At 41.0% G+C, this 134,866-nt stretch overlaps 4 protein-coding genes across 11 annotated transcripts; 3 read left to right on the top strand and 1 right to left on the bottom strand.

Moving 5' to 3' along the window:
* Positions 1-267: 267 nt before the first annotated feature.
* DCAF4 (DDB1 and CUL4 associated factor 4) lies at positions 268-15,281 on the top strand. 3 transcript variants are annotated; one of them, XM_063332717.1, is made up of 14 exons: positions 268-332; positions 1,111-1,226; positions 2,880-2,977; positions 4,753-4,910; positions 5,982-6,064; positions 7,306-7,408; positions 8,126-8,269; positions 8,947-8,996; positions 10,357-10,436; positions 11,879-11,974; positions 12,086-12,183; positions 12,855-13,031; positions 13,256-13,370; positions 14,315-15,280. In XM_063332717.1, the coding sequence occupies exons 2-14, from the start codon at positions 1,117-1,119 to the stop codon at positions 14,506-14,508; spliced, it is 1,506 nt and encodes a 501-aa protein (XP_063188787.1). In that variant the 5' UTR covers positions 268-332; positions 1,111-1,116; the 3' UTR covers positions 14,509-15,280. The 3 variants fall into 3 exon arrangements, with proteins under 3 accessions (XP_063188787.1, XP_063188788.1, XP_063188789.1); XM_063332718.1 differs by having other exon boundaries at positions 281-321; positions 14,315-15,281; XM_063332719.1 differs by having other exon boundaries at positions 308-360; positions 14,315-15,281.
* An 8,156-nt stretch (positions 15,282-23,437) lies between these two features.
* On the bottom strand, positions 23,438-49,306 carry ZFYVE1 (zinc finger FYVE-type containing 1). 2 transcript variants are annotated; one of them, XM_063332097.1, is made up of 13 exons: positions 48,881-49,306; positions 47,943-48,141; positions 47,270-47,806; positions 33,145-33,649; positions 31,006-31,220; positions 28,871-28,977; positions 27,824-27,932; positions 27,387-27,484; positions 27,171-27,288; positions 26,620-26,790; positions 25,684-25,864; positions 25,063-25,176; positions 23,438-23,955 (listed from the first exon to the last, which is right to left on the bottom strand). In XM_063332097.1, the coding sequence occupies exons 3-13, from the start codon at positions 47,765-47,767 to the stop codon at positions 23,723-23,725; spliced, it is 2,349 nt and encodes a 782-aa protein (XP_063188167.1). In that variant the 5' UTR covers positions 47,768-47,806; positions 47,943-48,141; positions 48,881-49,306; the 3' UTR covers positions 23,438-23,722. The 2 variants fall into 2 exon arrangements, with proteins under 2 accessions (XP_063188167.1, XP_063188168.1); XM_063332098.1 differs by lacking the exon at positions 47,943-48,141.
* Positions 49,307-54,347: 5,041 nt separating this feature from the next.
* RBM25 (RNA binding motif protein 25) lies at positions 54,348-89,840 on the top strand. 2 transcript variants are annotated; one of them, XM_063331480.1, is made up of 19 exons: positions 54,348-54,540; positions 61,534-61,654; positions 65,378-65,427; positions 66,884-67,054; positions 67,363-67,420; positions 67,845-68,005; positions 70,545-70,727; positions 72,936-72,989; positions 73,245-73,328; positions 76,972-77,252; positions 78,166-78,382; positions 78,708-78,797; positions 80,578-80,651; positions 81,367-81,517; positions 81,869-82,193; positions 83,199-83,473; positions 83,935-84,033; positions 85,340-85,387; positions 86,467-89,840. In XM_063331480.1, the coding sequence occupies exons 2-19, from the start codon at positions 61,549-61,551 to the stop codon at positions 86,557-86,559; spliced, it is 2,520 nt and encodes an 839-aa protein (XP_063187550.1). In that variant the 5' UTR covers positions 54,348-54,540; positions 61,534-61,548; the 3' UTR covers positions 86,560-89,840. The 2 variants fall into 2 exon arrangements, with proteins under 2 accessions (XP_063187550.1, XP_063187551.1); XM_063331481.1 differs by lacking the exon at positions 72,936-72,989.
* A 1,390-nt stretch (positions 89,841-91,230) lies between these two features.
* On the top strand, positions 91,231-115,966 carry PSEN1 (presenilin 1). Of its 4 annotated transcripts, XM_063331485.1 has the most exons (12): positions 91,286-91,341; positions 94,030-94,173; positions 96,036-96,074; positions 98,924-99,180; positions 100,463-100,604; positions 104,173-104,240; positions 105,745-105,965; positions 109,229-109,327; positions 112,096-112,182; positions 113,025-113,198; positions 115,257-115,375; positions 115,682-115,966. In XM_063331485.1, exons 2-12 carry the CDS (start codon positions 94,090-94,092, stop codon positions 115,835-115,837), a joined length of 1,446 nt encoding a protein of 481 aa, XP_063187555.1. In that variant the 5' UTR covers positions 91,286-91,341; positions 94,030-94,089; the 3' UTR covers positions 115,838-115,966. The 4 variants fall into 4 exon arrangements, with proteins under 4 accessions (XP_063187552.1, XP_063187555.1, XP_063187554.1 ...); XM_063331482.1 differs by lacking the exon at positions 96,036-96,074 and having other exon boundaries at positions 91,231-91,324; XM_063331484.1 differs by lacking the exon at positions 96,036-96,074 and having other exon boundaries at positions 91,289-91,341.
* The last annotated feature ends 18,900 nt before the right edge of the window (positions 115,967-134,866 follow it).

Here is a 134,866-nt window from a genome sequence, read left to right on the forward strand (position 1 = left end):
AACGACCAGGGACCCAGGGAAGGAAGCGGGGGTTCCCTTTCAGTAACCCTCACCTCCCAGAAACGCTCATCTCTGCCTCCTTCCCCCACTGGGCCCCCTCCGCCTTCAAGCCCAATTCCTGAGGGAAACAACCCTTTCCCCTCACAGGGTCCAACTACCGACCGACCGACCCACCCCTCCGCGCGGCGCACGCGCCAGCTTTGGCCTCCCACCGCTTTGGTGAGTGAGCTGTCCGTCAAGCAGCAGGCGCGGGTGAGGGCCAATCAGGCGCGCCCATCGGGGCGTGGGCGGAGCCTTGGCGACAGAGTGGGAAGCCGCGAGGTCGGGCGCTGGTGAGGGTCGGGCGGCTTGGGGCAGGCGGTGAGGGGAGCTTGGCCGCGGCCGTGCCTCGGGGTCTTTTAGCTTCAGCGCGGTGGGGCGAGCCGTGGCGCTGCTCCCGGTCCAGCAGGGAAGTCGGCAGGAGCGAGGAAGCGCCCTTAGTGGGGGCGGTCAGCGGGCCTGGTCGCTTACAAAACCGGAGGTGTCGGCCCGCCCGTACGGCCTGGCTGCCGTGTGGAGGGGAGGCCCCCTCCGGCAGTAACGCCGTGTCCCCGCAGCAGTATCGCGGGGCCTGGGCCCGGGGTGGGAGGCAGGCAGGCCGGCCGGCCGGCTGGCCCGTGGTGGAGGGGGACAGGCCGCTGTTGGTCGCTTGGGGTTGTCCCCTCTGCTTGGGAGGAAGCGTGTTGCGCTGGAGAGCTGGCGGTCGCTAACGCCCGGCTGCAGCTCGGCCGTGGGACTTTCTCCGCCCGGCACACCTGAGAACTCAGCAAGAGGACGTTTATTAGTGCTGCACGCAGGGGGGTGTCGGCGCCGTACCCTCCTTATTTCAGTCTCCCTTCAGGCGGCCGGTGGTGGTGTTCTGCCTTGCCTTTCTTAAAGACCTGATGCCGTTTAGGCTTGAAAGTGTTTCTCTTCAAAATTAAATTATTTTCTTCAATGTGCCACCTGGGTTTTGATCTCTGTGCTGCTGCTGCAAAGCTGTTTGAAAATAGTTGAAAAGAGGTACTGTCTTGTATGTTGGATTGTTCCAGGCAAGTAGCACTGAAGTACGTATGTATGTTTGCTTTATAGATAGAAATGAAGAGAAATTACAAGCGGGGCAAAGAAAAGCATGCATGGAGCAATCGCAAGCACAGCTACCGTTCCCATCAGTACAGAAGACCCAATCACAATAACTGTATTGAAAGGCAAGTATATGCAGCTTGTGCTTCGCATGGGTTAAGCCATTAGACGTTACGCCTAATTAAATTTGCAGAATGGTGGCTATCTAGAACTGAGAGGGTTGCCATTTAAAAATCTAGTAGACAGTACTTCTGGTATATCTGTCATCCCTAGTAGGAGTGGAGTTGCATTGATTTCTGGAAATTTATCATATGTTCACAACTGTATATTGATTTTAAATTAAGATGTGGTTCCGTGAGATAGTCCTTTCAGGTGTGCCTGATTGTCCATAACTGTCTTCATCAGTATGCAAAGACAGTTTAGGGAAGAAAAATGTTTGTATGTAATTAATTCCACCTGCTCATTTATTTTATGCCTTAATGTCTACTAGTGTAAAAACTGTCATTAAAGGATCTTCCTGAAAGTTTGAAAGCATGTTAAGTAATGTGGTAATAATACCACATCTAGCAAATCAGAAAAATGAAACAAGGTCTCAGGAGTCATACACTGCCTTGAAAACTGATTATTTCAGAAAAGTACATTTTAAACTTTAGAACTTGTACTTGCCTGTGTTTGTTATTTTTATGGCTCTCTTTTCCATGTTCTTTCCTTAGTGCCACTTGCAGAAATAAGAGAGGCCAATCCTTTGCTTTAATGCTCTAAGCATTTTTTAAATATATTTTAGAGAAGGAGACATATACACATATATACAAGTTGCCCCATCAATTGTATTTGCGTAAGAAAAGTTAGACATGCAAATGTCCCTACTTCAGTGAATATAGAATTAAAAGGATTTTATTTAAAAGCTTTAAATTGAAGTGCTTGGGTTCGGTGTGGGGTGTTTTTCCCCTTATAGATTGCTTATGTTCTTTACTGTTTTCAAAATTGTATAATCAAACAGCAATATAACTGCTTTAGAACTAGAATTTCTTTGTCATTTTATTTTCAATAAATTACAACTGTTGCAAAACATCTTGGCCTAATGATTTTAAGATGATGTGTAATAAAACCTGTCTTAAAAAGTGAGAATTTTATGGGTGATTCAGAAAACATCCCAGTGGAATTTTTTCCATCAGTACTAGATGTGCCTATTTAAATTAATTCAAAAAGGAGAAAGCTGCAGTTACCCTGTCAACTGCGATGGTTATTACAAAAGCAGAGACTTTTCCTTTTTGGAGTTTTCATTAAACTTTTGTTTATTTTGCATGTTTCTGAACCTCATCAATGAAATTATTGTCATGAAGAGAATGGCCAAAATATTTTTGACCTGAACATCAATGTTTTACCCACGCTTTCTCTTGCTTTATGCTGTGAAGACTTACATGCTTTCAAGGGTGGGCTTTTCTTTTAATCAGGGAATATAGTAAAATACCCAGAATTAATCTTCCGCTGGAAAGAGTTAAAGGCACTTACAGAATCAGCAGCCACCTCTAATGTTTTAGCAAGTAATTAAGGCTTTTAAGATGTTATCTCTAATGCTCTTGAGAGGTTTTTAAGATGAATATTTTTACTGTTTCATTTTCATAGTTTAGTGTATTATGATATGCACAGTGTGCTTATCAAAGCCTTGCAAAATTGTACTCCATTAATGTCAATAACTAGCTGCCTTCTAGATTCTTTGTGGAAAACATGCATAGGACAATTGTGAACCTGTCTTGAAGGCAGTGCTATTTTTTTAGGCTGGAACAGAGGGAACGACAGACCCCAGTGAATGCAGACCCCAGCAGCAGTGGAGATCCTTCTTCATCCAGTTTAACGCAGAACTCTGCAGTACCAGGTAAGAGATGATGTTTATGGGTCAAAAATCAGTGTCTATATGCTGACTGAATGAAAAAAGTAGTAGTAGCTGCATTAATAATATGGTGTTCCAGGAAGGATATAAGCCATAAATTTTGTAGAGAAAAGTTACATGGGGTGATATAAAAAGATATAGTAAATGAGGATCTAGAGAGCAGGGCCAAATGCACTTTCAGGCCCACAACTGCTTCTCATGTTTGAAAACTTGTGTGCTTAGCCAAGCTGATAGAAACTGAAAAAATAGAATTCTGTTTCTCTCTCCAGAAATCTTGCTTTGGGAAGAAAATGAACTTTGTTTCTTTTTTATACGTACTGAAGATGTTATAAAATACATTTTTCAGTAGAAACTTTAAATAAGCAAAGAAAATAAGAGAGCACGTAAAAAAATGTAACTTGCATCCAGTTGTTTAGTCTTTTAAGATGCAACAATCCACCACTTCAGGGGTGGAGTGGGGAAATCATCTCTCTTTATGCCTTCAGTGTATTTTGTAGTCTGTAAGAGATACACTTTGGCTTAATGTTTGTTCATTATCAGGGACTCGACTGGTGAAACCAGACTTGATGCAGTAGCAGTGCTGTTGAGGAAGCTGTCCCATTTGCATTCTGGTTTCCTGACTCACTGAACAACACTAGCAAAAGCTAAGCCTGTGGGAACATCTGTTTCTCCACAACAGGAGAGTCCTGAAACACCGCTGACTGTAACCTCTTAATAACAGACAAAGCCAGAATTTAAAGGGACCTTTCTTTTTTTTTTCTGTATATGACCCTTTTGTGCTTAAGAGGTGGTGAGCATGTTGGGAAGTGTATCCTGCAAAACATTTATTGCTGTGTAATTAGACTCTGTATACTAAATGCAGTGTGCTTTTATGAACCCTAATGATTCATTCACTAACTATATTTTTGTTGACCTGAATAAATGTTGGTCATTTGTTGCTAAATTGAAATCTAAAAGATGCTGACAAGGTGCTGAATTGTAAGCAGCAGCAAAAAGAGGTTACTTCAAATGCAATTTCTGGTAGTAGATAAAGGGTTAAACAAAAACTCTTGAAATGAAGATGTTAACACTGACTTCTTAATAAAATTCTTTGTCTTGAGACAATGTACCATTATGAATCTGTCCAAGTATCTTACCTGGCTGCCTTTGTGAATTTACCCAGGCAGCAAAGCACTAAAATTGAATGTTTCTGTCATCCTAGTTTATCTTTGGAAGGAGCCTCCGTGTATTGTCCAAATGTAATCTTGGTTGTATCAAAATCTCTTCTGTACATTGAAGAAAAGGTGACTTGTTCTGGGAAGTGGATCATTTTTTTTGGTTTGGGTGATACCTCACTGTCAATTTTTATTTTGGTTTGGGACTGCCTTACCTAGTCTTTTAACCAAAAGCGTCCCCTCGTGATTGATTTATGAAGAAAGGTCATTTTTATTCTGCGGCAAAACCTTTCCTTTCTACTTCTCTGATCTGTCCAAATTTCATCTTAGTCAGTGGTGACATCCCTTCTGTGTACCTGTGTAACAGCACTGCATTTGAAAACTATAATTTTTTCTTTTCTTTTTTTTTTTTTTTTTTTTTTCCTTTAAGTGGCTGTCATCTGTTCCTAGTCTGTATCATGCTCAGGACCTGCTGGGAGCAAGAGCTTTGAGCCTCGTGACTCTGACCTTCCCAGGAAGATGTGGGATGTCAAAGAGCAATAAACAAACTTAATTATCCATCTGATTTTGCCTGGGTTTTGCCACTTTTTTTTTTCTTTTTTCAAGAACTGCCAGGATTTTACTATGACTCAGAAAAGAACCGCTATTTTCGCCTACTGCCTGGACACAATAACTACAACCCACTCACCAAGGAGAGCATTCAGTACAAGGCAATGGAACGTGAAAGACTGAGACTCTTAGAAGAGGAAGAAAAACAAAAGAAGGTATATTCTGAAAAAGAGTGCAATTATGCTTTATTGTGCTCTGGCCCAGGGCAGATTATAAGATAAAGCCTTTCAGTTATGACTGTGGTACAGTTCCCTAAGCTGCCTGAAGAAATGAAAATTTCTTTTTGCTGAGAATTTATAGTCCTTGAAGCCTTTTGTTTGGCTGTTGCACACAGGATTGAAAGCAAGTCATTACAAACAAACAAAACAAAAAAAAAACTTGTAAAGAGACAGGAACTGCTCAGAATTGCAGATTGTCCAACAGTTACGCTTGAGTCAGGACATTGGATGCCAGGTTTCAGATCCCTGCCTTGAATTGGCAAAGTGGGGTCTTGATTTTAAGTTTTCCCCATGTTTAATAAATGTATTGATCATATTTGTGGACCCTGAAGAAACAATACTATATATTTAGACATCTCTATATGTCTCATATTAGAGAATATATTAGATGTTCTCTAATATAAGACTTCTGAATTAGACTCCCAGATAAGAATATTTCAACTCTTAAATACTTGCTTTGTCAGAACATTATCAAAAAGATTTCTTACTCTCTAACTCTGCAAAGTACTCTATCCTTTGGCATCCCCAGAAAGTGTTTGTGTGAAATCTTAAAAAATGATGAATGGAAAAGTAGTTCAATGCAGCAGTAAGACTGCATAGTTAATAGCAATCTTGTTGTGATAGAAAGTTTTGCTGTATAATAAGAATTTAAGGTGTTATAGTGAAACTAGAAGGTGACTTCACACCTTCAAGGTGGTACTGCTGATTATGTCAAGCGAAAACAGCAGCTGTTGGGTTTTGTTGTTTGTTTTTTTTTTTCTCCAATTTTGTATTTATAGAAGCACACCACATCTCACAGGAATACACTTGTGTCTCTTTCTTGTTTATTTGCTATAGTAGACCAGGGAGATGGTGCTGGAATGTGTTTTACAGACCTTCTGAAAATTTTCATCTATGTAGGCTAGAGGAAAAAGTTACCTAAATATCTCAAACACCTAAGACCCACAGCCACGTTTGAATTGTAAACAAGTAAATAACTGTGTACACTTTCATGTTATTCCCTTCCAGAAAACAACAAGGGCTGGACTGAACTCATCTATACTGTTACAGAAAAGGCAGCTGGGTTTGCTCAGCTCCACAAGTTATTGCAGGTACAATGATTTCATTTGTCTTCTGTTTGCAATACCAAGTTCTGCTGATAGTGCAACTGTTCCTGTCAGGTTTTTTGCATTTCTTACTGTTCCACTTAAGACAAAGAGGAACATATTACTTACAATAAAAAGTTACATTCTTTTTATAATGTCGTGGCTTAACCCCAGCTGGCAACTAGGACTGTGCAGCCGCTTGCTCACTTTCTCTGTTTAGGATGGGGGAGAGAGTAAAAGTGAGAAAAAAAAATTGTGGGTTGAGATAAAGACAGTTTAATAGGTAGAGCGAAAGCCGCACACACAAGCAAAGCAAAATAAGGAATTCATTCCCTGCTTCCCATCGGCAGGCAGGTGTTCAGCCATCTGCAGGAAAGCAGAGCTCCATGATGTGTAACGGTTACTTGGGAAGACAAAATGCCGTAACTCCGAATGTCCCCCCTTTCCTTTTTCTTCCCCAGCTTTATATACTGAGCATGACATCGCATGGCGTGGAATATCCCTTTGATCAGTTGAGGTCAGCTGTCCCAGCTGTGTCCCCTCACAACTTCTTGTGCACTCCCAGTCTGCTCACTGGCAGGGCAATGTGAGGAGCAGAAATGGCCTTGACTGCATAGCAACAAGGAAAAACATCAGTGCACTATCAGCGCTATTCTCATCACAAATCCAGAACATAGCATTACACCAGCTGCTAGGAAGAAAATCAGCTCTGTCCCAGCTGAAACCATGACATATAATCAAATTATACAAGTGATGAAAATCCAAACGAAGAAGAGGTTTCCCAATTTGAGATAAATGGAGTTTAAAACTTCACACTTTTTTTTTTTTCTTTCCTCCCCTGTATATGCTGTTTTGCCACATTGTGCTTTATGGATACAGTGCAGCTTTTCTTTGGATGGATGCTCTTCAGGCGATATGACTGTTCCCCCTGCCCCCCATTAGAATCGCTATGTTCAGATTCAGTAACAGGGCAGAAGGCAAGTTAGTGGCTTGCTATGTTGTTGTTTCTGCTACTGAAGGTGTGCCAAGGTTCAAAATAACAGTATGAAATTCCATGAATATGGAAGATGCTGCAATTTCACTTATATAATCCATGAAGAAGTGCATGTTAGTTGTTCAGGCATTTTATTATCTGTGGTTGAGAACCAGTTCTGGATATCCTATCCAAACTTCTTTCGTTGGCATTAAACCTAGTCTTACCTGAATTCTCTCTTCTCCCTCCACCCACCCCACCCCTGCTTTTACAGGCTGGTCCATGAACTAAAAGTGAACTGCATGCAGAGGAGGAAGGTAGAAATTCACAGTCCAGATTCCTCAGTTGCTGGAACCAACAATTTTAAAATAATTGTGGTACGTTATGAGAACCGTTAAGTCTTTAGGATAAAGAGAGCCCATCTCCAGTGAAAATTCAGGATCTTGTAATCAAATCGCATAGGTCAAATTTTGCTTTCAAAGATGTGTTATTCCTGTTGTGTCAGTTCTCAAAGTCTTGTTAATTTTAAACAATTAAAGTCATTTTAAACAAGTAGGAAGAGGCTGTTCCATTCCTAGAAAGGGAAACGGTGAAAAGGTTGGATATGAAAGTGATATTTTTTTTTTTTTTTGAAGCTGATCAACATGTTCTCTTGGAAATAAACAAATAAGCAGGGGCTGAGTGGATAATTAGTTTAGGGGCAGGGGAGTGGAGAGGATTCAGACAAAGAAGAAGAAAATGGAAGAGAAGAATTTGGGGAGTGGCAAAGTCTGTGGTCCAGTGAGTCTATGTAAACATCAATAATAATTTTACATCTCACGATCTGAAAGCAGTTTGTACTGGTTTTGATGATACTGCATGTGCAGGAGAGGTCTCTGGAGTAAATATCCATTACTCAAGGACAATCCTTTTCTTACTCATGTTTTTTCTGTCCATGCATATAAAAAGGAGTTGGCTGCTGTTTTTAGAGGTAATGGAAAGCTGGTGGTGTTAAAGGGATCAGAATTAATGTGTTGTTTCATTTTAGACCTAATGCAGCTCTCTCAAGCTGTTTTTTTTCCAGTAAGCATGACCAGTAAGCTTTTATTTTACAGGCAGATGCTGCTTGTGAGCGGATATTCACTGTGAATGACGTAGAGCATGGAGGATGTAAATATGGTATCATCAACCTCAGTGGTTTGGGAAAGGACTCTCTCACTGTGGAGATGTACGACAACCTCTACTTCACAAACCGCAAAGTACTGTGCTCTGTTCCCTTTCCTTCAGTTGTTGCATTCTCAGAACGCTGTTCTTGGGAAGCAGGGGTGGAAATGCATGAGGGTTGGGAAAGGGGTTAGGAGGAGAGAATGGAATAATCTAGTAATGTGCATTTTGGATAAACACAGAATCACAGTAAACTTGTCTCTGAAAGTCATCAGTACCAGCGCTAGTTCTCAGCAATGTTAGATTGGAAAGGAAGACTATATAGAAATACCTGCATCCAAGGATAGTGTTTACTTCAGAGTTGCACTTTGCTGTAGATGACAAAACTGATGTTGAGGGCCAGAAGCTACTAAGATTTGCATGCTTCTTTCTTAAACATAATTTTGGGAAAACGTGTTTATCCTTGAACATGCAGAATATTTAAAACAGGCTTTCATAATCTCTCCATGCTCAGATTCTTTTAAGGACGGTCTCTTAAATAATAGGATGTGCTTGGTACCTCAGTCTGTGTTTGGACAGACTTTTCAATGCTGCTCTGTCTCCTGAATTTAAGAGGAGTATGAGTCTAAAATGCTTATGTCCCATTACTGGGCTATTTAGTGTGCTAAGGAAGCGTGCCCAGCGCATAGTTTTGGGTCATCTTTGCGTGGAAATACCTTTTCATTAATTGAATAAGAGATCACAAAAATATTATGTTTTCTTGTGTCTGAAGGTGAATTCTGTATGCTGGGCATCATTGACTCATCCAGATTCTCATGTTTTATATCCTTTTAGAAAAAAAAAAATTCAGTTCAGATTTCATAAGTCTGCATCATGCTGTACAGAACAACTAACTTCCAGGAAGATCTCTTATGTAGTTGCCCCAGAAATTAAGTTTTCTGGAAAACAGACAGTTAGGAAAATTGAAAGATGTTGGAGCTAGTGAGACAGATGTATGATTCTGTTATAGATATATGTAGTATTGTTCCATTGTAATACTAGGTGAAAGACCATGTTTCCTGCCCTGGAGACTTCCCACTTCATTAATAGTGTAGATACCATATCCAAAATGATCTCATGTTTAGAAATTGGCTGGCACAAAAGAACAAGAGAGAGGGTTAAGGTAACTAAATTTCTCTTTAAAGAGGACCTCTTTGAAAGTGGGTTGGTTGGTTTCTGTTGTAAACCATCCCCATATCAGCTAGGGCAAGAGGAGAATGGGAGCAATTCATTGGCATCATGCTTTGCAACTTACAGAGCATGTTCTACAAATCTGTCTTAGAAGAAGAGGAAGGTTGATGGTATAGTAGAGGAAGCAGTAATGGACACTGCAGAACCGAGAACTGCTCTAGCAGGGGAGTTGGACTAGATGATCTCTAGAGGTCCCTTCCAACTCTGAAGATTCCGTGAGAAGAGACGAAGAAAAGGGGATTTTAACGTGGGAGATGGCAGGCAACAGACGTGCTATTAAAGTGACAAAAGAGGAAATTACGTAAAAATGTATGTAATGGCTCATGGGAAAAGCGAAGCAATTCCTAAGTGATCCAGAAGGTGGCAGGAGTTCATCAGGCTTGCTCACATCTGGTTAGGAGTTGGCGATTGTTTGGTTTGGTTATTGGGTGCGTTCCTCTAGTCATGTCACAAATTTACCCTGCTGAACTTGAAATGCAACTTTCAAATCCTAGTTATACCTGTTATAATCTTTAGAAAGTATTTTCATGTAATCTAAAGTGAGTCTTCCCTGCTTCCCCAGTGTGTGCACCCCTTTCTCCATCTCATCTCTATGAAAAAACAGATCTATACTTCTTATCTTTATCAGCATGTAAAGATGAAAAGAACAATCCATATAGGCGATGCTTCCCCCCCGCCCCCGCCTATCACTAGAAAGATGCCTTAGTATTCCTCTTGCCTTTCTGGTAGTGAAAATACACAAGCAAGAATTTGAGTTCTTTCTAGCTCTTTCCTGTGAAATAAATGAAAAGCCAAGACTTAATTGCAAACTGTAAAGCACATCAAAAGTTTCAAAGGCAAGTATGGTGGACTGTGTCTGTGTCAGAGCATCTTGCTCTTCCCAGCTGTAAATGTTAGGCACCCTGTTCCATTCTAGGGAGGAATCTTTGTTTTCCTTAACTCACTTCAGCAAGCTGTGTCTCATGGGAATTGCAGAAACACCAGGCTGTGCCAGTCTGCTTCCAGCATCATTGTTCAGCAGCACTAACCCAGGTAGGGTGTTTTTGTTGTGGTTTGCTTTTTTTTTTCCTCCAATTTTATGGTATGAAAAGGAAAGAATATTTCCACACTCTTCTTCAACAGCTGGTGACGCTGTTGTATTCTTGTAAAACTTAGAAAATCTGAAACAATTTAAGAAGTGAACAGATGAAAGAACTTACCTTAAAAATCAATTAACAAGCAGTATTCAAAGCACTAATTTATTTTTAGCTGATGATGATGTAGTACTTGACTTTGGCAGGAGAACACCTCACTTGTAAAGTAAACGTTTGGAATTTTTCATGAGTAGCTTGGCCTGTAACGCAGAAGCTGCACACAAGAAGCACTCAAATTTCCTATTTGGACTGTCTAGAATCATTGCAGAATCCCTTAGTAGCTACTCAGGTATGCTCAGTGGATTAATCAAAGGTGGAAAGTTGGTAAATGTCTCGGCTCATAACTCCTTGTACAAGCTCATGCTCAGTTGTGTGTAAGCATGATTGATTTAGAGAATCATATGTCTTAAATCTGATGGCTGTAGCTGTATCTTTATATATTTCTTCAGTGTTCCTGGAGGCAGGACTTTATTAATTGGACTTTCTTGATAGATGTCAGAACCATGCTTCTTCAGGTCACACAGTGCGGTCCTCTAACCTGGAGGTTTCCATTCAGACATGATCAGATAAGTTTATACAGAGGAAATCTGTGATAGATAAGAGTTATGGACCTATTTTAAATTTTTTATGTCATGCAATTTATGCAGCCATTAAAAAAAAAAAAAGCGCATAGCATTAGCATGAACTTGACAAGTCACTGAAGATGGATGGCTACTAGGCCAGCATGCCCAGTTCCTCTGTAGAACATTTTAAGTCCTTCACCATAATCAGATGCCCAGAGATACAAGAAAGTCTTCATGTCTAGTATTTCCTATTGACTGTTTTAGGTACTTTCAGGTTTCTTGACTTACTTCACTCTCCTCAATTGTTGTTTTGAGGGAACCTTGCTAAGTAGATGCTGGGAGCAAAGTAGAACTTAACCTGTCTAAACCCATGTTTTGGACACGTCACCTGTCCTGTCTGACATATGTACGATGATGGTGGCTGTGCCATGAAGGAATTGAAAACAATGGACTGAAAAGTTATGTAAATTAGTGACAATTAGTGTTGATTTGTTTTTTTTTTTTCTTTTTTCCTGCCATGGTCAGCCCTCTGAATACTGAATAAATTTTAGTTTCTCACAATCATGTGTCTATATAGACTATAAGTCTTCAGTTTACAGTTGTGAAGTCTGACTTTTGTTTACTGTCTCTGGAGTAGCACAGGGACACTAATTGGGTAACATTTTCTCTGCTTCAGATTGAAATGTTGAAAGAAGTATGGAAATCCAGAGAAGCTTTCTGAGTTATCATCCTGTACTAACATTTTATGGACGCTTCATGTGTTGCTCCTTTCTCCTAGGAGATCGACCTGGAATGCTGTGCAGCTTCACGATATCCACTGCCTGGTCCTGTGCTTGGTGCCTGAATCCCCAAGCAGACAACTGTTTCAGCACAGGTGATCCGCAAGGCTAGCAACCCCTTCTATAGCAGTGAGAAAGACTTCTTGCATTAATCTCCCAGCTGCTCCCCAAATTACAGCTAAACAAACATAATTTGTCTTCCTTAGGCCTGACACGACGAGTTCTTGTGACCAATGTAGTCACAGGGCATCGACAGACATTTGGAACCAGTAGCGATGTGCTGGCACAACAGTTTGCCACACAGGTAAAATGAACCACACACCCTTGATTTTTCCGAGTGCTGCCTCATTGCTGGGCTGCTTGTGCTGTTTGTGATGGGACTCCGCATGCTGTATGTCAGGTTGTGATTACAATTACCGTTGGATAGCTGTTCCACAACAGAGCTGATGTGGTCTGATGCTTGCGTACAACTGAATAGCAACAAAAAGATAAACTGATTTCAAACTCTGTGGCAATAGGGGTAATTTTTGTTAATTGTACAGAGGTAAAAAATGAATTGTTTTGGTTTTGGCAAATGACCTCATTTTGTTAACACTTAGTGTATTGTCTCCATCGAGAAGAAAACCCTTATAAAATACTAATGGACTTGCTCACAAAGATTAGTGAGAAGGGTGAAACTGGAATATGAGAATTCCAGTTCCTGTTTTGCAGTTAGTTACATTCAAGTTTCTACTTACATAGCTGAACTTTTTTACAGCTAAAGTAAATAGCTGAGGTTTGAACAGAACTAGTGAGTTGGCTGATGAAAAATGTTGCAGTGTGTAATAAAAGTTCTGATTCTTAATGCTCATGTTAATAAAATAATTTGACAGCTGCACCAGAGAGCTCAAAAGCTTGACATAGCTTCTGTCTGTATAACTTGTAAGATCCTTTCAGATGTTATATAGTATGCTGCTTTCTCTTGGATTCTTCCAGACCCCAGTGCTGTACAATGGCTGCCGTTCAGGTGAGATTTTCAGCATTGATGTGCGTCAACGCAACCGAAAGGGCCAGAGCTGGAAAGCAATTCGTCTCTTCCACGACTCAGCAGTTACATCTATTCGCCTCCTTGAGGCTGAACATTATCTTATGGCAGCAGATATGGCTGGAAAGGTATGGTTCTGTTGCGTTTAGGGTATTCTGTTCCTTTTAGTATCGGTATTGACAGGTGCTTTTCCCAGTCCTGAGGGTGGCTGCCTGTGCTTTGGCGGGGTAGTATAGAACGGGGCTATAGTCTCATATGTGGGTCCTCTTCCAGATCCACTTACTTATCAACCATAAAGTACTCCATGCTTTGTTAATATATCATCCTTCAAAAAAATTGCTTCAACTTGCAGATAAAACTGTGGGACCTGAGAACAGCAAAGTGTGTGAAACAGTACAAAGGTCATCACAATGAATATGCTATTCTCCCTGTGCATGTAAATGAGGAGGAAGGGCTTCTTACAGCAGGTGGGTTCACTTTTTCCCCCTCTACTTGTAGAGTGCATGGCAGTGATTTTCTTATGCATGAGCAGTGTTTCTTAGCTACAGCTGTTGGAAACTGTTAATTCTTTAAAATTGAGAAGAAATTTAGCCTTAGACATATCTTCATATACTATCAAAATTAAGAAATAACGTTATGGATGCAGACCTATTATAATCACGCCTGTGTAATGCTTAACGGCTTTATCTGCTGTGTCCTGCAAAAGTCCCGTTATCCTTTCCACAGTGTATCTCGAGTAGAGCAGAAAGCACTTGATTATGAAATTCAGGGAAACAACGTGTAAGCGGGAGGTTTGGTGATAACTTCTTATAGAGACTAAAGACCATGTATGTGTGATTTCGTGTGTGTGGGTAGTGTGGTGATGGACTGAAGCATCGGCATGTAAGCATAACTCCTTGTAAACTGTCTATACCACTCAGGCTCATTTTTAATATATTTGGCTACAGTCTGAGATTTTTTTTTTTTTTTTTTATTTGGGGTCAGGTGAGGAAAGGTAACAATAAATGAAGCAAAGTATAGCCGAGTTTCACAATGTCACTGTAAACATCGTGACCTCCTCTCCTTGGATTTGTCCATAAGTGGTGGAATAATGACAAGAATTTTTGTTAATTTGACAGTTTTTCTCTCCTTTTTTGGCTTAAAAGCTTGATAATGAGATGAGCAGTCTAAATACTGGTTTATCATATCTTTTATTGCCTAATAGGAAATGCTGCACGTTTTTCCCACTTTTTCAGTATTCAGTGTAGAATTTCTACACTGTCTGTTTCGTAAAGTATTGATAAGCACTTTGCCTCTAGTGTGTGTGGAAGTCAGGATTTTTACCCCATGGACCTTCTGTGATGATAATCCTGCAGAGCTGAGTAAAGTACTCTTTGTGTGATGTTCAATTTTGGTGTCCTTTCCTTTCCAGTTGGTCAGGATTGCTACACCAGAATTTGGAGTCTCCAAGACGCCCATCTGCTTAGGACCATCCCTTCTCCTTACCCATCCTCCAAAGATGCCATTCCCAGTGTGGTGTTTTCTTCAAGACTTGGGGGTAGCAGAGGAGTTCCTGGCTTACTCATGGCTGTCAAACAGGATCTCTACCACTTCTCCTATAACTGACACAATAGTCTCCTCAGACCTGGTCTACAAAGCTGCCAGCCTATACATGACTTACCCGTCACCATGCTCTTGAGTCTGTTATGTGCTGCTGTTGCATCTGCTTTACTCTTGACATTCTGAACCTCTTTCAGCAGTTTCAGCCAGTCTTGCTGTATACACCTCAGACATCTTGCAAATAAAAGCTGAATGCTGATTAACTACTTAAGCAATATGCAGCCTCTTTGAAATCTAGCTGTAAGCTTTGAAAAACTGGTAACGTGCAGTAAGGGCCTGACTCATGCTACCTGAATTTGCTGTCAAAAGGCTGCTCAAGCTTAATCCTTGTTTGGTGATATAACCCCTTAGCTGAGGTTACACCTACGTTAAGAAGTAGGCTGGTGCACCAGAGTGGATTAGCAGAGTGAAGTAGCTGGTGTTGAGAAGCTGACACAATAGGTGTTCTGGGGCTTTGTTTGGAGCCCTGGTCTGGGTCCCTGCGTCAGCTGTCTCTACTACATCTATGGTTGGAAGCAGTCCAAGGGACAGCTGTTTCCCACTTACACTGTGAGTCCTTTGAGCTGGGCCATGCTAAACTTTGCCCTTTTCAGACGATGGTAGGGTGTCGTTGCCCTGCCACCATTCCCTTTAAAAGGCAGCACGTGTGTGTAACAAAGCCCCTTTCCTGGTCCAGTAGCCAGGCTGAATGTCGCTGTTAATTTTTCATAGTGTTTGCTAACCAAGTCCACACCCCTAACTTGGAGTTTGGTCAGCAGTCTGGAATAGCAGGCTTGCTTATGCAGCTGTAGCAGAAGACAAGCCCAGCCTGGACAGACCGCATGCTCTTTGGCATATGAGATCACCTGTGCGGAGTCAGGGCTTTTGCATACTGAGGTACAGCTGGGCCCTCAGCTGTGAAGTTGTAGCACCAGCTCATGGTAATTGGGTGACGCTTCAGGAGCCCGTACCTGTGTTTGAGAACAATTATCGTTCCATGGAGCCTCGATTACTTCCAGCTCCTTGCTGGTAACTGGTCTGGGTTGGGCAAGACCATCCTGCAGCTAGCATATATAGGGAGCACTGACAAGTGCAGGACCCTACAGGGGGTGAAGACCCTCATGAACTAGGTGGGGCTACTGATAGGCATCACAGGAAAGATGCTGCGCTCAAGTCTTCCAAAATTCTTAGAAAAGGAATGAAGGAATTGCCTTTCCATCCTGGGATCCACTTAGAACATTCAGATGTACAACTGTGTGATCAGAGATGCTGCTTTCCGAGGGGTCCTGCCAGGTCAGCAGGTGAGCGTACCAACAGGTTATAATCACACCCTGGCAGCACAGCGTGTTAGGATGGAGGCTGTGTCCGGCAGGTGCAGTGAGATGGCCACGTCCAAGAGCTAAGCTGGGTGTCTGCAATCCAAGTGCCTTCTGAAGTCAGGTATAGACTGCACACGTGCACAAAGATAAGTGTTGCTGGTGACTATAGGCGAGGCCTATAGTTGGGAGTACCAAGCGCAGCACTCACACCTGGGACACCATCTGTGTCCTCGTTGCAAAGGGGTACAACAGTGCTGGGCATCCTGGGAAGAAAGGGGCTTGGCTTCCTCCAAAAGGAAGCATCACAAGTGCCCTGCACTGCAAGTCCAATACAGGGAGAGTCCTCTCACAAGACCAGTGCAAACCTGAGCCTATACTGCTGTTTTTCTGTTTGTTTCCAATGCACTCTTTTCCCCTTTCCTTCCATATTCCAAGTGACTTTGGATAAGAGGGAATTACTCATATACAGCTGCCAGGAATGGTTGGCGCTACTGAAAATCCTCCCTGTCCTGCAGGGTTCCACACTTGTTTCTCCTGTCCTCTCAACAACCTTCAGGCCTAAGCAATGTGCTGTTCTAGGAAACTCACTCTCTTCTCAGCAGCTCTTATGGCTCACCCCACCCCAGTGTTTTGTGTGGTGATGTCCTTCCCTTTCTTCGTATTTCTTTTACCCGTTAATCTATATAGAAGACAACAGAGCAGGAAAACTCTCCTCTTGGGAGCAGTGTAGTAACTTTACAGTATGAATATATTCTATAGGAATTAGCTGTTGCAAGGGTTGTCAAGATGAAAGATGAATCCCAGCAAATATTCAAAACAGTTTCTTCCCTGTCTGAGTGTACATACAAAACCCCCAAATCTTTCTTGTATCTCATTAACAGCCATCTCCTATTTCCCTGTAGGCAGATTGAGCTGTGAATTCCTTACAACTACGGCCCCCCTGATGCATCTGGCTTTAGTGTTTTGCTGCAGAGCCTTCTTTTTCACACAAAGCGGAGTGGATGCTGCTCACAGCACACTCAGTGCTGCCCCCTCTTCCTACAGAACTTGCTTCTAAGACCAAGGGTCCTCTGTTCTCCTCAGATGATAAGTGCATCTTGCAGGCTCTTATTCCCTCCGCTGCACTTGAATAACCAAGAGACCAGTTTGGCTAGTATCATCACCAATTCCTTGCTTGCTTTTCTTTTCAACTTCAGAAAATACTCCACAATTTGTCTTGATTAGTCGTGTTAATTTGGGACGTTTTCTGTTGCATGCAATGATTAATACATGCAGCACAACTTTCAAAAGCATTTGCGTTGACTTCTTTGCAGTATGCATTATTAATTAATCACCTGTTCAGGAAATAGATGTGTGGCTAACCCCATCCTACTGCAAACTCGTAATGTTCCATCTGATAACAACGTTACATCCAACTCAGAGTCGAGTTGGAACATACTTCACATTGGTATTCTTGCTAGTAAACATGCGTGGTTCAAACACTTGCAGGTAGCAAAGCACAAGGATCACAAACTCCCTTAAATCAGAATTAATTTCAAAATTTAGACTATCATTTAAACTCTTCTCAGTGCTCTTAACTCCAGTAATGCCTGTTCTGCGGGAACAAGACCATTCAACAAACGTGCCCAGTTACCGTGGGAAACACAAGCGAGGAACTGTGGCAGAAAGGCACCTTACATAACTGCAGATAGTTTCTTTTCTGTGTTCCCTTTTAGGCAAAGCTCATAAAACAAAAGATACACATTTGCTTTCTGTTGTTTCCAGGAGCCAAATGCACACACATGTCCCTGCAAACCCATTCACCCAACTGGTGCTTTTGCAGCCAACGCTTCTAATTAAGCCTGCAAGAACAGTGTGAAAGGAGAGGGGAAGCAGGGCAAGAAGAGAGGCAATTTGGCTTCAGTGACAAACAGCAAGCAGCCTGCAGGCCGGGGCTGAGTCAACCATTTCGCTGTGCAGCAATAGCTAGGACTGTAAAAGGCAGCTAAAAAGTAAGGAACTGTAGCACTCTTACCCTCTGCTACAGTACCAAAACACGCTGTCTTTGCCCCAGCTTCTCAGCAAATACTGAACTAGGAGGAAACTTCGGCAAAGCCAAACTGCTCTCCAAGACAGGCTGCGGCATCCCTCATCCAGCAGGCCCAGTCTGGTCTCTTTTGCTCACTGGAGCAAGGCTCAAAGCGGATCACCAGGCTTTTCTCACTGACCAAGCTGCCCGTCCTTCCCATCAACACAATTGTTTCAGAAGCTACAGTCTCACCCTTGCTCTGTTCCATATACCCTGCTTCTGTTAGTCAGCTCTCAACCCCGATCAAAAAGGCTCTTTCCACATAAAACCCTTAAAGTTTCTACCTGTTATGTCCAAGAACATCACATGACCTAAACTTCTGTAGTTTTAACTTCAAGTGTCTAAAGCAGGGAGGGGATTCACTTTTGGGTACTCTGTGGTGATGGGGGTTATGTCTTCCTGTTGACCCTGATTTATTGCAGTACACAGCTTCATGGTCGTTCCTCCACTATTAGCTTCAGTACTCATCAGGATAAGAGGTTAAAAAAATTAATTTACTAGTCACAATTTCACTCTGGCATTTTTACTTTTTTAAGCTTAATAGGGACCTTTTCTAACAGTACTAGAAAATTAAGCATGTCTTGTAAGGAAGTGAGAATTCAAACTGGAATGTGTACGTAGTCTGGAGATGTCCCCTTACAGTAACTGCTTTCAGAAAAGTTATAACCTAGCAGTGGACAACTCAGCTTTGGTCCTCAAACCTTCATTTGCTGGTGACTGCTTGCATACACTATGTATACTACATATACTGTGAGCTGAATCAAGCTGTCGATATGAACCCAAAGTATTTTCTAGACAGGGGTTCTGGGGAGAGGGGCTGGGGTTGAAAGACGCTTGACCCAAGTATTGAAAGCACTTCAAAAATTAGTTTCAGGTTTCAAAAATGGAAGCCAAGGCACAAAGCTGATAAACTGGTTTAGGTAATATCTGAAAATATGATCAAGATCACCTCCATCTGCCTTTTCTTGTTCAAACAACTTCTTTCCTATCTGCAGTTCTATTAATATCATGGTAGCTGTGAAGCACTCTGATGCCTTCCTGACAAGTCATCATCTGTACATTATCATACATACACCACTGCTTTTCTCCAGTGGTGTTGTAAAACTGCCTTTTAAGCAGAACCATAAAGATCTAGGCAGCTTTTCAAAATGTCAGAAATCAGTGTGTTTCAAAATCTCCAGGCATTCCTGACATTAGAATTTCTATAATGCCACAATTGAGACATTTCCTACATGAGGACTTCTACATATATACCTATAAATAACTTGTATCCGTATTGCTTTATTTTTTGCTTTAGTTTTGGCAAATAAAAACTACGTTAAAAAGCTGAACACGGTTTAAATTTGGCTTAAGATAACTGACTAGCTGCCATTCTAATTTAGCTTTGTCTTTGTCACATTATACTGTTGATTTTGAAAGCCCTCATAGTAATTATTTTTTTATTTTGGCATTGCCATGATTTCATTGTTGATGTGGCTGCACCATGAACAAAAACATTTTATGACATACTATGTGCTGTGACTGACAGAATATACATGTCAACGTTGCTTTACCAAGAAAGAGTGCTCAGCTAAAGCGGGGGGGGGGGGGGGGATGCGACACAGACAACAAAAAGCAGACAGTTCCATCACTTGTCCAAATCACTCGCTGTTCTCAAATTATTGGCAGGCGAAGGCATATCTGTGGGTGCCAAATTATATTACAGCCATCAGCAACAAATCAAATGCAAGGACAACGCCACAATATGTGGAATTACAGTGACTGACAGCATCAGTTGACAATGAAACATGAAAATGAGAGGCTGCAAAAGAGAGTGTGATAGCAGTACTTAAACCTCATTGGGCTGCTTATGCTGGAAGCAAAAACATGAAGAAGAGCAAAGTCTGTGTGACCAGGTGGGAAGCCGGAGTCCTGCAATGTTAAAGCCCAGGCTACTCAAAGCAGCAGGAGTATCTGTGAATGTCTCAGCACAGCCCCAGCAGGCAGGCACCTAGCATAAATACAAGGCAGATCTAACGTAACGATGATGATTATTGCAACCAATAAACTCTTCTTGACATCAAAAGCCAGCAAGGGCTGTCATGTTTTCCAGAACACAACCAAAGGTCCAATTCACAAGTGACGCAGACAGGAACATATGGGGACACCTTGGACAACTTCAGCGAGTGCAACTTCACCTGCAAGGAGCTGGGCAGGAGGACGAACGAGCAGGAAAACAAACAGGAGGTGGGGGAGAAGGCGGGGGGGGGGACGGACGACGACGACACAGACTGAAAGACAAAGCAGTTTTTCTTGTGCAAGTAGCTACGTGTTACAGCCTGCTGCTGCCCTGACACTAGCTGCGTGTTAGAGCCACGCTGTTCTGCCATCTGTTCCGCTGGCTGCAAGTCTCAGGTGCAACACGCACCTGGTATGCATTTCAGCCAAGTTGGGCCTAAAGGTTTTGGGTAGGGAGTCTAACTAAAAGTGTGCACACCTGTATGAAGCTCACATACATCTGCTTCACAGAGAGGAAAACCCACAAATCCTATTTGAAGATGAATCTTTATGCTGAACCGGTGCAGATACACACAATGAAAAAAAAAAAAAATCCATCACAATAGAGCAATCATCTCAGACATTTTTTCCTCTACAAACCTAGGCTCATTTTGTGGTGCTTTGGGTGAGGAATTATTTTTTCACTGGGGCATATCTTTGCACATCAGTTAATTTACATGATTCTTACTTTACTTAATGTTTTCCAAAGCATTTACTAATCAGAAGAGGTGCAGAGGCTGCTTGATCTGCCGATAATCAATCCGACATCATTTTCCGGCAAGAGATTTACAACAAATAGTCAACTTCGTTCTGTAACTCAGAACATGCTTTTATCGTGCCACGTCTCAGACCAGTTGAATTCATTATCTTACCAAGACAGTGTGCTGATTTTAACTACTTAAATACTAACGTTACAGTGAACTGCAGTTGATCCAAAGCACACACTCTGAATGCAATTTCAGGGTAACTAATTAATTTGTCTTCCGTAGAACACACATAGCGATCTTTAGAAATTTCCTGGCGAACAGTCCTCTCCTATCCCTACCCTTGTAAAGAGACAAGACTTTTTCACACAGTAGTTGCATTCGAGCATCAGACCTGTCTTACGCTGCCATTATGAAACACTCACCGTTTGGGTTTTTGCAGAGCTCCAGCAGGGTTGCTGTTAACTGCGGGCAGGTTCTGCAAAGACTCACTCGGGTTAGATGCCGTCAATACCTTTGCACACGAAGCATCTCTCCTAACAGTTTAGGAATAAAACCCTCACAGGTTTCTACTGCTAGGATTAACCCTTGTCTTCAGGTCAACAGTCCCACCCCAAGCACCGAATGCTCCCATGTTACTTGCTTTAGTGATTTTTTTTTTTCCTGGATTTCTATTTCCTTCATTTAAGTTTCCTGTAGAGCTTTCTGTCCACAGACATCGTTTAGCCCTTTTTTTTTTTTTTTTTTTTAAATCCTAATGTGCTAATACAAAACAGCATTGGGCTCTGCTAAAATATGCATCTATCCCCTTTAAATAGCTAATCCATTTAATAACTATATTCTACACTCTGTGTACTCACAGCACCCCATACTATCAGAAAAAAATAAAAGCTCTTGCGTACAGAAAGCAGCAGTGAACTTAAACTTATATTTTTTTTTTTCATTTTGGAAAACAAAGAACCCAAATAGCCCTCTCAATATTGTCCAGAAAGAGTAACACCAAGCCTGCTGCACTTTAAGCACCACATGAGATTTCGCTTTGTTGAGCAACAGCATAAAAGATTCAGCTCCAGGATAATCAATCAAGTGTGGATTCTGCATGTTGACGGGTTGCTAAGTTACTCAGATCGCATATACACTAAAAATGTTTATACAATATTTTCCCTTTGACTGAGTAGTAATGCTGGCTGTGACAAGGAAAAAAACTCGGACAAGTTGTTGAAACAGATGCCAAAGATTTTATACAAGGAATGTCATGGCTGCTTTCTCTTTGTGCATTAACATGGTAGTAAAGCTACATGCATAAACGGCACACAGGGCACAGCCTACAAACCAAGAACACGTTGCTCACCCATTAAAAAAATAAAAATACTTTGAAGCACAGAATTATGCTGGATGTGCAGAATGTCTTTTAAGAGAGGATTTCTACCTATTTGTGCCCTCCCTTGGGCAACTATCAGTTTACGGCAGACTTTGCTTACAAAAACATTAGACAGTCCCCAGTAAACTTGGCCAGTATCGAAGGTGTCGTGGAATGTCTTCCAAGTCTACTTCCGTGTGCAGGCTGGATGTAGTGGCGAAGGGGCAATCACTTTGTGAGTATGTTCTTTCAGAGACAAAGTGAGAACCACGTGTTACAAGGAAAAAAATCAGTACGCTTGTTCAGAAGATAAAGTCTTTTATAGCAGTTAATTTAATTGTACAGTCCTAAAACAGGGTGTTGGGCACTCATCTACACAAGAGCACACTTAATAAGCTGGGGAAAAAATACCACAGTTCCAGGACATTGCATCAAATGCCAGCCACTCCCAAGAGGAGACAACCCTCATGTGGTGGAAGAATTCTTGTCTATGTAAGCCAAGAAGGAAGGTTTTTAGGCAGTTCAATCCACGATGGTCTCTTACTTCTTATAACTGGAACCACAACTCCACATTACAAGACAGTGTTAGTTAGGTTAAGTGGTGTTTTTGCTAATAAAATCAGTGAATTCATTGTAGTCCTTTAACAAAAGGATGAAGTCCAGTGAGTGCCAGTTGCTAGGACCAAAGAAGAAAGGTTCCCATTTTCCAGGTGGATGTGTAAGTTCATATTATTAGAAAAAAAGATAAATCTGTGCAGTTTCTATGCAACACATCTGAGAACACAGAGGCTCCATAGACTCCAGGATCACTTAAAAAGTGGGGGGAAAGTCATCACAACCCAAACAACTCAAACTTCATATTTCAGAATTGCCTACATAACTTGTTCTCTTGTTCTGCTCTGGACAAGACTTTTAACTGCAACAAGCTGGCAGAGAAACTTGAGGAAAACCTGAGTACATGAGAACATTGTCAGGGAGAGCAAGACCCTGCTTACATTTTAATCTGGTATTGAAGTTGAAACGGCAAAAGCAGAATGCTTTGCCTTGTGCCATATGATTTGCTTTACCTTTTAGAGCTCTACTGGTCTTTACCAGGGGGTCTATTTCAACTCGACACTTCTTGCACTGCAAGACCACCGCTCATACCACAGTTCGAACAAACTTGCTAACGAATCTCGGTTTAATCTTCCACAGCCAGAAGTACAGCACCTCCAAACGTAGGGTTGGTTGAATTACCAGGTGTAATTCACACATCAACTCTGGAGATTTCCTGGCAGCACAGAGTCCAAACCTTCCTCGCAGGACATTGTGATCAGCAAGATGTTCCAAAAGAAGAATCAGAAGGCCATAAGTCTGATCCAATATAATAAGGAACAACACCATCCATCATTTGAACTAGGAATACTCAAAGCTTAATTAGCCAACCGTATTCTTAATATACTAAATTATACATACATAGAGATATATATAGAGATATATATTTTTTTTAATTGGAATAAAATACACTGAATTTTGGTTTGCTCATTTACAAGGGAGCTCCCTCCCTTCCCCAGTTAATTTGAAATTAAAACCTAGAGGCTGAACATAAGCTCATTCCCAGCGTTCCAAGATGGACATAACACGAGAGGAGGCCAGACACTGGAAACATGCACTCTGGCTGCAACAGGTTAAGAGGTGAAAGGGAGACCATATGTTTTCATTTGTAACCCTGAGAACATAAGGAATTGCAAAGATCTGGAGAAGAGCCTGGGGGTTAAAGGTCACCAGGCTTTTTATTGCAGTTAAAGCAAACTCGGACTGGGTGATCCCATCCACGAGAGGGCACCGCTCTGCGGTCGTGTGAGCACTCGTCACAGAATCCCTGGCCACAGGCCCGACAGTGGTGTTTGGAGAGTTTGATACTGAATTCTTTCCGGCAGTTGTGGCAATGCAGGATTTCATGGTCTGGTACCCAGTATGCAGGTCGGGCAGCATCTTTTACCAGACCTATGGAGGAAGCGAGGTGGGGGGATGAGAAAGAGGGAAAAGAAAATTATCGATGAACATGAGCATGTCAATGTATTCCAGGGGAAGTAATCACACACTGCAAGTCATACCACTGCCATTAAGGGTAAGATGACCTACTGACAGAATACTTCAGTGCAATGGGTAGCCATTTAGGCCATTCTGCCATTCTCCCATGTTCTGCCTCTCTTCAAAGGGATAGATGGTTTCTCCTTAAATGATGGCATCTTCCCTTACTCAGACTCTTCCAGAGGTTAAGACACTTGCTTTTCCCTACATTCAGTTTCAGCTGTGTCCAAAAAAACCACAGTCACCAAACCAAACATTCAGAAACTCATGTGCTATCTGAGCAGAGCGAGGGATTTATCTTGCCTTTCATTGAGTCGGACAACAAATACCCACAAGGGTGACAGCAGCATATGCTGTAGGCAAGGCAGTGGAACGATGATCTGCGCAATGAGTAGGAAGTCAGATCCAGCAACAGAAGATTCAAATGCGAAGTGTTTGCTGACATACCTGAACTGCTACCCAGCACATGAAAGAGCAGCAAACTTTCACTGTACTAAGCTCAGCATTAAACGTCACGTTACTGATCACTCTCCCATCATTACCAACCTGGACAGCTTCAGATTCTCAGCCCTCCCTTGCAGAAGTACCAAGTGCCAGCAGTATCCGTGAACACACTTAAAAGGCACTCAGCATCTCTGGAAGAAAACCAAACCTGATAAAATGCTTTCTAATTGGCCAGTCTTTAGGGAACTCCAACTGGCAGGTCACTGCAGCGATGCATCAGGGGAGCACGAGTTACTCACAGCTCGGTGCAAACAGATTTACACAACAGGGAGAAAAGAGAATGTATGAACTGGAGAAACAACGTGCTGAAAACCAAGAGGAAACATCAAGCAAGAGAGGTGCAGGGGGCTGTAGAACTCTCAGCCAACAGTAGCATCATAGTGGAGGTGCCAGCCTGTCACACAAACTCTTGAAATCTAATCAGAATTTGTGTTCTGTGGAAACAAAAATGCCTCTAGGCATAAAAATAAAAAAAAAATAAAAAAAAAAAATCTATCAGAAGCGAACAGAGCTCACCTAAGGGAATGTCCATGGCTGTCACCACTGCTCCAAGCGTGTTCTGCACAGCTTCCCCCACCTTCCTGGCAATAAGCGTCCCCCCTTCCTCATCTGAAGGCAGCTCAGCCACATCTGCATAACACAAGAGTGAAGGGCTCAACACCTAAGTCCAGTGCCATTCCTGCCAAGTTTCAGTTAATTCGCATTAGCAAAAACAAGCAGCAAACCCAAAAGACAGCTTGGAGCCTCTCCTCAGACTTTATCTCCCACATTCCCAATCTTGGATTGCAGAGTTTTCACTTCCATTTCAGCAATAATGGACAAAATACACAGTCTGCTGAAACCGCAGCATCCCTGCTCTGATACTAGCTCCACATCACCAGCACGTGCCAGAAAAAGATCCAATTAGAAAATAATTTTGTCAGGGGGTCAGATATCTGATAGCTTGTTGCAAGGGTCATCTTCCTGCCGAAAGACATTGAGCTCTTGAGGTTCCCTAGTAAAAACTCTGTGCCAAAGCCCAGTTTGAACAACGTTATCTACACCCAATGAGAATGGTTGCGATCCAGAAACCAGAGACAAAGACTTCAGACTAATGATTGCCCAGGGATAATTCTGTCACAATCAACTCAAGATTACCTAACTGGATGCCCCTGTTTTCATAGCAGTTGTCACACACGCGCACTGGTGCTGGTCCCCAGCCTCGTTCAGGCACTGGACGGGTCTTGGAAGAACAGCCATCACAGAAGCCCTCTCCACAGGCCCGGCAGTGATGTTTAGTGTCGTTATCTTTAAAAGGCATGTTGCACTTATTACAACTCTAATCAGAACAACATAGAAAGAAAAACTGTTAGTTTGATCTTCCTTAATAGAAAAGTAGAGAGCAGAATCCCAGGATGGCAAGACTCAGACTGAAACTGTGAAAAAATACAGTTACACCCAAGACTTGGGTGCTACCAGCCCCACAGCTTTACCCTAGGGAAGTGATTCAGACAGGAATATGTACAGTGGTGACGCCAACAGATTGCTGTGATCCCTTCATTCACAATCAGAAATAATTACAGCCACACCATGGTGGGTATTTGATCTTTGTTGGGGGTAAGAATTCAGAAGACAGTTTTAATTGAAGAAGTATCTGTTTCCTGCAAGACACAGGGAACCCTTTCTTAGTTGAATTGTTGGGGCCAGCCCTTTGCATCTGATACGAAACTAGAGTTTAATCTCTGCACCTATAAAAATAGTACTATCAACTGCAGTAGCCACATTTAAGATGTTGATTCTTTGCTTTGAAGAGCAAGTTCACGCAAGCCAGGATTTTCTGTGATACTGCTGGGAGAGGAGCTCACAAAAAATAGGGAGAAACAGTCTCTTTAGCAGGGTTAGGCAGAGTCTCTCTTTATATTTTCTCTGGCTAAGTCAAGAATGGGAAGAGCTGAAAGCATTTCGGTTTTCTCAAAATTGTAGGAGAAGGGCTTGCTGCAATAAAACAAGAAGCATTTTCAATATGCAAAATGCTGTATTACTTTAAAGGGTGAGGAAAAGGGGTTTTAGCTATGCAAAGCAGCTGCTATTTACCAGGATCTGAGAGTTGGGTCTCCAGTAAGATGGGGCAATCTGGTCTGTCAACCAGGAGGTCACAGCTTTTGTGGGTCCCAGGCTAAGTTCAGATACTGATTGTGCCATGAAATTCATCCCATCCAACAGACGCTGGGCTGCATTGTTGTTGTCTTTCAGAAATCCATCAGTCTGGAATGAAATGGATATTCATTTGAGAACAAAAGCAGGGAAACCTCATTTTTTTTAGATGCAGATGGCTCTGCAACCCACTGCTTCTGTTAAACTGGAGGACAATCAGGAGAAAAAAATTCACCAGCCCTGCTTTGAAACACAGGGGTAGGTTTTAATGGCGTATCATTCACACAAAGTGTTCATAAACTGGCGGCTTAGCCATTTCAAGATAGCTGACAGATGACTGAAGGCCCTTGCAAAGGTTCTTTTCAACAGCAGAGACAGGGACCAGGTGTAATGAAAGCCAATCCATTTTCTCCATCAACGTCCAGAAGAACCAACATAAACATGTGACTGGCTGCACACATACACAAAGACTATCCAGCAACCAGACTTACCCCTGGCCAGACATGCTCAATTTCTGTCCTCACTACAGTGTTCACAGGATCTTGGTTGCCAAACCAGTACTGTCGGCTGCGGTACACCACCCCACAGTTGGGGCACTCAATCACATATCTGCAGAAGAGGAAGACGGTTTACCTCAGTGAGATACTGGAAGTCCAGTGCACCAGGCAGTGTAAAGGCAACAGAGAGATCTTAGCTGCAGTACTCACCCTGACCAGGCATACTTGGCAAGGCCCAGCCAAGGGGAGTCAGTGGAAGCAGAGGTTTTTGGCACCACGCTGACCTCCATCCCTCGTTCGTAACAGGCCTGTAACACAAAGGCTCAATTAAAACTGCATACTTGGGAATCCCAGATTCCAGGTTTGCAGCTGTTTGGCCACATAAAGCATATGATTCGCATACAGTGCTCTCCACAGCAGTTGGGTTCACAATTTAACTAGTAAATGACACAGCATGCAGAGGTGATGACCTCTCCAAGCAAAAATACAAGTTCAATGGGGATCAATTTTTCTTGTCAAGGCCACGAGCACCCCTCCCATTTGAAAAAATGCAAAAAAACCAGGCACATGGCCTGTGATATTCCTCATTTATTGGGCCATCCTTTCCTTCTCCATTCTTCAGACCTTGTCCTCGTGTCAATACTCACCTTGCAAGTGTAGACTCTGTTATCATACTGGTGAGAATATCTGCATCGACTTCTGGATTCATGAGGGACTCCTTCCTTTGCATGGTTCATGCTCTTCTTACAGCCACACCTGATTATGCAAAAGCAAACCATGAGTTGATGCTGTTAGACACGGGACAGGTGTCACCAAGAGTTCATTTATGTTACTATCCTACATTTGTACAGGCATTGTAAGCCCAAACCATTTTCACAACTGTACATACGGCGATGACATCATTTATGTCATTGGAAGGAGGCGTAGCAACTGTTTCACGGTGCAAAGCAGCACAACACAACGGTTCAGCGCAGGAAATGATCACTTTAGCAAATTTAAATTTTGCAGAGAATTTTAGGAAGGCCTAACCAAGCTTGAAAATTGACCAGGACAGAGTTAACACTGCAGCCTTTGCAAGGAGCTGCTAGAAATTCCCTAATGAACATAAAAGAGCAGGAACATAGCACTATATCACACTTGAGAGAAAAAGTTTCCAGAAGCATAATCAGCCATAACACCACACTGCTATAGTAGCTCACTGACTGCCATCTACTGCCCTTCCAGGCTCAATCTTTGGGCTCTTCCTAGAAAGCTATGAGCCAAGCTCCAATGAAACCTGGGGCTCCACTTAGATCTAGTCATTGCCTAGTCACTGAACACAGCCTAGGCCCATGATGTTTAGGTAATAAAAACAGCACGAAAAGTCATCACAGGAAGTTTCAGGGGATTTCTCTAGACACTCCTTTCTTATTGCTCTGTGTGCATTGGGGAAAAGTTATAGGCAGAACAGGGAACAGGTTTGCAGCCATACACAAAAATAGAGTGGGCAAAGAAATGCAGACAGCTGGGCTGCGGCAATAACAGCCGTCCAATTCATGTAAGAGTTGAATTTCAAGCAAATTCTTCCTGGAAGTACTAGCTGATGACAGGTGATGTCAGGTGTCAAGACGTCACAGAAACTTTACGTTCTATGGCTGCAGACCAGGGCAGTACTATCTTCTAGAAAGATGAAGGTGCATTTTTCATCTATTTACCCACAGCTGAGGCACACAGAGGAGCATGTGAAATATTCATCTGGAAAGAAAGAGCTGTGAGCCATCTGGTCATCAGGGATCTCCCCACTGAACCGGTCGCTTAGAGCCTGTGAAACAGAAAAGAATGAACTGATAAGGGACTGAGAGCAATGCAGAAATTTTATGAAAGCTTTTGCAAGCAAAAACATGGGTTCCTCTACTGGAGGGAGAGGCAGAGAGAGAGAGTACAAAGCTAACAAGTAATGTCTTACTAACCTGGAAACAAAGACAAGGATTACAAACCAAGCCCAAAGACAATCTTGCACTTGTAAAGTGACCTGAATGCTTGTAAGAAACTTACTCTTCTCCTCTCCTCCTGCCCCTACTTTGAATTTTATAGTAGAAACGGGTGGTAGAATATTGCATCCACCTCTATGCATACAACCCATGCCCAAAATAGCAGGGTGCTTGCTAAAAGGGCTTTGCGTTATGGAAACCTCCAGAAGGAAACTCAGAGTCATTTCTCATAGTACATGAGGACATGTTCTTTGCCCCTCAGCTCAGAAAGTGCTGCCCTGAGCTTTCCTCTGGCCCCTTGAACAATTGCTCTTCTCTTGTGAAACTGCAAGACTGCGACTAAGAGATTTGTTCCCTTTCCTGGGAGCATCTGTTCTTAGATTAAGTCAGTCCTTAGCCTTGGCACACATAACTTTTTCAGTTCTTTCGGGTTTTTTTTTTTTTTTAAAAAAAAAAAAGTAATCACTGGAACAAAGATGGCTAGGGTTTTTCTTGATGGAGATCTTCAAAGGCATAAGGTCAAACTGAAGTTCTTCCTACAGCTGAGGTTACTATAGTGGCTGCTGGCCTTTCTCCTCCTCCCTTTCCCCTCACAGGGAAGTAGGGGAGGGAGCATATCTGCTGTCTAACAAGGGTTGACTGCACATACACACAGACATGCATGTATCTCTCACCACAGCTTCTCTCAGATAAGATCTCTACCTAGACATCTGATTTCACAGCAAGGAAATTAGCTTTAAGATCTCTTTTAAGCTTGACTGATACTGGCCTATGGCTTCAAACATTAGAGGTAGACATAGATCTCTAGCAAGCTTCGTGTCCTTAGGAAGTGAAGCAAAAAATGGCAATTTGTAGTCAGTAGTGATCTGAACACAGCAAGCACTTTACTGGACATGCATTTAAGCATACTAGCAGCTATATCTGAAACTGGATTACTTGATTCTTGCAATAAAGTCCTAGAAATTAAACTGGAATTAACCACTCCAGCTGTTTTCCCCTTGCTGCCTCTCTACTCCGTAACGCAAGGAACTGTGTACATGCCACCCTGATACTTCCCTCTGTGCTTCAGTCACCTCCAACACAGAGCAGCTGGAATTATCTCTTCCAACAGCTGTGACCAGTGGTAGCAATGTGCAGAAATGTGTAGCACAGACTGCAAGTTTGAAGACTTGAAAACCCCTCTGACATCCCAGCAAGGTGAACTTTCTAAGAAAAATCACCAGCTGCTCCTGCACCTCCAATTCCTTTTCATCAGCCTTCTTGTGATCTGATGCTGCACCTCTGAAATGATACATCATTTGGCTTGATCCCATCTTGTTTCCTAGCTACTAACACATGTCCTTCCTCCTTTTTGCCTCCTAGCCCTTGGGTTACACTACACCCAAGTGCTAGGTTTTGCCAACCATTAACTCCCTCCAAGTCTCTTCTTGCATTCCCTCCCCCTGTGCTGAGGCCATCCTCAGGTCTTTAGGAATTTCACTAATAACTCCTTCTGGGCCTCCTCTTTGTAAATCACTGTCATTAAGTGCTTGTCACTCACAAGATCCGTTTTTTTTGTTTTCTTCCCCAGTCAGTTTCTTCACAGCTCAGTTTTCTGATTTTGTTCCATTTTCCTCTTCAACTTTTCTTGACCTTTCAGGATCTTTGCTAAGGTGTTTGTTTGTTTTAAAGTAAAAAAAACTATCCAGCCTATCTGGCTGTTACACAAAAATCATCATTGTCATGGAAGACTCACTTTATGTCCAGACATCTGCGAGTCTGCGTCACTGGTTCACATGCTCCACCTTTATTAGCTGCAACTGATAGTTACTAGCGATAGTGATAAAAATCAAGATTGTGATGAACTCTTCTCCACTTACTTTTAGTGCTTTGTAGATAACCCCAGGCTGTCTAGGTGACCGAGTGGTATTGTTCTCCAGCTGCTGCTCCACAGCTCGTCTAAGTCCAGAGAAATCTGTTGGAGGATTGTATGTCCTTGTTCCCTTGTAGTGGATTGAGCTGAAAGCCTCAGGAAAACAGCTTAGCTTCCGAAACCGATCCTGAATGAGCTTCTCAGGAACCTCAGAAGGATGATCTATATATAAGAGTATCAGTACAAGAGTATAAACAACTGATTGTTTAAAATAATACTTAAATTGTGCAGTGCTTTCATATACAACACAGCGCTAGTTTTCCTAATTAACACTTCTAATACATCTGGAATGCAGTTACCATTATATTGTACAAGAAGGAAAAAGAAATAACGTGTTTCCAAAAGCAGTCTCTGTTTTTTAATACACAACTTTAGATTCTAATACAAAGTTCCATAGGTAAAACCAGAAACATCTATGTTTGTAAATACAGATATCCAGAAAAAGCAGCAATTTATGACACAACATAAGGAAATTCCTTGCCAGCACACTTTTTAGTTCTTCTCACCAGACCATAACTTAGTATAGCTAGTCCTAGGACCTGATAAGTGGAGGACATGAACTTTACATGGGCTGCTTATTCTCCACGCCAACCCTGTAGCAAGGAAGACCGAGCCTCTATCAACCCTTCGTACACAGTGAAGCACTTCAGAACTGGGCACATCAGGTCAGGCTCCATACAGCTGACCACATTCTTCTGCCTGCTTCCAAGCACCTGCCGTACATTTCAGAATAAGGCAGATCCCTTCTTCCCTGCCCTAAAACTACATAAACACGCTTATCTCAATTACCCATTGAGACAGATGGTTACAGCTTGCTGCAAATCCACATGCTAAGAGCTTTCCTTCCCATTCCTACCATCATCAGAAGTGATCATAATAATATAACTTTTTTACTACCCTGACTTTGCACATAGGTGCAACTATCATTATGCGTCACTAAATCCAACTTGCTGAAACAGCAAATTTCAATAACTATATGAAACCGCATTGCTAATCGGCAAATTGATATGTAAGAAAAGGAACTGCCTTGGCAGGTAAGTTAAAAGTAATTAAGAAGTCACCCTAATAATAACCAGAAGCTTCTATTAGCTCAACACATCACTAGTTAGAAAAGTCAAAATGAGAATATGGGCCAGCAGGGAGCTGCTGTGGTATTACACAGCAGAAGACTCCCAGGTGTTCACAGACAGTAGGACTGAGCCTCAGCTGCTGCAGGCCCTTCATTAGGGCTCTTGCTCATCAAAGCATCCGAGATGTACAGAATGAAGAAAGGTTTCATCATGCCTTCTGAAAAATGGAAAAAAATGGGCCCAGGAGAAGAAATTTAGATCCCTGTATAGTCAAAACCAAAATGTGCCATGACTTCCAGAGGACAGTGCATTTCACTTAGATATACAAATAAATTACACAATTTAAATATGCATAATCCAGTATGACACAAGTTAAAAGTACTGATGAAGAACACTGAAAGTGATGGGAATAATAGTGCATCAGGCCTGCTGCTTCAGACATATCAGATACTTGCACAGAGAAAAGTGTTGTCAAACCATCAGCTCTGTGCCACCACAACCTCTATCCCAACCTCAGAACAATGTTGGTCCACAGAATTTAAAAAAAAAATAAATAGGGTGAGGGTACTGTAAGTATTGCAGTTCATCAATTTCATTACTCTTGCTCATCCTAGTTTCTACATAGAGTTTTATTTTAGGTTTTTTGCAACAGGATACTCCATATACCTGCCAAAATCCCAGGGGTGTCTCAGTTTTCACCTTCGTCTGACATATCACTCATACTCATGATCTTGTACAACAACCCCTCCCATGGCTGGCAGAACTCACATCATGACTAGTCAGTGCCGATGTCCAGCAGGCTAAGAGGATTATTCTAGCTGATCTGGGGTAGTCAGATAGCCATCAGGGAATGCTCTGCTATTTCCATAGCCTGGCTTCCAGACTGGAACAAGTGAGAGCAAAACCCAAACCACATCTTTTACATAGTAGCAAAGAATGCTGAATATTCAATGCAACTTGATAATTTATAGAGAGCGTTTAGCACATTGCAATTCAATTTCTTACTGCCTACTCACCAGAGCCCAGTAGCTTGGTGTACACAGTCTCGTGAAAGATGATGACACCTGGACCCAAAGTTGACAGAGGAACATCTAGGCCACAACGGGCTGTGGTAGCTTTTAGCTCCTTGGTGAAATGTTTTAAATAAGCCTCCGAGGCATCACCAAGGAATTTGAAGAGATCATTGTGGAGCCTGTCAGCACGAGTACGGTAGATGACAAGGTCAGAGATGGCCAGGACCTTCAGCAGCAGCCGTGTTCTCTGGCTCAGGTTCACAGTGGCCCCCAGGAGGCCCTCTGTATCAATTACGACCACTTTGCGGACAGGGTCGTAGGCTGCCCAGACTCCAACTGTGCAAGACTCTTGGGCTGGAGACGTCTTGAAGACTTCCCGGCCATAGAAGAAAGTGTGGTTAAGGGTGTGAGACTTGCCATCCCCTGTGTTCCCAAAGATGGACACTACCTTTAGATGCTGATCAGGACTGCAGTCCAGTTTCTTAATAAAGTCTTCTTCATTCCTTACCTTCCAAAAAAAAAAAAAAAGTTATAACCATGCAATTAGAGTAAACAAGACTGAAAACACAGCTGGCTTCAGGATTCCTCAGATTAACGAGAGGAAATTTGAAGAGGAAGTAATCACTAAGTTTCTGAAGCACCAAGAAGTCCAAAGCAAAATATTAGAAAGCGGTTTTGTAATGCATACACATCAGTGGGATTTAGGCTGTTCCAGTAGCTGGTTTGGAAGTGATGTCTCACTGTGATTACCATCTAGTGAAACCTCTTGTACCTCAACCCATTCCCTGAGGCGGTCCTTTCAGAGAAGGGAACACAACCCCACTTCCAAGTCTGCCAGAACAGCTACTGAGAGCATGGCAGACACTCCCAGTAGCATTAGTCCCCTGGCAAACATCCAAATTCAGATGCAAAACAGGGGAGTGCTTTTGTCACCTTACCTTGCCTCATCCATGGAGGCTGAGCACCTGTTTAGGGAGAAAAAGCTCATCTGTGCAGCTGTGATGCATCTATCCACAGCTGGGGGCTCTCAGACACAGCCTGTCTCACTCCTACTGCTCTCCAGCTGACAGATCCTTCAACTGGAAGGACGGGCAGAGAAGAAGGTGGCAAAGTCATGCACTGGAGTCAGATGGTTGAAGCAGGTCAAACTGGCTTTTACAGAAGTGCCACAACTACCTCAATAATCCATTTCATAATTTACTGTATTGTGCTTTCATTTAAAAAATAAACAAACAAAAAAAGCCCCACAAACAAAATAGACACACAGAAAACCAAAACAGACTAGACAGACTTCAGCAGGTTACTTCTCTTTGGTTTCACATAAATTAAATGACAAGCACCACGCTATTTAGGTTAGAGAATAGGGCATTTTCTGTTCAAATACTAGAGCAACGTGGAACAGATAAATAAGCAACGGAACAGGTCAGGGCTCTGTACAAGAGCCTGTCTTGCTTTTGTTGCAGAATAGTGCCTTGGCTTTCAAAGGTTTCATGCTTCTGGAAATGGTTGTTTATCATTTGTTTTTTCTTCTAACAGGTTTTTTCCACGTGTTACATGACAGGGAAGAATGTGACAGAGGCACTTTTTGGGAAGGATTAAATCCACCTCCTCCGTCACACTTCCCTCCTCAAGGAATCCCCATCAGCTGAAAGATGCAGGGCTTCCATGGCCTCTCACTTGCCGCTCAGCTTCTGGAAGCTCCTTGGCTATTTTCCCCCCACCACGAGTACAGTTGGAAGGTCTCACGATACACAATCCACAGAGGCCATAAGGTAATAAATGGTTTCTTTGAACAAGTTTATTCTTAGATCAGCAAATTAGTTTAAGGCTCAGCGAGCCCCATTTGCTCTGGTCAAATCTATCAGCAGTACCTAGACTTTGAAGGAAAATAAAAAACAGACAGTGTGCCAAAAAAATAAGAAATAACCAGTGTGACAGATTATGGTTAGGAACAGCGTTCAGAAAGAAAAACTGTGGGCTGTGGGGCTGCAGTAACTTCTCATGGATTCAAAGCATTTAGGGCAGCCTCACAGTGTGGAAGAAAACAGGAAACAGAAATCAAAATGCTCTCAACAAAACATTTTCTGGTGTCTGTGGGAGACCATCAAGATACACTCAAGTTACAGGTGCAGAAGAAAGGGTCTGCTTTTTCGGTAGCTGTGATTATTAGCTTGTCATCAGGAATTTAGTTTAGATGACAGATGCAGTTTCTCCGAGTGTCTCTGGAGATGTCTCTGGGCACGAAAGGAAGTTCTTGGTTCACGGGATAGCTCCTAGAAACCATTCACAAATTTGATCATGTGTATGTAAGCAAAAAAAGGAATATGATGATTTATTCTCCAGATTGTTTTGGTTTTAACTCCCACCTCCCAAACTTCTTATATAAAGGTGGCAAGCCCTCTTTTTGCCAGAATCTGTGGTTATGCATTCCATAGACAGCATAAAGAAATACCAGTCTTCAAACAGCTGCTTAAGTATTGGCAAGACAACTAATAACTAAGGGCTTTTAGGCAGCACTCATTATTATTCTGGTACCAGTTTGGGAGCGTTTGTGGAAGGGGCTGAGTCAGTAATGTCGGAAGACACAAAGGACAATAGGGACCCCAAGGATAAGGATAGCTCTGCAATGCATTCCCACCAGTAAGAAACAGGAGTCAACTCACACAAACTCCTCTGCAGCTGAAATTCTCCCTGGCTGAGCTACTGCAAATGTCCACACCATCAGCCGTCTTTCACATTCAATGTACTTGAACAACTGCTGATGACAGGGCAACTTACTGGGGGAAGAAGAGCTGGATTGCTGAGCCAGACAGAAGAAAAATTGGTTGCAGATTAATAATCCAGATCACTCCAGCAGAAAAGTTATGCTGAATATCAAATCAGACACCCAAAGCACGGAGCTGTTACCCCCTTGTAAGGCTGCAGGGTCTTTCAGACTTCCTTGCAGAACAGAACTCAGGAGTGATTCGGACAAGCAAGTCACCCAGGAGCACAAGAATGCACTCAAGTCCAGCTAGTCCAACACTGTGTCTCACAGGACTCAGTAATGGGTGAGAAAGAACTTAAACATGAAAAAAGTAAATGTCTCTTAGCATGCTTTACCAGCTCTCAGTGGTCAGATGTCAAAGGACTTCCCGAACCGTGGTTGCATCTAGATGCTCATGTTTGGTAAAGAATCAGTAGACCTATCCCCTAGGAGGTTGCCTAACCCCTTTGTGAACCTAGTCATAGTTCTGGATCCTGCAACATCCTGTTAATACAACCAAAAAAACACCCCTTCCTTTTGTTGAATATGCTTGTATGTCATTGGATGTTCCTTGCTCTTGTGCATTTGTCTTCTTCAGTCACTACTGAGCACAGGGATGATACTCTCAAAGAACCATCCACAGCAATCCCCCTATCAGTAGTCAAATTTACTTCCCTTGCGCATGTTCCTTTAAGACATTTAAAGTCAGAGTGGGTATAATAAGTGAAGTACTAATCCCCATTGGACTCAAGTCCCACTTCTCCGTTTTGCTTCTCATCTCTAAAGAGATTTGCATGGTACCACCTTCTGCTGCATGTGCAAAGCGCTCATGTTTCCATAGGTGTGTCCACTCCCATGTTGCCCAAGAGCTCCACATCTCTGACATGAACAGCAGAGGGTAAATATGAAATCTTCCTTAAATTGCATAGCAATATCAATTAAGAATGAAAACTTTGTATGTCTAACCTAAGAGAAGAGGCATACCTCTCCAGCCCCTTCTTTATTTTGCCATTTACACTTTTGTGTAATAGCTCTTAGAAGAAGATTCCCGTCTAGAAAGAATAGTCTTTATCATAGGTTAGAATCCTGGTTAGCTTTCTTTTGTAGTTTTAACTACATTTCTGTGAGCAACTGTCATCCAGTCGTCCCCCCCCCAGTCAATCCACCCAAGCTGAGCTGAACTGAAAGTGAAGGTCTTCAGCAGGAAAAAAAAGAGAACTTTACAGCTAAAGTCCTCTTTACAGAGGACACAAAAATTCATACCATGCTGCTGTGGAACACATCTAGATCTGAAGCCTCCTTGTCACCCATACTTGGAAATCTATTATACCTAACATAACAAGTTTCCTACATTTGAGCCATAATAAAAGTAGAACTGTTTAGGAAGAGACAAGAAACAAGAACTGCTAAAATGACATTCCTGCCTATGAATTTCTTGGAAACAATGTTATTAAAACAATAACATGTTAAAAACTTAGGAACAAAACCCATAAAATAGAACGGAGTTTCCAATGACCTGTACTTGTACAGCTTTAAATCTGTCTCCAGGCAAAACAAACACATTAAGAGAATCAGACATTTTTACCACAGTTTTCTCCTTTTAAAACATTTTATGAACGCTTTAAGGTTTGCTAATATTCATGGAAGCAGTGCACAAAGCAGAGCTGTGCCACGACGACACAATAGCTCAAAACAAAGATCAAGAGTGCTTGGCATAGTATTCATCAGAGTGCCTTCATTTGCTAGTCTTACACTGTCATTTTGACTTACATTGGTACTTTTGTTGTTGCATTTGGAAATCTTACTCTTTGCTTGACCTGATTTTAACAGAGTATTTTTAATAACTAAAATAAATACATTTTCTGCAATTAAGAAAGATGCTGTCATATAAATAATTAAATTTATGAGTCACTAGACTTGTCTGACAACCAGCACACGACAATATTTTCTGATACACATCCACTATATCAATAAAGAGGATACAAATTTAACACACTTTTCAATGAATGGAAAAATAACCTACAAGATTTGTAACAGCCTATCCAAATATATACCAGCATAAAATTGCAAACATCTGAAACAAATCAGTCTTCAAGTAAAAGCAGTCAAAACAATGGAAAAAAATATACTAATTTCCCTTAAAGCATTACTTAATACTGGCAATGCAAGCAATTCTGCTCACAGTTTAGAAAACATTTAAAATAATGCTTACAAGAATTCAAACTAACAGCTGAAATCAGAGGGAGAAACAGCAAAGCAAGCCAAAACAAGATCTGCAACCTTTTAAGCAGCCCTGAACTTCTAAAACACAAAACTGAGACAATTTTAGGTAACTGATCTTAAGGACAAAGTATCATATCAATCATTAAACCTGGAAACAGATCTGTCAGATCTGCCCACCTCAACACAGACTAGTTCTTTATGACACAACTTCTAAATTTTGGCAGTTGTGTTTTAACTCTAAAAAACTGAGTTCCTATCCTGAGGCAGATTCATACAAAATTTGTACGGGTGCATACCTAAAGCTCCAGCTCCTACCGTGAGGTCATTACATCAGAATTTCAATGTACATTAAAACAAACAAGATTGAAACCTATAAAGCAGATTTCTTCCTTTCACTACAGCCTATGAGACAAATCTCAGAAGAATAACCTGCACCAGGGTACAGCGCTGCCACCAAAATTCACATCTCTGCAGAGCTCCTCAACCGCTCCTGGAAAGGCAGTGCAGGAATGCAACGAAATGCAGCTGGCTTACCCCAGCAACTCAAGTGCAATAGGTTAAAAGCAGCTGGAAAAACAGGTTAAAAAAAGCAGTTGGAAGTTCCTTGGTTTTGCCCCAGGAGAAACTTTTGTTCACAAATGTTTCTTGCTACCAAGTGCGAAAAAGCTCCCTGTGAGGAAGAGAAACGCTCTGCTATAAAACCCATGATGTCAGTAGAGTCACGAGAGGAGCTCTAGACTATCAAAATTCAAACCCTGTTCCCACTAAGATCATAGAATAATTCAGGCTGGAAGGGATTTCAGGAGGTCATTACTCCCTCCTAGCTTTTAGAGGCCTCCAAACAGGAGGAGATTTTGATCATAAGCAGGTGCTCAAGAAGAATCAAGGCTGACTTTTTAGCCCAAGCAGCTCTAGTTTCCTACCTTAGTTTTTCTCCTATACCTTTTCTTCTGCATGACTTCCTATGGAAAATGTCATTTATGTCATTACTCAAGTCTTCCACATATGACTTAACCATAGACATATTTGACAGAGAAATAAGTGCCTCTAAAACATGAATTTCCTAGAAGTTTGATGACAATAAACAGCAGAGTAGAAAAGAAAGACTCTACTAACCTCTCCAAGCAAAAAGCTTGTCTCTTGTCCACTCCACACTGCCACCGAGATACAGTACTAAGCTGAGCAGTCATGCCCATACCTGCTAACCAGTAAGCATGCTGGCTGCTGCATGATAGCACACATACTGCTTCTTACCCAAAAAGACAGACGGTGTGGATAAGCATTGGATAACAGGAGCCAGACATCTCCAAAATTAGACTTCATTAATTCTACTGCTCAAAGAGTTACTTGTTGCTATGTAAAGATTTTACAGTAGCTTGGGAGAGTTTTCCCAAAAGGGCTGTGTCAATGGATTAGTTTATAAACTTGCATATGTCATGACAGTAGTTACAGTCTGGTATTCAGGAGTAAGTTATTAATCATTGACCCAGCAAACACTTAAATATACTTATCATTACTATCCTCAGTAATCTCCTAGACTTCAGCCAAGCTGACAGCAGACATCAGCATTCTCAGGATTGGAGCGCTACAGAGCCTCAAGCCCAAATTGAGTGACCTGACACCGGATGCAGGGAGGGCAAAATAGAGAAGGGGGACAGACAGACACACCCTGAGGATTTAATGTTAGATTCCAACACTCCTCCTCAGCGTCAGCTAGTTTTGGTCTTATTCCCCACACTGGGTGCAGGTGTGGCTCAACCAAAGGAAAGCATCTGTATTAGGGGTGTTTTCTAAGCTGAAGGTTTTTATACCTGCTTACTTGCCTTCACTGCAGTACCACCTATGGGTTCTGTTGAGATTTGTTCTATTAGGCTCTGTACACACCCATGAAAATTGCATCCCTGAACTGAGTATCTTTTTCAGACCAAAGTTATCCCGTTCCTTCCCACAGCTCTAACAAAGAAATTCAGGGATTCTATTTTCATAGGTTTGTACAAGCCTAACAGAATGAGTCTCAACAGGACCCACAGGTCCCTGCAATGAAGGGTGGAGGCTGCCCATGTCTGAAGCCCACATCTATCTATTACACAACTCTTTCCTGAAAGGGACAGATAAGAGTTAAATCCTGCTTAACAACCCTACCCAAAGAGAGAGACCCTATTTCAAAGGTTTTAAAACAGTGGTAGAAAAAACTTAAGGGGATGGGAGGTAATCCAATTTGATTGGACTCCTCCCTAAATCAAGAGGCAATATTGACTGAATTACTGCTGTTATCAAATTAGTTACCTTTGTAGATGACAGATCAGTTATATGAAACCCCTGAAAGCAGAAGTAAGACTAGACAGCTCACTAACCTGTTTGCTAGCTGAAAAACTACTTTTGAAAGAACTCAAAATTAATAAAGACTTCAAGGTAAATGCAATTGCTGCAGAAATAACACTAATTTAATAGCGTCATCTAACTCCTGAAGAAAACAGTAAACAATGAAGCAGAAAGTATTATTCCATATCCTAAGTACCTTTCAAGTTCTCCACAGACATTAATCTGGCCACACAGCTACCCGTTACCACCCGAATGTCACAGCTGTAGCAGCAGCAAAGATCACATCCAGGTGAAGAAACTTGCCCAGAAGACAGCAAGTCAGTGAGCAAGTTCATGCTGTAAGTACTAGTCTTCCTCAATACTAAGGGTAACTAGATTACCTGTGTGGACACTACTTCATACCACTGTCCTTGTTAGAGGGGCATTTACAAACTTACTTGTATTATAGTTCCAGTCTTCCTAGAAAATAGTTACTCTGGTTATTTTCCCAGTTACAGGGTGTTTTGACAGGCAGGGCAAAGGACTGTGAAACTTCTGCCTTTACGTGCTCCTGAAGCAAGGCATTAACAACACAGGTAGAAAAAGTAGGTGTACTGCAGCAACACCTGACCCCTGCAAAAGGGAGAAAGTGGAGGAGATGGAAAGGATAGAAGGGCTGGAGGGCAGCAAGCTGCCAGTGCCTTTTCCTTTCTTGAATGCACCTGAAAGCACTAGCATCCTGCTGGCGGCACCCAGGAGCCCAAAAGGATTCACTGGATAAATGCAGAGAGAGGTACAGCAGGGGAAGCACTAGAACACCCCCCCACCAACCCTATTTAGTTCAGAAACTCCTCAAATCAAACAGTGGGTAATTCCAGAGTGGCTTGCCATCAGCTTCTCTCACCCATGACATGCTCTCCTTTGCCTCCACACCTGCACTCATTTCAGTATACGGACAAAAGAAACAGCAAGCAAGCAAGAGGTTCGACTTTAATTACGCCCCAGGAGAGATGCATCACGAAGAATGTGCAAGAGCAGTTCCAGGGAAAAGCAATATTTAGAAGTGGCTATGTTCAAATCAGCTAGGAGTCAGTCTGAGACTGTTAAAGGAGCTGTGCATTTGTTGGATGGATGGCTCCTCCCCCATCTTCTAAAAATATTCTTCAAAATACTGGTATATGTCCAGTGGAAGAAAGAACACTCCCAACCAGCAATTGCTAAGTAGTTTTTCTACTACTTCATTCCAAGGACAGAAAAACAATGCACTTTAATGTAGGAGAGGGAACTGCAAAACTGATAACAGATAGGGATAGGAGGAATACTGAAAAATAGCAAAGTAATAAGGAAAAACTTCCTGGAGTGTAGGACAGCAAACTCCCAAAAAATACTTTGGCAAGAAAACCTCTCTGAAGTATAGAGAGGAGGAAAACTCATCAATAATACAGCAACAGTGACGAGGGAAAAAAAATTACATATCCTGATACAACAGATCACACTGACCTAAAAAACTTGGATCCTTCTACACTACTTCTTCCTCCTTTACATGCATGGCAAATATACCAGCTGTGACTCTTCAGTTTACAGGATACAGACTAAAATTCCCAGAAACTTACAGCTGACTGTACTGCCCTAAAGCACAAAACAAAAATATTCCCCCAATAACAAATCAAGCAAGAGTGACATAAAAACTAGTACTATTTGCTAGACAAATGCTTTTCTACCAGAGGCAAGCACTAAGACTTAAGAGATTGTGATCTTCTCTTAGATCTTAGCTTGCATTGACTGACAAAGAATACTTGCCTAGAAAAAGCATTCTTAGTGACTCTCTATTCTCTCGTGCCTAGACTTTGGGCAGGCTCAAATGAGTAGGTAATAAGCAAAAATCACAGCACTTTCATCAGGTTTACAGTGGGAGTGAGAAAAGCAAAGCAACTAGCATCCCTAAAGAGGTATCACTCTGTATTCTGTAATTTTTTAACAAGAGGGGACAGAAGAGGACACATGGACTGCTATGCTATTAGAGGATGGTTATTTAATGATTGTATAAAATGGTGTGCATTTAAATAAGGGCTATGGGTCATTCTGTGTCATCTAAACTGACTGTAAAGCATTACATAGATCCTGCTCAGTATTTGCTGAGGGGAAGAGCTTAATCCTTTAGATATCTAATGCTGCTAGCAGGAGTAGGAAGAACTCAAGGAATGGGGCTGGATTTAGGAAATTAGATGTCTATTGGCAAAACAAAAAGACCCTGCTAACTGAAGAAAGGGGGTTCATAGCGGGTATCTCAGGGGAGACCCAATAATAAACGTATGCTCCTTCTTCCACATAAAATTAAACTGCTGGGGATATTATTATTTTTGTGACTAGCTAAAGGAAAAGCTTTTTTTCTTCCCATTTCCTTTGTAAAACAGGCTACAAAGTCAGTACCTTTTATTTTTCTTTGCAACCCAGAGATAGGGTAATTCCTTGTGACAGAGATAGTTTCTGGTCAAAGATCAGTGAACTCTAAGGCAGACTAAATCAAGCATGTCCCCTAACTTCTGAGGTCAATGAAAGGCTTTCTCTGCTTCTATAAAATATATGTGCTAAGTCCTTCATTAGGCCTTTCGAAAAAGCGTTATCGTAGAAGCCACTAGTGACACTACAACCAAGTTCTGATCCTATAGTAAGAACTCAACATCTGTTCCCCAAGATAAAAATATCAAATTGTTGTTATGCGTTGTTAAGCATTTCTTCTTCCCCCACCTCAGAAGTAGTAGTAGAGTTCACTGTACAACCAATTCCTAACTCTCTCCTTTATGCTGAAGGGCTCCATTGCAAAGGTGTGTAAGGACAAAGCAAAAATGGATAATACTGTTCCAGAAACTGCATAAATGTAAGTACAAGAGACAGATGTGTAAAAGTTCAAGAGACAGTGACACAATATCAGGACTCAAAACAATTATCCTAACCTGACTCATGTTTTTGTTGTTGCGTTTTGCTGTGTTTTTCTTAATAGATCCATGAGCATAAGGGAGTTTTAAAAAAAGATCAGTTAATTGATTCTGTAAGTTCTTAAGGGAAAGGCCTCCTGTGTGCAAGGGGCAGCACTAGTGACAGCATAGTGATGCTTGTTTGAAAATTCAGCAAGTTAGGGATAAGAAAGGAAAGCTGACATCTTGATAGAGCAGATCAGCAGATTCAGTTGAGGGATTTACATGCATAAAAAAAAAAGACAGCACACAGTTTGAGTCTAACATGGCAAAGAGATGTGGAAGACGAGAGCAGTGACAAGACCAAAGCAACTGGCTGAGGAAGTAATCCCCACAATATCACTCACAGTAGAGATGAGCAAGGAAGAGAGACTATGTCAGAGCCAATTAACAAACAGATGCTGCGGTTATCAAGAACAATTTTATTAAGTCTCAGCTTTAGATATACAATAGATAAGGGCAAAAGTTTAATACTGTGTAAAGCGAAACTGCACAAAAAACCAGCCTGAGAAAAAGGACCTAGAATGGGATCTAAACTGCAGGTGATGCCCATTTGTAAAACATGGACAAGATTCGTTTTCTCATAGAAGAGGTCAGTAAGGTCTTGTGAGGGGTGATAAGTCCTGGAAGAAGGAAAGGAAAGTTTGTGCTTTGGGTCAAGATGGCCAGGGACTAACTCACAAGAGTCACAAAGCATCACGCTGTGTGTTGTGTGAGACAGGTAGGGTTGGACTCCATGAGGAACAACCTCCTTCTCTGGTTCTTCCACAGACTTGGAGCACAATCCTGGATTTAACCTTTAGCAGCATTTGCTTAACATGAGATAACCAATCTCTTTTTGAGGTGCTCAGATATAGTGCTGTTATGATGAACATCACAGAGAAGTTTGCATTTCACAGATAGGAACTTAAGCTACCATCAACACACAACTGCTTCATAAGTGCAGGTTTAAAATGGGATCTTTCCTGACTAAGTGGATTTGAAACATGCACAAGAAGTCCTCAGCTTTCCGAGCTTATGGTTATGTCTACAAAGCACAAAAAGCTCCAAACTAGCTTTGAGCAGGCCAGCACATCTGTGCAACATGGCACAAAGACAATTATGCAGATCTCAGAATTATCATAGCTGTATCACTGCAGTGCTGAGCCCAAGCTGAGAATCTCCACCTCTCAGCTAAACTAATTTGTTCAGGCACAGCTCCTTATGGATTAATGTACATTTCTTCTGACTCTGGAACCAGCTCAGTCATTGCTTACACGCTATAAACGTCCTTCAGTTAGAGCTACCACCTCCAAGAAGCCAACAGGAACAATGAGATGAAATAAAACAACTTGAGCTTAACAACTCCAAGTTCCAAACAAAAGCAGAAAAGAAATCTCTTTGCCTTGTGTTCCCATCTCTTTGAATCTCTTGCAAGTTAAAGGTTTGTAAGCACGTATATATCACCAAGTATCTCGGATCCATCGCATTTGCTCAGTAGTATAACTAGTTCTGCCTAATTTTGTAGGACTAGCATTTAACATTGCTATGGCAGACTCTTCCACTAATAGAAAAATCAGCAATTTCTTCTTATTTCCTAACTAATGCAACAATCTTCAAGTTCCAAAGGTCAGAAAACAGACGGTTAAAGATAGCTGGACTCCATGATTCTAATAGATCCTTCTCCTGTCTGCTCAAACTTAAAAAGTCACACACCCTCAAACCCCCAATCTCCACACTTCAGGTTATTACAGTTTTGGCATTTTTGGACAAAAAGTTGGTTTAAATAATCTTGCTAATGACAAGCACAAAAGAAAAGACTAAGGATCACTTTCCTACAGCTAAACCAGCTGTTCAGTATTATCAAGAGCAAAAGATGCTACAGAAGATGTCCTGAGAGTTAGCTAGTCATCCGACAGCCCTCTCTAAATAAAGGTCCTCATGCTCACTAGGAGAAACATCACCATAATAGCAAGCTCTCTTTAAGTTCCAGCTGCCGGAAAATATTTCAATTGAAAACTCTCAAACTGCTTTGAGACTGGCTGCGAGATGTCATGTAAGTATTCAGCTATGAGGAAGAGAAGACCACTCCAGATGGAAGAGCTCTGATTCAACATCTTGGAAGTTAAGCAAGCTCATTTTTAGAGAGCTTTTTCAGCCCTCTTCTGATCAAATTGCTATGATCTGATAAAGGACCATTGCTGTCCCAATAAGGAACTTGGCTTTATTGCCCATGACATTTAAATAGCCATGCACTTGCTTGCAAGAGGCAGCCAAAAGTCTGCCTCAATAAGACTTACAGATTCACAAGGATAACTTAAAATGGTGCAATCACACACAGCCGTGGCTTGCTGTTCTAAGCAAGCGGCTTAGAACAGGACAGCCCTGTTCTAAGGCATTTCAGAGCTTGCTATAGTGTCTTGGTGAAGATTATTGAAAAGTCTGCATCTTACAATAACAGTTGCATCTGCCATGCATTTCAAAGAAATGCGTGTGCGCTTTGGGGAGGCATACAAACTTAGGACTCCTACTACACCTGAAACTCAGTCACTCATTTTACAGTCACTGGTGCCCTGCAGTGTTTTCAATGTCAGTGAATCATAAGGACTGTACCATTCCTCCTTTTCCACTCCAAAAGCCAGGAGAATTTGTCAGCCAGTACACCTGAACTGACCAAAATGCAATCCAAGTATCTTGCATCTATTCTATGCTATAGTGTAATTAGAGTGTACATACATATATACACACATACTCTTCTATAGCATAGAATAGGTGCTTCTATAGCATAGAAAAGATACTTGGGTCACATTTCCTTGCAATGCATGGTAGATGTGTTGACTGTTACTATGATGGATACAAATAACTAATCTACCAACAATCAAGACATCATCACAATTCTTTTTACCGCCAGTAACATGAACATGTTAAGTTAGAGCAACAAGATACTGAGTCTTCAGGTGACTACACATTTTCTTTAAGTGCCTCCTGAACAAGATTTAACACGAAGGATGCAATCTAGAAGACAGAAGATGAAGCTGAATTTTTAGTTGTGTAACTAACCTGCTCTGTGACTTTCACACATTGCTGTTTTTACATATGTAAAGTCCTTATGCTCACCAAATGTAAGGGCCAACAGAAAAGTTAATTAACTGCATATATTGAATGCTAGACCCTCTAAAACAATGCATCCTGAGAGGCTGTTCCTATTCAACTAGTCTTTCTATCATTACTACCAGCAGGCCTACCCTAAATTGATGGCCAATTTCCCCCTCTTTCAGCAAAAGGTTATCTTGGAATAATATTTGTGACAGCAATATAGCTTAACCATGGTGTCAGTAGGACTTGGATGGCACACTTTGGACCCTTATTTCTGCTTTATCCCATTCCTAAAAATCAGATAGATTTACTGATGCTAAAGGAGGGTAGCAGGGGGCTATAGACTTGCATTAGCACTGCTTGGTACAGTGCCCACTCCTAGTCATACGGTAAGAGATTGGCCGCCAGAACTCCCATTTGCAGGATATCTACTGCAACCCTCTCGGTTCAGTTTTGTTCAGGAATGATCAGCATCCTGCACAGACAGCTCTTATCTTAGTTGCGTGTGTCTCAGTACAGAGCCAATTCTTTCGTCAGCTTCACTTACCAAGCCTCTTAGAGGAGGCTCTTGCCACACACAAGGTTTTAATGAACTTGACCTTTTGAGGAACTCATGAGCAAGGCCAAGGCCGCTCCAAGGCACTGTGTCTTTTTGGCCCAAGATACTCACTCGGTGCCACTTAACTAATTTTGTTACCATTGCTGCCAGTTACACTTCAAGTATTAATGATGCATCACAGCAGCCTGTTGGGACCAAGATAGAAACAAAAGGATCTCGCCTGTTCAAACAAACTACAGCAGTTCTTACCTGAATCTCCTCAGTTTCATCCACCAAGAGGAAACTCACAACTTTCTCTGTCATCTTCCTTCTCTTGGTCTCCTCATCCATCCCCTCCTCCTCTTGCTGCTCTTGGGCTTTGCCAGCATGGTACACGGTGACAGGGTGCTTCCTTCTGTTCCCCCCAGCATGTGTTCTCTTCTGACACTCCACACAGAGGTTGATTTTGCACACCTGGCACCTCACCGCTGCTATCTGCCTCGAGCCCGTCATACTGGCGTGCATTATGTTCCCATTGGCACCTTTGCAGGAGTCACAGTACGGGACATGGCCGGGTCTGATACGGGTCCGTTCATGGTTCCGTAACCTTTCTGGCTGATGCAGCTCTTCTTCACAACGCTGGCACTGTAGGCTCCTGCACTCGTCACACTCAAAGATTGCTTCATCTGTCCCACTGCAAACATAGCTTTCCTGGCACAGGAGTGTCGTGTTCTGTCCCTTCTCTGCAGTTTGTGTGTGGGCGCTCATCTTCAGATTTCTTTAAAGCAACGTTTTTGCCTCCTGTTTCTGTTTTGAACAATGGTATTTGTAAGAGTCAGCTGCAAAATTAGTATTTTCTCAGGGGAAAGAAACACAACAGGAATTCTGTCCACACTTAATTTTAAATAATGAATAGATGTTTCTACAACATTCATACACTGACCTGCCTCCCCCGAAGAGTCTTGTTAAACGCAGATGAAGTTTCCTTTGTCCAAAATAAACTTAAACAATGTAGCTGGTTTCATGTATTGTTATACCCGAACGCTGGTATACATTCTTTCTCTGCTTAGCTGTACAATGTATTTTCAGCGATGGGAAAAACCCCAGCCTGGTGTACTTCAGCAGACAGGGCAAGTATTTCCCTGGAGCAGAGCACGGAGAGAGACAGTTGGTGACACAGAGGCAAAAAAGGCATCAAAAAGGCACAAGTGCACATACATGTACGTGCACAGAGAGGACTGTGTCAATACTAGAAAATTCTCCACTTTCGCTCCCCGGCTAAGCCCCTCCTTCAGAGTTCGCAGTATTTATGTGCTGGGAATTTCCTGATGTGCTCCGCCAGATAAACAGAAATCCGCTCTCTTTTGTGCGCTCCTTCGAGCGGCGCCGGGTAACGATCGCTACCGCGGCCCGGCTGACGGACGACGGGTTTCCTCCCTCCCTCCCTTCTTCCCTCTCTCCCTCCCTCCCTTCTTCCCTCTCTCCCTCCCTCCCTTCTTCCCTCTCTCCCTCCCTCCCTCCTGGACCCCAGCTGCCGAGGCCGGCCCCCGCAGCCAGCGCCGGCTGAGGGCAGCCTGCGCACCCAGCCGCCTTTGTCTCGACCCGCTGCCCGCCGCCTGCGCGGGGCTCCGGCCCTGCCTCCCCCTCCCCAGCGCCCCGCTCCGGGCTGACCCTCTGGTTTCGCAGACCGGCTGCGAGGGAGGGAGCGATGGCCGGGGCCGGCGGCCCAGGCAGCGCTGCCCCGCGGCGTCCGCCACTTGTGGCTGGGCCGCCCCCGGGCTGGCCTCGGAGTTGGGGGGGGGGGGGGGGGAAGGGGGCGGCGGGTGGCCCCCTGCCACACGGCCGCCCTTACGTAAGGCCGGTGCCCGCTCCCGCACCTACCTGGGGGCTGCGCCCAGCGCGGCGCCCTCTGATGCCGAGCAGCAGCAGGGGAGGACGGGGGAACCCCCCCGCCTTCCTCCCGCCCGGCGGCGGCGGCGGGCGGGGAAACAAAGCCGGCGGGGCGCCGCGAGCCGGGCTATTGTTTACCAGCCGGCGGCCACCGTTCTTCCCCTTCCTCCCGCCGGCACCCGGTGACTAAGGAGTCGGGTCCCGGCCGCGGCTTCCTCCTCCTCCCCTCCCCCGCCGCGCCCCGGGGGGGTGTCCCGGTTCTCCACCCCAGAGGCCGGGGCGGCGACCCGACCATGCAGGCGAGGCGCCCGGCAGGGCAGGACCCGCCGCCCTCCGCCCTCTCCCCTCGTTGTCAGCCGGGATCAGCTGACCGCGGGCAACTTCAGGGTTATTTTCTCACGGCGGAGACGGGAAGGCGGCGGGCGGGAGGCGGGGCGGCGCTGGCAGGCCGGGAGCTGTAGTCCGGGGAAGGGGGTGGTGGCCCCGGCGCTGCATCACGGAGAGCCGCCGGCAGGGTTGCACGTCGCCGGCGGTGCCCCGCCCCGCCGCGTCGCCTGCCGGGAGGTGTAGTCCCCGGGAGGGGAAGGGGCGGTGAGGTCCGGCATGTGGCCGGCGGGGCGGAGCAGGGAGGTTAGCGGGGCAGAGGTGGCGGCGGGTGACGGCGGCGAGGCGCGGTGCTCCCGGCCCTGTCGCCGTCCACTGGGTTTGGTTTTTTTTTTCCCTTCGCTCTATTTTCGTCTCCTCCCACCACCTTCCCGCGGCTGGCGGGCTGTGGTGGCGCCGGCAGGCCCTGCCGGGCTTCCCTGAGGGAGGGAGGGCAGGCGAGCAGGCAGACGCGTGGGCCAGCCCCTGTAAACAGCTCCCAAGAGGTGTTTTGAGGGATGAAGTTTGTAGCGAAACTCTTTCCTTCCACCTCCCGAGGAGCGACCGAGTGGCCTCCAGCTCAGGCAAATAAGCGGGTCGTGGTGCTTGCCCGGGAGCGAGCTGGCTGCCCAGCGCACATGTGCCCCAAGTCTCGTCAAGGAGTGCCACCAGCCGCTGTCATTGAAGCCCTTTTTTCTTTCTCATGACGGTAGCTACAGCCAGTGGCTGAACTGCCGCCATTTATTTAGCTGGAAGAGACTACAGATCTGACATACGGGCACACAACTGCCCAAAATTGGTGGATTCACAGTGAGAAACTGGAGCTGTGGAAATGGGCAGTGGATGCAGGGCGAGGCGGTCAAAGAAACCCCACGGTGAGAAAGCAACCTCAACCAGCCATGACCCCAGAGAGCTTTTGGCTCGTGGCACTGCCTGGAAAGGGCAGGGTGCTACAAGAGGACAGCAGGTTATTTTTCATTGGGCTGTTCATGTGTATGAAAATACATGATTTAGATAATATGCAAAAATATTTTTGTTGTAGCATAGCCAGTACACAAGCAGTTTCTCTTCTAAAGTAGCCACAGTTTTTGGCTGGATGCTTGGATCAAATGCTAATGGTTACCTCGTTCAAGGAAGGCGATGTGCTGATTCACTTCAGCGGACTTTACATGCTGAAAACCATAGGAGGGCAGCTACAAAGTGCCCTGATGTTTGGTACCCTGGTTTGGTTGTATACGAATAACTTCGAGAGGGAGCCATAGCACATCTCTGGATATCCATGTAGACAGCAGTGATAGCAAGTTTACCTTTTATAAGGTGAAATATCATCCATCACTACACAAAACTGTCAGCAAGTCCAATTCCCATGAAAAAGAGGCATCAATGACATTCCTAACAGTAGGAGTGACTGAGGCCCTGTCAGAATTAAAGTGAATTGCTAAAGTCTTTTTGTTCTACTAGATTCTACTATATATATCTGTGTAACTAGACATATGTATGATTTATCTATTTCTCTTCTATGCAGTTTAGTGATGATGAATGACTGAAGATTAGCATGGTAACTGTCTTCCCTATCGTTTCATGCTATCGTGATAATGTATTTTCACTATTTTGCAGAAAGGATCACTCAAAAAGATTAACTAGACTGGCATCTATAGGAATAAACTTCTGCTGAGCCAAATCTCTTCAGCATGAAAAATTTCTGGATAGCGTATATATTTAGTACGTAGGAGGTAGAAACTTTGAAATCTCACAGTGCTGTTCATGGGGAGCCAAGGAATCAAATTGATGAGAGTCTGGCATCTAAGGGACCTTACTCGAAGTATTTAGACTGGCAACGTCATAGAGAGAACGATTAAAGGGTATGAGGAAGAGAAAGCAAAATGTAATTGTTCGTTTTGTGGTATTAAAGAAAGTACACTTGAAGGCTACTTCTAGTTCAAATATTACAAAATGTACAAAGTTGCGCTAGTTGTTACTTTCTTCAGAAAGCCTAAACTTTCACCTCCCACTGTTTCCTACTTTTCTCTTTCAGAAAAAGTGTGGCACTTCTCCTCCTGGAACAGGAAATAGTATGCAGTGTTTCTGTACATGGTTCAAGCTGTCTTCCCCTGTCACAGACGGGTCTTAGAGATTTGTTCATGTTTCCCCCCCCCCCTTCCTATGAATTTCCTTGTTTACTATATGTATACTTACAGCATTTAAATGTAGATTTAATTTCGCTTCTAAATGTCCTGCTTAAAACCATAACTTTTTTTCTGTTATATGTCAAAAATCAATTCTACCTGCTCCTTGAAGACAAGTTTTACTGATTTCCATGGGAGTAACATAGCATATACTGAAGAGAGAGAAACCTACACTGGATGGAGCACATAGGCAGTAAGGATCCAGGATCCCAGTAATTAGTCACAGTTCTATAAAGGCTATACTCCTTCAGCACTGTAGTAGATTCTTTTTACCCAGTGATGTTTGGAGCTGTGGACTGGAACTCTGTTCCACCAATAAAACGTTTAAAATATTGCATATCTAGAAACAATTTGACCCTTGTACCCTGAGATGCTGCCTAGCATGTTTAGAATGATTTCTCATGTTTCGAATGCAAAACAACCTGCAGACATAAAACCCACCTCTTTTAATTTTGACCGTAATATTAAAAACCATCTACTGCACTCTTCTTGATTGGGTTGAGCATGAAACTCTGGAGTCTGCAGTGAGGAACTGCATAAAGTGAACGACAATCAGTACCTGCAACGTGGGATCTCAGTTTCACAACTGAAGGGTAAAAATTGATTAGGGAGGATACTGGAGACTAAAGTTCATGATTTGTACAAGGAGAGTAAATGCAAAATGGTCTGTTTCTTTCACTAAACAAAATAGACAAATGTCTAAATCAGGAAAGCCTTTGCAATGTTTTCTGTAAATAACAGGACTTGTTACAGCAGTAGGAGTGAGTTTGAGTGAGTTTGGATTTCACATTTCTTTTTCAAGCAGATAGCAGTTTCAATCTGAGACAACAGCATAGAAACAGAAAACTCAGAAGATTCTTTTTCTGCCCTTTCTCTTTTCTTTGGTTTTCTTGCAAGCTGCAAAATGAGTACCATTTTTACCTACATAGGTATGTTTATAAATTATTGCATTTACTAAATTTGTGTTAGTTGAAGGGAGATAAGCAGGCTCCATGGAATAAGTTGTAATTAATAGAAAGCAAAAATGCTGTTTCTGAAAGGGGAAGGAATGGCATTAAGTCTTGAAGTATGTCCTAAATCTGCTACTGCTAAAATACTTACCCCTGCACATCATCTTGTGAAGCAAGGTGATGAACAGGACCTTAGTTCCAGCTCAGTTGTTGACTGTTCAGTAGTACGTATGACATCAGTCAGGTAGATTTAATTGGTTTTGTATTGAAGAAGTCAACAGTGTCTGCTTCAAATGTTTTTCTTCCCGTTAAAGGTGGAGTGGATTGTTTCTCCTTAGATTCTTGTCTTTTGAGCACTTTTCCCTAAACAGTGTATATAAACAGTGTAAAATGTAATATAGAAAGATTGTTTTTCCCCAGCTGATCCAAAGTGTTTTAAACAGCTTTGTGCACATATGCTCATGTTGTGGTCTGCCTCATAATCATCTGTAAGAGCACTTTCCTTCCATTCACAGTCACTTCCACTTTCCATTTGCAATTGCTTGCCATCATTGTGGTAACTACAGCAATTACTGTCTCGCATGTAATGTTGGGGGGAATTGTACATTTTAAATTGTCTTTTAATGTAGTCTAAATGCTGGAAGTAGTTCAGGGAAGATACCTGGCTGGAAAATACCTGGTAGACCATGGCTGGGCCCAACTGTTTTATAGTACAGTGACATCTTTTTGCTGAGCATATGGCTGCCTAAAATACTGGTGTTTGCTCTTTTTGCTCTGTAAATCCTTATTTTTTTTCAGCAGAGTTATAGCCTTCCATGAAAGCCAACTATATCCTGGGTTGCATCAAAAGCAGTGTGGCCAGCAGATCGAGGGAGGTGATTCTGCCCCTCTTCTCTGCTCTGGTGAGACCCCACCTGGAGTACTGCAGCCAGCTCTGGGGCCCCCAGCACAGGAAAGACATTGACCTGTTGGAATGAGTCCAGAGGAGGGCCACAAAGATGATCAGAGGGCTGGAATCCCTCTCTTGCGAAGACAGGCTGAGAGAGTTGAGGTTGTTCAGCCTGGAGAAGAGAAGGCTCCGAGGAGACCCTATAGTGGCCTTCCAGTACCTAAAGAGGGCCTACAGGAAAGATGGGGACAAACTTTTTAGCGGGGCCTGTTGCGATAAGGCAAGGGGTAATGGTTTTAAGCTGAAAGAGGGTAGATCCTTTACTGTCAGGGAGGTGAAACATGGGCACAGGTTGCCCAGAGAGGTGGTAGATGCTCTGTCCCAGGAAACATTCAAGGTCAGGTTGGATGGGGCTCTGAGCAACCTGATCGAGTTGAAGATGTCCCGGTTGTTGGACTAGATGACCTTTAAAGGTTCCTTCCAACCCAAACTATTCCATGATTTTGTATCTTTCATCTCCTGACCGTAAAACTGCTTTTTGTTTTAGCATCTTAGACCCTTATAATTTGTGAAACGCAGCTAAAAGACGTGTTCGCTCCTTGTTACCAGCCTGTTAAAAGCAAGAGGCGTCCTTCCCGGGCAGCCGTGCCTGTGGCACAGCCTGCACCTACCGCTGTACCGGCCGGGCCGCCGCTCAGCCCGCCCCGGGAGCGCGGCGCCGGCAACGGCACCAGGAGAGGACGCCAGCAACCGGGAGAGGAGCTGGTGCTACCCCACAGCGGGAAGCTCTCCAGAGCCTTCAACCGGCCGCCCCGCGGGCGCCAGCAGCCCCCAGCGACGGTGCTTGACCTCAAGATGGCGAAGCCCCGGGCTGGGTCAAGGCGCCGCATCGCCCGCCCCCAGCAAAGATGGCGGCGGCCCGGAGGCCTTTTCCTCTCTCTCCTGCCCTTCTAGCCGCTGCCGCTTTATGGTTGGGCGCCTCGTTGTCTGGGCAAGGAGCGGGAGGGCGCTCTGGCAGGGCCGCCTCTATGGTGTCGCGGCGCGGTGCAGGTCGGGCCGCTGACGGAAGGGGCGGGTCACATGACCCCGCGGAGCGCGGCGGCGGCGGCTCGGCGAGGTGTGTTCGCGGCCTAGTGGCGCCCCGGGGCCTCCCAGCCGGGCCTCAGGCGGCCGTGTGGCGTCCCCCCGCGCCATCCCCGACCCCTGCGGCTTGGAGGGGCCGCGGCGGCGCTCTGGACGCGGCTCCTGCTCCGCGGCGAAGGGGTGAGAAGCGAGGGGATGAGAGGGGGAAGGAAGGTGGCGGCGGCGCTTCGGCCTCCTGCTGAGAGGAGGCGCGGCCGAGGCCGCTTTGCCGCACCCCCACACCCTGGGCCGTGGCGGGCGCCGGCGGCCTCTCGCTGGCCGCGGCCCGCGGGGAGGCGGCGTGGGCCTAGTGTCGGGGTGGGAGGGGAGAGCGGCCTCGGGGAGGCGCTCGCGGGAGAGCGGCGGCGGGCGGCGGAGGCCTTTGGCTTCCTCTCCCGCCCAGGAGGCGTGGGAGTCCCTTCCGCCTCCCGCAGGCGCGGCGGGGCGGAAGGAGAGAGGAGCCCATCGCACGCCCGGGACGAGGCCCTGCGCCTCTCGGGTGGGAGCGGGCGGGCCTGGGGCGGAGCGTTTGTTTGCCGGCGCCCGAAACCGCTGCCGGGCCTGGTGCGGGCCGCCCCGACCGTGGGTGGGATTTTGCTTTTCGATGTCAGGGAAACGGGTCTTGCGAGGAAGCGTTTTTCGACGGTATCGCGGCAGGGAACTTAATGTCCTTAGTGTGGACTGGGGTAGTCATGTTAAAATACGTGTTGTGCATAAAAGAATCGGAGCGATTCATCCGTGTTAGTAGCAGTTGTGGTGTGTACATCGGCACGTTTTTCTCATGATGTTGTTTTCTCTTATAGAAAAAGACCTTTGTCTGCCTGAAGGAAGAGAGGGATTTTTGTTTAAATACAGCGAGCAGCCGGAACACAACTAACTTTTTTTGGTAGTAGGTCTTCCATGGGCTTACAGGAAGTGGAATCTTAAAGTTGTATAGTTCACAGTCTCTTCAGGTTAAAATACACATACAGGGATTTTAGTAAGTTTTTGTGGGGCAGGAAAGCATTGCTTCAAGTACTGCGTCAGCATTTATGGAAGATGGTCCAGAAGAAATTCTAAGAAGGAAGAGCGGGACAGTTTCTTACTTTCCCTGTAAAGGAGTGGCATTGTGCATGGTGCTTCAGGTTTCTCTGTTTCTATCTCTTGAGAGTCCATTTACATAAATGTTGTAATGCCACGTGTTTTTTGTTTTGGGAAGAGTTCATAGTAAATTTAGAGTGGAGAGTCACTTATTTGACTGACTAGGGCTTTATATGGGTGCAGAGAAACAGAATTAGGAGCTAAATCAAAGGCCTTAACGTGCTGGTGACATGCTTAACAGAGCTTAAAGGGCTTTTGGACCGAGGGTTTGGTTTTGATGAGCGTTGCTTAGCTTGCAGGCAATTTTGGATAAAACTGTTGGGCTGTATGAGAAAGTGGACGTTTTGACTGAGAGAATCAGTTGGCTTGAAATAAAAGAGTTTTCTTTTAGAGAGTTGGTGGGGTTTTTTTGAGAAGCAATAATATAAACAGCATTGGCAGTGGGTGACAAACTGTGGGGTTAGTTATATTTATTTATTATTTTTTATAAAAATCCATATATCATGAAGAGACTGATGTAAAAGCCTATGTGATAGTACTGACTTTAATAGGTTGGTTTACTGTATATGTTTTCTCCAGTTGTTTCTGAAAATGCTTTTGTTGCTCAGCTTCACTCATCATAGAACAAATGTTTAAAATAATTTGTCATAAATTGTAGAGGAAATTATTGTTTGCTGTCTGTTGTCGCCTAGGTATTGCCATTAGAATCAAATGCCAAAACTTTGTACAATTCTTAATAGGAATTACTCTAATTCTTCAAAAGCATTAGAAACATTTTTATGTGTGAAAATTTTTTTATAGGGACGTTTCAGTGAAACATAATAACATGGATATACAAATCAAATGTCTTGGTGTAATATCTTTAACCAGGGTGTTACTAAATAGCATGGTATTACATATCATAGATGTTGGTTTTGTCAGGCACTCTTGTAATAATCTAAATGTTAAGATTATAATCCAAACTGAATTGTAGTTAATTAAAAAAAAAATCCAATCCAGGTCTGTGCTTACTGCTCCCTTATTTGAGGGGCAGGCTTGCATAGCTATTTCGTGCAACTTATTCTAGACTCAGCGTACAGATTTTTTGTGCTGCAGAATAAACATTGAAGAGTAGTTAAAATAAGACAAAGTGAAATCAAGCTATGTCAGCCATATTGTCACTGCTCTTATGACACTACATATACCCGTTAATTCTGTTTATGCATTGACTTCAGGATTTTTACAGTTAATTTTAACTTTGTTTAGTATAACAATACCTCAACAGTAAGTATTGTAACTGTTTCATGGGGAACTTAACTGTTTTGAAAAACAGTTAAAATGTTTTGCAGGCTTTTAAATAAAACTTATGATCTGTAAACACAGAGATACTAAGGAGATTAATCCTGTGACACTGGTAGAATTATGATGCTACCCTGAGTAGGTGATCTAATTGTCAGTTTAAAATACATTAGTTGCCAAGGATTTGTAATAAACTTACATCCTGTTTATGACATATCTCTTCACCCCTTTATTAAAAAAAATGAGTAAAAAAAATTAAATTTAAAAAAAAAAGTACATTAACAGTGCAGCCAGACTGGTACAGTCTTCTCATAGTCAGTCCCCTCTTACTGGGACTTTTGTGAGTCGGAGATAATAAAGAAGCAGGCGGCAGCAATGTCTGAGTGATGGTAACCCGTGTTTCATAGTAATGCTGAGTTCTGTGTGGTCTCAAACACTTGAGTCCAGCATGCCATCAGGCCAGCCCTGTGCACTTGTTTCGTTGTGTGTCAGAGCTAACATGTTTCTAATGGACAGAGGTCCGGCCCAGCAGGGATAGCTCCGAGTCAGAATTAACAAGTCTCTGTGGGTTTTACCAAATCTTAGAGCCATATGGGTGTTCCCGTACTCTCTCCATGTTTCAGAAGATAGGTGTAGCTGGCTCTACATGGCATTTGGTTCCATCAGGATTTATTAACTCAGAAGAGCAGTGTATGAAAGCAACTGAACTCCTTCTAGGCCAAAGTTGAACCTGGAATACTATAGCTGTGTTTGCGTAGCACTTACTTTAGTTAATAGCTCGAGCTGGATTTGAGCTGGGTCTGCTTAGAGTAAGCTTAGATGTTTTGCCATCCATGACATCATTAATCTGCAGCTTACAAAAATTGCTCAAAGCTAATAAAGTGTGCACCTAAATTACTGTGTTAACTTGGATCAGGAACGTGCTTTTGAAGGGAGTCTCATGGTCATCCTCACTTGGGAAACCTTTTTTTCTCATTGATTTGCACTGTTCTGGTGGGTGAACTGTATGCTTTTTGGATGAAAATACATTGAAGAATTCCCTCTTACCTGCAAATGGACATTTGTTCCAGTGGGATGGACCTCCCCAAAATGTGTAGTGTGGACACTGGGGTTTCAGCTCCATCTGTTTTAACAGACCCGCTCCTGTCGTACTGCCCTGCTTGCTGACATGGACATAGTCTAAATTGACTGCACTTTGAGTCAGAGACCTGACACAAATCCATCCTTTGGGAGTCTGAAGGTATCATTATTTCAATATTTTGAATTATGTCAGGCCAGATGCACACTGCCTTTCTGACCACTGTAACATTCATGCAAATCAGTCTCTCACTTAAAGAGCTGCTAGTTAAAATGCAGCTATCAAGAATGCTGCATGCATCCAGTTTCACTTGTGTTAATACTTTCATAAGTCAGCTGAGGTTTTAAAAATATCTCAGGACTATTTAATTCCTTATCTATGCATTTAAATATATTGCTAAAATTTGAAGATCACTGTGTGCAATACTGAGACCACAGTAAATGTATCAGACACTGATCACCAAACTGTACTGGCAGAGTGGTAGGGACAGTCTGCAGAGAAGGTCAAGATACTGTTCCTGAGATTTCTACAAGGGTATTCTACCTAGACCCAGATTAGCATCTCTTAACTTTCCATACCTAACCCTTGGTTTGTAGTTGCTTATAAATTTGATGTTGGAGGTCCATCTGACTGTGAAGAGTATGTATGTTTCTTGTATGTTCCCTAGCTGCGGACAGAAAAAACGTACTGTGCAGTTCTCGTCATTGTAGCATCTTGGCTGCTGCAAGGTACCAGATGCATCTTCCTCTCTCGTCCAGATCTCTCACTTCTCCAGTGAGCAGTTTCAATCTTGGTATCTGTTGATCCTCACAATTTTCGTAACGGAAACAGAATTAATCTGTTTTCTCTGCCAGTTTCACATTGGTAGTTATGTATAGTAGTTAGACCAAGGCTTTTTTAAATTCTAGTGTTGTTTTTAAGTGTCAAAGACAGCAGAGGTGCTAGGATTGGCCTGTGCAAGAACGAAGTCAGTAAGAGGGCAGCTTTCTAGCTGCTGTGAAAGTAACTGTACAAATACAGAAAAAATGACGGAGTTCTTAAGTACAATGGATTGTTGAAGGCCTACAGATAATGATGTGTTTCACTTCCATCTGACTAGAAGATTGAAAAACTAAATTTTGATCTGTCCTTACTAACTGCCTTGTTCCTTTTATGCAGTAATGATTACTTTGACTGCTTTTTTTATTTAAATTTAAAAAAACCCCAGCAACAGCTTTGCCTGTGTGGATATGTAATAGCCACAGAGTACAGTATGTTTCAGCATCTTTTAATTCGAAGAACTGTTTCACCTCTTAGTCCCTAGGCTTTTTTTTCAGCCTCTCCAAAATGGTGTCTCAGATAAAGTGCTTATCAGAGTGAGAGAAGGGACTGCACCTACAGGCAGCCTGGAAAATTACTTCCCCAGTTGTTGTTCTTTGTTTAACAGACCACTCTTCAATGTCTTGTGGACCTCAGAATAGTGTAATACTATTGCAGCCTGTTCAGAACCATCTTGGACCCAGTAGCTTATTGCTCTACTATCCTGCCCCAGAATGGCTTTGAATTTTGTCCAGTTGTCTGTCAGTTTGCAATTTAGATAAGTACTGAGAACTTTAAAGATCTTAATTTTCTGCCTTTTCTGGGATCCTTGGCTGTTGTGTTTTTTTTTTTTTTTTTTGTGAAAAAGTTTCAAATAGCGGTATCAAGGTGGATAAGGGAGTTCTGTTCTCTTGCATACCATCCAAGTTTCATGTTCTAGAGGAATGTCAGCTGATGTGCACATAGTCTGAAGAGACAATAAACAATATTCTTCCAAATAAAGTATTTTGTCAGTACACTTTTGATGCTTTTCTTTGCCCATTCAGTTTTAAAAATCCAAGAATGGCAGTAAGGAAGTGTGTTATTAGGCATATGGATTCTAAGGGGAGGTGGTATATGTTTATTATATTGTATAAAGTAATATTTATTGAACTGTTGGAGGAATGCTTGCATTTACTGTCTTGTTTCTTCTACCATCTTAGGCCTTGTCACAGGAGCATTTATCTTTTCTGCTGGTGAGATGTGATGAATGCCCTTTGGGGCCAATTAATGAATGCCATCATCACAAACCTCTTGTAATTGTAATTGAAGTAGTTGTAAACGTGTCTTTGGGTGAATTATACTATAGGGTCATATATGAGACCTGTTCTTATACTAGAATAAATAAGTTCTGATGTTCGAAGGTATTGCCAAATACGTTTGGGTTTCCCTTTCATACTCTCTAGCCTACTATATATATTTATCTCTCATAGTTGTTTCCAGACTCTGGGAATAAGGTTTTGCTGCATAATTCTCTTATTACAATTTTTTAGCTCTTTCAAATGTATCTACTGTTATGATACAGTACTGATATTAGCTCTTACTTCTAGTTTTTATTTAAGACTGTCGTTAACTACTTGCTCTTGTGCATGTATGGAAGGCACATCTGTCTCCAGTGAAGCTTGTTTCCTGTTTCTTGAGGTGTGTTCAGTGCTAAGAAGCTGGGGAAGGTATCTTATAATCTACAGGTCCGTTGTACATAACAGAATTTTGCTTATCATAACTCTTTCTCAGACTGCCTTCTTCAGTTTTGACTCATGGTTGCCTGTTTGGAAAACAGTTGCAGTCAAGATACTGTACTGTAGGTTGTAAAGCAGTTTGTACTAGTGAGAAACACAGATGTTTGTGCAGACAGCTAACTGGACTCTTGTCATTTGTGATAGTGTCTTTGTGATTGATATCCACACAATCCAGTGCGTTTGAAGTTCCTCCAGTGCTTCCTCACTGCAGTGTGAATGTACCTATAGGCTCAGCACTAATACTGGTGACTGGGTTTGTTTTTTTTAGAGCTGACGGCCAACCTTTTTTGAAGACTTGACCATGTAAGGTTGCTGAGATAATATTGGAAGCAAGAATACATGCCTCATTAGTTGTGTTAAGAGCAGTCTTGAGGGTTTTTTTTATTATTTGATGGTATGTGTTACAGGGTCAGTAATATATGTACATAATAACATTATTTGATATTCAGATGATTATTAATCTTTACTCTTCACGGTGGCATATTGACTCTCAGCTCATGGGCTATCATCCAAGTTGAGCTCTAGAAGATGTGTGAACTGAGAAGTTAAAAATAGATCGGAGAACCCTCTTCCAAGTCTTTAACTGTCTGTGTGCCGAATCTGGGGATCTCCCCAATGTAGTCTTAAATACAATTTCTGTCAGTGCTGAGCATCGGGATGTCCCAGTTCTTTCTCTCATCTTGGTCCACAGTTGTATTGTGTGTGATCAGTTTTTGTACAAGAGAACTACTTGCCTTATTGAAAAGTGTATTGCAAGATTAATTCTGTTTTCAGATACTGCAAAAGATAGCTTTATTTTAAATAAACTATACAAACTGTTATATGCTGTTTATTCACACTCCTTGTAAACCATTGGTATGAGAAGTCAGATATAGTTTCATTTTTCACTTCATTTTGAAGGACTTTCCTAGAAGTGCTGCTTTTTATTGTGAAAGAAGACTTCTACTACATTTGTAACGTAAAGAATAGCAGGGGGAAAAGAGCTAAAAAAAAGTTCTAGTTTGTACTTGAATGTCCATATGAAGATTTAAAATCATTATGGACACTTAACATTTGCACTGCTTTTGTAATTCATATTTGGGACCTGACTGGTATAAGTTTCCTTTTCTATCTTTTTGACAGATTGTGACTGGAAGAATGTCTTTTCCACCTCATTTGAATCGCCCTCCTATGGGAATCCCAACACTTCCCCCTGGGATCCCACCTCCACAGTTTCCTGGCTTTCCTCCACCTGTACCTCCTGGTAAGTTATATTAGTATATGGAAGCATTGTAGAAATAAATTACCTTTTATTCTGAATTTTATTTACAAAAGTTACTGGCTCTTAATGTATTTTCACTAACTCTGATTCGTGTACATTGCAACTGAGTTTCTAGTTTACCCACAGGTCATGTCATGTGAGCAAGCTTCTTTTGGTCTACCAAAAGCTGCTTACTTCTGACCAGAAATCAAGCCATTAGAGACAATACCGGACTTTGTCTTGGACCTTTTTTCCAAGACTGAAGCTAGGTGGTGATTTTTGTTAATCTTAGGCATTCTAAGAGCCACTGTTTTGACAGACTATGGTTTTCAATTTCTTTCAAATAAACCATTATAACAGCCTTTGGAAACAGTTGTGTACACTGAGTATGTGTGGTGTGAAAATATAGGAGTAACTTTCAGAGAAGGTCCAACTTCTTGCATTGTTTTTCTCAAATTTTTTGTAAGTCCTACTTTCTTTTATTCTACTTCTTAAATACTTTCCTCCACACGTCTTGCAAATTTACTGTTATGTTCCCTGTTCCCTCTAATGTTCCCAAAATTAATCTCAGCTTTTTTTCTTTGTTCATCTGTAAGATCAGCCTCTGTTCTTTGTGTTGAGACTTTTAATTTGTTTGTCTGGAACCACCTTCTTTCTGTACATTGCCAGTACAGATAACAGTGACTAGAGGCAGAAGATCACAGAGCTAGTTGGGGAGAGGAATACTTCGGAGAATTACCCCATTAAAATTCATCACAGTGGCTGCAGAAAATAACTCCTGTCTGTATGGTCTTAGGCTCTGTTGTGCACAAGTGTTTTGTAGACAATAAAGGCTTTCAAAAACCAGATGGCTGAACTCAGGACTGGTTTGTACACAACGATTCATCAGGCTAATCCTTTACTTGCATTAATTTTTCTAACCTTTTTTTCCTGACATCCATGAGATGTTATCAAGACAGAGTTCTTGATTGGGTAGCATTTTGCCATCAAAATTTCATACCTCTTATCTTTACTGGCTCCAGTTTATGTATACTAGCGTGAAAAGCACCAGATACATTTAAAAGTGACTTTCTGAATAATATCTAAAAATGCCTGATATGAGTTTCTGCTCTGAACACTTGCTTCTTAATATGTGCAACAAAGATCTTTTTGTTCTCTTGCTGTGTTTGACTTTTTATATAAATAGTCTTGTTTAAGTATTAGTAATCCAAACAGTATGTAGAGTGGAAGAGCTTAGTATTAGGCAAGAATTAAGTTTTTCACTGCACATTAGAAACATGATTTACTTACCTGTGCAGATAACATATTTCGACATGTAGAGGTTATGGGTCTCTCATTTCTTAGCACAAGTGTATCATGAGAGTTGAAAATGCCAAAAATGGCACAGTGACTTTATGAAAGTCTACTTGGAAGTTATTCCGTATGTAAGATCACAATTTTAGTGGCTTATAATATTATCTTTAGCTAGCTGTTTGCCCAGAATTTCATGTTCTAGTTATTTTACTCAGCTTATAATTTTTTTTAAAGTTTCAGCTAGAGCAGTTTGCATGTGTCAGAATTAAGTTAGGAAACGTGTTTTGCTTTGCTTAAAAATATAGCTGTTAAAAATAAGAAGTTCTAGCATTTCCATTAGTAAGGGTGGAAGATTTGATAAGGAAGTGATTCTGATAACTCTTGTAATCTCTGAAGATTATTGGATACCATTAAGATGTAAAAAATTACTGTTCATTTATGAGAAATGCTGTAGTGTGTCAGACCTGCAGTCCATATAGCCTGATGCGTTGTCTGGGCAGTGGGATTACAAGATGGTGTTTAGGGTGGGCATGTACACCTATCTGCTTTCTGAATCTGTTCCCTTATACAACTGTAGTGTTAGGGATGTTACAGAGTGTGATCTTTCATTTTTCCTTTATCTTTTCTGGACCTGTCGTTCATGAATATTTTGATATTTTTTCGATCTTGTTGTTACTGTCCATCTCCACTGGCTCCTCTTGCACCAAATTTGAGAAGTTCATCAACCACTATGTAAAGTGCTACTTTCTTATGTCTGTCTTATAAACTCATTGCCTACTTAGTTTCCGCCTCCTGCCCTACTTTTGATGTGAGAGCTGAGTGAGTTGCAGTTTGTGGTTTTGTTACTCCTCAGTTGTGTTCCATGCCTTGCAAACCTCCACACTTCAGGAGTCTCAGAGTATAGTCTCTTTTGTAGTAAAACAGCTTCTTCAACATTTAAGTTGTGTTAAGCCCTTCTCTAAGGCTGCATGTTGTTCTTGGGTTGCAGAGGCTAAGTCTGTAGGCAGTAATCAAGGTATAGGTGCACCAGGTTTTTGTATAGCAGCTAAATGATGTCTATGTTGATAGGCTAAATGATGCCCAACTTTTTAGTGGGTTTTTGGTTTGTTGTTTTTTTTTTTTTTTTTTTTTGCTTCTGCTGAGCATTGGGCTGATATTTTCAGAGAACTGTCAGTGATAACACAAGTAAATTCCACACAAGTAAAATTCCAAGTTCAGCATCATGATAATTATAACAGTTAGAGGGCTGCGCAAGCTGAGTCTTGTCTTGGAGTAGTTTCTCCAGTCTGTGAGATGCCATCGTGCATTAAAACCGAGAGCAATGCAGCTTTTGGTTCTCTGAACGATTTGGAGGGATAGGAGGCAGTGTGACTTTAATATGAAGGGACTGAGGAAGAGCATTGAGTGACAGAGAAAATAAATGATGGAATCAAAGTAAAACCAGAGTGGGTGAGGAGAAAGCTGAAGAGGGTGTCTGAGGAGAAGAACTGTTTCAGGAACAAGCACTAGAGAAAGGAGGGGGAGCAAGTCCAGGAACAGTAGCTTGCCAAAGTTTGGTTAGGATTGTATGAATACAGCAGTAAGAGAGATGGAGAAGGGAAGGATCAAAAGGGAAGGATTGAGAGTGAAAGACAAGAATGAAAAAAGAGATCTAGGATCCCTAGAAGATATTTCTCTGAAGAACATGAGTTCATTGTTCTTGAGTCTCAAGGCCTTTACTGACCAGCAAATAGTTATGAAATCCATTCGCTTACTATCTGTAACCTCATCTAGCAGCTGGCATGGAAAGATAAACAGCCTTTATTACAATTAGGTATTGGCTTGTATACTTAAAACTGCCAGTTAAGTTGGTAGTGGGAAAGAGGGTATTGCGTGGTTTCACCTCATTAAATATTGTTTTAGATTAAGTTTTAGACTGCCAAGTCAAGTATTCAGCAGGTAGGGAGCTTCTGGGTTGAGGTTTTCTATGCTGCCTTTATTAAACTATTCCATAACTAATACCATGAAGCCTAGTAACATTCTCATCCGTGAGCAATGGATGGTGCTATGAGAATTGGGCAAGTCAGGAATGAGATTATCTTCTGTCAGACTTCCAGCTGCTGTTGGTCTTTATTTATGGAATTCCCTGCCTCATTCATTACATGGCTGTCTTCTAGAACAATACTGTGGTTTGAATGTGCTTTGAAAATAGATTTGTTTGTGATGAACAAAGTTGAAATGGTTAACATGATAAAAGTGACCAGGATGCGCATGGCATGTTACCATACCCAGGCTGTGCTTGAAAGCTTAAGGAATTACTGGCAATCGGTACTGTGAAATTCTTATTTGACCAAAATTGTTGCCTGATTTGGAAATCATGTTTGCGATCAGTTCATTTGTATTCATCAGTAATCTCACCAGGGCAGATTAATATTAATGTCTTGTCTTTCTCAGGGACCCCTATGATTCCTGTACCAATGGGCATTATGGCTCCTGCTCCGACTGTAAGTATTACAGTGGGGATGAGATAGTAGCAAAATAAAACGGAGAGTAAAACCTAGTAGATGTCAACAGTATTTTTGTTTTCCTCTATTCCATCAGAATTCATACTATGAAAGGAAATACTTCACTTTAAATGCAACTATTATGCAAATATTGTGCTAATTTATGACCTAGACAAAGTTTGAAGTATTGTCTGGAGATACTAGCTGCAAAGGTGAAGAAATTACTGTTCTTGCAAGAAGATGTACTTCTATCAAATACAATGATTTTGGCTTTGCTTTCGGGTCATGCCTGATCTTCCTGTGCAGTACAGTTGGATCAGTTAGATTCCAGGTCTCTTGCTTTTGAGTTTGTTGGCCTAAGAGGGTGCTCTGGAGGCATTGCCTGATCCATGTTTATAAGGCCATCATGCAGCACTGCTGAGTTGGGCAGAAGATGTGCATTGACACGGTTACAAACAAGCTCTCTTTCCCCACATTGCGGGGGAAGGACTAATTGCATGTAATATGCATCTATAGAAGAGCATATGAGAGAAAGGTCTCTCTGTTTGTTTGTGTTACTAATTTCTACTTGGAAGGAAGGCTTACAATTTATGGGATGGAAAAAAGTGCTTCTTAAAAGATAAAGGTTACTATTTGGCTTCAAGGTGAATTACCATTTCCATGATTTTGCATAAGTTAAATACCCCAAAAATACTGAATTTTTTGATAGCTTGTATTATCTGTTACAGGAGGATATCTTCATAGTAACTGATGTATTTCAGACAAAGATACTGGAACAAATGCATTATTCATTTTTCTGATTAAAGTATTTTTCATTAAATGACACTTCTAGGAGGGTGTTTTGAGAAGAGGGACTCAGGGCATGCGTACAGTTAAATCCTAGGTGGAAGGAGAGAGGTGCAGCAAAATGGAACAGATGATTGTGTCTATCCCTCTGTGGTTTGTTTTACAAATGTTTGCTCCTTAGCCCAAAGAGGCTTTGGGTTGTGTGTTGATTAAATAAAACAGTAGTGTTTATTCACTCTGTGAAAGCTTTAAGACCTGTCATGTGTCTATTGAAGCCTTTTGAGTCAGTTACTTTTCCATTTGCAGCTTGCTTTTTACGCTGTTAGGTAAGGTACTTCAACTTCCAGTGACTCAAATGTTGCAAATTATTTGTAGAAGAAATAATACCTAATGTTACTGCATGGTCACCTTTGAGACCTTCCGGTAGCCATGTTCAGGTACACCTCTTTTTTTATGTCTGTCTTTGCCAGAAAATGGCAGTCTTTTCTGTGTTGTATAAAGCGTTAAAGCCTGAACCACTTAATAGTGTCTCACTGCGTAAGCCCAACTAAGGTTCATATGAAAATTTAGTTTTGAAATATATATGTATCCCCAACTCTTTTGTCTTGCGGATTTATATAAAAAAACACAACTCAACACTTTATTTTACACCCTCTCCTCCTCTTTATAGGTATTAGTTCCTACCACAGTGTCTATGGTTGGAAAACATTTGGGAGCCAGAAAAGATCATCCTGGCTTAAAGAACAAAGAAAACGATGAAAACAGCGGTCCCACTACCACCGTTTTTGTAGGCAACATTTCTGAGAAGGCCTCGGACATGCTCATACGGCAGCTTCTAGCAGTGAGTACAGTGAACTGCTTGTTAAATTTTAACCCTAGCTGATGAATGAAGTAATGACCCGCAAGCAGTGGATTGAAACGAAAAACAGAGGTAGTCCTCACTGGAATAGCAGCCTGTTACGCTTGAGTTTAAAGTCAGTAAGTGAAGAGTATAGCTTTTCTAAGCTGTAGATGTCAGTGAACACAGACGTATTTTATTTTTAGTAGTGTTTACCCTTTTTACATGTAGTCTTTTGCCAAAAGTGGTTAAGTTTTTGTAATGTTTCGAAAATAAACAATAATAGTTAATAATATTTATCTTTAATGCAGAAATGTGGCTTGGTTTTGAGTTGGAAGAGAGTACAAGGGGCATCTGGAAAACTTCAAGGTAATTTTTCGTACTTTTAAAATCTCTAGTTAGACTCTTGTTTTATTACCTGGCAGCTTGTCAAATGTCTGACACATTGCTATCCTTAATACTTTTAAATTTTAAGATATTTTACATGATACTTAACTGCTAAATACTTCCTAGTAAAGGGCTAGTATTTTCTGTCCTTGGAATCAAGACAGAATGAGAAGAATAACATTGAGAAAGTATTGGAGGCCTAATTTTGCTCATCTTTCTGTTTTGAGACTGAATCAGGTGTTTATAGACTATCCCTGAGAAAGGTTTACTGGTTTGGACTTAGCCTCCAAAGGGGCATGTTTGCAACACTGTTAATAGTCTCTTCCGTTGCTATGTATTATTCTTCTGCGTTAACGAGGTTTTCCTGATGTAAAATTTTGCTTTTCATTTTGATCATCCATTTCAGCCTTTGGGTTTTGTGAGTACAAAGAACCAGAATCCACACTACGAGCACTGAGACTACTCCATGACCTCCAGATTGGAGAGAAGAAGCTGCTAGTCAAAGTTGATGCAAAGACAAAGGCTCAGCTAGATGAATGGAAAGCAAAGAAAAAGGCTTCTAATGGGGTACGTATGTAATGGGTGACTTCTGTTATTTTGGCAGGAGGGCAGTGTAACATACTTGCTACATCAGATTGTGAGTGTGTCTCTTGGTTTCAGTTCTTGTCTCTGCCCTTAATTAATTTTAGAATTTTGACAGAATCACATTAACGAGTCTGAAGATACATTGAAAGGCAGCAAAGTGTAAGCTCTTAGTTCACCAGCATTCAAACTTACCTGTAAGCTGCAACTGAATCTGTAGAATTAATTCTGAAAATCATTCTAAAGTGTAGTAATACATGCTATGCCTTATGATTCTGTTGCTTCATTTTTGTTTAGAAACTCTTGAAAGTATATAAACTCTAGAAGTAATTTACTCTGTCAGAGTCTGTAAATCAGCTGTCTGAGGAGAATTGGAGATTTTTTTTCCCCTTCTCTAATGATGATCTAGAACAAATTAATGGAAAGAAAAGAAATAGATCATTCAGTAGATGATGCAGTTACTAGGCAGTGGGCAGTTTCCAGGCATTTAGTAGATGGGGAAATTGGTTTTGTACCATTCCTTTCTGGAGCTAAGGATCTGTTCTGGACTAATTGTGTATATTTGATGTGTTAAATTCTTGTGAGATACAGAGATACTTAACTGACAGATTTGTGTTAAAATGAATTTTATCTATTTCTTTACTAAAATAATATATTCCACATCACAATCAAGTTGTTTGGCTTGATCTCTAACTATTTTTAAAGTTCTGCATAGGCCTTAAGATAGTACTTAGAACACTTATTTTCTGTAAAATGAAAGTGAGAAGAGGCTCTTGTTCAGAAAACTGAAAATACTAGTTACACTGTAGCAGGTTTTTTTTTTTTTAAATTTCAATTTGGAATTGTTCTTAAAGGTATGTAAAATACAGTGGGAACACAAGTACTTGTATTTCATTTTATTTAACCAGAACTAGAGGCATAATGATGATTTGAAGTACTTGACACATTTTTGACTGTGTATGGGATTAAATATAATGGCTCAGTAAAGCAGAGTGCTAACTTCATGGGTTTTGAATGGAGCAATGTACTAGCTGTTAACCTAGGTAAGGGTTTGATTTGACTGCCCCTTCCATTCCATACTTCCTTGTTTCCTGTTGGCATCACCTGTAATAGTGTGCTTCATAGCTGATACTATAAACAAGCTTGAAGTATCAGTGGAGTTTTTGTACATCTCTCATGAATTTTGTTTTCTGTGAGCTTCTGTGGGTTACAGTCAGTCCTGGGGGATTGATTGTAATAAAGCAGAGGGTACTATTTGTGACTTTGGTGAAGACAACAGTGTGCGCCAATTCCGTTGAACTGTAGAGTGAGATTAGTTCCAAATGTGTGGTTTTTTTGTTGTGGTGATGCAAAGAAAGGCTATGAATTGCCAAGGAATATTAGTGAAGCGTATTGTAATATTACTGCTTGCGATTCCTTTCATACCATCATTGGTGTGCTGGTGCCACTCAGATCCAAAAGTTGCAATTTTTTCTTTAATCTTTTTTATTAAGAAATCAAACGTGTACAGTACAGCACAATTTCTTCTAGAGACCAAGCAAACCTTTATCTAATTAGCTCCTCTCCCTGATCACTACTTCTCCCTGGACCTCTTCAATTCCACTCCCTGTCACTGCCTTCTAGCTCTTTTCAGCCTGCTCCTCCTTGGCCTGGCAGCCTCTTCAGCTCCAACTGAATCCTCCCTTCCCCCTCATTCTTAGCTGCTGCTCCATCAGACCCTTCCCTCCCCCTCACTCCACCCACCACCTATCGCTTGACGGGATACCCAGCTGGATTCTCAGGTGAGATTCCATTTTTCTAAAAGATTCAGGGGATCAAGAGGTGGGCTACCTTGCTCAGTGTGGAGAACATTGTTCTCCCCTTTTGTGTAACATTTAGTGAAATGCACTTGTTCGTGTGTGTTCCCTTTCCTCCCTACAAGGTGAAAAAGAGCAAAAAGATGAGGAACTACAAAGTAACTGATGAACAGTAATAGGAAAATGTTTGCTGTGCAAGGAATGTTTTCCCTAACAATGTTTCTTTAATACAGTTCTCCCATTATAAGTTGCAGCTTCAAAATTATAGATAGACATTTGTATTGCATGGCACTTAAATAGAATGCTTTGAGGAACTGCTGTTGAAATGACATGAAGTTCTGGAGGACACAAGGCAGAAACTTTTGACCAAGGGCTGGACTATAGTGATTGCCTTTCTCTGAGCGTGCGTGCGCTTTCTCTTTTCTTGTCTACCACCTTAATCGCCATTTATCTGTTCTGTTTTATTATGCAGTCCTACACTTGCTCTCTGCAGCCATTCACATGTAAATCTATGTGGTCCCTATGGTATTGCCAGTGTGATGAGATCTGACTAAAATAATGCAATTGATAACTACTTGTAGGTGGTTTGCTTTTTGTGGGTTTTTTGAGGTTTTCTTTTTAGTAAATGCTGTAGGAGCATGAATGAGATGATCAAAGGTGAAATTCTGAAGTAAAACTAATATTATTCTCAATTTGTTGATTCTTGTTACTTTGCCATTTTTCCTTAGAACTCCAGACCAGAGACGACAAATGATGACGATGAAGCACTGGATGAGGAAACGAAGAGAAGAGATCAGATAATTAAAGGGGCCATTGAAGTCTTAATACGAGAATATTCCAGCGAGCTCAATGCCCCCTCCCAGGAATCTGACTCTCACCCCAGGAAGAAGAAAAAGGAAAAGAAGGAGGACGTATGTGTTTTGATTTTGGACAAAACAGATTTTTCTTCAACTCACCTTTATATAATGGCCAAACCTTGTGCAAATACTTTAAACCTAAACTTCTGATGAGAAAACAAATCAACAAGCATTGATGTCAGCAGCAGTTTCATTTTTTTAACCTGAAAGCTAGTCAGTTATAGACACCATCCCTTCAGGATGGTTTAGGCATCTAAGCACCTAGACTTCTTGGAACAACAGGTTTGAATCTGGGCAGGATTGAACTGACCTTTCATCCCTCTCTAGGTGGAAATACTGAATTTAGTGCAGTTTAATCTGTATGTGCATGTAGGTTTTTTCAGATGAGAACTTAAAAAACAACTGTAAAGAGTTCCTACATACCATCTTACTTCCACTGAAAGATGCCAGGGCGCTTTTGTAATGGCAGGAATTTGCTCTGGTAGTTTTTGACAAAATTCTTCTTCTCTCTGCTTATAGTATGCATTCTTGTAGCGTGCCTTGATTCAACTGGTTGCAGCTGTCTCTCCAGATGTGGAAGCGCTTCATTAGTTGTTTATGTGTATACCTCACAAACCTTGGAAGGATCCTTCAGGGATGAAAGGCATATTGTAATCGTCCTGCCTTACAAAATCACTTTTACACGCATGTGTCAATTTGGCTGGATTTGATCAGCTGGTTTTCATATATTGTGTAATGCAAAAAAACCCTGTTAAGCAGGAATGAATGTTCTGGTTTAGACCTGCTTCTATGGATGACCTTTTTATGGAATAAAACAAACTGGAGAAGAGGGAATAAGAATGAGCAAACTCAGACTTAGCTTTTCCAGCCAAGTTTCTAACCATGGGAAAGCGGGCTTTCACACCTACTCTTCTGCACCTAATATGAAAGAGATTGGAAAATTGTTTGACCAAGATTTTTACCCACTTATGTCTTCTGCAAAGTACCTATTCCAAGGCAACAATGCTTATGGAGTTTAAGTATGGTGCAAGAAGCATCTCCCTCAGGGAGCGAGTATATCTTCCCCACAACATTGTTAGACATGGCTGACCTGAGGTATAAGAGTGCTGAGCTGAGACTTTGTTTTTCTTTCCTCTCCCTCCCTTTGGGAGAAGATGCTTTCTTGGATGAGAATTTACAAATGAGTCACTGTCTAATGCTATCAGCTGTATTTTTTTTGTTACAAGCATTGTACAATGTGTATTGTCCTGTGGGTACATATATACATATATATATATATATGGCCATGAATAATGCCAGGTAGTTAAACATTGTAAGAGACCATTTTAGTCATGGAAGAGCTGGGTGCTGAGTATGTCCCTGGAACAGAGGGATGTTCTGCTAGCTCTGTATGATGTAGAATTTGACCAATCTGAGCTAGTCAAGTAGACAAATAAGTTCTTTTTAAATACATAGCACTTGCGGGGTGAAATTACACCCTATCATCCCTCCCATACTGGGAAGGAGGAAAAGAAACTTGGAAGTTGCCATCTTTGGCCTGTGTGGATAGAGGTGGGAGTGAAGAGATGGTCCTAGCTCGTTGCTATTTTGTCCTTAAAGGAGAGGGGAGAGAAGGACTGTGGAGGGTGGGGGGGAAAGGGAAGATGGATGCAGATATATGGGGGGAGGTGGCGGGGAAACTTGCCAGCTTTGGGGCTGTTGTCCCCTGAAGGGCTTGGTGTGAAGAAAACTCCTGCTGGTGTTAGCAGCGGAGTCTGTTGTTAGTTCTTCTGGATGAAGGCATGACTGATGTGGGGGAATTGAAAATGTGTGCGGGGAACTGAGAGTGAGTGGAATCTGGTTTTCAATTTCAAGCATGGGGGAACCTCGCTAATTCGCACTAACTTTTAGTTAGTAGGTGCAATCTACCAAATTTTGCGAATTAGCGAGTAAATAAAATCAAGACATACCCACCGCAAATATACTGATCATTTATATTGGCAAGTGTAGCTTAGTCTTGTTTATGATGCTACCATAGTGTATTAATATCCTGTAGTATACTTGTAATTCAGTGAAGTCTTACTAATATGAGACCTCACTATGTATTTTAAGTAGTTCAGAGAAGGGAGAATTAGCGAGGTTCTTCTGTAACTTTGTTGAATCAAAGAAATGAGATCACAGCAATACAATATTGCTTTATAGTACAAACATACAAAACATTGTTTTTCAGAGTAGTGTGCAATCTATTTTTAAAAAAAAAAATCTCCGTGGATTTTTCCGCAGATTTTCCGCAGATTTCCAGTGGCCCCACTGATACCTTATCCACTCATCACCAAGGTTCGTTTACATTGTAGGCTTTGACAATGACTATGTTTACTGCTAGTTGCCAGATTTGTGACTCTTGTCCATCTGATTTTTTTTTTTTTTTTTTCACTCATTAACATCAGACTGTCAGGTTTGGTACTGCAGAAGGACTTTATTTATCTCTTGCAAGACTGGTTGAAAACTTCTAACCTTCGGCTTTTCTCTTGTTCTCTTATGTCTGTACAGATGGCTCTTAATGCTTTTCCTCCTGTCCCCCTTGTTTTTTAGGAGGATATAAATGCTATAGAAATGGAGGAAGACAAAAGAGACCTGATATCAAGAGAGATCAGTAAATTCAGAGACACACACAAGGTAGTATTCTTGTTTTTGCACTTCATACAAATTAGGCTTTTTCGAAATCCAAAAAACCACTATTATAAAATTTAGCATTACATTGCAATATCACTTAAAATGATGTTTATATTAGGTTTAATATACATATAGTTCTTTACAAGTCAAAAAAAGACAACTACCACGTTAAAGTGGCCCTTGACGTCTTTGTGCTAAGACTTTGATTGCTACTGAGTATTTTGCAGTCTTCTCACTTTAACATGAATAAAGGCAACTTAAGTTTCTACACAAACATTAAGTCAAGATATTTATAACTAAAGGCTAAACGGGGCTAAAGTGTATAAGACATACACTTGAGTGTGTTTCTGTAGGTAGATTTGTAACATAATCCAAGATATTATGAAGAGTTGAAACTTGAATTAAATTTAAGTCTTTTATTTTAATAGTTCTAAGTTAAGAGTGGGGGAAGATTAAAACTAGGTCAGTGGTTACCAGACTTACCAAACTTTAGATGCATGGAAGAACTGTAAATTCCCATAAAGCTAATCTATTCATTGACCCCCACCATTATGATAGAGATCATATGGTGACTAATGCAAGATGAAACTCACAGCTTGGAAAGTAACATGGAATAGGATGTAAGTATGAGCTTCTGTTTTTTATTATACTTATGGATGCCCCCTCAGAAAAATATGCAAAGGGGTAACTGGCTTGGAAATGTTTGTGCACATCAAGTCCCACCTCAGGGTTCCCACTTACAGAAGTTTCCATTAATGCTAGTGCATCTGTGAATGTTTCTGCTTTGGAAAATGATACTTGTGGATAGTAAAGCACAACTATGCATGTAATGTTCTTATTTTAATGTTTAGCTTAAAGTTGGTATTATTTTTTCCCCAACAAGACTGGAATGGTCCTTGGCCTGGGGAAGTATCAGCAAGCTCCTCTTTTGAGCACACGCTTTTATTTCAAAATACCTCCAAACCAATGTTAAAGAAAATGTTGAAGGTACAGCAAGGTGAAGTATGCCCGTGTTATTCAGCTTTACCACATGCAGTCACTGGGGATGGTACCATGTTTTCACACAATTGTATCAATGTAAACACAAGTGACTACACTTTGTTGTATGTACACGTATTCAGTTTTTCTCTTGACGGAAGTTGTTGGAGATAAAAACCTGGGGAAAAATTCTAGAAGAAATCATCTGGAGAAGCTGAGCAATTGAATGTGAAACCGGTCAGTGGTGAAACTTCAGTAGAATTGTGTTCAATTCCAAGCCCCGAGTCGTCACTGGTACTAAGATGCAAACAAGTTATAAGTTGTTAAACAAACAAACAAAAAACAACCACAAAAACCACAAACCAAAACCAACAACAAAACAAACAAACAAAAAACATGCTTCGTTATTTCAGAAGCTGTTGGGCATTTTATCTGCCTTTAATCTGTATTATTGGGGGGGCTGTTTTGGGTTTCTTAACGTTAAAAATCAACTGAAAGTAGTCATTGTGCATATTGGATATGATTAAAAGGGGCTGTTGAATCTTTAGCAACTGGCTAGTGAGCACAGTGAACCTTTGCATGTTTTTGGTATGAGTTTATAAAAAAAATAACCACAGACTGTGAGGGTATCAGCATTGCAGGGGGCGTCCATTTACAGCACGGACGAGTCTGAAGAGAGCTCAAGGTAAGATTTATAATTCTTCTACCTGTTCATTTCTGTTCATTACTTCAATATATCTGATACCGTTTCCATCCCATTACCCTTTCAGATCCTCTTACTTAGGCTGATAGAACTTGATGAGGTCAGATTTTGATTACAAAATAGACCAATTTATTTTTTTCAATTGGTTTTTAAGAATGCGGACCTACAAAATGGATTTTAATACACCAAGATTTATGTGTGTGTATTTACACATGTGTGAATATATTTAAAAAAAAAAAAAAAGAAACCCACTCTCTTGAGAAATCATTTTCTCACTACGAACAAAGTTTTTGAGAGTGGCAAAAAAGCAGGAGTTCAACCAAAGAAATTTCTATTGGAACATCTAAGATAACCTGTAAGTATCAACCACTGCAGTATGTAAACTTTTCTTTAAAAGTAGTTGAAATTTGAGGTAAGTTGGATTTTTAAAAGTTGACAACCTACTTTAACATCTGACCGTACTGAGGTTTAACACTGTAAAGCCCCTGTAAAATACAGTCCTTTAGAAATTGGTTTTCAGCCCAGTGTGTATTGTAGAATCTAAGTTTTGTTTTTTCATACCAGTTTTCTACCAATTCCTACCATTTTTAGTCCCTTTTTCCTTTTGTGATTTCAATGTATCCAACATTGGTTTGCCTGTATTGTGCTATCAATGCAGCGTAGTTTCACTGGATACATTAATCACTAGTGAATTAGCTTTATTTCTGTAATCCTTTGTCGGTTCTTTGGTCCCTGTGCCTGTGGCAGAAGAACACTTATCAGGTAAGATTGCTTTTTAAAGTTGTCTTAAATGCTTTGTTTAAAAGAAAAGAAAAAAAGAAAAAAAACCAAACAAACAGAGAAAATGCTGTTTCATTGTTCCAGTTTTTAATTTCATTTCAGTGATGGTAAACGTGGAGCCAAAGGGGATAAACCTGTTTATTCTGCTCAATATTTGTTCAAAAAAGTGGTATTCTGGCATCCATCAGGTTGAAATTTGGTATATTTGGTTGTTATTTGGTATATTTGTGAACCGTGTACTTGCTCTTCCTCCCAGAAACATAGCTTATAGGCAAGGTTAATCCAGTGTTGGCGGTCCATGTCCTAGCACAGCATCTGTAAGTTAACACATAACAATTGCTTCCAAGGATGGATTTATCTATCATTCTGTTGATGTATTTTCTATTGTCTTATAGGAGTTCTGGTCATAGGAACTGTTTCTAATTGAAAAAAAAGTGGCAGTTTTGTACAATTTTTAGTAAAACTGTAGCAGGTAACCCTTTAGCTTCTGTGTTTCACAAGAGCTATTTCCAACCTTTTTTTTTTTTAACTCTCTCCATCTTGCAGTGGTGGAAGTTAAGGATTCCATTCTGCAGAGTCCAGTTCTTACCAATGAACTGTTAGAACTTTTTTAGGGAGGGAAAAGGGGAAAGGTTGCAGCTCTCTTCACTGTTTAACCACATGCACCATGTGTAAGTGGATAAATTTCTTTACCCAAGTTTTCATGTAGGACGGTTTTGGTCTACCAAGACTTTTTGGGAAACAACTCGCTATCCCAGTAAGCATTTCACTGAAATATATTTTCCTAGTTGGACAGAATTAATTTTATCAGCTAGAAGTTCACTTTGCTTGTACCCAAGTGGCTTATAGGGCCAATGGAATTTGTGGCCCACCTGAATCATGACTGGCAGTGCACTGTGTTTGTGCAGTTTAGTCATCTTTACAATATAAGGCCAGCCCTACTCTGCTAAGGTTGGAGATTGCTGGTCTGTGTAGATCTATGCTTTTGCACGAAACTTAGTCTTGTGATTGCTGCATTTTGATTTCATACTTATGAGTCCAAAAAATACCCACCAAACCCTATTTAATATTTTAAAATCAGTGGCGGTTTTGGTATTTCCATTACCAGCCTTGTGTGTTGCGCCGGGAATATCCAGTTCTTATAAGTACAAAATTAACTATGAAAGTTCTCTTGTTGGTTTTTAGAAACTGGAGGAGGAAAAAGGCAAAAAGGAGAAAGAAAGACAGGAAATTGAAAAAGAACGCAGAGAAAGAGAAAGGGAACGGGAACGTGAACGAGAAAGGAGGGAGCGTGAAAGAGAGAGGGAGCGTGAACGAGAGAAGGAGAAGGAACGGGAGCGTGAACGAGAGCGAGATAGGGATCGTGACCGAACTAAGGACCGAGACAGAGACCGCGAACGAGACAGAGATCGTGATAGAGATCGTGAAAGGAGTTCAGATCGCAACAAGGATCGGAGCAGATCAAGGTAAATGCGCTGGAGTTGCTATTTATTACACTTTTTCCTAGTGCTGTTTACTAAGTGCATGTAGTTCAGCAGATCAGCTGCCATTCAAAAGAGAATGGTCCTTTTGGAAGATCATGAATAAAAACAGGAAATCAGAATTTTAGAAAGTATTGTATTTAGAGAAATTGGAAAAATACTTGATTCCCTCCACAGGACAGCAATATAAGGACTGCAATATGCAGTAAGCAATCACCCAACCGTGACTTAAACTTACTGATTTTATCTCAAACCTCGCTTCTTTTTTCATGGATAGCTTTATTCCTACTTGAGGTTCTCTTACGTCTGCAGTATCTTCTAGCTTAAGTGGGTTTTACCTTTTCCTTTGGTATGCATGGTTTTTTGTTTATGGGTTTTATTTGGTTTTAGTTTTAATAAATGCAAGGGGATTTGTCTTTCAGTCTTAAACTGTAAATAATCATGTCAGGCTCTAGATGCTGCTTTTTCCCTCTTCATGATAGGAAAAATAGCTTTTTCACTTTAAATCTCTTTGTCATTAGGATTCAAGTTGTCTGTAAGCCATGGAAAGGTGAAGGATTTCTTAGGCATACTCTTTATTTGTGGGGTTTTTAGCTGTCACGTATTTATGAAGAACTGCTAACGCAGTCTGATAAGCACGAGCACATGGCAATTCTTAGTTTCTGTAGATATCACTATGTAATGGTTAGTACTCAAACGGCTAATTTTAGATAGATGGGGTTTTGAATGTATTAGAATTATAGATTTATGCCCATTGCTATGTCAGCTAATCATCTTGTACAGTTGCAGAAGAATAACTTGCAAGATGCTATAAATAGTGCACTATGCATTTGAAGTTAAATCATTTGAGTAGGGAGGAAGGCTTTGTACTTAACTTCGGAATTTTTCCTTCCTTCAGAGAAAAAAGCAGAGACAGGGAAAGAGAACGAGAACGGGAAAGAGAACGAGAACGAGAGAGGGAAAGAGAACGAGAGAGGGAACGGGAAAGAGAACGTGAGCGGGAACGAGAACGGGAGAAGGATAAGAAGAGGGACCGAGAAGAAGATGAAGAAGATGCATATGAACGCCGAAAACTAGAGAGGAAACTGCGGGAAAAAGAAGCAGCATATCAAGAGGTAAGTTGGGACTTTTAAGATTCCTTAAGGAACAAAATTGTTTCTGAGGGTTAATAATAAGTCGTCTTCTATAAAATACATCATTCCTTCTCCCTCTTCTTTTCCTAAATACGTTTTTAATCCTTTGACTACAAATATTGGGGCAGAATATGTAAGTCAGTGTCAGAACAACCTTAGACTTCTTATTCTGGCATTTTAAATTATAAATAAATAATTTGCTTAATTTTCATGCAGTTGGTTTTAAACAATAATCCAAACTAACTTCAAAGTAGTACCACTATTCTTAACATGCTTGAGATTGGAGTGTGTGTTTTTTCTTCTGTAGCGTCTTAAAAACTGGGAAATCAGAGAACGGAAGAAAAGTCGAGAATATGAAAAAGAGGCTGAAAGGGAAGAAGAAAGAAGAAGGGAAATGGTAAGGCTTACAGTTTTACTTATAATTTTTCCCCATTGTTCTTTGTGTCCCATTTAGAACAGAACATTCTACTGCTGTCTTTGTGGTTAATAGAGCTCTCATTTTGTATAAACACCATGTATGGTTTTATAAAAAAAAAAAAAGAGTTGATAGACCTGAAACAGCAGATGTCTAGTAAGTGGGAGTACTATAGAGATTCTGGAAAACTGCCTAGTGCCTTGGTCTTGTGAAGGCAAAAGAATGAGAAGTAGACAGTGGCAAAATTCTGTGGTTTGATCGTCATGCACTGTTACATCTGTAACCTGTATTTGTGTCAGATTTGTTGCAAAACCTACTGTGTGTTCTATGTCATGCAGGTGGAACTAGACCAGTCTCTTTACTTCCAACCTGCTCATGTGCCTGAATTTTCCATAGTATATAATATAAAATTCTACAATAAGCACTCTGTAAATTGCTATCTTTAGTTCATTAGTTGTGAAATTATCAGTTATCACTGTAACACTCAGAAATTTTGTCCAAAAAGACACCTTTGGAAGATAGATATTTCTGTAATCTCATAGTTTTGTGCTAAAGCATAAAGAAGTTATTTTGAATTATGGTGGTATTATTTCACTTCATAATTCTCTCAGAGTAGGAGAGAAGATAGGAGAGAGTTCTAAGTATGAAATGGATTGGGAATTGCTTCAAAGCAAAATACATGAAGAGACACAGGATAGAAAAAAAAATAATAGAAAATTAGAAATGAAATTAGAAATTAGAAAAAAAAAGAGAAAATCAGATTCCACATAGTTTTATGTGGAATCTAATTTTTCCCCCTAAATGCTTGAGAGGGGAAAAAAATGTTTGAGAATGACTCAAGGATATTTTTTTATTCATGATCCTCCTGGATGCTATCTATGGGTGGCAGTTATAGAGAGTAGTGTTACATTTTGTGCTGGATTTGCAACCATAATCATAATTTGTTTCTCGAAGTAATTAGCATAGAAATATCTTACTCTATTGGTTTAAAGATATTGCTCGAATACAGGTTAGTATGTCCTAATTTATATTCTCCTTAAAGAACTGCTTTATCTTTTTCCCCTCTGATAAAATGAAAAACTAAAATGGGAAAAAAAAATAAATCTCCTCTTTGTCCCCCTTGCCCCCTTCAGTTTTAGGCCTGTGCATTAATACAGTGCCATGTGGTCTGAAATAGTAACACAGCAGGAGAGTGCTTGTCCTAGAGGTATCCATTAGATTTGTTTCTGTGCATAACTAAATTGTTTTTAAAAAGCACAGTTCTCGAAACAAAACTAATAAAATACATTTAAGCTGCCCTGTTAAAATACCCAATACCAGATTTACGGATTTGAAGAGGAACTTTGATTCTCTTATTCTGTGAAGTAAAAAAAAAAAAAAAAAAAAAAAAACAAAAAACCAAACAAACAAAAAACGCCCCCCCCCAAAAACCAAAACAAACAAAAAACCAGGGGGAATATATACTTAAAAACCCTTTGAAATGCTAATAACAGAACAGTAATCTGCAAATCAGAGATGTGATCCCAGTGGACCTAATGGTTGTACTATCTGCTATTGAATATATGATAGCAAGTTGACAGATCCCTGGAAGATGATGCAATTCCAAAACCTTTCCATTTTCTATCTGGAAAACTGTATTTGTTTTAGTTTGAAGCATAGCAGATGTTAAATTAACTTACTAGTAATACTAGTAAATTTTAAACTCTTGGAAAGAAAACCAGAAATCCTTTTATAATATTACTTCTGTTTCAATTTCTTGCAGGCAAAAGAAGCCAAACGGTTAAAAGAATTCTTAGAAGATTACGATGATGACAGAGATGATCCAAAATACTACAGGTATGTCTTTCCTAACAATAAAATCTTCATTGTTAGTTTTAGCAGAGTTGTGGCGTTTGTTGTCAGAGACTTACGGAGTTTATAGTTGAGTGATTATGTGGTGATGTAAGGGTCATGTGATCATCTAAATTATTTCAGTTTCATTTGATAAGCGCCAGAGGGAAAAGGGAAACTCCTTACTTCTATTTGTTAATGCTTGGGAGTAGCTTCTTCCTATCATTTAACTTGTGTGTGAGGCCAAGCGGAAGTCAGTGTAATGCCGAAATAATGTGATGGGGACAGAGAGAAGGGATCAAGCATGCCTCTAAAAAAAATTCACTTCAAGGAAGCTGTAAATTGTACGAAGAAGCAGCTTGTTAACTCTGTAAAGGATGGGGAAGATCCTTCAGCATGGGACTCACTAAAATCTACATCAAACTGATTTAGCAGAACTGGTTCTTGTCAAGTAAAAACCTATAAAATAACTTGCTTCTTTTTTTTAAGATCAGCAGTCACATTCTCTACATCTGTTTAATGTGATGAGGTAAATTCTGTATAGTAACGTAGGGAACTGGTATCTTAGATTCTTCTGTTACAAAAATAAAGGACACCAGATGCTCTTACGAGTTTTATTTTCACTTAGTGAAACATACATCTGTATCATGTATTTCTTGTACTGTGGTACAAGGTTCGCGTTGGAATGTTCTTTGAAGTACAAAATCTGTATCTTTTGTAGGGGTAGCGCTCTTCAGAAGAGACTACGAGACAGGGAGAAAGAGATGGAAGCAGATGAACGGGATAGGAAAAGGGAAAAGGAAGAATTAGAAGAAATTAGGCAGCGCCTCCTTGCAGAAGGACACCCAGATCCAGATGCAGAACTCCAGAGGGTAAGTAGCTGTTGGTCTGACAGGAGGAAAAAGAACCCTTGGTATTTTGGTGGTATTGAGCAAAATTGCGTAAGAGATCTGATAGTTAATATTTGCTCTGTTCACTTTTTCTTAAAAAGGAGTCCAGATGAGTAGTAAGAACAGTGGAAACAAAAAATAACTTTCCAGATCTATGTTTGGATGGAGTATTTGGATTAACCAGTATTTCTGATCATAATGGCAGTTAGTTGCATGTATTTGTTCTTGACTAACAGAGACTTCGTTAGGAAACAGAGGATCTTTAGATTCTCTTCAAACGGTGCTGTTTTTGAGAAAGCTGCTTTTTTTGCTAATTGTCTTGTTTCATTGTAGATGGAGCAGGAGGCTGAGAGGCGTAGGCAGCCACAAATAAAACAAGAGCCAGAGTCTGAGGAGGAAGAGGAAGAAAAGGCAGAAAAAGAGGAAAAAAGAGAAGAGCCGGAGGAAGAGGAGGAGGAGCCTGAACAAAAGCCCTGCCTTAAACCAACTTTACGACCCATCAGTTCTGCCCCATCTGTTTCTTCTGCTAGTGGAAATGCAACCCCTAACACACCTGGTGATGAATCTCCCTGTGGCATTATTATCCCTCATGAAAACTCACCTGATCAACAGCAGCCAGAGGAGCATCGGCCCAAAATAGGACTTAGCCTCAAATTGGGCAAGTTTACATTTTATTTTAATGTTCCATATGGGATCAGAATGAAAAAAATGTCAGTTTTCCAAATATATTGTATGTTTTGACATACTTATATCACGTCCTTGTTATTTGGATGCTGTACTTGATTTCGTCTGTCCAGAAGATACCTTTTATAGATCTCTCTTCTTCCAAAATCTGGAGAGGGAAAAGGGAGGGAAGTTTTGGCTTAATTTTTTTAGGAATGCTCTGGGGTGGGGTTAGTTATTTCCACATGCTTTTTCAACTAAATAGATCTCTAACTCTATTAAAACTCATTGCTGTTTTTCATTGATGTAAGCATATGTTAGATCTAAGCCCTAGATACTTATGTTTATTGGCAAAGACCCTTTTAAAAGAAGAAAACTGAAAATTAGATCTATTTTTTTCTTCCTCTTAGAGTAGCACAGTGAATTGATGACAATTGCGAATGGAACATGAGTGTAGAGTTCCTTAATACTTTAGCAATTTACTGATGTTTTAAAAAAAAAAAAAAATTGTTCTGAGCAGCAGAACTAAGGATAATTGTATTCCAGAAGGTTTGTGCATGTATCACTAATTCCATTAAATTATACTGGGGCTGCAGTTTGAGCTCACACAGTGTTAGATCTTGAATGAACAGAGACTGTATGGTATTAGGCTAACTGATTAATGCTTTTCCTACAGCTAGATTCATTGCAGCCTTTCACTTCTGTGCTCTGCCTGTGCTAAGGTTTGAATTTATGCTATAGTCCTCCCGCAGTGAGGGTGCTAATTGGTTTCAGGGCAGAGAAAGTAGACCCTGTTTTTCAAAAATCTTGAACAAACTCAGTTTGGGATCTTTACCTCTTCTGCCATTTTTATAACAGGGTTTGAGAGTTTAAAATGCTGATGCTGGGCATTCACAAACATTTATATAACATACAAAGAGATACTCCTCAAGAAATGTGTGAAGAGCAAACTGGCTTCAATTGCAGTTTATGAACATGTTATTCTATGTTTGGATTGTAGGTGCCTGCAATAGTCCTAATCAGCCCAATGCTGTAAAAAGGAAGAAGCTCGCTGTGGATAGTGTTTTCAATAAATTTGATGATGAAGACAGTGATGATGTGCCTCGGAAAAGGAAACTTGTCCCCCTGGATTATGGAGATGAAGATAAAAGCAGTATCAAAGGCAGTGTCAATACAGAAGAAAAACGCAAACATATTAAAAGTCTCATTGAGAAGATTCCAACAGCAAAACCAGAGCTCTTTGCTTATCCTCTTGACTGGTCTATTGTGGATTCAGTAAGTTATTTTAACCGTTCACAAAAAAAGCATATTTTTTTTTCCAAACAAATCTTGGAATTGAATACAAAAACACTGTTCCTGGGACCCCAGTGGATTGGAGGATCATCACCAAATGGAATCAAACTCGAGTACTTTATTTCTTGTCCATGTGTAATACTTATTCTGAAGTATGCCTGCTTATTTTTGCTTGGTCCTCCTGAATTGTTGCTACAAATTGTCTAGCAGTTTCATGGAAGGCAGGGGGGAAAAGTCCTGTAAAAACATGTTTGAATGGCTGTCAGAAATACTTGCAGATGCCAAATCACTACGGGTTATTTCATTGACAGCAAAACATACCTTTTGCTAAATAGTTGTTTGGGTCTTCTAGCTGCCTATCTGACAGTGTTGTTTCAAGAGAGTAAAGTTTATGGAACTTACGGGTTTTGTGTTTGGTGTTTTTTTTTTTTTTTTTTCCCTAGACTCTAATGGAACGTCGAATTAGACCGTGGATCAACAAGAAAATAATAGAATATATTGGTGAAGAAGAAGCCACGCTAGTTGACTTTGTTTGTTCTAAGGTTAATATCTTCCACTTCCTTTGTGAAATCTGGGGTTTGTTCCCTATTTAAGCTGCAGCAATGACTGCAGTATCTGTATTTGAAGGCAGTCTGTTCTTAGCTTCTCTGTCATCTGTGACGTTGGTCAGCAGAGATAGCTGGTGTACTTGGAATCAATAAATACCCTAATGCTTTGTAAGTTACCTCCTCTAATGCTTATGCACAATATATACGTGCTTGATGCTCCCTGTTAGCTGTTACATAAGCGTATGGAACTGGATTGAAGAAATGAGCAGTTGACAAGAGCAGCTGTTTTAGCTGATAGTTTTACCATTAGATTTCAGAATTAGCATTATTGCCCATTAATATTTTTAACTTAAAAACAGGATTTGTATTTATTCCGGGGCAACAGTAGCTTGATTTTATGTACATTTTTGGATTAACTCAATTAACTTCTTATAAAGCTTTTTAGATGCTGTTGCTTTAGTAGTAAGCAAATGCTAAGGTTTTAGAGTTAGCATTAGAAGTCATTCTGCTATACCTCTTAGCCGTTGCGTGACTAAACTAAACTCTGCGTAGCTTCTTCCATCAAATTACAAACTAAATTCTAGTAACTTGCCTTTTAAAATCTGTCACAACAACTCTGTGGCTTTTCACCAATCGGAATTTCAAAAACTCCTTTCAGCTTTCGTGGTACTCGCATTCATAATGGCTCGTCTTGGTTTATCTTTTAGGTCTACTGTATGAGAGGCAAAGCAAGTGACAGTTTTGTGGCACAGGTGGTTGGTAGAAAGTGAAAAGTAGAAAGGGAAAAGTAAACATTGAATGTTTACCAAGATTAAATTATATATATATATATATATATACCACCATTTTCTAGTATTGAAAGACAACTTGGTTTTGAACAAAAGTAATTTGGAATACTTGAGGCAGATGGAAAACTCAGTTATGAGAATTATACAGGGAGAATTTTGCCTTTGTCTTCCATTAGGAATTCACTGTTGAAGAAAGGGGAGCTTATTCCTTAAATTAGGAGAGCATAATTGGACATGCAAGAATAACCAGCAAATACAGGACCTGATGAATCTCTGGAGCTTTCCTGGAACTTGTTCCTCAGTATCTAGCCATAAACTAGCACTCACTATGATAGAATCTGATGTAGTTTAATACTAACTTTTGCCCTGGCTGATACTGGGAACTAACGAACTGGAAGTACTTTTTGCATGTGCGAAGCATTCAGAATCCTTGAGAAGTAACAGCTTTTTGTCTGAAGATGTTTTTATGGTTTACTCAGAGTTCTCAGTCTAAAAACATTTGTTTCTTTCAGGTTATGGCTCACAGCTCACCACAGAGCATACTGGATGATGTTGCCATGGTAAGCAGAACTTACGTAACTGATATACCCTCTACATTATACTGAAGTTAGTAGTCAATTGTGCAAAATAGTTGGAGTCTATAACAGAAATATTTGGCATTTGTAGAACATGCATAGAAAACATAGATCCGAAAGCTGTTTTTATTAAACAGATCAAGCTAGCACAGGAATGATTTTGCAGTTACCGGTGTCTAGGTAGAAATTACTGATGCCTGTTCAGAATTTCTCAGTATTCAGAAATGTGGAACAAAGATTCTGTCCCTAACAGTAGAGAGGTAAGAATCAATAATAACAGAGCTGTATCAGAAATATAAACGTTTATTCCCCCTCAGTCTTGTAGCTAGATTCTTATAACTAGTGGTTTAGTGGGTCTGTTCCTAATTAATGAGCAAAAAGTGATTTTTCCTGGTGTTGTAAGAGAGAAACTTTATGAAATAATGCTACTATTTCACCATGTTTTCATACACTCAAAGGTGAATAAAAACTGTTCGCTCCCTTCCAATAAGGAAACTTGGAGGCAAAGTTGGTGGGAGCCAGATTCATAGCAGAAGTTAGTAGGTTGTTCTTGGTGTGACTAGTAGGTGACCTGGGGAACTTCCTGAGATGTGTAGTGCATGCTGAAAGTTTGCATGGATTCAAGAAAAGCCTGGATACTAAGCTCAAGAGAGATCCATCAAGGGATTACTTAATAAATATCCAAGGAAGTTCCAAGCTGAAAATGAGCAGAGGCTATGACAGAATTAAGGGAAAACACCTCATGTGTATGCCCTGTTCTTAGATTCTTCCCAAACGTGCCATTTCTCTGCCTCTTCCCAAGCCACTTTCGGAGACTAGGGTACTGGTACTTTTATCTCTTAGTGCTCAACAGCTGCATTGTACAAGTATATAATTAGCGCCTATTCAAGTCAGGTGATAAATGCAGGACAGACAAATTCACTGAAGTTTTATCCAGTGCCTCACTCAAAGGCTTAACTTTGATGACCCTACCTCCACTTTGCAGCTCTGATGTGTCTACAATTAGTCTTTATAATTGAAGCGCCTAACCTAAAAATAATCTATAAAATGTGTATTTCCTACAGGTACTAGATGAAGAAGCTGAAGTTTTCATAGTCAAAATGTGGAGGTTGTTGATATACGAGACAGAAGCGAAGAAGATTGGTCTAGTGAAATAAAGCACTCTCCTTGCTTCTAGGGTTCCATTTCAATTTTGGGCTTTTTTTTCTCCATCATTCAAAGACTTTGAATTTTCTCTGTTCTCAGAGACCTGAAACCTGTATTTTTTTATGTAGAAAAATGTGAATTTTTTTTGTCCTCTGCTCTGAGGCCCCCTTTAACCTTATCAGTTAGTTATCTGAATCCTGCATTGGTTCTCTTTATAATTCACAAGGTACAATTACCGGTATGTTTTATAAGCTGCAGCTACTGTACACGCTCTCTGGTAATTTTGTTATGTTACTCTGATTCTTGTAAATATTAAGGAAAAAAAAAAATGCCCCTGTTTTGCAAAACATTTGCACTTAATGTGGAACTATATCAGTTACATATGAAGACATGATTTTACTGCGGATTTATGAGGGCTTTTTTTTTTTTTTTTTTGCATAGTCTCCCTCTTTTTCTTTAAGGAATGTTCAGAATACAATGTAAAAATAAGCGGCTTGAGCTGCTTTCACAGAACAGCCTTGTGTGTTCATTGGGTCCCCTCATCTGACTCTGGAAAAGGAGTTCCCTCAGACTTTTCATTCTGATGTGAACCAGCAGTAGTCTTGGTACTTTGTTGCCCATTTAGAATTGTTAATGAAGCTGGGAACTTAATCTCCCGCAGATGCTCTGCTGCTTTCCTAGAAAGTGCAAATGGCAGGAATTTTTTTATTCTTTGTTCAGTTAAAACAAGAACAGGACCTCAGTTCAATAAGTGCTATTTAATTATATTTTTTTTAAGTGTAGGATATCTTCTGCTCAGTTTCATTTTAGCCCTTCCCTATTATTCCGTCTCCAAAATAATCAGATGGATTTTTTTTAAAAAGAAATTATTTTTTAAAATTATTTTTTTTTTAGTATTTAGGAAAAAAATATCTGTTTGGATGTAACTGACCATAGCAGTTGACAAAAACTGTATTGTAAGTTTTCAGACAAAGCCGAAGTCTTGTTTTTATCCATACTGTTAAAACTAGCCCCGATTTGTTTTCTACTGTAAGCAGTCTGTTGTCCACAAAAAGAGGGTGATATTTTCCTGCCTTGTTTCTATGGGTTTTTATAAATAGCCTCATATGGTATCAATGATGAGATGTACTGTAAACTGCATTTTTTATCTCATACCTGGGTAAGACAACAAATCGAGAATGTGGTATGAGCTGTTTTGATTGCAGGAGGACTGTGTTCCAGGGAGCAAACTGTCTCAAAAACATTTTTAATTTTTAAACACAATTCTTAACAGCAAACAAATTAAGTAAAGGTGTTCCAGTATCTCTATATTGTATTTAACTGAAGGATACAGGTTGACCTGTTCAGAAAACATAACTGTGACCTTGAGTTACTAGTTCTTTGTATCTGGAGAGGACACTTGAAAACACTGTTCTTAACAAACGGGATCGTGTAAAGGTTCCACCATGTAAATATTTCAGATATTAAAAATGTATATATTTGATTTAAGGGCTGACATTCTTTTGGAGTCTTGTGCAGCATGCAATTATATTTAACACTGCTTTCTGAATCAACAAGTGTTCACAAATTAGGGGTGGAGTTTTTTAAACTACCTCCTGCTCTGTCAGGTGACTAGAAGCCTGCAAATGCAGATGTGATCACAATATGTTCTTCCTCATCCCTGTAATACACACCACAAAATGTTCTTTTTTTAACCTGAAGTGTAATGCTCAGATGTTACTTTTATGTTCTGAAAGGTCCCTTCCAACCTAGGCAATTCTATGATTCCATGTTGTGCTTGAATTTGTGTGAGGATATTTTGTTTTACATACTTATATGCTGCAATCTTCCTCTTTTTTTTTTCCTGCAACTTGATGTTACCCTAAAAATACTTCCCCATTCTCCCCGTACAGTTTTGCATCAGCATTTACCAAAAATTCTCCAAATTCTAAATAAATTCAAAACTTGCTCTGTTTGTAGTAAATACAGAGAAGAGGGAGAGTGAACTTCATGAGTGCTTTTTGTCCTGCTCATATGGCATTCTTGCTGTCATTATTAGTAGTTAAACAAGCAAATGGGACATGTGCATTGTGATGCCACTATGCAACAGACAGATTGCGTACCATCCCTGTTGAGATTCTTCAGTGAAAGCTCAACTTGTGAAACTTCAGCTTATTTTCTTCTGCCCTAAACTAAAGCTGTATATTCAGCTATTACATTATTTATGCAGTGGATGTAAGCTTGTACTCTTCCTTTCCTAAGGAGAATGAAGGCATCTGGATGAGGAAGATATCTAAAATTTAAGCTGGGGTATTAAATATCCAGGTACAGAAATATTTAGAAGCAGTTGTGACATACAAAAGAAAGTTAATTTTGTGGAAGTTGAGGTTTTCTTCAGTGGTGGAAGGGGGGAAGGGATGTTTGCTATAGCATTTCTGGCTTGACTTATTCAAGTACTTCACCAAATTTTCCTCTTTCAGAATGCAAAATGTTGTTTTATAAAGTCACTCTAGTGTTTACCTCTTACTCAAATTAGTGTTACTACTTCTCAGTGATAACAATGTATTTTGTGTCTGATGCTGGGGGTGGGGGGAGGAGAACACAAATTAGTGCTGCTGAGGGGTTCTTAATATAGAAAGCAACTTTCCCTTGTTAACTTGTTTTTCTTTCAACACACAGTAACAGAATTATTTCAAGATAAACTTTGAAAATTTGGAGTAGAAAAAGCCTTTTTGGCCAACATTACAACATTTTACTGTCTGAATATGCCATTTAATACACACTGTGTGTGTTATGTTAGTAGGTGCACAGATTAAGAGTATACAGAGAATGAGATCCATTAGCGAAGTATGTGTGTTGCCACTGGGTATTCAGTGCAGCATGCCATAGTATGGTCCATTCTGCGGTGGAAATGTACTTCAAAAGTTACATGTAGTGCACAGAGGGGGGAAAAAAATATCCATATTTATGCAACAGAAGTGGATATACTAGTTGTTGATCTGGACTTTACTGTGGATCGAGGCTTTTATGCCTTAACCTAACACATGCCCTTAGTTTCCTGGTAATCATTCTGCGTAACTGCCATTCAGTGTTATTTGGAATATGCGAGTACAAAATATAAAGTATCACTGTTTTCATTAGTGTGCACTGAAAATAAATGGGAAACCATGAATGAGTAAGATCCATTACCAAGAATTATATATTTTTATATTACCATTAATTTGGTAAGAGAGGGTTTTTTTTGTTCTTAAAATATTTACCCTGTTCACATACTGATTTAGTCTTTCTAATTTAATAAAGTGGTTGGACTTGATTATCGTAAAGTTCTTTTCTGACACAAGTGATTCTATGATTCTGTAATTTTGGGCGTTTCCTTCCTCCCTTTTCTTTAAACAGGAGCCTGCATGAAAAATAACCATCTAATTAGATTATTGTGGCTCTAAATCTGGGCGGGGGGAAGGACCCAAACAGTAAGTTTAGTTTCTTATGGAATTCCTATTTCTTACTGGTAATGCTTTCCCGTTACTGAGAGAGAAGCATTAGACCTTTCATGCTTTTACTAAGTTGCTACAAGCTACTTGCAGGAGTGGTATTTTAGAAAGGGGATACACTTAAAACTGGAAGCTGTTGACTTTTATATTACAATAGGGTCATGCTTTTTCATATTCTATACGTTTTCCTATGTAGGAACATAGGATGTTGCCCATGCAGACTTACAAATTGGTACACAGCCATGCAGCGTGAGCAGTGTAAGGTATTATCATAGATCAAACTGATACCAGTAGTGGAAATAGTACTCCGGTACAGCTCTATGTCCGTGTTTGGGGTTTTTTTTCTTAAAATGACAGTTTTATTTGGTTAGGCATCACTTTTGGTGAAAAGCAGCTTCTTGCAAATGCACTTCATATACGTACAACTTACCAAAACTCCTCGGTATTTGTGTCAAAATGCTCATGTAAAACTGAACTTCTATGTGCAGTACTTCAGTGCCACTTCATTTTCCCGTAGATCTTCCTGTAGTGTAGTTGAATAGCGAAATACAACATTAATGCTGATTTTTACTTCTTTTTGTATTTAGAATGATTGCATGTATCATGGCATCTCCTATATGTAAGTAACCCAATTAGGTTATGCATTTTTAAAAAGGAATTGTGGATTACTCTTCAAGTGTATCATGGATGGCAAGGTAAGTTCTGAGTTTGAAATTGCCTGTCTGTCTGTCTTCCACAAATGAGTGACGGCTCTACTAGAACCTTCTTGAAAAGATGCCACATTGACTTCAGATTAAGTTTTTGAAATGCAAAGATCCCTTCGAGTGATCTTCATAATGCCTTTTTGTGGGACCATTTTAAAACAGGGGTTTATATATTTTTAGATGTGTGTATATTTTTTATATTTATATATTCTTTTATATTTCTATATATATGAATATATATACACATATGACTTTAATTCAAAACAGGAAGCATCTTTTCTCTTAATACCCCTCTGTTGGTATGTCCCTTAGTGGGTTAAACCCTTTCCCTTGTACGGCAGCTCCTGGCTGAAGTTTCAAAGGGCGGTCGCTCTTGAATATCTAACGATTTTATTTTAAATTCGGCCTAAATCCCTCCCTTTTCCCCCGGAACGGCCGCCGGGCCGCAGGCTGGGCCTGGCCCCCGCCGGCTACCTCAGGCTGGCGGGGCCACTCCTCATCCGCCAGCAGCGGAAGTGAGGTCGCGGCGCAAGGCGGGGCGCGAGCCGGAAGGGAGTGGGGCCGGGCTGCGGGGCGGCGAGCAGCCGGTGGCGGAGCCCGAGGTGGGGACGCCGGGCAGGTCTGTCTGTCAGCGGCCGCGCATGGGGGGCCGAGCGCCGGTCGCGGGTGCCCGCCGGGCCGGGCCGGGCAGCGTGTGGGGCGCGGAGCGGCCGCGCTGCGCCACCTGGAGCCGGGCCGGGGGCGCCCCGCAGGCCGGGCGGCGGCCTTGGGGGCGGACGGGTCCGGTGTCTGTGCCAGCCCTGCGCCACACGCCCGCGGGCCGGGCCGGGGAGCCCGGCCGCTCCCCCGAGCGGGGCTGGGGTGGGCGGGGTAGACGCGAGTGGGGCTGCGGCTGGTCTGACTGCGGCGGGCCCGGGGAGCTGGTGGGGTCGGGTGGGGGCCCGACCCTCGCCCCCACCGCTGCGGCCTTTCTGGGAGGCCTGGGACCCCCTGCCGGCTCGAGAGGCTGCTGCGGCCCGGGGCAGGGCTGAGGGCTAGCTCCGCCGGGCCTCTGGTGGTCCCCCAGGAAAGCGGCGGCTGCTGCTACTGCTTGTTGCTTGTTGGAGAGAGAAAGCCCGGGCTGCGCCGCGTTTGCTGTGGCTGATCGATATTCTCTTTCTCTTCTAAGCTGAGAAAACATAAAGCTGACTTGTACGTTAGCTCTACTTACTAGGCTAAATGTAGATGTGTGAAAGCTACAGTTGTAACCCCTGTTGTTCTCACTAAGGAAAGCCAGAGGAAGCAAGAACTCTTTTAGGCAGGCTATTTTAACATTAACAGCTTCACTAGAAAACGAATGTTTTGGTGAGTCCCTTTTCAAGTAAAGCAAATAAAAATTTAATTTTTGTCTGTTTATGTGCAGTTCAGTTCTAGATTTCGTTCATTCATAGTTAAGTTTCAAACTCAGGAGTGTTCATTTATTTTAAAATAGAAAATAAAGTTCTTTGGGAAGATGTCCTGAATCCATTTTCTGAGCTCTTGAGTTTTCAAGTTTTGAGAACCTGTTAGACAGTGTCATTCAAGCTTTGGTGTAACTCTTCTGTCAGTTACTCCTCCCTGCCTTCAGTTTCTCTCTGCTCCTCATTAGCTGTTTTTTTTTGTTTGTTTTGTTTGGTGAGTTTGTGGTGATTTTCTTTACCAGTCTTTAAATAGGATTTGGTGGGTTGGTGTTTTGGGCTGTTTTTTTTTTTTTTTCCCCTCCTGTAATTTAACTAGAATTTTGACATACTGCTATGTGAAAAATCTTATTCTGATACTCCTCGTTTGGGTAAAAATACTCAACTTTTTCCTCTGTGGTGGCCCTGTCACTGGCAATTTTTACCAATAGTAGCCTTAAAACAACATTGTTTATATTCTGTGGCCCAACCAAAGAATTAGAGCAAAAGCTTTAAAAGTAAAAGCAATGTAATGCGTATTTATTTTCATCTGGTCTTACTTTTCATTATATTTTAAATTAGATGTGGAAGAGAGCCATTCTGGTGAATACTACATTGTCTGTCTTTTCCGAAACAGTTTGCATGCTCCCACTAGACTTGTTAAATTGTGTTGCTTCCTAATGGCTCTTTAGTGTAAGCTACATCCACACTGAAGTTAGTAAGTACTGTGCACTAGTCTTGTAAGATATGTATTTATTTGTAAGTAGAGAAACAGCTTCTGCATTTTAGTATGTATGAAAATAGGCTTAACTCCCTCTTCAAGTAAGATGCTGACTTGCAGCACTTGTGACTTGCTGCTGCCAAAAGCAAGAGGCTTTGCTTTGTGATGTCCTCCCTTGTACGAGTTTTTCCAGATACCTCCATACATTAGTTGTGTATACTAAAACAGCAAAAAAAATACTGTTGTTTTCTGTTCCTGGATGTTTTTTTCTTGCGTTTTAGTAAGTAAAATCTACTGTAAAGAGGACTGATGGGTGCTGGAGTTGGCATAAGGTAGGAGCCACTTGGGATGGAAGTAAGGACTGGCACTCCACCCTTCACATGGTGGTTTATTCACTTCCCTGTGTTTTGTGTACCCAAAATGTATCCAGGCCTACTCATTGTTTCTTAAAATTATGTTTTTTCTGAAACTTATGCAGTTACATCACCCTTCTTCCTCTTTCCCCTATATTGGTTTATCCTCCTTTGTTATGGAGCACATGGTTTATTCATGTTTGCATATGACAATGTTAGCATGTTATTTTCTGTGGAAGAATGTATAAAGCTGTTACAAGCATATGGCATGTTTATGTACGTTTAGGTGATACATAAAACATACCACTAGGGGAAATGAATGCACATGAGTTCTTGAGGCTCAGCTGAAATACTCTTTTGTGTAGCTCTAGGTTGTTCTTAAGGCATTACAGTATTAAAAACATATCCAGATTTTAGTGATCAAGTGTAACTCAGGTGTCCTTGCTTGAAGATTCCACTTGAGCTTATCAGCAATCCAAACCTGAACAACTTCATCTCTGCTGAGATGAAAACATACAAGTTGTGCTCTGAGCAAGCGTGCAGTACTTCTTATTTATTGCACAAGAAGGAATGGAGAATGGTTTTGAATGATTAGTTTGTTGCTGGCTTACTTCCGTGGCTGATGAACTAATTTGATAACGCCTAGACGCTCTTATTTTTATGCTGGAAAATCCCTATTATGGTACAGTCCGGTATTATAGTGTAGATAGAAAATAGTTATCTTTGGTCTGGGTGAACTCTCAAAATTGGGGTCGGGAGGGGATGGAGAACTTGGTCATATAAGAACAAAGGCTTTTTACGCATCTTTTTCCTTTCAGCATCTCAAGAGGAAAGATCCGTTTTGTGTAGAAATAAGCGATTTCCAGAGGACAGCCCCAATGACAGAACTGTCTGCGCATTTACCCCAGTTTCAGCATGGGCAGCTGACAGAAAACTTCCCTGATAACCACCTCAGCAACACTGTATGTAACAAACAGTTTTATTACCTCATAGCATTTAAATCAGGATGAATAATGAGTGTGGATGAAAGGACAGTTCAGAACCCTAGAAATTTATTTGTTGGGAGTGGTTTTCTCTATCTGGACTGTTGTGGTGATAAGCAGTGTCAAAAGAAATACTCTGTAAAATATCTGATGTTCTGAACTCATTTTTATATACAGATAAGACCTCTCCCAGTTTAAAGTGGTGTTGGATTGGCCAAGCCCTCAAGAAATATAAAAAAAATGGGGTGGGATGCTCCCACGTCAAACACTGACCTTTAGTGAGCTCTCTTGATCTAGCGTGGCTGCTGTCTGCTTGATTCACAGCTTTCTCAGTCACAGAGTTAATTTTAGTCTAGGTAGAGCTTGAAGCCTCGGTTTTGTTGTTGCTGTTGCAACAGGGGTTGCAATAGGGCTACTCCTATGCAGGAAGAGCAGCGCTGTCTTACTTGTGAATGATTGTCAAGGTGCTCTCAGAGTTCTTGAGGTTTTGGGGGAAGGAGGAACTCAAGCTATAAAGTTTATATGATTGCTTTGAAAGACCGAAGCACGTAATTGTTGCTAAAACTGTACTTGTACTGCATGTGTTTTGGTAAAACTAAGTTTAGATGATCTACTTGGGTGTGGTGCTCAGACTCCTGGATTTGTCATGCTCGGTTCTTTGTTCCTGCTACAGCTCTGGAATATCTGGTTTCCTTGTGACACAGAAATGCTCTTGTGAGGCTGGGCCACTTGTAGCCATGTTTATGGCAGTGATTCAAGAGAATATTTTGACCCCTGCTCGAACTCTTCTATATGATCCAACATTTTAAGTAGAATTTAAAAAAATCTTTGTCTTTATCTCAGATCAGCATCCGGCTATATCAGTAAAAATATAAAGCATTTGAAAATTTATTTTTAAATTAGGAAGTCAGTCTGACTTAAGACATTACTGGATATAGAAACTCTTAATAAAAATAGAAAAGTGGAAAGTTTCCACTTTCCTACTGCATCCTTTGTGCTTTTACTTCAGAGAGAATGAAAAAGGTTTCTTTTCGTCTTGGACAGGTGAGAGATTAACTTCTATTGAACACTTCTGCCAGATTAAAAAGGCAGAGCTCAATGATAAGGTGTGGGCTCACCATCCTTACAGATAACTTGGCGATGCTCCTTCCCAGCAATTGGGGATGGATGGTTCTATTTACTTCTCACTGACAGACTGTACTGATGAATAACTACTACTTGTGCTTTTTCTTTCCATGCTTAAGTGTAACTCCTGGTGTAGTTTCAATACTTGGTTGTAATAATTTTTCTCCCCTACGCGCATCCTCTTTGTTTTTGTATGTACGTACATACTGCTTAAGTATATCTAGCTTCTGTGGCTAACAGTCAGCATGTGAAATCACTAAGTACTCTAATTTGCCATCTCTTCTTCCAGTAACACACCAAGAGTTCAGCCCAGTCTTCGATATCTCTCACTGTATAATGACCTTTAAACATAAATGATGTATGTGAGAATTAATGAAGTCTGTGCCCACTGTCAGGCAAGGGGGGTCTGCTCCTGATATATAAATCTGCATTTAATAAATAAAACATATTTAATAAAACTTTTTATCAAATATGCTAGTGCTTTATCTCTTGGTTCAGGGGCATTGCTCTGGGTTTGCTATTAACTATTGTCCTGATAGGGACAAAAACCCTATCATTTGCTTTTGATATTGTTTATTCACCTGAAAGCGTGTAGTTCGTAACTCACGTTTGCTTACGGTGTTACAACAGGTGTTACTGACTTTTTAGCTTCAGAATTTTCACTTTTAACTATGTCTGAGGAAAGTGAAGAGTCTGTTCCTTTGCTTCCACTTCAGCAAGAGTCCATGTCCTCTGCTCTGTTTAATACTGATCAGGTAGGATATGAGTGCACTTTGTTCTTTTAACAAAAGTGGGGAATGCGCATGTCACATTTTGCTACATTTCAGTAGCCTGAAAGGACACCTTTTTTCTAGTTTTAACACAAATCAGAGAATGACTCTTACAACTCTTTTGATGCTGATCTGGTTTTCATGCACTGTGTTTTAATACGTAAAGGCATTTTGTTGTTGTGTCTTTAACTAGTGGAGGGAACAAAATGTCATATATTGATCTAATTTTTTCTCTTTATGTTTGATTTTGCAGTTTTGTAGTTGTGTGCTAGTTAATCAGGCTTTTCCTCTGGCTGTTTTTGTGTTTGCTTTGCGATGCTGTAGATTTTTATTTTACTTTTTATATTTCTGTGCCTAAGATAGGGGTAGGTGCTCCCTTATACAGGATCTGCTTTTAGGGTAGAGAAAAAGCAACGTATTCTGCAAGCGTGCAGAAACTTAAATACTAGGTCTGCTTTACTTGTCAAGTGTTCCAATGCTCTGATCATCTCCAATGTAGTGTTATTTATGATCATCTTAGGCGGTTTATTTAGACAGGTAACCTTATTGTTGTCCTGTTGTAGACTGAGAGAAAGAGAGTATTTTCACTATCAGAGTGAAAAACGTTACGTTTGAGCCATAATCTGTACAGAAAGAGGTTCAGTTGCAGCCAGCATTTCAGAACAATTAAACGTAATCTCTTTATTTGCATTCTCCCATATTCCTATTTCTAGGTGACTTTCAGTAATTGTATGTGAGGACTTTATGCAAAATGCCAAGTGATTTATAGTGAATCTTTCATTTAGTAAGAAGTTATATTGAACCCAAAATCTTTTTCAGAACGTACTTTAAGTTAATGATACTAAATTCAAATATAAAAGTAAAACCTTAATTCTAAAAATCTTGTTGCCTGCGAGTTTTAATTGCTTAATTAAGACAATTTTGGATTATTTTTTTTTGCCTTATATTTAGTTTCCTTTTTGAAAAATAAAGCAAATTTTCTTAGAGGGCAGTTCTCGAAACCCTGCTGAACTCTGTCCTGAGGATACCACAAAAAAGAGTAAACAGGCAAAGCATGTGTTACTTTGTAATGTTTTGTAAAAGCAAACTTTTCATGAGTTGTGGAAGTTGTAAAGCTTCAGCCAAGATTTTAGCAGTGTCAGTGTTTGCCGTTCAAAGTCCAGGAACTTATACTTCTTGATCACTTAAGTGCTTTTGAAAACCCCACAATGAGTTCTTGAGTGTGTACTTAACATCTTATCTTTTCTGAGGGTGGGGCTCGGAAAATTCTCTGTAAAGAATTTCCAAATTACTATTGATTTATCAAAAAACTGTAGTGAATTGATGAGATGCAAGTCAGCAGCTATGTTTGGAAATGCTGTTAAGAACGGGTAATGAGACTTTAACATTGCATATTTAAGGAAAAAATTACCTGCATAAGAGTACTTAAGCAGAAATACATTAGGTTATTTTCAATGCTCTATCTTACATCTGGAGCAATTTTGAGTGATATTTTAAAGGTATTGCAAAAGGTATCTTCCATCAGTTTGTTGTCCATTTTAATCTAAAGCTGCTTTAGTGTACCCAAACTGAACTGTTGGTAAATGAAGCAATTATGAAGAAATGAGATGCATTTTGTAAGGAATCAAAAATCATTGTATTACATCTCTTTTATGTTAAACCTCTTGAATCGAGGGAGTGGGAACAATACAGCAGTGACTTTGGACATGGTAATACCATTAAAAAAAAAAAAAAAAAGAGTAGACATAGAAAGTGTTGCACTTAAGGGCTTGACCTGTAAACATGAAATGGTTTCATTTCTTTGTAGTCCAGAACAGGTGAAACGTAGCTCACTCTCCTGTTTTGTTCTCTGTATATGCACGTAACACACAGAAGGCTGAACGGCTGCTGCTGAGGGGACCTCTTGGAGAGGGGGCAAAAGGTCTGTGACAGCAGGAGGAGTGCAGACCTGATCATTTACTTGGAGGCGGTGTTCCCAGTTTGTGTTTTTGCCTGTGGTTAATCTTAATTCCATTGAAAGTTTACCTCTGTCCTTGTATTTGAATTATACCCTTGATGTTTCCTGTGAGGGTATCAGGAAGGCTAGGAGGCTCTTTCCTATTTGTGAACAAGGGTGGTGGAATTTCTTCAATGTCAGTGGCAGAACGTGGCAGTAGTATCCGTGGGAAAGGAGAGAAAGATCCTTCACGCTTAGCTCACCATGCTAAAACTTTGGGATCAAATCTCAGTATAAAGGCTGAGAGTTACCCGAGTTGGATCACCATTTCTGTGTCATTCTTCTCACTAAAAATGTGGGAACACAATACCTCATGGAACTTAATATATATGTTCTACTTAGTGCGCTGCAGTGGGAATAACATAATAGGGGAAGTAGAAATTTTCTTGAGACTTTCATGGAGTTAGGTTCATAAATGTCTGTTTGGCATTATTTCTAGGAACAGATATAGTTAATTCTTGCCAAGCCATGAATAATCTACTGTCATGCACCCTTGTATCAACCGTAGTTTGGACCAAGGGAAAAAGCTGTCTGTCTTTATCCATCTTTGTAAATTCTGTTGAAAGGAAAGGTGACGTAGGCTGTTAGATGCAATCAGGCCTACTTTCCAGCTGCTGCTGTTTTTAATAGAAATGTTTCTAACATAAGCCTGTGCTACCATTCTTATGATAATTATGTGATGCAATTAATCGCTACTGTTAAGTCCTTGCTGTGGCAAGTGTTCTTGACAGTAACTGTTACCTTACAAGTTTTCCCCCTCAAGATTATCTTTAGCTTAGTGTACAAGATGTTGATTGTGGATAGCTGCTGAGGAAACTTTTTTTTTAATGTGTTGCAGAATGACAACAGTGAAAGACGTCGTCATGACAATAACGAACGCAGAAGAAATGACAATCCTGAGTCTGAGACCAATGGGCAGCCACAAAACAACATTCAGCAAGTGGTGGAACAAGATGAAGAAGAAGATGAGGAGCTGACACTGAAATATGGGGCCAAACATGTGATTATGTTGTTTGTACCTGTCACACTTTGCATGGTGGTCGTTGTTGCAACCATCAAGTCTGTCAGCTTTTATACACGCAAGGATGGACAGCTGTATGTATCAAAGTTTTTTTTCCCTTATCTTTTAAATGGACTCACTTAGATAATTTTACTTTATCTCCATTTCTTCAGGAGTCTAATTCAAGCAGTGAACATTCCTCTTGCTTCCCTTTTTGCCTCCACCAGCTGGAAGATAGTTTTGTTTTATTCCTACCAGAAACCAGACTGCTATATTCCTGGTACTATTGATACTGGTTGTCTGTCTGGTGACCAGTCGGGATAATATCTTGGTTGTTACTGCTTGATTCAAATCCTAGCCCTCATTTTAATACTTTGTTGTGCCCTTTGGTATTTATAAAATAAACTCAAGCCTGAGCCAAAGCTGTTTCAGTTGTACTCTGCTAACATACAAGTATTTTGGAAAAGGGAAAAAAACCTACTCATTTAAATGAAGTAACATATATGCCAAGTTCTGTTTTGCGTGTGCTGTTTGATAAAGAAATTCAAATGCAAGAGGAAGACAGCTTTATCGGGTTCACTTTTGTTGCAGTTACAGAAACTTTCCTGGCAGATTTCCGACATATAATTTTTTTCTTTGTTTGGCAAAATATTAATGTTGCCAAAAACTAGCAATTTCAGTGAAAGCTGATTTGAGAGGAAGGAGACAAAGGAAGAACACTGAGCTTATCCGAACCTGCAGCAAATCAGTCTAAATGTTCCACTGTGAAAACGTTTAGACAAAATTATTCAAAGTGTGTTTGGCTTTGAAATATTTGTATAACATACACAAGTCGTAAAATGTTTCAATAAAATGCAAAGTTCTCTTTCACAGTCAAAGTTGTTGATCAAAGAATTACTTTTCTTGAGATTTTATTTATGGTGTTTTCTCCCTCCCCTCCCCAGATTGTTGTATTTCTTTAAGAAAAAGAGACTTGAGCCCATACACTGTTTCGTTGAAATTACTGGGAAACCTTTCCTAGTAAATCCACTAGATGGTGTGCTTATAAAGGTCTAGCTGCAGTAATAGGTTAATGATTGGAAGCAAGTGAGTAATCGTATCAAATGACATGGAGTTCTGTTTTTTGTTTGTTTAACAGAAGACAGTAGCAATCTAAGAATGTAGGAAAGGCATGTCTTCTAAGGAATTTTTTTTTTTCAATGAAAGTTTGCCTAATATGATACTATACCGCCTTTTAAATTTTGCCTAAGTAGAAAATAGCTGTTGCTTTTACAGCTCTGAATTGAAAGATTACTGCAATTTCATTTGATGTTGGCCTCGCATATCAGAAACAACTGTGCATTCAGTGGCATTTCAGTTGACTCTTTGTTGTTGTAGCATCTACACTCCTTTCACAGAAGAGACGGAAACAGTAGGGCAGAGAGCCCTGAATTCAATTCTCAACGCAGCTATCATGATCAGTGTTATCATTGTCATGACCATACTCCTGGTTGTGCTTTACAAATACAGGTGCTACAAGGTGAGTATAAATATAATTGACTTGAGTGATTGTGCTGGTTTTATTTATTAATACAGATTATCAAGAATGGAACAAAATGAAGGGCTATCAAGGATGAGTGAGCAAAAGTAGCAGAATTGGTGATTCAATTCACTGTTCCAATTTTGTGGCTTCTGTTCCTTTGACACAACAGGGAGGCAGAGGCCCAGTGCTAACACTGATGGCTGTTTTGTCATTTTGAATTAGGGTGGCATTGCTTCCTATTCTTCTGAAATGTACCATGTACTGAAATCTTCCTGTGGTCAGGAACTACAAAGTACTGACCTGGTCCTGCAATTTGAAATCTGTTCAGGACTTCAGGGGCTCTTCAAGGGCTTCCCTCTCTCCACCCTGCCCCAGTATTGAGGTCTCCCAACAGTGACGTTTGCGTGACTGTACATGCCAGGCTATATCCTTATAGCAAACACAGAGACTCTAAGGCTCTTTTGGGAAAGACTTCAATCATGTAATGATTTAATCTAGGCAAGTCCAAGCTTAGCATAAATAACTGCAATGTCACCTGTCTGAAAGAGTTGTTCAGGAAAATTCCTGGTTGTCTTTTGGTCTTAATGACCCATTTGACAAGGCTTAGCCTAATAGAACTTCCCAGTGTGCAGCCAGAGCGTTGAGCCTGTTCACAGCTGCAAAGCAGGCAGTGGGATCCATACACTGACACAAAGCTTTGTTCTACTTTATTTTGTTTTCAAGAGGAAAAAATGGGGTTGGTCTTCATGGCTGTGGGTGAAACCCCTTTACAAAGTATTTGTGGAGCAACTGGTGAAATGATTTTGCCTGAATCTATATACAGCTTGGAACAGTGTTTTTTTAAAGTGTGGACCTTCTCTTTTATCACAGTGTGGTGTTAAATCTGAACTGACGAAGTTTTCTTTTTCAGCTGTCAATTCTGTTCATTCTGCTGAAGTCAAATAACTGATGTACTTCACCTAGGTTCCTTGGTAGCTAGTGGGTTCTCCTCTGGTGCTGAAGGCATCAACTCGTTTTCACTAAGCTCTTCATGTTTCTTGGCTTCCTTCTTGACCTTACAAAGCACTGCACTTTCTCGTTACAAAAATAATTGTCATACTAAAAACTTAGAATGATTAGACAACAGAAATTTCCTGTACTTATATTCTATGCTAATTAAAAGAAATAATTAACTTATTTTTAGAATTGCTATCAGAGTATTTCTACATGCTGCTATACCAGAGGGCTGTAAAATGTAGCTACCTGTCCATTGAACTCTATTTTGTATGCAGTTCTATACGTAGAATGTAGTCCAGATTATGGGGAATGGAATTTATAATGAAAGAATGTTAGGCCTCCAGCTTGTAGTGATAGTTTGCTTATCTTCACAAGATTTTTATCTGAAAACTCCTTTGAAGAAAGGAAATCCTCTTTTAGCTTTACAGCTGTTAGTTTCCCACTTTTCTCCTGTATGTGGTAAGTTAAGCATGGTCCCGATTCTAGCTTCTAAATCTAACCAGAAACAGCATCTTTGAAGATGATTATATTTGACTCACTTTTCTTTTTAATGTATTTTATTATTCTCTGCATTCTTCATTGTTTTAGTGTACCTAACCAAAATCTGGCTGCTGTGACTTATTTTAATTCTCTGCATTCTACAATCCTTAGTTTTTATTCAAGTTGTCGCAGGCAAAGCCAACTCTGTACCGGCAATGAAATAGCATTGAAGCTGTTGTCAAATGAAGAATGCAAATTCTTTAATTAGAAGGCTCCAAACCTGTTATGGTATCCTGCTAGGAAAATGCTGACCAAAACTTATAAAAACTACTTTGGAAAAATCACTTGCATGAAAAGAGGCTGATGATCTGGAAAACGCTATAGCAAATGAGATACATACTGAGAATAAAACAAACATCTGTGTGTAAAATGCCAACTTGTGTTAGCTCTTGAAACTACCTCCTTTGGTACTGTTGACAGCAGTTACGCAAAGTGTGTGTAAACATTTGCTAGACTATGGCCTTGGTTTTCGACATTGTTAGCATTTTACTCTTTACTAGAATAAAACATTAGTATTCACATTATTTTCTAAAGTGATAAGTTTAAGAGCTTATACTACAAATAGAAGTCATGTTGTTATTAAAAGAAATGACACATCTTTCTTTGCCATTTTCTCAAAATGGTTTCAACTACTTTTAGAGAGAAATAAAATTACTCCTGTTACATCACTACTTATATAGATGGCTTTACAAGCTGGTTGAAAGTTGGATTCTCTTCCAGGTACCTATCAGTCTTCAGCTTTGGTATGGTTCCTCCCTGCCCCCGCCACTTGCTGTGAGTGGTGGCAGTTTGATGCACTGAGACAGATGCTTTGGCAGTTCTCCTACAGCACCTTTACAGGCACCGTGCTTATTACATGTGGGAAATTCTTAAGTCTTTTCGAGAGAACACCAGCAAATATGGAAAGTCAATCTGTTAGATTAGCAAGTTAAATGACAGGTTTTATTAGGTTGAAGGTGAAATTTGAACCTGTGTTGAAAGGCAGTGTGAAGGAGGAGAATGAATGTTTCAAAAATTGCTGAGAATTTTAAAAATGCTTATGAAAAATTCAGTATTAGACTAAAGGTACTAAATTACTAACTGTAATAGCTAGATTCTTAATTTGCTAGGAAGTCCTCACCTCACGTAAACATGATTTCTTTAGTCTGTGTGCATATGGGCTTTACCTTAAAATTAACTTTTGCAAAATATTTTAAAAACTATAACATAAGGTGCATTCTACTACGCATCTTTCAGAAGAAGAGAAATATGTAACACAATTTTTAAACAGTTCCTGAATACTTTCATCTGGTATACCTATATAGCTAATTTAACCAGTTAATTTTCCACTAAGCATGTCTATTCGAAGCACTATTTCTTATGCAGCTTGAATTTCTAGATGATTGCTTCTGACTGGTTATCTACTTGGAATGTTTGGTCTGATTTTATATGTAAGATTCTGTGCTGGGAATTTGACAAAAATATGTTTCATTCTCAGTTCAGAGATTACCAAAGTTACAGGGCTCTTCAATCTTTATTTTTCAATTTTGCACAGTAATATACAAGAGTGGTATGCACTTTTGCCAGTGCAAAGTCTGAGCGCCTGGCATTTCCAAGTTTAAATATATGTGTGTCCCCGTTGAGTACAACCCTGGACTGTTTTTTTGTGAAATTGTTGTGCTCTCATATCAAAATTACGGATTATGCCTATTATTCGTTGATAGAGATTATAGAAATCCTTATATAGTCATTCATCGATGACATGCTAATTCTGAATTCCAACAGATAAGCACTGAAGGTTTTTCTGTGTTTCTGTTGTTTTCTATTGAAAGACCACAAAGCACTTGAAATTCATAAGTGTAAATTGAAATACAACACGTATAGACTAAATATTAATTTAGCAACAACCAGAGAGACATATCTGAATATCACTTTCTTGCTTTAATCAAAAGGGAAAATAAATTTAAAAGCATTTTAAAGTAGATATTAACTTTAAAATAACAGATCTAAAAAAAAAGTAAAATCTGTATCGATATCTTTTTTCCCCCAGGTGATCCATGGCTGGCTTATCATTTCGTCTCTTTTGCTGCTTTTCTTTTTCTCATTCATCTACCTGGGGTAAGTGAACTAAAGCATTATTTTTTCATGTATCACTTTCGTATGTATTTGTTTTAGAACTAGCCCTTGAATCTTAAGAAGAATGATAGTAAGCTATTGCAATAAAATGTTTAGGTTTATATAGGTTCATAGAGTACACATAGAGCTATTTCTGGGTTTATAGTGCCTCTGATATTGTACAGAAGCTGTCCATCGCACAGATCACCAGAATAAGCTGTCTTCCAAAGGGTATCTTGTTCTGCTGGCATATATTCTGATAACTTAATTTTTCATAGCCATATGACTCAAGGGGAGTTGTTTACATCAGGGCTTTGGTGGTGGGCTGTATATGCAAATGCTGTTTTCATGGGAGTGGCCAGAACGGTATAGCTGAAAAGGATCTACTCTCTCACCAAAATATATCCAGTGATTTTCTTCCCAAATTTGGAAGCATGAATTTTTCCAGACATCAAGAAAAGTTGTTCATAATACTCAGTATTCTCTAAAATGAGCAACCTGATCAGGATTTGTAACTAGAGTTATGCCATGAAATTATACTGTGTATATTTTTGTACCGCTTGAAGACAGATACACTTCTCTTTGAAGAAACTTATTTAATTTGGTCTCTAGGAGAATAAAACGGTATTCCTTCAAACGCTAATTTTTGCCAAAAGTGATCTGTGATGCTTTTTTTTGTCAGTATTTTCTCTAACCTTAATAATGACATTTGAAGTACAAGGCAATGTGTGCTGCACAAATGCAGCGGAGGCTGGGTGGAGACAAGTTGCCAGGCTCACTTCCTTTGGGTTTGGGTTGGAGTTGGCACTCTCCCATGACCAAGTGCGAGTAGAGGGACCAAAGACTTTCCTGACACTCTCCTGTCCTTCACCGTTCCCTGCTGCCTCACAGCACCGCTGCCTTCCTTTTGCAGAGGTCCAGTGAGTGAGGAGGGAGTATGTAGACCAACTATAAATGATGGCAATAAGGGGCATCCTGTTAACACTGTACATCCCATAGGCCAGCTAATGATTACGGAAGACAAATTTCCTGGAGGAAAGTATCATGCAAATTATAAGGTTCTTAGTGGCTTGATGACTTAGTAGCAGCAGAATCTGCAAAAAGCCATCACAACTGTTCTTCCCTGGGTCAATCGAAACCACCTGTGATTTGGTGGCAACATATTTGTCTATTTTGATTTTACTTATTGAGGCTCTTACTTGGTTTATAGTATTTGGTGTGACAGAGTGACATGGTTCATCCAAAAAGAAAGCTTTTTAATTTAGTGTTTGTGGCAAAGAATAAAATAGAGTAACCATCTGTTCTCTGAAGCTGGTAAAATTATCCTCTTTGTGAAGAATGGTTAAGTACTAGTTGGAGATAGAATTTGGCATTTGTGTCCACCTCATTGAATATGAAAATTTAAAAAAAATATATTCTCAAACTTGCATCTGTAACTTGTTTCCATTGTTTTAAGCAAATGCAGTCTATATTCTTTTCTTTTTTCTTTTTCTTTTTTTTTTTTTAGTGAGGTCTTTAAGACGTATAACGTTGCCATGGACTACATTACAGTGGCACTCATGATCTGGAACTTCGGTGTTGTGGGAATGATTTGTATTCATTGGAAGGGTCCTCTTCGGCTCCAGCAGGCATATCTCATTATGATAAGCGCTCTCATGGCCTTGGTTTTCATTAAGTACCTTCCTGAATGGACTGCGTGGCTTATCCTGGCTGTCATTTCAGTGTATGGTAAGGTTTGGGGCAAAGCATAGTAACAGATATTACAGTTGGAATTTATTCTGTTCCCTGACTCTTCCATTTGTCTGACGAGACCTTAAAAAAAGAAAAAGTGTGTGGGGGGGTGGTATCATTCAAAGTAGTGGATAAGGTGATTACTTTCTAGATGCTTTGGGGATGAGAATTGAAGTAATTCAAGAGAGGAGGAGATGAGGGATCTATGTTGCCATTTTGATCTCTTCTATGAAGGTGGAGAATCTTTTGGTTTCTCATTTTCCCCAAGAATCCTTGGAAACTATTGTATGTTCAGAATTTAGGAGCTTGTTGTTTGGTTGCAGTCCCATACAGGTATAGATCCCCCTAACCTACAAATTGCTCAAGTTTGTGGACATAAAAACAGCACCCTGATCCATGCCTAGTAATACAATGAGGAGGAAGAAAGGAAGGACTAAAGGCAGTTCTCATTGCTCAAAGTTGTTTTACATTTAGAAGGATATAGTTGTGAGATCTGTTTCCTTGATTTTTTGAATGAAAATAAAATTCCTTTGAATTATCGCATATTACGCTTTTTTAGAGTGGTGACTGAGAGATGCCTAGTTGTAGCCTTTTCATAAAGCTTTAGAGGGCACTGGATGCTCTTGGTAAGAAGATCAGTCTGCATCCCAGATGCTGATTTAGTTCCCAGGCAAGACTAAAATCCAGTTACTTAGACATAATTAAAATATTACAGCTAAGCGTATCTATGAAAATGTGCTCATAACTTGAATTTTTTTCGAAGAATGTCAGTGTACTCTGAAACTCATTGATAGTGTTAAAGACTGAGAATCTGTCCAGTTGTAGAAGTGCAGGGTTAATAAGATTTGATTAGCTCTGGTAGGTCAGTGTACTCCTTAGGTGTCCTCTTCCTTCAGAGGGAGGAAAACTGTTCCTTATGTATATGCTCATGGATCATACCGTACATTAAAAAAACACCTCCCCACTTCCACCCTTCATACAACAGGAACAAATACGAGTATTCCAAGCCTTCAGCCTTCATTCAGTGACTGCAAAAGGAAATTACTCTTCAGGTCATATTCCAAGACCATAACATGGCTGTTTTGAGTAAAGGGGAGGTGAGTTTCAAAGCCTGTGACCCCATGCAAAGAATTCTTTACTTGAGTGGTACCAGCAATGGTGCTTTTAGCTCAGGTGCAGAAGGCCTGGTCTGTGCCACATACAGCTCCTGACAAGCAAGCTGGTCCCTTTGATGTCAGATCTTGTTTCAAACGAAGTTAAAGACATATAATGAGTGAACAAATGCTAAAGGTAGTAGCAAGGTTAATATGTAAATTACAGCTTCCTGTCCAAATATGCAAGACAAGAGAAAAGTAGCTGAGGTGGTTGTTGGAGTTGCAAATTTCATTAACAAACCATCACTATTCAGGTGAGAAAGCAAACGGAGCATCCGATGGATCGTTTTTTTCCTGATGTTGTGCTTTGATCTGTATGAGTAACTTGTACAGTCATCCTATTTTGTAAATTATTGCTTTTCAGTTAATTTACTTGTTCAGTCAGTTTCATATACTGTCCCATGAACAAGAAGAAAGCTGCTGTTCTTTTCTTATGCTAAATATGCTTTGAACACCTCTCAAATCTATGCAAACACAGCATTTTTGCGCAATGCAATGCGGTCATGCCTACTTCATAGAAGTTACCTAAGCCTCGCTTATCTGTTGTGTGAAAATTTGTTTTAGCGTTAAACTTGGGTTAAGAAAAGCTTTGATAATAGAAAGCAAGCTTGGATGTTTCCAAGATGTTAGTTGAATAGTAGCTTTTGTGAATCATGTGCTTTCAACTTGTGAGTCAACATACAGACACAGATACGTTTGCAGTTGCATAGTATCTTAAGTGAGGAACATCACATTTTTAAAATTTGTATGCATATTACAGTAATATGGACTTTGGTAAGGCCTTTGACACCGTCCCCCACAGCATTCTCCTGGAGAAGCTGGCGAATCATGGCATAGACAAGTGTACTCTTCACTGGGTTAAAAACTGGCTGGATGGCCGTGCCCAGAGAGTTGTGATTAATGGGGTGAAATCCTCTTGGCGGCTGGTCACCAGTGGTGTCCCTCAGGGCTCAGTTTTGGGACCAGTTTTGTTTAATATCTTTATCAACGATCTGGATAAGGGGATTGAGTGCACCCTCAGTAAGTTTGCAGATGACACCAAACTGGGTGGGAGTGTTGATCTGCTTGAGGGGAGGAAGGCTCTACAGAGGGACCTGAACAGGCTGGATCAGTGGTCCAAGGCCAACTTTATGAGGTTTAATAAGGCCAAGTGCCGGGTCCTGCATTTCGGTCACAACAACCCCAAGCAACGCTACTGGCTTGGGGAAGAGTGGCTGGAAAGCTGCCCAGCAGAAAAGGACCTGGGGGTGCTGGTGGGCGGCCAGCTTAACATGAGTCAGCAGTGTGCCCAGGTGGCCAAGAAGGCCAACAGCATTCTGGCTTGTGTCAGGAGTCGTGTGGCCAGCAGGAGCAGGGAAGTGATCGTGCCTCTGTACTCGGCACTGGTGAGGCCTCACCTTGAGTACTGTGTCCATTTCTGGGCCCTCCTGTACAAGAAGGACATTGAAGTGCTGGAGCGTGTCCAGAGGAGAGCTACCAGGCTGGTGAGGGGTCTGGAGACCAAGTCATATGAGGAGAGGCTGAGGGAGCTGAGCATGTTTAGCTTGAAGAAGAGTAGGCTGAGGGGAGACCTCATTGCCCCTCTGCAACAACTACCTGAAAGGATGTTGTAGAGAGGTGGATGTTGGCCTCTTCTCCCAAGTAAATAATGACAGGACCAGAGGAAATGGTCTGAAGTTGCAGCAGGGGAGGTTTAGGTTAGATATTAGGAGGAATTACTTTACTGGAAGAGTGGTCAGGCACTGAAACAGCCTGCCCAGGGAGGTGGTTGAGTCACCATCCCTAGAGGTGTTTAAGAAACGTCTAGATTTGGCACTTCAGGGCATGCTCTAGTGGCAGAGATTGTAGGTTGTTTGGTTGGACTCGATCTTAAAGGTCCTTTCCAACTATGACGATTCTATGATTCTGTAATATGTAAAATAGGTTATATAACTGATAATATTAAAAAGTGTTCCTGTAGGATACTGACTTATGGCCAGTGGCACTTTCAGAAGTCTATGTTCAGAGTAACGTTTTATCTCACTACCAGTCTCTGCAAGCGTTATAGAAAAACCTTGTTATAAGTATGCCTGCAGTGACGTAAGATCTGTTTGCACTTCCTTTCAGATTTGGTTGCTGTCCTGTGTCCTAAAGGTCCTCTTCGTATGCTAGTTGAAACAGCTCAAGAGAGAAATGAAACTCTCTTCCCAGCACTTATTTATTCCTGTAAGTACATTTAGTTAAATACTTTAAACTTACAATCACTTGTCAGCTGAAGGGATTAAAATTCACCGTTTAAGTGTGACAACATTTCATTATCTCCAGATTGGAGAATTCTTTGTGATGGTGAGGGCAGAGATCAACATCCTTGTCTCTAAGTTGGAGAGACATGGATTTGATGGACGGACCACTCGCTGGGTAAGGAATAATTGGCTGGGTGGTCACACTCAAAAGAGTTGCGGTCAACATTGTCCAAGTGGAAACCAGCGATGAGTGGTGTTCCTCAGGGGTCAGTACTGGGACCGGTGCATTTTAACATTTTTGTCGGTGACATGGACAGTGGGATTGAGGGCACCTTCAGCAAGTTTGCCGACGACACCAAGCTGTGTGGAGCAATCAGCAGGCTGGGGGGAAGCGATGCCATCCAGAGGGGCTGTTGCGTGAAACGGGGCCAAGTGGTTTTGGCAGAAGATAAACCCCCTTGCGTTCTAACACTCCTCACCGAGGTGGGAGGCTAGGTGCGGCTAGGTTTAAATTCTGAGTGATGCCCAATTCAGCACTATCAGTCCAATCGCGTTTAATATGTATTAAACTATTACGATTTGCATACACTAATAGTGGGCTGCACCTTCAGTCTAGTCGTGCTCCTGAACTAGCACGGCCTCTCTGTAGTTTTGGTCGCGTTCAGTGAGAAAGCGAAACGACTAGCTACTTAAACAGTGCAGTTTATTTAAACAACAGATATACAGGTTCTTTAGGATTGCCGGTGATAAATACACTGTCTGCAAAGCACGTGCAAATAAGGATATTGCTAAGTATACAAACGCACGACAAAATTATAAATGATACAGCCTGGCTATAAATGTAGGGTAGAGATTCTCTAGAGAAATTTCTAAGTCCCTGAGAAAGCGCTCGGTGTAATCGAAGTCTTACCCAAAGGCGTCCCTATGGGGGGGAAGAAAAGCTCAGCCCGTCGACTGATCCCGGAAATCAGCGGTGGAATTCTTCGCAATGGTGTCTTCCCTGACATTCCCTCTCTCTTGGGCTATTTTTATATTATTTTTTTGTCTTCAAAGTGGAGTTTGAGTGACTTTAGTCATACGTACTTTTATTATGATTAATGTATTCAAGGAGGAGTGTTCACACCTCGGGGGCGGATAGCCTGTGGGATGGAGGTGTGTTTTGGTACATTGTGGTGAGCAAAGTTCGCACAAAAGGACAGCATTTCATCAACATTTGACGAAATGTTGGCTCGGGTAGCATGTAGGCCGCTTATCAGTTCCGTAGTACCATCTCGTCCCCATATCTGCTATTCGTCATAAGGGAAGGCCACGGAACAAGCGCGTTCCGTTCCATCCCTTGTGTAGTTTCGCAAACAACCTTGTACAGGGAATCACAGATGTTGCATTCTTCGTGTGCTAGCTGCGGCTGTATTCTACCTCAGAAGCCTCTTGATTTTATGACTTTCCTTAATGTGTGAACAATGCTGTATTTTTGTATTCTTGGCCAATTTAGTAATTATTCCACAGGGGCCTGCACAGGCTTGAGAGTTGGGCCCATGCAAACCTCATGAAAGTTCAACCAGGCCAAGTGAAAGGTCCTGCATGTGGGTTGGGATAATCCCAAGCACAAATACTGGCTGGATGGAGAATGGATTGAGAGCAGCCCTGAGGAGAAGGGTTTAGGGGTGTTGGTGGATGAGAAGCTCAACATGAGCTGGCAATGTGCCCTTGCAGCCCAGAAAACTAACCATATCCTGGGCCACATCAAAAGAAGTGTGGCCAGCAGGTCAAGGGAGGTGATTCTGCCCCTCTGCTCCGCTCTCGTGAGACCCCACCTGGAAAACTGCATGCAGCTCTGGAGCCCCCAACATAAGTAGGACATGGACCTGTTGGAGTGAGTCCAGAGGAGGGCCACAAAGATGCTCAGAGGGCTGGAGAACCTCTGCTATGAGGACAGGCTGAGAGGGTTGGGGTTGTTCAGCCTGGAGAAGAGAAGATGCCGGGGAGACCTTATAGCGGCCTTCCAGTACCTAAAGGGGGCCTACAGGAAAGATGGGGAGGGACTCTTTACCAGGGAGTGGAGTGATAGGATGAGGGGTAATGGTTTTAAATTGAAAGAGGGGAGATTTAGATCAGATATTAGGAAGAAATTCTTTACTGTGAGGATGGTGAGGCACTGCAACCAGTTGCCCAGAGAAGTTGTGGATGCCCCATCCCTGGAAGTGTTCAAGGCCAGGCTGGATGGGGCTCTGAGCAACCTGATCTAGTGAGAGGTGTCCCTGCCCATGGCAGGGGGGTTGGAACTAGATGATCTTTAAGGTCCCTTCCAACTCAAACCATTATATTATTCTTTGAACTTTGATGCAGATGCTGCCTCTGAATTGAGATACCTCAGTACGAGTCTTAATAGATCTTTTTACTTGTAGATAAAAGAACAGATTAACGGAAAAAAGTAAAGAAATCATTGATTCAGATTTTCAGAGTGGACCTCACATATAGAAATAATTTCTCTGGCAACAGCTGTTGACATTTTTTTTCAACATCTAGTAAGAATAAACATTTTATTTACCAAATTCCGTGAATGCATGTTGTAGCTAGTACTGGCTGTGTTCCAGATATTACTCTGCTTTTATGAGAGTAAAATTACCTGTTGCTATAGATAGTTGTATCAAAAAAAAAAAAAGATTGATTGATACCAACACTATCTCAGAATTGGATACATCTGAAGATATCATTAGCTGTATTGGTTTTGTTTGTTTGTTTTTTAAATAGCAACAATGATATGGCTAGTGAACATGGCTGAGGAAGATCCAGAAGCCCAACGGAAAACTTCCAAAAATTCCACTTATGATAAACAAGGTGAGTTTTTCTTTGACAAACATTTGTAGTTGTCATTTTATTGGAATACATGTTTATGGATAGTTGTTTTTTAGCTTTTTAAGTGTTGTGTGTCATGGTTGCTTTAGAATAGTGAAAGCCTGGAGGCCTTATTAGGAATGAAGGACTTCAAAACTGCACTTATTATACAGTTAGTGTTCTTTCATTCATTGTTCTGGGATCCAGGATGTTGATGGTGAAATGACGCTCAGTAGACAGCTGTTGACTGAGCTCAATTACTTGTCAAAATGGGATCATATAGTATAATGCTAACTCATTCATATTTGTATTAGGTAGAAATGTGTCTAGCCCTCTTGGCTATGCAGCTTGTATTTAAAAACATGGGGTTTGTTTGCTTACATGTATTAGTAAAGCAGAACAGAATGTCTAACATGCTTGAAGGGGTGTATGTATATTAACTTTCAGTAAATTTTCTGTTTTACTGCATAATTAAGCTGTCAATGTTGACTAAAGAAGCTTATGAAATATTAGATGAGAGTTTATTCTTTAAACTGTGATCTTTAAGTTAGGTCACCACAGAACTTCCACTCTGTTATGTCGAATTACCCTTGAATACTAAGATTTGACCACAGCATGTAGATGCTGTGCCTGCAGAATGCACATTGACTCCTGATTGTTTAAATAAGTATTAAAATCCTAAGTGACAATGTCTTGTAATGGTGTGTGCCCGTGTTAGTTGTTGCTAAATATTATGGAATACCTTCTTTTTTCCTCATTCTTCTATGATCTTACATGTGGAGAGACTGTCATGTTTTAAAAGGCACATTTTTGAAGGAGATCTTAAATGCCTTTCTTCCTTTGAGCTCCGGCAAACCAGACTCAGAATGAAGATGACGAAGCAGATGATGGTGGCTTTAGCCAGGAATGGCAGCAACAAAGGGACAATAGAATAGGACCCATTGAATCAACACCTGAATCACGTGCTGCTGTACAGGCTCTACCCAGCAACTCTCAAACAAGTGAAGACCCAGAAGAACGTGAGTATGGACTACTGTGTCTGAAAGACTTAGTAAATCTGAAGCGTCTTAGTCATCCTGACTGCACGGATATAGTATGCTATGAGCTAATAGCAAGCTGAAGAGCTGCTTTTGCTCATGATCAATACTGATGTGCCTCATAGAAATAGATGGAGTTGCTTTTTGGTAGCTTTTGGTTTTGTTGCAGGAGTGAATAATATTGACCAAATTGATCTTCAGTTTGATACACAGACTCAGAACTTTAATAGCACAAGCTGCTTTCAGACCATTATACAGTCAGTTGCATTAGCTTCTGTCTTTTTCAGTGTCCTGTGTATCGCCTCTTTCAGATTTTAGGCTCTGTAAATGCAGTCATTAGCTTTTTTTCCTCAAGATTATACTACTGTAAATCCATTCTGTAGAAAGCAATGTTTAAAACCTGTGAATGAATCTGAAATGAATGCAGAATGCCATGGGCTTGCTTATTTTTTCTCCAGCATCTTGCTGCAGTGCAGATCTTGGAGACCATATGACATTGATACTCAGATATCTCTTCTAACAGACTCATGATTTCCAGTTGGAGTTTAAGCTGCTATTAGATTTGCAAAGCTCTAAATAAATTAGGGTCTGCCTATCTAATAAACTGCTCTCCTCATGTGATGCCGCCACATTTAGCAGATGCAACTGTTTCCTCTGCTTTTCAGGTGCTCCTCAGTTTAAAAATACAGAGACTTCTACTTTAAGAACAATTTCAGAATTTACTTTGTCCCAAAAATTCCAAATTCAGAGTGTGTTGCAAATCCATTTGAAAATTTCTAGAGCTTAGAAAAGTAACATTAAGATGCAAAAATTTTAGGAACTGAGCTATTTTAGTTAATTAACTGGTTAACTAAAACTCTTGTCTGGACAGACAAATCATTTTCTCCTTCCTGTATTCCTACAGTGAATAATAACGACAGCTGTGCAGCGATCCAGTCAGACTTGTCAGCCAGCATTAGCTTACTAGAATTTTGGAGCAGCTTATTAGAAATTCAGAGAGTTCGCTTGTGTGGAAGGAGTTATCTAGCAGTTGCCTCTGCTTATTGTTCTGTCATACTGAAAGCAAGCATCCAAGTTTTGTTTCATCAGTTAAAGGGTGTTTTTGTGCTTAAAAGTTTTTCATGAATGCACTGTTCTAGACCATATATTGAAGGCCTGCTGAAAGAGAGTAGTTTTTTCTTTTCTCATTTTTTTCGTGTTTCCTTTCTTTTTCTCCCCAGTGATCAACCTCTGTTTTGATGCTCTCAGTTCCTCTTAGAACTCAAAAGTGAGTTTTGGGCTGGCCTGTTAATCAGGTGACAAAGTAAGCAATAGGCCAAATGAAAACAGCTGGTGACCTGATGTTGGCCTCTCTGACTTAATATCTTGGACTAAAAGCTCAGAAAGTGAACTGGTGTTCAATAAAACCTTCTTTATTTTGTTTACAGAAATAATTGTGTATTGTGCTCCCAGAGTTGTTGCTAAGGTGGTAATTACTATTTAAAAGAATAAGACATTAACTCACGAGTTTTCCTAAATCTCGCATCTTGGACTAAATATATGTCGGTTTTATGTCTCTGTGCTATACTCTGTAATTACGCACAAGTGCTTTTTAGAACTACTTTAGTAGGAATTCTGTAGGACAATTGGAAGAGCAGTGGAATATTTTGCTGCGTATAGCTTTCTAACTGGCAAATAAAACATCATCTGCAAGGGACTTATTTGTTTTCCCCCGCTCTCAGCCAGCTTAAAGGAATTGTACTTCAATATTCAGTTGAATATGACGTGACAACCAAAAGTGTTTTTATATATTGCATTTGTATGTACAGGAGACTAGGAATATAGAAAAATTCTTATTATAGGATGAATTAATTGAATGGTGTACTATTCCGAAGCCATCTTGTTTCACAAGAGTTTATCACTTGATTCAGGAAAATAAAATGTTCTTACGAGCAAGTCTTGGTGCTACTTAATGTAAATCTGTATTATTCTCTGACAATTACTGATATGTAATATTAGTAAACTGTAATACTTAATACTACCATATATTTACTTTTGCAGGAGGAGTAAAGCTAGGTTTAGGAGACTTCATTTTCTACAGTGTCCTTGTTGGCAAAGCCTCTGCAACAGCAAGTGGAGACTGGAACACAACTTTAGCATGTTTTGTAGCCATATTAATTGTGAGTATAATGTAATATTATAATAGTGATAGTTTCTATTGTTCATCAGGGACAAAGTCATAACTGCTACTTTTTTTTTTTCTTCGGAATTAATTTATTGAGTGGCTAGACTGAAAACTCATGAGGGTGTTAGCTGTGATCTTCATTGGCTGTACATCTGTCACTTTAAGCCTTTAGTTTTGGAAGGCGTGAACTGTAGCTTGTATTTCTGTGGGATTAATGTTCATATATATAAATCTTTTGCTTGTCAGAGTTCCCTAATTTCTCCCTGTGTTTTTTGTTTTTTGTTTTTTTTCTTCCCCTCAGGGTCTGTGCCTTACACTTCTGCTTCTTGCGATCTTTAAGAAGGCCTTACCAGCTCTTCCAATCTCCATAACCTTTGGGCTAGTTTTTTACTTTGCTACAGATAACTTGGTGCAACCCTTTATGGACCAGCTAGCATTCCATCAGTTTTATATCTAGCACACTTGACGCCGGTATTCTACGGATATTTGTAGCAAATCTGGGAGGAGGAAAAATGTTTTTCCCTCAGTTCTCAAGTTTAATACTCAAGATTCCAAGCCTGAATCATTACAACTTCCTCCGATGGTGGTTTGTTCGTTGTTTTTTTTTTTCCTGAGACAACTGCTGCACTGGGCACCATACGAATTTTCCTGTGTGAAAGTGGCTCCTTCCCGATGGCTGGTCTAAACCGGGTGCTATTATATCAGAGGTAATCTGGTATACATATCTCTGGTAAGGACCACCTGTGTGAAAAGTGCTAATGCTTCCACCAGCAATGTGATCTCTTACCACAGGTTGATTATTTTCACAGCGCTAAGGGTGCTCAGGACTTCCTTGATGTTAACAGAGGAAGCTGACAAATCACATGGAACTTGCCCCTGTAACCGCTTGAAGAGAGAGAACCCAATTCAGACTTCAGAAGTGATATTTTTTGACAGTGGAGTCCTGACTCTGCTTTGTGTAATGAGACAGGACTTTGTAGCAATTCGACAAAGGGAGAAAGTACTGTCACTCTACGAGTGCTCCACCACTTCATAGCCTCTGTGCCTGAGTGCACTTGGTTTAGTAAATTTAAAAGCTTTTTTTTTTTCCACACTGGAACTAGAGCCTCTTCTCAGTTTTAATACTTTGTATCCTTAAGCATGGAGTGCGCCTTCTGTACACCTGCTCCAGTTTATGTAGCTACTTACACTTGGACTGAATTATTTGGCATTAGTGGATCATAAGGTCCTATTTGGAACTTAGATTCTAAAAGGTTAATAAACTACATTAAAAAGCAATTTCAGGACTTACTCTTCATACTCCTGCAGATCATTTAGCTAGAACACCATTTCAAACCCTGTGTTTTAGAGTAGTCACTAACAGCACAGACTGCATTGTTGATATGTGTTCCTTCTATTTAAATTCTTATGAAAGAAGTAGACATTTGCAGCAATCCCAGCTGGAGTTTAGCTGGCCACATCTAGAGGCCAAAGTGCTATTAGTAGCACTTGTAATGCATCACTGAAATTTTTCCTCTTCAAAAATGTGGTTTACAGTTCTGTTGACCTGAAGTATTGGTCATTCAACCATCTAACACCTCAGGTTGGGCAGGGATATTTTTTTCATGCAGTATCTTTGTTGGTGGGGATACTTAAGTTAGGTGACACATAACTTAGTTTTACCAAGGAGCAAAGTTTGTGGCCCTCTTCACTTTAATTACCTCTCCTGTGAGGAACGGAAGACTGGAGAAATGAAAGACAACTCAAAATTACTGAAAAGAAGATACAAGATCTTGAACTTCTTGCAAGAAAAGGAGTCAATTCAAACCTTAAAACTGCTAAACTTTTTTTTTTCATTTGAAAGAACTCATTTATGAATAATTGCTTGGAAATAGGACTCGTGTGAGATAAAGTTGTTTTTGCCGTAGGCTCTTACTCTGTACAAGTCTGGGGTTTTTTTCATGAGGGAAGCATAGGGAGTGGATACTATTGACAGGCATTCCATTTTACTTGCATCTTGATATTGGAGTCCTTGCCAAGTAGAACAACTGTCAAAATCCTGATGCAAGCTCCTTTTACCTTTTTTCTGGGGCTTTGTTTGAGTGCCTATAGATTCAAAGGACTGAGACATCACAGATGCTCGCCAACCATTGCCCAAATATGGGGAGAAAGGCTGTGATATATAAATCTGTTTTAAAACCAAGAAAGGCTTACTTGGATTGTCCTTGGAAACATCTGTCTCCTTTTCCAGTATGACTTGCTAACAGTAGTGTTAGCATTTACATTTTCATGAAATATATTGTCTTGTCTCCTCTAAAGTACTTTTGTTCATCTCATTTGTGTGCTGATTCGTCGTGGATCGCATTAATAAACTAACCATATTGAAATTGCTTACACTGACTTTTCAAGTCAAACTTGCTTGTGTTTTCTATCTTACACCCCTGTTCCATATTTTGCTGCAATGAAGCCTGACTTAAACAGGTTGGTTTTGTTGGGTTTTTTGTCATTTTTTTTTTTAACAGGACTTTGAGTTTTTATACTATTGTAACTTGCCTCCTCCCTGAGCATTGTATCTAAGAAATTTCTCTTGTGTGTTTTATTGTACATCCTCACTATTGTTTCATTGTATAGAACAGGTTTGCTAAGAGTTGGCATCACTAGCATCTGTTTGCTTATCTGAGCTGACTCTCAGTTAAGAGTTGCTACTTAAATGCATCAGTCATCTTTATTGGGGTTTTTTTGGCTTAAAAATGCACCATGGGAGCACTAGCTCCATTAAGAGTTGCTTTAGAATCTATAGAAATGCACGAAAGCCTTTCCACATACTTGAATGGGTGTTAGATGTACAACCCAAGGAAGAGCTCAGAATCTTCAAACACTAAATTGCCTGTCTTCCACTCCCCAGAGCTGTTTCTGCTGTCCTGAAGTTTTAACTTCTGAGCTAGTGTGGAGTTACAGTGGCGGAGAGTATAAAATTTATATTCACAGAAACTGTTCAAGTTTATGTATTTTGAATCTTAAAATAAATTCGGAAGGGAAGTTGCTTTTCGGGCCCAGGCCAGTACATGTTAAAGTACACTGCTTATTACCAAGTCTTATGTACTCCTTCAAAAACCAGATGAAAATTTCTGGATTTGCCCTCTTACGCTAAGTCACGGTAGCTTATGTTCCAAGTGAGATCTTGCAGCTAAAGAGCATCTCAGTACTTGGGTCCATAAGGTTCAATTGAGAGTAGTTTTTGTTCGCATTAGGGTTGTGACTACTTAAGCGTGAAGGTTGTGTCACTCTTCTCTCCTTTGTTTTAAAACACCAATCTAATTTGAGATCGTGAACCATTTCAGCCTGGTTAGCTTGGTATAACTGAAAGAGAACTGATACGTAGTCTGCATTTTTGAGAGAGTTTTTGTTATTATTAAATTAGTATGTTAATGACAGCACATTAGACTGTAGCTCTGAAGGAACTATTTTGTAACCCCAGTAGCTAGATTCATCTCTTTTCTGCCCAAGCAGGCTGACAGGTAACTGTTGTGTGACTGTTTCAGTATTTGTGCTTTGAAACTGGGTATCATGATAGCTTTCTCTCTCCTTTCAGTTTACATCAATGATTAGTCTCCTTCTTTGGCTAAGCTTCAAATAAATGAGAAAACATAATACTGAGGTACAGATTTGCGTAAAACCCAGCCATTTTCATTTCTTCTGAATCCAGATCCCTGGAAGCTGGTCTTAGAGCAGATGTGTATGATGCTGTCATATCTATGTATGGCTATTATGGTGGCACGCAAATTCAGATGTCATCTGTGTGAGGTGAGTCTTGAAGGTACACACATGATATTGCAACACATCCAGAATAGTTATGACTGGGCAGATGATGACTTCTTTGAGCCAAATAATCAAGGGCTGTGCTCCATTAAAAATGGCTAATCTCCTCAACAAACAAAGCAGACCCTGACTATTTCAGGCATAGGAGACTGGTGCTTCTTGGATATAGATACATATCTGTACCTATAGAGATGTAGATATATGTACTATGGGCCAGTAGATGACAACTGTTCTGCCATTAGTGCAGTCAAGAATTAAATATGCAGAAGTACATTTTGGGTCGACGGTACTGTATGACAAAACTTCTCAAAATGCTTTATTGAAAAAAAAAATTACTTTTGGCAATGATGCTGTTGAAACGAGTTTAACAGACTGTGGAACATGTCTGCACTGTGATTGCATCTCAGTGGTAACTTGGTCATTGGGAACGCTGAAACATGAACTAGAATGGAATTCTTTTACACTCAAAGCATTTGCTGTTTTCTTTTTTACAAACACTGGTTTGTACATAATCTGAATTGAATGTGAATGTTTTTTAAACACCTTTCCGGTTCTTGATAAGATACGTTTTTGATAGATTATCGCAAATTTTCCTGTATTTGTCTAATTATTAAAATAAAAGTTGCATGAATCCTGTCTTATCTTGCCTTTACTATATTATTTTAAAGCTATCGCTTAAAGCTGTTGGAGGCCTAGACACTGTAGCTTTTTTATTCAGCATTTAATGAGTAAGATTCCTGTCTTATGACACTTCAGTAGCTGCTTTATTTCCCCACGGAACAGCTTCAAACTGATTTCTGTAGAAGTACTTTCTTCTAAAAGCTACATTTTATGTTCATTTAAGGAGTCGGCCAGAGCCTGTTGCAAAAGCACACATAAGGTATAATTAAGGCATGAAAAAACGATATGAGATTATGCTGAAACACCAGCTGGCACAATGAAGATCAGCGTTAAGCAGGAAAAATACATAGGATGCTCAGAAAGAAAACACTTCATTAACAGTGTATTTTTGGTATTGATTTCCTATCAGTAAAACTGAAAAAGAGCTTTTCCCTAGCAGCATTTTTTGTTGTTTTGGAGAAGCATTCTCTGCAAAGTTCAAATTTTGTCTGAGTTGATTGGCTGCTATTGAAGATGTTTCTCTGGGGGATTGTCTTGTCTCTGCATGGAAGGCCTTCGTGGACGACCTAAAGAGAGGTCCATTCTGATAAATAGAAAAGTCAAGGCACAGGTGGTAGAAGGCCTGCATGGATGAGGAAGGAGCTCCTAAGTGAACCCACACAGGAAGTGTAGAAGAGGTGGAAGCAGCGGCAGATGATCCAAAAGAGGCATAGAGTTGCTTTCTGATCTTGCAGGGACAGGGTTTGGAAAGCTGAGGCCCCTCTGGAGTTCAATCTGGCAAGCGATTGAGGGGCAAAAAGAAAGGAAAAAAGGTGCTGCTCCCCACTGAATTGGGCAGGGGAACTTGTGACAACTGATATGGAGAAGGCTGAGGTACTTGTTGCTGTCCTTGCCTCAGTCTTTATTGGTAAGACTGGCCTTAAGGAATGTCGTACCCCTGAGACCAGAGGGAAAGTCTGGAACAAGGTAGACTTCACCTTGGTGGAAGAGGCCAGGTTAGGGACCGTGTAAACAAACTGGATGCACTTAAGTCTATGAGGCCTGACACGTTGTACCCGTGAGTGCTGAGGGAGCTGACTGATGTCATTGTGAGGTCACTCATTTGTCTTTTGAATGATCATGGCAGTTGAGAGAAGTTCCTTAAGACTAGAAGAGAGCAAATCTCATTCCTATCCTTAAGAAGAGCAGGAAAGAAGAACTGGGGAGCTACAGGCCAGTCAGCCTCACCTCAGTCCCTGGGAAGTTGTCACAGAAAATCATCCTGGAAAGCACTTACAAATACATGAAGAACAAGAAGGTGATTTGGAGTACTTAGCATGGATTTACGAAAGGGAAGTCATGCTTGACCAACCTCATTCCCTTCAACACTGAGGTGACGATGTTGCTGGATAAGGAGAGAGCAGTTTATGTTTACTTTGATTTTTGTAAAGTTTTTCACACCATGTCCCATAGCGTCATCATAGACAAGCAGACAAAATGTGGCTTAGATAAGTGGATAGTGAGATGGACTGAAAACTGGCACAATGCTCAGCCCCAGAGGGTTATGATCAGCAGCACAAAGTCCAATTGGAGGCAAGTCACTAGTAGTGTACCACAGGGCTCGATACTGGGGCCGGTACTCTTCAACTTCTTTATTAGTGATCTGGATGATGGAATGGAGTGCACCCTCAGCAAGTTTGCAAATGATACAAAAATGGAAGGAGCGGCTGATAGGCCAGATGACTGCAGCCATTTAGAGGAACCTCAACAGGCCAGAGAATTGGGCAGAAAGGAATCTCAGAAAGTTTAACAAGGGGAAAAGCCAAGCCCTGCATCTGGGGAGAAGTAACCCCAGGCATCGGTATGTGCTGGGGTCTGACCAGCTGGAAAGCAGCTCTGCAGAGGACCGTTGGGTCCTGGTGGACAGCAAGCTGACCATGAGCCAGCAGTGCACCCTTACAGCAAAGCAGGTCAGCAGCATCCTGGGCTGCATCAGGAGGAGTGTTGCCAGCAGGTCAAGGGAGGTGATCCTTCCTCTCTACTCAGCACTGATTAGGCCCAGTCTGGAGCGCTGTCTCCAATTCTGGGCTCCCCAGTACAAGGAAGATGGGACTTGCTGGAGTGAGATCACTGCAGGGCCGCAAAACTGTACCAGAATATGTGGATTTCTTAATTCTGATGTAGTTCTGAGGTGTGATATGATGAAATGTTTTAGGAATAGAAATAGTTTTTGGAACTAGGAACTAAAACCTCCTCTAAAGCAGCATTTGGGACCTAATTTGACTGCCATCTTAGTAGTATTTTATCTTACTGAGGTAAAATGCTGAACTTGGAGATAGGATTCTAATATGCTAATTTAATTACCTGTTTGTTTTCTCGCTTCATTCTGTTTTCAATGTAATCTTTTTGGGATAGGTAAATAAGTTTCTTTCATTGACAGCATCAGCTCTCATGGAGAATTCGGCTTGGTCTGTAGCAGTAACTGCTAGGTATTTTTAAATTACCGAGAAATCTCAATTAAAGGTATGTTTAAGGCCAAATTTTGGTCTGTAAAAGTTAGGAATTTGTGAACTCTATAGAGTAAAGAACCAGCCTTCATTGACAGGAGCTAACAGAACTGGGGTTTGAATAAGGAGACAATCAATTGCTTCCTGAGTTTTACAATCTGAATTTGGTTCCCTTCTTTTCAAAGCTCCATTTGCTGCAGGAAGGTGATTTCAGGTTGGCATCAAGAGATGCTGATGGATAATACCAATGTAATTGGATTAGATTTGCTCTTTCTTTATTTTGAAATATGCTTTTAATCTAAACTGACTGGAGTAATGAATAGACTTCTGTGCTTATATTAATTTTCAGTAGTTTCAGATAAGGGTTACCCGCTTTGTTCTGGGTAGTGCTGCTGTTGCAATTAGGCATTGTACATCTTACTGTTTTTGTTGTACAAGTCAGCATGAACGTACTTGGAAAACGCCTCAGAGCACAGCTGGATGTTCACTGAATGTTTTAGCTGCATATTCGATTGAGTCAATGGTTTCTTTAGCCATCCTCAACAATAAAATGCTAGTCACTGATATAAAAGGATACACAAATGGAGAATGTCCTGCTACCATTTATTTATTGGCAGACTTCCGCCCTCGGTACAGACTTAACTGGTACTGTTTGGTAATGAAACTGTGTGACAAATTCTACTTCCATTTGTTACCTACAAGGAAGGAATTAATTCAGGGTTAGGTGCAGCAGAATACCTGCGGGTGTCAAGGGGGAGATTTGTAAGACCGAAAATGTCTGGTGTCTGGCAGTGGAGAGCAGGTAGAGGGCTGGTTAGTCCCCACTGTGCTCCGTGTCAGCGAGGGGGATGGTTACTGTCTGGGGGCAAGAAGCAAAAGCTGCCTTGGAGCAGAAGTGAGAGAGCAATACCTGTCCTGGTGGTTGCAGCCAGCTCCCAGCAATAATCACTTCCTAAAGCTGTAATCGCAGCCACATGGCAGCACTGTGCCTTTTTTACTGCTTTCTATTCTTAGTGCTCATAACAAGGGATTAAAGAGCACGTTAAAAATACACGCTTAAAAAAGGTAGACTGTTATAAAATATGATTTCCTTTTGAAGGACTGTATTTAGTACATGATGAATCCTGTAGGGGAGGCATGTATTCATTTCCAGTCACTGCTAAGGTTTCGAAACTATTTTAAGAACAGCAGAACCTGTCTGTTGTCATAGTAGCAATAAACCTTTTAATCCCACTTCCTGTGGAGATGAAGCTGTTGTGTACTTAATCTGCTTAAAGATCATCAAGGCTGTTTATGTGACAGGGAACTAGGGATCCAGCACGGAGAAGATGCCACAGATAGCCCCCAGAAAGTTTAGCGCTTTTTGTCTACTTTGATAGTGTTTGACTGGGATTTGCTGAGACAGATCTTATGACAAGCTGGTAGGAGGACAGTCGCCTGGGAAGCTAGCCTTCATTTATACCAGTGTTTTGGCATTGACAACTTGTTGGTTGTCATTTTTAAATGAAAGTGTTTCTAGGTAGTTCTGGGCAAGAGCTTGCCACTATCGTGGACCTCCTGTAGTTTAAAAGCATCCTTTTTGAGGGAAGTCCTTTCCTCCGCAGTGCTTTCATTCATTAGTCTCTGAGGCTTCCCAAACAGTGTTGGGTCATATTTACATATTGCTGTAAAGTCTATAGTTGCCCCAAAATTAATGCCATTAAGAATTCCTTGAAATATTTGGATAATGCAGGGTGACTTATTCTTAAACGTACAATAGGTAGTCAAGGAAAATCCACTGAAAACTGACAGGTTCTTCAGCTGTTTTTGTATATCAGTCTAGCTAGGTAGGGAGAATTTGAAATGTCATGTCAAAATAATCATTATAATAGAATTTGGCATCCTGAACCAAAAATGACGTGAACGTTTGTTCTTGTGTATCTAGAACTAAAAGAAACCTTCCTTCTCACCAGATCAGATTTCTCAGTAATTACTGACATCTGTGCCATTGCTAGTTTGTTTGGTGTAGTCTGGTTACGGTACTGGATTACATAACCTCACGTCCTGCAAATATGCATCTTTTCTTTGAACTGGTATTTCGATTCATATGTGTTGAATAATAGCAACAGTTGGGGGATTTTTATTTGTTTTTTTCCTGAAGTCTGTGTTCTGGCTAGACAGACGCTCAGTCTTTAGGACAAGTCACGTGACAAAGCAAAGGAAAGAATGTTTCCAAGGTTAGTTATTTATTTGCAGGTTTTAAAAATATATATGTTTGGTTGCCCCTCTATAAAGTTTTGATCATGGGTAATTGGGGTTTTTGTTCCTTTCCCGCCTTTCCAGCAGCCCTTAGTTCAACAGGACGTGGAAAGATGTATTAGACAAACCATTGACTATTATTCTGTTCCTCTATCTGTGGATGGCTTCTTGGTGTTAGAGGAAGCTGGCCAGTTACTGCAAAAATTCTGCAACACTCTCTTGACTGAAATGCTGTAGCGGTTTTAGCAGTTTTGAATAACTAACTACCCCTTTGCTAATTTTTGTTTGATGCCCGGTGCTACCAGTAAACCTTTTCAGCAGATCTAATTACACCTCAGGGTGCCTTGCTCTCTGAGTTACCTGGATCATCATTTTGAGTCCTGTGCATTTGATCTGCCCTTGCAGGTTTTGGAGATGATGGCTGACCCCCATCTGCACTGATGGATGTGGGAAGGTGGTTCCTTCCTCTTTCCCCTTCCTTTTCACAGTGTTGGCTTGAGGCACTGTGGGGAGGGAGCAGTGAACACCCCCCAGATGGGGCACAGGCCAAGGAGCCTGGTGTGGAGATGAAATCCCCTCAGCCTGTCCCATGTGGTCCCCAGGAGGTGTCCACTATAGGGTCCTTACCAGAAGACCGGTTAGATGGGATGGAGGACATCTTTCCAGCAGTGTGTGTTACTGTTTGGGTGGGCTTTGGAAACTTTCCAGTTTGACACTGAACAATACAAAGTTCATATCTTAAAACAGCTTCTGTTTTGAAACTTTCTTAGCATTTAAAAATAGTAATTCAGATTTTTCACTGTTTTATTTAATCTGAAGGTTTCAACACTTTGTCCCATGGTCAAAATGCTGGTAAAGGGGTTTTTTTCCAGTTTATATAAGCAACCTGTCACTGTTTGGTATTTATACTACCCAGTTGATTTCTTAGCAAGAAATCAACCCAGTTTGGGGATAACTCTATTAAAGGTATCAATTGTTCTTTACTGAACCGTATTATGCTAAATTAATTCTTAAATGTTTTGATCTGACTGGTGAGTAGATCGAGGCTGAATGGAAAAAAGTACCTCTCTATTCATCAGAACCTCTGTAGACACTTACAATATTGAGGCATATTATTTTAATTTTTGTCAAGGATTTTGATCATAATTATGGGTGGGTGTCCTTTTGGTGCAGTATTTTAGATAAAAACCTGTAAATCATGTAGTTTTATGTCCAGCTCAAGTTCTGCCAAATTGCCTAAGATGTGATTAATACTCATAATAGCAGCTAAAATTACATTTCGTGTTTTAATAAGAAAGCAGATTTTATCAATAGTCTCTTAAGCTCTGCAGGGTGAGATCATTGCTATGTCAATGTCTTGCACAGTGCTGAGTATTTTGACACGTGTAGTAATGGTGCTTTTCTTTTATTAGAAGCAAATTGAACAGCTGGGTACAAATGTCTCCCACTCTCTGTTGCAGGAGTGGTCAGTGCTTCCAGGTGCTGCTCGGTCTTTAGCGGTTGTTTTTTTTCAAATGGTTTTACTATAATTATAGAGATGAGAGCTCTTTATGCTTAATCTTGTAATGAGTTCGTTTGCGTAATGCATTTACCCAAGTGGACTTCCTAGATGGTGAAGCACAGAGCTTGCGCATGCTGCGCTGGCTACCAGATATGCCGCTGGGGATAAACCAGGGATAAGTGAAAATGCTGTGAGAGAAAACAGCGTGGAGAACTTTAACTATCACTACAGTTAGTGACACAGTGTATGCATTAAAAAAAATAATCCATTTTTAAAATAGTGGCCATTGCTAGCTGGGGATGATAATCTTAAACTAGCTACTATGAGACAGTAAAGTGCTGTCTCCCACTACAGTGCTGTGAACGTTGTGTTGGACATTCCTGTCTGTGGCTGATAAAAATAGAAACAGCTACTGCAATACAAGTATGTGCCTGAGAAGATGAGGTGTGTGGTTCGTAGCTTTACTTCTTATTCAGCAGGGTTTATACCAAGTGGTTTGCTTTGCCAGCCTGAGCAGTTACTTAAAAGCCATTCTTGTTGGTTGGGGTTTGCAGTTTTTTCTTCCCATTTAAAAACCTAGGCTACTGAATTGTCCCCCTTGTGTTGCTAGGAAAACCCCAGAGAGAGAGAGTGAGGTAGCTTATTGATTTATTCTACAAATGTTCCCAGGACCCCTTTGAAATAAACTAGAAACTGGAATGGCTGTGGTATGCTTTCAAACGGATGCTTAAAGGGTATGATTTTTGCATCTTGCTCCTCAGACGCTCCGAGGTGTGCACATGATAGGAAACCTGCATTTCTGCCTTGAGCGTGCCTCTGAGAGAGGAATGGTTGATTCTCTTTGGCTCGGAGACCTGTGAAGAAGACACATGTGTGTCTCACATGAACCATCCTCAGCTTGGCAGCCTCGTCCTGTCATTTGCTTCTCGTGCTAAAACCAGCATAGTTGAATATGGTATTGCAGTCAGATGTGGTAGCTCCCAGCCCTTATGGGAAAACTCCAGAAGTTTCACTTCCACCCATGCCACTTGCTACAATTTTCCTGCCATCCACAAAAGCAGGAGTGGGTGTTCCTAGTGGTTGCTCCCCTGTTTTGTTCTCAATTAGCTCTACCTTTCCTTCCGTGTATCTCAAAACCATGTGCATGAGGGAAAGGTGGAATAGAGGAAGATCATGCAGAGAAGGCTGATAGATTTAGCAACAGTGCCTCTCAACGTAGTGTGTACCATAGTGAGAGGTTTAACACCAAGTTTTCCTGGCTATGAAATGACCAGAAAGGCACCGTTTGGCGGAGTGCACTGAAATCACTGGTGTTTTCAAAATGACAGTTGCACATTTGGGCCCTTAATAATTACAGGATCATTCTTCCAGCTGAATTGTCTTCCCTAGAATGTGCAGAGGACCTGGGCATGACTGCAAAACAGTCCTAGAAATATCTTGTCGTGCAGTTTTCAATCCTTCTTTCTAAACCTCGCTCCTAGAGTCTGGACACTTGTCTAAGTTTCAAACTTTTTTTTTGGCCCCTTTATAACAAGATGTCCAGAGCAAAACATTACATCTCACCTCCAGTGCGGTGGAAGGAGCGTGGGAGAAGCTGAAGATACTCCATACCCCTAAGGTGCAGTGTCTCTATGTGATACAGCCTACCAGCGCTTTATTATTTCCCCCTGCTATGTTGTGTCACAAAATTCTGTCTAACGTGCTATTTCCCCAGCACTCCCCAACACTGCTGTTTGCTGCATGTCCTTGTGCACTGAATTCTTGTGGTTTGAATTCTTTTTCTCAGGTATGCTGCTCTGCATTTTTCCCAGATGAATTCACTCTTGTTGGTGTTGGCCTCTGCCTCCAGTTCTTCTGCAAGAGTAGAGTCCAGCATTGACTACAGGTAACAAACCACAGTTCACGTTAGAGTCTCATTGCTGTATTTCTCTAGCTCTGGTGATTTTTTGCATCGTTCTCCCACTGCAATTTTCATGAGCATGTTTTTAATTCCTACTTCTTACTTCATCAAAGGATATTTTGAATCAAAACAACCCTAGTAATGATTCCCATCTTTCTTTGTTAGCACCTCCTCTCATGCTACTCCTTGTTTTCGTTTTACATTGTTTTTTCAGTAGTGTCTCTTACCCAGTTTCTGTTGCCAAGATTCTGTCTGTATCCAAGGCAACTCAAATAATTTTGAGAGTAAGATAGTGAGAGGTGATGTATCAATTACTAATATCCAAGTAAATGACCTCTGTGGCACTCCCTTTATGCATCATTGTAATTCTACTTGATTTAAAATGTTTGGGTGCAGTGTGTACAGTTGTGGAGACAGGGAAGATTCCTCACTAATGAAGACCTGCTGTTTTGTAATGCTGCAGCGTGTTCCAGCCTATTCCAGTGCCATGTGCATCACGTGGGCTCTGGGCTGACAGCCAGTGCAAATGTTTCTTCAAGGACTTTAGGACATATTCTAATTATGTTTAGATTCTCCCACTCTCTTTTCATCTGAAGGATGTCACTCTTTTCTGCTCATTTTAAAGTGCGGTGCAAAGCGCTCCATCTGCCAGCACGAGAGGGGCCCACTGGTGCACTTGTGTGAGAGGCAGTAGGATGGCTGGCTTTGTGAGTGACTCTTTAACCTCCAGCTGTGAGAAGTCCCAGGCCTTTGAACACTGTCAGAGCTTGGCCACTGTCCAGCAGTGTTTTCATCCAGCGCTGGAGGAGATATAAGATTGCCTGGAAGAAAGAGCTTCATTTCTCGGAGCCTAGCAGGGGGAAAGGGGGAAGGAGTTGTGAGATGAAGCGTCTGCAACTCTCCTTAGCTGAAAAAAAGCAATGTTTTGTGGAGGAAAATGGAGGGAAAATGTATTTGTGGAAGCTATGCGTGTGAACACGGGCATTCTCTCTCAACCTGGTATTGAATTATGTGATGGGACTACAGCATCTTACCTAGGTGTCATTTTTAAGGGAACTGGAAATGCAAAACAGCGTGCAAGAATAAAGGCCATTAAGCAGTACTGTGCACTGGAGAAATCCATGTCTGTATGTGACACAGGGCAAATGAGACCGTGCGTTTCTGTGGGTGTCTAGAACAGGCTGAGGCCTTTTGAAAGGGTGGAGGTTCAGCCTGGAGGAAACGTTCCTGATAGGGGGAGGAAGGAGAGAGACACTCTTTCCTGTCCTTACTTTGCAAGTTAACCAAGGGCAAGCCTGTATTCTTGTCTCTGTCATGGTCTATGCCCTCCGACCAGACAATCAGTGCTGAATTGCATGGGTTCTTTCCTGGAGAGCACCGTGGAATAACACCTTCTTTTCAGCTAAATTAATTTCTCGAGGGTGATATTGTTACATCAGATCCCTGGCTAATTAATGATTCTTATTGTCTAGGCAAGTGCATTAATTAACTGTATACATAAGAAAGTCTGGGTCAAACTTCAGAAAGTCGGCCAGACTCTCTCAATCCCTTTTGGCTGCTGGGATCATCCTGCTGCCTGGTGTGACCTGAGTAATTAGTGTATTGTCAGACTGGCATGTCTCAGTCCTGATTCTCGTTCTCACAAGTTCACGGTAGCATTCAGCAGCAGTTCAAGACTCTGTTGTGGGTGCCATGTGTGTCCAGGAAGAAGTTTTTGTGTGTTCAGGCAGCACCTGACAGTGGCTTGGAAGTAGCTTGGGAACCCCTTTGGTAGGTCATTTGGCATATAACTTCTGGGGCCAATGTTACCGATAGAGTTGAAGTGGCTTCAGGACGGGAATGTGACCAGGGTTTAAAATCTCTAGCCTGGATGTCACTAACAGAACACAAGCCACCTTCAAGTGGTACGTGGCTCAGTAACTGTGGTTGCCACTGGTTGTGGACCATTGTGTACTCCTTCAACAGAAGATGGCGTACAGGCTGTTGTGGAGTTAGTTGTTGGATAGAACTTCTCCTGAAAAAAAGAAAATTTATGTTTTGTTCCTTCCACCTTGCCCAAACATAAGATTAGGAGAGAGGAAGAAAAACTAAGGCTAATTCTCTCCTTTGCCTACACTTGGCTTATATTGCTGTAAGCTTGCTTACCTCAGCATATGTAAGACGAAAGTCAGGCTGTGCTCTTGGGGCTGGGTGTGCAAGACTGGAGTAGGCGTCTGGATTGAAGAGGTTTCTTTGTACTTTAATGGGCACTGCAAGGGATTCCCAAGAGAATTATTCAGATGAAAGCTGTTTTTCTATAAGCAGGCTGCATAGAGTCTCATTATTGCTCTGGCTTTTGCTGCACAGCACATATGTTACTGCAGGGTTGTCAGCCTTTCAGTAGATTTCTACAGCGCAATAAAAATAAGTAGATTAACCAAGCAAAGAAGATTAGAGACACTTTGGAGAAGGAAAAGGAAGGGAGGAGGATGAGCAGGAGGGAGTATAAAAAGAGACCACAAGACTGTGAGTGCCAGGCTTTCTGGTGCATGTTACACAGGGTGGCTTTCTTTGTCCCTTTCGGGTTTGGGTTAGGCAGACTGAATAGAACCGATCCTGACGCCATGTCCAAAGAGAAACTGGAGTCACTGGTCAAGAACATGGAGATCATGCTCTCTGAGGTAGAGCAGCTGAAGATCCACTGCACCAAGCAGACGGAGGAGGTGAACCAGGTGGTACAGGAACTGCGCCGGGAGAACAGGGAGCTAACAGAGAAGTACGAGCACATCTGTCAGGACCTGAAGGAGGCCAAGGAAGCCATTGCCCAGCTGCAGGACACCAAGTTTGCCTTTGAGGCAAAGGAGCGGCAAGCACAGAAGCTCAACCGGCAGCTGTGAAGCAGCAGGAAAGAGAAGCGAGAGATTTAACCTGATCGAAGAGCAAACAGAAACCTTCGACTGCTGCAACTGAAAATCCCTGGATCAGTATTTTAAAGCAACCCTTTCCCTTCCTCCTCAGATTAAACCTGTGTGCTGGAAAAAAACATCTCTTGTGGAGGCAAGATCTCAGGCGCAGCTGGAATTCTGCCCCAGAAGGCTCCTTTGTTAACGGCTAAATACCTCATTATGCTGGGAGGGAAATCTCATTCCAGAATCCCTTGTCGGAGATCTGAGCCATAGACGTACAGCAACGACTGCCAGGATCTGGGCACCTTCTCATGCCCCGTGGGGGTTGCACAAGGACAGAGCCCGGGAATAGAACTGTCTCTGCCTTGAGCCACTGGAGAGAGCTGTGCTGCGAGAGTCTGCCGAGACGGAGAGAAGGATCATCGTCTTGACAGCCGCTGTTGCTCTGTTTCATTGCTAACTTTTCTCTGTTGCACAGCGAGGCTGTTCTTAGTAGAGTGTCAGCTTCCGTGCTCCCTGACGCTGGAAGACATCACCAAGAGCTTACGTCGTGCCTCATCCTTCCAAGGACTGGCTATCAAGGGCATGTTGGTCTAGAGGATCTTTTAATGCTATTACAGTTGGTGTTGTCCTCTCCCAATTCCAAAGTGGAGTATAAGAACTGGAAAGGTTTCTGTCTCCATTTCCATTTCAATAGCATTAAATCCTAATGACTCCATGTTTAGTATGCTAGAGTTAAACCTCTGCTGAATATAACACTTTTTTAACCAGAGAGCTATGTTTTGGCACTGGATTTACTTTTCTCAAGCAGAAGTAACGTGTATAAACGGACCGGGAATTAGGAGGGATAAATGTATGTGGGGCGTGGGGGTGAGAATTGCTTGTCAGAGGTTTTGCTTTCAACTTTTGTCTCTTCTCCTGTCTCTTCTAAGCAGCGTTGGGGGTAGTCAGTCCCAAGCTCAGCTAAGAGCAGGTGACTTTTGACTCCACAGTGAATAGCGGGAGATCTCTGGGGGGAGCATAGAGACATTGCTGAGAGAAAAAGCCTGAATGTTTAAATGCAGAAAAAGCCTGAATGTTAAAATGGAGAATAGCTGGAATAGTTCCAGGCGGATCTTTCTTCATGTTGCCTGTGATGTAGCCAGCTTCCTTCTTCCCTCCGAAGCTTTGCTGTGTTGTTGTCTCTGCCTGGCAAGCTCCTGCCCAGTGAGGGCTGATATTTAGGAGAGGGGGAGAAGCTGTTTCCATCCCTGACGGACTCGAGGGGGAGAAGCTGTTTCCATCCCTGACGGACTCAGGGACATCCTGTGGCATCAGGAACCCAGACGCCAGGAGCAGGGAGTCAGCCCAGGGGGAAGGGGAAACCTGGCTGCTTTCCTTTCCATGTGGAGATTCAAGCAGGGGCAGAACAGTTCATCAAGACCTTCTCTTAGGACTCAGTCCAGCACTGGTGAAAATAATTGTAGTTTTGTCATTGATTATAAAAATTCTGAGATCAGGCCTAGAATTATCTAGTTATTATTCCTTCTCTGCCCTCCCTTCTGCCATATCAGTCTAGGCCTGACCAAAACCTTTGGAAATTAAAGTCTTCCCATTAATTTGACTGACCTCTGGGCCAGACCTTCTGAGCAGAGGGCTGTGGTTTGTGTGGCAAACAAAGCACTGGGACATCCATGGGGAACAGCTTTTCCTGTGAATTGCTGTAAGTGGGAGATGTGACAACGTGTTTTGTTAAATCTGTGTGATCTAGACTTTTATTTTTTGCTATTTTGGGTGGAGCAGATTGGAATATGTGGAAAACATTTGGGAGATCGGAGACTGTCCTTTATGTTTTCAAATGTAATCTGAATACGAATGACCAGCCTTGACCCTTTGCTCCTTGCTCACCAGTGACAGCTTGGGGAGCATAAGAAATCAGCATTAATCACTATATTTGTTTGTATATGAACTAGAAATGTTTTCTCTTGAAATTAATTCTCTAGCCCGAATCTGCTTACCACCTGTGATTTTTCCTACTTTTTATATATCATTAAAATGTAAAACCAACAATAAAAGGAAAACAAACAGCTGAATGAGCGTCTGTTCTGGATAAGGCATTGCCTCATTTAATGCATGTATGTGTTATTTTTTTAGTGTGTGTATGTGCTTGCTGAATATAATTATTCCAGTTTAAATCCCGTGCAGCAAGGAATGGGCTAATGGAGACCCTCCAGATCTCTCTCTGTTCCCAGGTTAATCTCTCTCAAGGAGATTCTCTGTATGGCTGCGAAGTTCACCCTACAGGATTTAAAACCATGATACAGAAAAAGAAAATGGGATTGCAGTGTCCTTATGATCGGTTTCTTAATAATTAACAGGATTCAAAGTGTCTCATTTTAAGGAAAGCTGTGAGAATGATTTAATGTAAGTATCCTAAGATTTGGGGTGGGACATTTGAAAAACTTGATGCATTATCAAATGCTAGATTGTGTCCTGGATTTGCCTAGATGGGTTAAACTTGGGAGAATTTGGGCTGGTTTAAAATCAATTGTATTACATGTAGGTCCTCTGTTTTTTATGTGCAAATCTTTGTGTATCCAAATGTAGTCTTAGCAATGGATTAATGCCTCCACTTGTATTCTGAGGTACAGTGTGTTAGAGCACCTTTCACCACAAAGTTTGCCTGGAATTAGTCACAGCGCTTTGAAGTTGGTTTTGCTTTTTGAACACTGACATTATCAGTACGTGCTGCTTTTCTTCTTCAAATGGCCTAAGGATGAAGAGCTGAAACTTGTGTGTAGCATCATCAGCTTCTTCAGAAAGTTGGCCTGAATAAAAGTCTCGCCTGATTTGGGTGAGAATCAAAATAAATATGAAGTGACAGGTTTACCATTTCGCTCATTTTGGAAAGGGATGAAGAAGAGGTATCTAGTTCTTTGAATACAAAAAGCAAATTTATTTGTAGGCTCTCTTGGAGAGCACAGCACAGGAATTGGCTCAGTTGTCAAGAAGGGACTAAGAGGAGAGGCCAAGTTAGACCAAGTGCCTGTGAGTTGGTCTGTTCTTGGAGCAGATTCACAGCAAAATACTGATGATTGCATTGTTTTTCACTTTTCTGGGCTGCATTATATGGAAGTGTGCAAGAAGGGAGACTGGATAAGAATGAAGCTGATACTTCTATTTCTTTGACATTCACCAAGAATGTGCTTGGGTGAGGGGGAGGGAGTTTAATGATGCACATGAGCATATGAGCTGGGGGATGGGAATCCTGGACAAGTAGCTCGCAATGGACAAGAAATCATGTTGGCAAATCAAAAGTAGAAGCTAGAGGTATCTTGGGATTTGTAAGGAGTATAAGTGAGGAGAAGCACAAATTTGTTGGGGTGTACTCACTTATTGAATAAGCAAAAGTGGGCTGCTTCTGTGCAGCCAGGAAAACATGAGGAAAACCTCCAAAAAGTAGACTGAAAGTCCCCAAAACTTCATGAAAGCACAGCCCTACAGCCCCTGCATGAAAGAGGTGAAAGAGCCCTTATTTCATTACCTATCACTGCTCATGAAACCTGCCTTTGGAAACATCTCCAGATTTTAGAAATACAGTGTCTCCAGAACTTGTGAATGTCAGAAGATGGAGTTTGACCCCCTAGATGAAAAATCATGTGGAAATGTGAATACAGTGTAGAAGGCGAATTTTTCAGAAGTTTGTTTGGTCTAGGTCTGTATGTATCTAGTTCTCTGTAGTGATAGTTTTGCAGTCCTCAAAGCTCTGGCTTAGGTCATCTTGAGTTATGTTCCAATAACCCTATACCCTATATCCCAATACTGGAGTCTATTCTCCACATATCTTATTCCAGTTTCCTCCCTTGTGTTGCTGACTTCAGTGGCTGCACACTGGCAAACCACAGTAAAATTATCTCTGCTAGTAACAGGATCTGTACAAAAGTTGTACAGGGTCAATTCCTCTGCAGCAGTCCTCAGCGCTTGAAAGAGTTCATGGTTAGCCAGGTCCCTGGGGCAGATACATACCAGTGCAAGAGTTACTGCAAGAGCGTAACAGGCTCTAATAGGCAGTTACGTT

Source organism: Chroicocephalus ridibundus, chromosome 4, assembly GCF_963924245.1.
Source record: "Chroicocephalus ridibundus chromosome 4, bChrRid1.1, whole genome shotgun sequence".
NCBI classification, from domain to species: Eukaryota; Metazoa; Chordata; class Aves; order Charadriiformes; family Laridae; genus Chroicocephalus; species Chroicocephalus ridibundus.

Bases quoted from the DNA above. Each gene is read 5' to 3' on its own strand.
- DCAF4 (XM_063332717.1), top strand. From the start codon at position 1,117: ATGAAGAGAAATTACAAGCGGGGCAAAGAAAAGCATGCATGGAGCAAT. The intron at 7,409-8,125 runs GTACGTTATGAG...TTTATTTTACAG, and splicing joins ACAATTTTAAAATAATTGTG to GCAGATGCTGCTTGTGAGCG. The intron at 8,270-8,946 runs GTACTGTGCTCT...TTGTGTCTGAAG, and splicing joins TCTACTTCACAAACCGCAAA to GTGAATTCTGTATGCTGGGC.
- ZFYVE1 (XM_063332098.1), bottom strand. From the start codon at position 47,767: ATGAGCGCCCACACACAAACTGCAGAGAAGGGACAGAACACGACACTC. The intron at 33,650-47,269 runs GTAAGAACTGCT...TTTTTTTGGAAG, and splicing joins ATGAAACTGAGGAGATTCAG to GTAAGGAATGAAGAAGACTT. The intron at 25,177-25,683 runs GTAATCTTGAGT...TGTGTTATGCAG, and splicing joins AAACAGGGGCATCCAGTTAG to ATGTGGCTGAGCTGCCTTCA.
- RBM25 (XM_063331480.1), top strand. From the start codon at position 61,549: ATGTCTTTTCCACCTCATTTGAATCGCCCTCCTATGGGAATCCCAACA. The intron at 67,055-67,362 runs GTGAGTACAGTG...TCTTTAATGCAG, and splicing joins TCATACGGCAGCTTCTAGCA to AAATGTGGCTTGGTTTTGAG. The intron at 72,990-73,244 runs GTTCGTTTACAT...CTTGTTTTTTAG, and splicing joins CTTATCCACTCATCACCAAG to GAGGATATAAATGCTATAGA.
- PSEN1 (XM_063331485.1), top strand. From the start codon at position 94,090: ATGACAGAACTGTCTGCGCATTTACCCCAGTTTCAGCATGGGCAGCTG. The intron at 105,966-109,228 runs GTAAGGTTTGGG...ACTTCCTTTCAG, and splicing joins GGCTGTCATTTCAGTGTATG to ATTTGGTTGCTGTCCTGTGT. The intron at 109,328-112,095 runs GTAAGTACATTT...TTTTTTAAATAG, and splicing joins CCCAGCACTTATTTATTCCT to CAACAATGATATGGCTAGTG.